The 144,179-nt window shown below is 39.0% G+C and overlaps 11 protein-coding genes across 11 annotated transcripts; 5 read left to right on the top strand and 6 right to left on the bottom strand.

Moving 5' to 3' along the window:
* Positions 1-37,786: 37,786 nt before the first annotated feature.
* Positions 37,787-39,543, bottom strand: rpl35 (ribosomal protein L35). Its single transcript, XM_033973253.2, has 4 exons — positions 39,464-39,543; positions 38,876-39,012; positions 38,485-38,566; positions 37,787-37,980 (listed from the first exon to the last, which is right to left on the bottom strand). Exons 1-4 carry the CDS (start codon positions 39,464-39,466, stop codon positions 37,831-37,833), a joined length of 372 nt encoding a protein of 123 aa, XP_033829144.1. The 5' UTR covers positions 39,467-39,543; the 3' UTR covers positions 37,787-37,830.
* Positions 39,544-40,305: 762 nt separating this feature from the next.
* golga1 (golgin A1) lies at positions 40,306-58,135 on the bottom strand. Its single transcript, XM_033972116.2, has 24 exons — positions 57,940-58,135; positions 56,905-57,208; positions 54,497-54,587; positions 53,364-53,438; positions 52,461-52,558; positions 52,347-52,379; positions 51,703-51,831; positions 51,287-51,456; positions 50,552-50,663; positions 49,787-49,870; positions 49,268-49,393; positions 47,448-47,543; positions 46,819-46,914; positions 46,353-46,448; positions 46,070-46,210; positions 45,690-45,764; positions 45,509-45,598; positions 45,058-45,160; positions 44,788-44,948; positions 43,964-44,125; positions 43,485-43,544; positions 42,668-42,892; positions 42,245-42,331; positions 40,306-41,880 (listed from the first exon to the last, which is right to left on the bottom strand). Exons 2-24 carry the CDS (start codon positions 57,031-57,033, stop codon positions 41,800-41,802), a joined length of 2,520 nt encoding a protein of 839 aa, XP_033828007.1. The 5' UTR covers positions 57,034-57,208; positions 57,940-58,135; the 3' UTR covers positions 40,306-41,799.
* A 3,677-nt stretch (positions 58,136-61,812) lies between these two features.
* Positions 61,813-62,464, top strand: LOC117375795 (histone H1-like). The gene has a single exon (XM_033972118.2). The coding sequence runs from the start codon at positions 61,815-61,817 to the stop codon at positions 62,406-62,408; it is 594 nt and encodes a 197-aa protein (XP_033828009.1). The 5' UTR covers positions 61,813-61,814; the 3' UTR covers positions 62,409-62,464.
* A 613-nt stretch (positions 62,465-63,077) lies between these two features.
* On the top strand, positions 63,078-63,511 carry LOC117375796 (histone H3). The gene has a single exon (XM_033972119.2). It carries the CDS (start codon positions 63,101-63,103, stop codon positions 63,509-63,511), a length of 411 nt encoding a protein of 136 aa, XP_033828010.1. The 5' UTR covers positions 63,078-63,100.
* A 1,065-nt stretch (positions 63,512-64,576) lies between these two features.
* Positions 64,577-65,015, top strand: LOC117375797 (histone H2A-like). Its single transcript, XM_033972120.2, has one exon. The coding sequence runs from the start codon at positions 64,592-64,594 to the stop codon at positions 64,967-64,969; it is 378 nt and encodes a 125-aa protein (XP_033828011.1). The 5' UTR covers positions 64,577-64,591; the 3' UTR covers positions 64,970-65,015.
* A 912-nt stretch (positions 65,016-65,927) lies between these two features.
* Positions 65,928-66,339, top strand: LOC117375798 (histone H2B 1/2-like). Its single transcript, XM_033972121.2, has one exon. It carries the CDS (start codon positions 65,941-65,943, stop codon positions 66,313-66,315), a length of 375 nt encoding a protein of 124 aa, XP_033828012.1. The 5' UTR covers positions 65,928-65,940; the 3' UTR covers positions 66,316-66,339.
* A 7,663-nt stretch (positions 66,340-74,002) lies between these two features.
* LOC117376635 (histone H2B 1/2-like) lies at positions 74,003-74,390 on the bottom strand. Its single transcript, XM_033973150.2, has one exon. It carries the CDS (start codon positions 74,375-74,377, stop codon positions 74,003-74,005), a length of 375 nt encoding a protein of 124 aa, XP_033829041.1. The 5' UTR covers positions 74,378-74,390.
* Positions 74,391-75,302: 912 nt separating this feature from the next.
* On the bottom strand, positions 75,303-75,741 carry LOC117376634 (histone H2A-like). Its single transcript, XM_033973148.2, has one exon. The coding sequence runs from the start codon at positions 75,724-75,726 to the stop codon at positions 75,349-75,351; it is 378 nt and encodes a 125-aa protein (XP_033829039.1). The 5' UTR covers positions 75,727-75,741; the 3' UTR covers positions 75,303-75,348.
* Positions 75,742-77,849: 2,108 nt separating this feature from the next.
* Positions 77,850-78,501, bottom strand: LOC117376632 (histone H1-like). The gene has a single exon (XM_033973146.2). It carries the CDS (start codon positions 78,497-78,499, stop codon positions 77,906-77,908), a length of 594 nt encoding a protein of 197 aa, XP_033829037.1. The 5' UTR covers positions 78,500-78,501; the 3' UTR covers positions 77,850-77,905.
* A 3,559-nt stretch (positions 78,502-82,060) lies between these two features.
* Positions 82,061-88,355, bottom strand: LOC117376630 (serine/threonine-protein phosphatase 6 catalytic subunit-like). The gene is made up of 7 exons (XM_033973145.2): positions 88,224-88,355; positions 87,042-87,137; positions 86,382-86,447; positions 86,149-86,290; positions 85,991-86,070; positions 85,040-85,249; positions 82,061-82,793 (listed from the first exon to the last, which is right to left on the bottom strand). Exons 1-7 carry the CDS (start codon positions 88,296-88,298, stop codon positions 82,545-82,547), a joined length of 918 nt encoding a protein of 305 aa, XP_033829036.1. The 5' UTR covers positions 88,299-88,355; the 3' UTR covers positions 82,061-82,544.
* A 1,905-nt stretch (positions 88,356-90,260) lies between these two features.
* LOC117376442 (multiple epidermal growth factor-like domains protein 9) lies at positions 90,261-139,789 on the top strand. The gene is made up of 6 exons (XM_033972925.2): positions 90,261-90,758; positions 104,940-105,144; positions 122,579-122,718; positions 130,732-130,881; positions 137,437-137,706; positions 138,089-139,789. The coding sequence occupies exons 1-6, from the start codon at positions 90,413-90,415 to the stop codon at positions 138,592-138,594; spliced, it is 1,617 nt and encodes a 538-aa protein (XP_033828816.1). The 5' UTR covers positions 90,261-90,412; the 3' UTR covers positions 138,595-139,789.
* Positions 139,790-144,179: the final 4,390 nt, after the last annotated feature.

Raw genomic sequence — 144,179 nt, 5'->3', positions numbered from 1 at the left:
CTGCAGCTAATTAAAAGCTTATACTTGTGCCAATTCACTAATAATACAAGCAAATATACAATGATTAAAAGTGTATGTTTTTGTTGCCAAATGTGTATCGTTAAATTTGAGTGTTTCATAATAAGTGATGCATTCAATAAAAACAAAAGAGTGAGAGTACGTAGAAAAAACAAACTGACCACATATACATGGCTTTTGTCAGTGGCGTCTTTGACACTTTTCACTTTTGACAGTTTTCTCTATAACAAACCCTATGTGCCAGTCAGCAGTGAGTTTACAATGTGGTTTGACGGTAACACTTCCACAAAAAGCTGTTATGGAACAAGCTGTAATCTTGAGTATAAATTATTGTGGAAATTAAAAGCAGATTTGTGGAAAATTCTGTATAAAACAGCGTGTAAGGGATTTTCTAGACTTGCATTTTGTTCAGAGGATGCAAGACAAGTTTGGTTTGTAGTTTGAATATGACTAAATGGACAAATGACTTAAACTGATAAAATTTCTAATATATATTTTTTTTGTTTTATGTGGAAAATGCACGTTAAACAGGGGGGTATTATGAAAAATCGACTTTTTTGAGCTTTTTTTGAGATGTTACAAGCTTGTTCCGACTTCAAAAACATGCCTGAAGTAGTTTTAGATCTCATCCATGCATGTTTGAGTAATTTAGTGATCTCTCCCAGACTCTATTTGAACCCTCCTTATGGTTAGCAGTATGATTCTGTCCAATGCCAATTTCCGAGCCTACATCACCCATGCTCCCGCGCAACAATTTTCCATAAATATACAAAAGCATGATATAAAACAATACACTACAACTTCACAAACCTGATGCGATGTGGAGTAGTTTCATTATGATTGTGTTAGTGCTCTGAAGGGGGAGTGACTCAGAGTGTTCAGAATGAAACTGAATTTTATTAAACATGTTAACATGCGAATATAACATTTTCAAAACAATATAAGGTAACATGACGATTTCAGTATATTATGTTAGCCATTAATGCACCCGTAAAAGTGTAATACCCCGTCTTTAATGAAAATATGACATGCTGTGAACGTTGCTGGGTTGTCATGAGCTAAATTCCATCCACTGTCCTGCATTCGCTCTCACATACACTCTCATTCATCCACAATAGTGCACACTGAAATCAAGGTGGAAAGTGTTGTGCCCAAAGACACAACTACAGTATGCAATGGTCCATGCAGGGTTTGGACAGCGCTCCAACTGATGTAAATACAATGCAGTAAAATCTAATTTGAACTGACTTAAGTGTGGTATGATTCTTCTCTTAAAACACATCTGTTGAACTCCGTAATAAGTTTGGAATTAGCCAGAGCTCTTTTCCATTTTAACTGTGTTAATTTTAGAATAATCCCAATAAGTGTCATAAATAAATATTCAATGACAGTTCTTCATATTCATGTCCATCAGTGCTCTTTTTGTGTGCGTGCGAGTCTGTGTAATCGAAGGAGCCACATTCACAAATACAGTGGAAAATACGTTTTTTTACACTCTCTTGCGCGGGTTTTGACACTGAAGCCTGGTAACAAGTTATTCCACTTTCTGCGGTACTTTCCAAAGACATATCATTTTCATACAGCTAAAATATTTGTATTGTATGTTTTAATGAAATTAATTACTCTGTATATTTGATTTGCGGTCAAATAAAATCTCTATACATATATTCTTCCAAAAGTGGGTGTAACAATGCAGTGTTCTTTGGCTAAATTCATTCAAACCTCTGGAGGAGAAATGAAACACATCATCACATCCAAGTGGGATGTTCCGGGATGGAGAACTGACCTTGGGGGACCTCTGCACCCCCATCTATGGAGAACCCCCCACCCACAAAGAACATGCAAGAAATTAAAAGAGAGAGTGAGAGGGAAAATTGTAATGATATCATGTTTTGGAGCGAGGAAACCCCCTTCAGATGATGTCCAGATCCAAAATCTCTTTTTGGACTTGGGCCATGGAGCAGTGAAGTGGTCCTACATTTACACAGAGCTGCTTTATACTGGGGGACCCCCTTTTTGAACACAGTCGTCTACAGACCCTGTGTCCAAAGTCACTGATATAATGGACATACACATGAACGGACGGATGACTAGGAAAAGATGACAAATTCTGAGTCAGCTCATCATCAATATAAAGTACGAGATAATGGAGTGACTAGAAATGCTTGAGGGAAGAATGATGGTGAATTTTGGGAGGTTCCTAGTTTGTAAAGTTGTAAATTTTAATTGCATTTTCGTAGAGGTGGAAAGTAGATGAGATCGACAGACAGTATTGGACTGTTGTAGTGAAGAAGGAGTGGAAAGGCAAAGCTCGATATACTGGCCAATCTATAGTCATGAGCTTGAGTAATGACCAAAAGGACAAGATTGCAGACACAAGCGGTCAAAATTAGTTTCCTCAGCTCAGTCACACAGAAGGAGCTTAGAGTAGAGCCACTGCTCCTCCATGTTGAGAGGAGCCAGCTGAGGTGGCTTAGGCATCTGTTCCTGATGCCTCCTGGATGCCTCCCTGAGATGTTCCTGGCATATGCCACTGGGAGTAGACCCAAGACATGCTGGAGGGACTATGTCTCTCGCTTGACCTGGGAACATATAGGGATACCCTGGAAAGAGCTGGAGAAAGAGTGTGTAGAGAGGGTCTGGCCCAGGTCATTACTGTAATTGAGTATGTTTTTGAGGTAGTTACACTTTTTTGAGTAGATTTTTAAACATGTAATAATAATTAGTTACATTTCAAATCATAGAAGTTACTGGATACTGTAAGTCCCAGTTGTCCCGAACCACCTCTGTCTTTTTTCCATTTGTCAAGTTTTGCATAAAAGTGTGATGGGATTGTTCATGCATACTTTTTACTTTTACTCAAATACAGTTTTGACAGCAGTACTTGTAATTAAGTACATTATTAGTCAAGTAACTGTACTTTTACTTGAGTACTTTTCAGTACTCAAACCCTGTTTTTGAACACAGTGGTCAATAGGTCCTAGGAAGGATGGCTAGCTCATAAAAATGACAAATTCCAAGTCACGTCATCATCAATATAAAGTACAATGATGGGGTTACTAGAAATACTTGGGGGAATAGTAGCAAAATTTCAGAGGTTTCTAGTTAACTAACATTTTTGTGGTAGTGGGAGCTTCAGTGACATTTAGAAAGTAGGAAAAATTGAGTCAGATGACATTTCACTGTCTGATAATGGGACAAATAGCTGATTTATGCAGAATCTGGGTCACACAACAGTAGACCAGTTGTGGTTTATTTGTGGAATACAATGTTGAATTATTCTAAATCAAAATGCCAAAATGAATGTTGCTTAATTTTTATGCACAATTTTGATGATACAATAAAACTGAAATTGAAGGGTGTACATTGCAACTGCTGGGATCTGCTCCAGCGAATCACTCCCTGGGTTTGACCTTGTGCAGAAATGAAGAAAATCTGCTGTTGAGGAATCCATGATCTTTGTAAAAGATGTTTTACTAAAATGATTGATTAATGTTTTCTTTTAAACACGACCAACCTGTCACAATGCAATGAGGTCAAGTTCGGCATATGCGTTGAAACACTACCAATGAGCCACTTATGAGCAATTATGTTTTTCATGCAGGTGACAGCAATACAAATCAGATCTATGTAAAGGTGATGGAATACATGTTTTTCAAAGTAATTTTGAGCAATAAAGACCTATAACAGAAAAATTGCAAAATCTATAGGTTCATGGCATACAGTACAGTGGTGGAACATTCAAAACAAAGAAATAATCTCTATGGAGACAAGTAGGTAGAAAGGTTACATAGTGCACCTTTAAATAAAATCTTTATAATATAAATACAAATGACACTAGTAGAAAATAGAGTACTCCCAGTTGAAGTATACAGTTTCAGTTATTGGAGTATTGCAGGGGGGCATCCTGGAGTTTTGCGTGTTTCCACAACAGTGAAGTGTGTTATGGGCCAGTCTGAGCTGTCTGTCTGACACAGGGAGGACAGCAATAACTCACTGGCAACAAGTCTCATTTCACAGTTTGAGCTGGAAATAAAGACAAGCAAAATTTTCCTTTTTTGGTTCAGCTGTTCAAGTCGAATTCATGTTTGTCAGTGATTCAATGGCACCTCACTGACAGGAAAAAATGAGTGGAGATCAGATATGACAAAATGGGTTATTTTTAAACACACTGCATGTTACTGAAGTCAAATACAACTGCACCAACAACACACATATATGCAACTGATGTTAATTAGAATGGGATTTTCTATTGCACAGCTTGCATTTTAAAAACATAGTTTATTTCCTAGAGTGCCCTGCCCTTACAACCAGAAAGTCCCAAGTTGGATTCCTGAATAGGTGGAGCATTTCTGTATGGCGTTTTTAATAATAATTATAATGCTTTATGTAATGTCTTTCAACGCCTCCACATTTGTCTGACTGTAAGAGTGAATATTGTGTACTGTGCTGCCTGAAAAAGTCACTGTAGCCTGGATCCACACACTTGCATATCCATTATGTGAAGTATTACAGACGACTGTACCACTTTAAAATGAGTGGTACAAAGCCAGTTTAAAAGATTAAAGATCAACAAATTTTCCATTTTACACATTTATGTTTATGTTTTGCCACTTTAATATTTACCTCTCTGTCAATTGTATTTCACTGTGGGGCTCCCAAGTTGGCTGCATTGTGGTTTTTTTTACATTTTATCAACTGCGGAAATGCATTTCATAGTCATTACACACCATATTGATTTTTCTTTCTGCACAAGAGCTTCACTAACTTCAAGACCGGCATTTCAAACCCCTCTCAAACTAGAGCATATTGTCGTTGTGTCCTTGGGCACGACACTTCACCCACCTTGAATGGTTGGTGGATTCTGTCAGTCTATCACTGTCCTGAGAGACTGGTCCAGCTTGTGAAGTACAACACAAATGGCCTCTGCAGGGTTGAGATCATGTTGGTAGAACAATACATCATATATATTTCTTATCTGTCTCATGTATATCCATTAGAAGTCACCTCCTGGTCAAAACTACAGAGGCCCCATCCCGTCTACAGCTGTTGTGGGCCAGATGTGAACTGAGCGTGCTCGGCTGATCATGGGAGAGGCCTGTAAAGTAACCCATACGTCCACTCTCCCTCTTTATCTCCCTTGTTCTTTCTATCTCTTTTGTCTCTTTTTTCTCATTTAGTTTTTCTCTTTTGAAATGAATGAAATGTAATGGCAAAATGTTTGTATGGGCACAGTAAAGGTCTGTTAACAATCAAAAAGCTCTCTCTTTCTCTCTATATTCTTTCTCTCACTCTCTAGTTCTTAGCCTTACAGAGTCTGCATCATTTTCAGACCTATGTTTTGTTTTAGTTTTTTTTTTTATTGCACATGAATATATGTAAATACTTTTACTTTTACAGTACAGCTTGTACAGCCTGACACAATTGTGAATGAAATGTAGGCTAATTGCAAAATGTTTTGGACAGACACAATAAAGGTCTGTTAAAAATCAAAATCACTCTATTTGTCTTTTTCAATTTCTTTCTTTCCAATTCTCTCACTCTCTCAATTTTTGTCTCTTTTCCCCCATCTCTTTATCTCTCTGTTTCTATTTATTTCTCTCCCTTCATTTCTTTATCTCATTCTCTATCTTTTGCTCTGATTTTTTCTTTTTTATCTCTTTCTCATTCTTTCTCTCTCTCTCTCTCTCTCTCTGTATCTCCCTCTCTGTTTCTACCATCTCTCTCTTCTCTACCTCATCTTACCAAACACGTACAAAAGCATGGTCTTACTTGGTATTCAGCCTGTAGTCATAACTCACAGTGCTGGAGCTGAGGTCATCCGTGAGAGTCCATTTGAACAGGCCTGTGAATATGGGAGCCCTACGGTTTAACAGGTGGCCCAGGAATGTACAGATCTATACATCTTCTCTTGTACCTTTGCTTGGGACCAGATCCAGGCGGCTACAGGATTATTGTCTGTTTTCACTTATGTCTGATGATGCGCAATGTCCAAACCCATGTATCTAAACTGTAATTTTTCCTCCAAAGTCTTTGAAATACATATACTGACATGACCGGCCGTACAGGAGCTGCCCTTTGTCAACCCATGGTTTATATTAGTTGTAAGAAATGGAAATTAAATTACCCGGTAAATTCAGAATTATGTCTCTCTGTATTTTTATTCAGATACAGATACATATTTCATTCCAGATTCAGACAGTACTGTGCAGTCAGATTTGTTTATTTCAGATATGAATGTGAAACAAAGGAGCATCTAAGGGTCATCTATCATTTAGGACAAAGTTATCTTTGCCTCATCTCAGCAGAGTTCAGTGCTTCACTCATTGATTCCACATAAATCTGCTGTTCATCAACTCTCTGTTCCTTTTGTCCTCATAAGCCATTATATTTGTTTTGATACAGATGGACTATACTTGTCCCTGATTGGTTAATCCATCTGTCAGTCACGCCCATTTGAACAAAATGGTCACCTGACTCATATCTTCACAAAGTGTTAGAGAAGTTTTCAGGCATTTGATGCATTTTATGGATTTTTAAACAAAGGGAAATAAGGGTAGGCTACAGACTGGAATTGGAAAAAATTTAATCAAAACTGAAAAATAGACATTTTACAATAGACTTTCTCCTCTTTTGGGATTCCACTTTGAGGACCTTGGCAAAAGACAGAACTGCAATGTTTTGCATCGATAATTGCTATGACAACAGTTGTAATATAGACCAATTCACACAGACATTGATATTGTGTATGCAAACACTAGACTAGAGAAAATGTAGCTGTCTTGCCAAAGAACACAATGGCAGTGTTCATTGTCAGTAGTGGGTATCAAACCACCTACAAAACACAAACCATTTTTAAAAGCCAAAAGTACAATCTGTCAACTAGACAAAAGTTGTAGGAGTGAAAACAATAGACCCACATACAGAAACTGTAAACAATAGCTGTTTTCAGTCTCAGTGTAGTTAACTCCTCCCTACAGATAAACATAAGGCCATGTCCACCAGCACTCTGACCAGAACTGCGGCTTGATGAACGACGAAATGTCTTCATTCATACAACTTTTTGTCCAGCTAACAGATTTTACTTTTGGCTTTTACTATGGATCTGATCTGGATGACTGAGGGATGACACAGACACCAAACATTTTTATGATTGATTTGTTTTGATGGTAGTCTTTGTTTTGATTGATTACTTAAAACCAATCAGATAAATTGGGCTCTGCAAAATGTCAATCCAAGAAAAACGCTGTGACTGCTACAAGACTTACTTTCGTAAGTATGACTTTACAGGTGAAGATCTGGTAAGGCCAAGATACAAAGCCAATTCAGTGCATTCAAGCCAGACACACATGGGCCAAAGTTGGGCTCAATCAACAGTGTTGAGTCTAACTTATCCAGACATTTCTTAAATCAGGCCGGCTTTTTTTCCTAGAATTTACTATTTTAACATGTTAGCCAAAAGTTGTTCAATCACTGAAGTCTAAATCCTACAACCTACAACTTTTTTTTTTTTTTTTTTATTAAAAGGACCAATGCGTAACATTTTGATTTAAAATTTAATAAACTCAACACCAATCAGTGTCCCCAGATAGCAGGAAATCCATTTTACTGATGTGAACTGTAATGCTGATTTATTCTTAATTACTAAAACAGTGGACATGATTATCAAGTTGTTTGTGTTATAATTTCTCAAGATGATTATCCAATGAGAAAGCAGAATGTGTTTCACATGATTGAGTTTCAGTACTGAAATGCAGTTGGTTTAAACATAAAAGAAATCCAAGTCTGTGGAGAGGACACCGCTCACTCAGTTTAAAAAACACCTGTAGTGTATTAAAACACCTGTAATGATGCAAATGCTGAATCAATAAGTATAAGTAATAAGGCATACTGTATACCACTTCAGGCAAAGCAATAACATCTCCATGGAAGTGGACTGTCCATCAAAAAAGTTACATAATGCCACTTTAAACTCTCTCATTTGTCTTTATCTGTTGACGTCTTGGATGAATTCCGTTTCCCTCTCTTTCGTTCTCATGTCCTTGGCCGATCTCCGCAGTGGGACCTCCAATCTCCAGGGGGCAGTAACATGGTTTCACACTTTACATTAGTTTAACCAAAAGCACAAGTTGGTGACATTTGGAGCAGATTTGGTTAAGGCTGTTTGTGTTTAGTGCATTAGAAACATAGAGTTTTAACACAAACCAGGTGTGCGTGATGTGCACAGGCCCATGGGGACTGGGACACTCTAGCTGCTTACTTCCTGCTCCGTGTCATTACCCGCTCTAACCATAGCAGTCAAACGCTCCAGAACAAATGCTTTGAACGTGAGTGAGTTCTGAAAGATTGGGTTTCCGTGTGGTTTTAAGGCCATGAATCTTCAGCTCATGTTTCGAAACAAAGTGAGTCCACAGTGAAACCGAACAGCACCCCAGAGAAATTATTTTTGCAATGGTGTTGCAAAAAAAAACTAACAAAACAAAAAACAAAACAAAAAAAACCTAATTTCAAAGAAATGTGTTTCTCACATTGTAGTATATTATATTGCTTTATAAACGCATTGGTAAGTACCATAACTTTGATCATTTACTTTATGCGTGACATTACTATGTGGAATAGTTTAGACAAAAAACAACATTACACTAATCATATATCATCGTGTCAAGAAATTTAAATTAATGTTTCAGATGTAGTTTAATAAACATGGAAAATAATAAAACAAATTGCATTATCAGTGGAAATAAGTTAAAGCTGGGGTACCTGACGTACATGTGAATTTCATTTTTCCCTCATTATATTCTATCATTATATTGTAAAGGCAGCAGTTTGTGCCAAAATCAGACTGGTGCATTCTCTCTGCATCTAATTATACAACATTCTATCGATTACAAATTGTAAGGAAAGAGTCTGACCCGTTATTAAAATAATCTTGCGCAAAGTATTTTGGGATGATAGTGTGTTGGTTGTACACTGCCTTTCACCCCAGCTTCAGCAAGAAAGCAAAATGTATGGCTGTGATTTGAGATAATTTGATGTGGGTCAAATGTGTGCCTCTACATTTATGGCAAACATGTACTGTACATTGGGTAAGACACTTCACTCATCTTGCATGTGACTGTAATTGCAGATAGGCAGCCATGTCTCAGTCAGTCTGCCTCAGGGCAGATGTAGAGTCATTTATCATGACTAAGTGTGACTGACATGTTTCTGTTCACCTTTGCCATAGTCTTTGACAAGCGTTTAATGAAGTTATACGGACTTAAAGTATCAAACATAGCTTAGACCTGTGTTTGCCAGACAAAGACAAATAGCAGAGTTCAGGTTAATTGTTTAGATTTTCTTCTCTAAACATATGTTCCTGCATGATTGATTTTGGCTTGTACATGAAAGTGTAAATCACCCATCCAATACAAATGCAAATGACTTCATATATTACACCAAACAGAAAAGGTCTACACGTTGAAAACAGTATCTGGTACAAGCCTCCCTCTGCCCATTAACTATCTGCCCTGTGTAATCCCACACATGGTTCACATTATGCACTCTTTACAGCCTGGACTACAGTTCCTTTGGCACAAGACGTACAGCCGTGTCTAAGTGTTTATTCAACAGTGCCATGTTCCAGTGGCGGCGGCCATTTTTCCCACCAAATGACCCGAGGAAAAAGAGGAAACGCATCACGGGTCAAGTGTAAACCTCTCACGCTCAGGGTGTGAACAGTCAGAGAAGTCAGTCCACTGTCAAAACTAGAAACATAAGGCTCTGAACTGTTTGGGTGGAGCAGGTAAGTCCCCTAATAAAGCTATAAAAGAATTTAATTAATCAAAACATTGTGTAAATTTGTGTTACTCCAGTACATATAGATTAAGCAACTCTTAGGGTCAAAATGAGACCACTGCGATGTGCATAATTATGACACGTTTTAGTGTTTGCGAACCAGGAAGTAAGTCTAGTTAGCTGTTAGCATGATAGTTGTTAAGGCAAATAACTCCAAACTATTTTAAACTAACTAATTCTGTTTTTCATGTTTATAAGAGTAAAAATCAGGTAAGCTATAGCGCTTTTAAAGTCTTGCATTTCTTGGTGCTTGTTGTACATTATGGCAGATGCCCTCCCTGATGCAAGCTTCATCTTTCAAGTTTGGCATCTGTTATAGTTAGTTACACTGGACTGTGATTGCTGGGTTAACACTGGGCCTCATTCATGAATGTTTTCTTCGAAATTTTCATAACTTTTACTTAAAGATGATGCTAAGAGAACTCTGCGCCAAATTCACAATGTGTTCTTAAGCAGCCAAATGTCTTCTTAAATGAGAGTTGTGCCCAATTCACCAACATCCACCTACAAATATCGCCATACTCATTTAATTTACATAAAAATGTAAATGTATTTAATAAGAAACACCCTCTAAACTTTCATATATGGCCAATATGGGCTTGGCATTGTTATATGTGAAAGCACAAGGGATAGAATGAAAGGAGCAACTCAGGTGGAGCATTCAATTCAAACTACCTGTGTTTGGCTGACACGGCATTCGCAGCTTTCACGAAGGACGGATTTTGTAGGGATTCTTCTGTATTTTCACAACATCAATTAATTTTTTTTTTTTTTTTTAAATCCTCAAAAGAAAAAGTAAGCTTTGTAAGATTTAGCCAAGCTCCGCTCTGAGCCCACGCTAGCTCCGCTGTACCAGCTATCATATTGATTATCATATTGATTGGTCAGAAATGATCACTGATCATGATTTTTTTGTTTTGTTTTTGCATTTCATGCCAATGAGCACCGACAATACGGGATCATCTTTGATCCATCTTCCAGATCTTATTATACTTCCATGGTCTACCGACTTGCGCTGTTTTACAGCTTCAGTGGTGATTAAAATGTCCAAACACACACAAGCACACTCAGTGTTGGTATATTTAAGTCACCAACTTATTGAAATAAGTGAGAGCTTTGTGAGTAGCAGACCTACGATAAATACTGATGGAGGGGAGCTGGGGTGGGGGCGCATACCAGTGAGCTCTGGGCATGGGGAGTGATTGAGATGTAAAGTCAGTCCAGCGTGGTGACCAGGTGCAGGGCTGTGACAGTGATCCATGTGGAGAGCACTGAGGCTGGTACAGGCTGAGGCTGTCACTGGAGCCTGTAAAGTCTGTTTGACCAAATAGACTATATAGATAGTAATGTTTTTATGGGAAATAATATAAGAAAATATGTAACTTACAATCTTGGAGGAATTCAAATTTTTTGTTGCATTATCAGAGTAATAATATTCTAAAACAGTTGAATTTTTGTTCTTACGAGTGCTCCTGACTCTCCATAAGATTTGTCCTTTTTCTGTTTGTTTTTCAACTCATAGATTTGACGGAACAGGGCATCACATGAAATGATGGGGGTGAAGAGTGGGGAGGACGTTCAGCAAATTGAAATTTTTGAACACATTTTTAAAATGCATAGCACAGTTATAGTTTTCTGGATCAGGGTCAATGGCGTGCACCGTGCATCTCTGACTGGTTACTCATAGTGTCAGTACAAGGAACAGTATCCAGAAATCCTAAAGAGATAAATTATGTTTGACTTTAGGTTTGGAAAGCCCATATTCTGTTGTCTTTTTAAGTTATAAATTTATGAATAACCTAAGTTTTGAAAGCCTGTCAGAGTGCCACTTTTGCAGTGCTAAAAATGACTATATTTAGTTTGCTTGATATAGCTGAAAATGTCAGAAATGTGTAAGAAAAAAAGACCTTGGAAAGAGATAAGGAGAAAGCTGCCAAAACTAGATAATGTCTTGAGATGTCCGTATTGTATTGCTCTTTAGTTAGCATAAGATTTTGTGTTTGAACAATGCATAACAGTGTGTCAGTTATCATAACAAAAATATAATACAACTTACATAATCCTTTTGGGAGTACAGTCCCTCCAGTCCTCATCTCAGGACTGACAGCAAAACAAACTGACCAAGACATGATATGTGACATGTTCTTGCTGTGCTATAAAAATGTGAAATTCATGCAAGGCTTCCGTAAAACTATTTGTCAAATATGAGATTAATTATGAAATAGCTGATCAAAACCAAGAACTGGTAAGGAGATTGGACATAGTTTCAGTGTACATTATACATAGTTCAGGTAACATCATACAAATATTGAACAAAATAAAATGTATAAAATAAAATGTATTAAATAAATAAATAGATAAATAAATAAATACATAAAATGGAAAAACTGAATAGTTTAAATATTAAAAATATGAAGAGAACCATTTAGTAAAGTGCAATAATTTGTAAAAAAAAAAATAAAAAAAAATACTATCTTTATTAATTTACAAACAATCAATTTGTTAACAAGATAATAACAGGTTTTACAATTTACACATTGCTACAAGACTGCATAACTCAATATAAGACAGTTTTTCATTTAACTACTTCAGTTTATAAGGCCATTTAATACTAATGCTGTATATGTATCTATGTAGATGTTGTGGCTTTGAGTGTTAAACAGCATGTGGCATTACCAGCACATGTTATGATCAGGATCTGTGGAAAGGCAATCCCAGTCAGAGTAAGAATGTTTTGGCAGTAAAACCACATGTACTGGAAAGAATACAAAATTAAAAGTTTAATCCTATATTATGGAAGATTCCAGGAAAAATAATAACAGACATAGTGCACCTAATTTAAACATTTAAAGAGTGTCTCAATAGTGCCCCGTTCTTCACATGATCACCAGATTCATCAGTAAACATTCTACTGCTACTCTCTGTCAATGGTAAAACATCCCCACATTCAACCTTTGGGACAGACACAAACTAAAGACTGTAACTATGACGATGGACAAGCCCGGGACGTGAGCGCAGGCCCTTACCAACCACAAACAAACCAAAAACCTCTGCTCATAGCAACAAGAGCAGTGTCACAGTGAGCTTTGGGTGTGGAGGCACATTCAGAGAAAACATTACAAAATGGGACATGGCTTAGCGTTGCACTATTGGCCTCCTGTGGGACTCCTGCTAGGCTGAAACATGAGGACCTGAATGAAAACAGGTAGGTAATAGCTAGGATTGCACAGTGTTATATGAAGTCATAATTTTGTGCAACTATAGAAACACATTATCAGTATTGAAATCATGTTACAGAGATGAACGATGTGCTCATATTTGTCTGAGTTTGACAGTCCTGGTTTGACTCCGGTTTCGTTCTAATGTAGGATCGGTTTGGTCCTGATATAATCCTAGATTAGACAATTGCAATTCTAGTCTGTTTATTTTTTATGTGAGTGTAAGTGCAGCTACATTTGCAGTGTGCCTGTAGCCACATCAGGTTTGTCTAAATAAAGAGATTTCAAAGATTGTTTTATTTTAATTTTAATTTTATTTTTTATTTCAGAGAACACACATTATTCAGGAATTTACTTTTTTAAGCTTTTAACCATGTCATATTTTTGTCCCCCCATCAAATACATACCTGGAGTTGTGTTCTGATTCCTTCATGATTCTTTCATGAATCCATTAATCCAAAATTGTCTTCTTTAAGCAGTTAAAAATATTCTGTTTCCATTTTGCCCATATTATTATGTCATAGGTAAAAATCTATACCTCTCATGCAAGCAAACCATCTCCAGACTCTTTTTGCAGTTAAAATTGTGTTCACAATGAATGCATGGCTTTATTAGCTCTAATAGCTAAATTTGTATATTAAGCAATTTTTCATTCTTGTAGCTGACAGCAGAGGGCGCTTCAATACCTAAATACCTCTTTGGAACTGGAGGTGTAGTTTATCATGTCTGTTGTCCAAAAGTTTAAAAGAGTATACAAGCCACAAGAATGCACAATATGTATTCTTTAAACCTTTAGTATAGCTTCTAGGCCTGGTTTAGCTCTGGTTAAGTCTGGGTTAGTCCATTTGTGTAGAACACAATTACTACTGAATACAAGCACATTTTGAAATTTATCGTTATCACTATATTAATCATAGTAATAGCAGGTTGCACATTTTTCTCCCACCATGCATTCTTAGTACAACCCCTCCACAGCACTCAACAGTTGTGGATCTTGTTGAAAGACCCTGTAACGAAGTGTAACCAAAATGGCACACATGTTTTGTGTTAGCAGCCTGATGATAACCTTTTGCTTGTCCAAAACTGAAGTGACGAATGGCTTCCAGAGGGGACTGCAGCGGCTGGTCCTCTGTTGTGCTTTAAGAAGTGTCGGACAGTTAAAACAGGGCAGTAAAATGGGAGCGGGCCGTGTGAACCAAAGTCTCGAGACAGTATATAAACTCAAAGCCATAGCTCCTGGTATTGTCCTATAGATAAATCTGTCTGGTGTAGAGTGAAGAAAGGCTGCATGTGTGAAGGAGGCCCATGGCTGATCCTCTGCATGATGATATTTGCTGATGGGTAAGAACACACACGTCTGTCCCTTGGCAAACGATTAAAATAACATTATTTATTTCTGATGACTGGTGCATTGTGTAACTTTTCTAGGTAAAGGGGCCATCACTTTCTTGTATTCCTGGAGATGTTATTGCTTTTCTTTTTGTTCCACATGGCCTTAAAGAAACTGTACGTAGCCTGCACCCTTATTGCTTTTAAAAAGGTACTACAATCACACCTGACCTGTGTTGCCAGTGCCTTAACCTGCATATTGAAGACACATATGTGTTTTTTTTTTTTCATTCTCAGTATATGGGCAGGCCATGTCTCATGTAAAAAATCAGAACCTCCAGAATTCACTCAATGAGCTGCAGAGCCTGCACTAGCACTGATTCATGATTGGCTGCAGTTGCTTGGGTTTCTTATTTTATTCATTTGTAATGAAAAATTAAAAAATGTAAATATGTAAAGATTATAGCCAACATGGCAAATTTTCATCCTCAGTCCTGTGGCAGGTTGATGTCAAACAGCTTACAGGATAGGAAAAAGAACAATAACAATCACACAAATTAAATGTAACACATCAGCATACTCACTATACATACACCACACTCACTATACAGACTAAACTCTCACTATACAGACAACACACTCATTATACAGACAAAACTCTCACTATACATACAACACACTCACTATACAGACAACACACTCATTATACAGACAAAACTCTCACTATACAGACAACACACTCACTATACAGACAAAACTCTCACTATACAGACAACACACTCAGTATACAGACAAAACTCTCACTATACAGACAACACACTCACTATACAGACAAAACTCTCACTATACAGACAACACACTCAGTATACAGACAAAACTCTCACTATACAGACAAAACTCTCACTATACATACACCACGCTCAGTATACAGACAAAACTCTCACTATACATACAACACACTCACTATACAGACAACACACTCGCTATACAGACAACACACTCACTATACAGACAAAACTCTCACTATACAGACAAAACTCTCACTATACAGACAACACACTCACTATACAGATAAAACGCTCACTATACATACAAATGTAAACCAACAGGATTTCTGCAATGAAACTGGCAACCCAAATGAGAGTTATGATGCTCATTCTGCTTTCTGATAAATGGGACATCATGTCTAATGTTTGTGCAGAAGCCTTTCAAGGGACAGAATAAAATCACTGTACATGTTTTAGTGACTATTAGTTATTTTTATTTACTGCAAACACTTTCCCTAAGATTTATTACAGTTTATTTATTGGACTGACCAAAGGAAAGTGAGGATGATAATAGCAGTTACCAATAATACAGAAACCATATTGTAAACTTTATCCTATTTTTAATGAGCTCCTTTCACTGTTAGTTTAGCACAAGCCAAATCTTTCCTCTGTCACTGTATTTTTCCCAGCCATTTTCAGAAAGTCACCCCAGTTCATTTGACTTATTTTTTCTTTGCAAAAAAATATATTTCTCATGAAGCTGTGGTCCTCCTAATCGTTGTGGTCGCAGTGCCAAAACAACAGCCAGTTTGAGGTTACCCTGTTTTTATATGACACTTATTGGCGTCAAAAACTGCAGGAATTTACAGACTCGTTAAATGTGGGAACAACATAATGGCTAAATTAACAATAGTGATGAGTCATTGGATGTTTGATTGACATGGTGAACTCTGGTGTAAATAATGGTTTGAATTCATAACACACAGTATTTCCAATTAAATAAGTGTATAATTTAGACAGCATTACCAAATCGTTGGGGTGATAGATTTTGTTTATTTTGCTTTGAGGGAATGAAAGTCTGACGTGGGTCTGGATTTACAGGGGTGAAAAAAAGGAGTTATTTTACATTTTCTTCATTGTAAACTGTAATATGTACCTACCATAGCTTAATCATAGCAAAAGGTATAAAGACCATCCATCCATCCATTTTCTTCCGCTTATCCGGAGCCGGGTCGCAGGGACAGCAGTCTAAGCAGGGACTCACAAACTTCCCTCACCCCAGACACGTCCTCCAGCTCCTCCGGTGGGATCCCAAGGCGTTCCCAGGCCAGCCGAGAGATATAGTCCCTCCAGCGTATCCTGGGTCTTCCCCGGGACGTCCTCCCGGTGGGACATGCCCAGAACACCTCCCTAGGGAGACGTCCAGGAGGCATCCTGAGCAGATGCCTGAGCCACCTCAGCTGGCTCCTCTCAACGTGTAGGAGCAGCGGCTCTACTCCGAGCTCCTCCCGTGTGACTGAGCTCCTCACCCTATCCCTAAGGGTGCACCCAACCACTCTGCGGAGGAAACCCATTTCGGCCTCTTGTATCCGCGATCTTGTCCTTTCGGTCATTACCCAGAGCTCATGACCATAGGTGAGGGTAGGAACGTAGATTGACCGGTAAATCGAGAGCTTCGGCTTCCGGCTCAGCTCCTTCTTCACCACAATGGACAGATGCAGCGACCGCATCACTGCAGAGGCTGCACCGATCCGCCTGTCAATCTCACGCTCCATCCTTCCCTCACCCGTGAACAAGACCCCGAGATACTTGAACTCCTCCACTTGAGGCAGAGACTCACCACCCACCCGGAGAGGGCAAACCACCTTTTTCCGGACCAGCACCATGGCCTCGGATTTGGAGGAGCTGATTCTCATTCCAGCCACTTCACACTCGGCTGCAAACCGCCTCAGTGCCTGCTGCAGGTTCTGGCTCGATGAAGCCATCAGGACAACATCATCTGCAAACAGCAGAGATGAAATCCTGTGGTTCCCAAGCCAGACCCTCTCTGGCCCCTGGCTGCGCCTAGAAATTCTGTCCATAAATATAATGAACAGAACCGGTGACAAAGGGCAGCCCTGGCGGAGTCCAACATGCACCGGGAACAGGTCTGACTTACTGCCGGCAATGTGAACACAGCTCCTGCTCCGGTCATACAGGGACCGGACAGCCCTTAGCAAAGAGCCCCGGACCTCATACTCCCGGAGCACCCCCCAAAGGACACCACGAGGGACATGGTCGAATGCCTTCTCCAGATCCACGAAACACATGTGGACTGGTTGGGCATACTCCCATGAGGAGCGACTATCGGTCGGATTCTCCTCTCCAGTACCCTGGAGTAGACCTTACCGGGAAGGCTGAGGAGTGTGATTCCTGTATAAATTGCAGGTATAAAGACTTCCTGTTCAAAACTGCAGAATTGTGGCAAGAAGCAGATTAATTTATATGTTTTTATTTTTGAAAAGTCTCTATAGAGCTGTTCGGGGTAGGTTAAAACCGAACTATTCTAAGCACTCAAGCCTCAAATACAGGACAATACAGGATTACTCAAACACGCAACACAAGTTAGAGTAAGCTAAGGATGAGAGAGAACCATTATTTATTGTTTACAGTGAAATCTGTTAAAGTTATTGCCATAATAGATCTGAAATACATTGCTTCCTGTTGCCTCAGAGAGTAAAATTGAGGTTACTTGTTTTAATCATTTGAAGACAAAGCATTAACTAGTAACTATACTGTGCTTTTTTTTCAGTGCGTTGTGACAAAAATGAATAACCGGAGCAAAGAGCAGACTGCTGTCATTTTCAGCCCTTCCAGTAGGGGCCACAAGTCCAGACCCTTCAGCAGGACACCTCCACAAAGACGTGAAGAAAAGAGCCCTGTAACTGGAAGCTATGGTCCCAACCTGCAAGGTGAATAGATTTAATAGCGTACACATTTTACCCAGTTCATTTTATTTATCTTTATTTGTACAGAGAGAGCCTAACGAGAGTACCACACTCTCTTTTTCATGAGTGCCCTGTTAAAATACCAACAAAAACAAATAACTACATAGGTCCATTTAAAACATTAAAAAAAGGTGCAGCTGTGATTATAAATGTTTATCACCACATTATTAAAGTGCATTAGTGGGATCAGTGTATCCAGTTTTGCATGTCCTTGAAATGTATTCCATTTTTGGGACGCAAAATAACCAAAAGCTGTTATTTTCCCATTTCAGTTCTAGTGTGGCCAGTTTTTAGACATAGACAATCATGTGATCTTGTATTAAAAGTTCCTTTATCAAAGTACAACGACCAAGTGATATATTCAGGCAGTCTATCAAGCAAGTCTTATACAGTGTTGCTCTCTTCTGACAGAAAGCGATGACCAAACTACTTTTTGAACAGTGATGAGTTTTAACTTCATCACTTGTTATGACTCTGAAGGTTGCGTGTCAGTACTTTAAAAGACAAGTTGCCCAAACTGTGGCCCGGGGGCTAAATGCGGCCCTCAGACCAGTTGTTTTTGGCCCTCAAACTTCCAGGTGAATTGGCCCATATTACTTTAAATAGTGCTTTTGACTGCACATTTCTGAAAATCTACTTTAACAAGTCCATATCAAATATTTTATTTGGTGTAAGCATGAATAAAGGTCTAGTGGTTCAATCTAAGTTGTAATAATAACAAAGATTTGAAGTATTCACTGTATCCACGACTGGTCTATGGCCCTCAATCGGCCCTCAGCTTCATCTGTGTTTTTATTTGTGGCCCTTAATGAGAAAAGCTTGGACACCCCTGAATTACATGGCCAGTGAAAATCAGATAATTAGAATAATAAGGTAACCCTATAATTAAATCTTATTTGTAGTGTCTGCTTACATGGACAAGACATATGTCAGTTAATTAATGGATTTTAGAGTAACTGCTGTACTTTGAAGACAATGTATAATGAATTTTAAAATAACCTTAAGTCTTTAACATTTTGTCTTTTATTAGTCCTTTTTGGCAAATTTTCCTTTACAAAACCTGTGAATAATCAGAAGCATTTGTTTGAGGATTTATTCAAGCAAAATGTCAGTACAAAGAACATGTATACATTACAAAGCAGAAAAGAAATATATTGGATTGAAAGAAATCAGATTACTCACATCAGATGTAAATGTTTACTCCAGAAATCAGATCATGATTAGAGTTTCGATGTGCGTATAATCATTTCTATCTCCATCCAGCATTTGATTATAATATACCTACAATCTACGACTACATTGACATGTGGAGCTGAGCAGTCCCACCCACCTCTTGATGGGGTCTAATTAGCTGTGGTAACTGCGGATAGAAGACACAGAACTTTCTTTACAAAACGTTTAAATTAAATTCATTCCCTTGTATTGGGTTAGCCTTTGTCATGCCTTCAAAAGTGCATTGTTTAACTTTTCTAGTGGAGGGTCCGCCATCTGCTCTTCCCCATGGAGATGCTATTGTTTTCTCCTGGAATGTTTGACAGTATGGCATTAAAGAGGGGGCATTGCACTTCTGTGGGGTATTAACTGCTAACACATTACATATTTCACCATGATATCTTTTATTGTTTTGAAAATGCTTTACTTGCTGAAAACAATGTATTAACATGCTAAATACATTTCACTCCCCCTTCAAAGTACTATCACATTGAGACATGCATTTTGCTAATGAAACTACTGCACATCACGTCAGGTTTGCTAGGTTGTAGTGTATTGTTTTGTATCATGATTTTATATATTTATGGGAAATTGCCGTGTGGGAGCATGGATGATGTAGTCTTGTTGGCTGATCATTACTCAAATTACTCAAACGTGCATGGGTGACATATAAAACCTCTTCAGACATGTTTTGAATGAGGTAACAACGGTATAACATGATGTCAGTGTAAGCCTTCAGTCGTCGAGTCTGATCCATAATGAAAGCCAAAGTTAAATCTGTCAACTGGACAAAAAGTTGTAGGAGTGAAGACATTTTGCTGCTCATCCAAGCCGCTTCCTCAGAACTGTCCAGCTGACAGATTTAACTTTGGCTTTTACTTTGTTATAACACGGTAGAAAGCTCCAAAACGTCTAGCACTATGGGAACGAGCAGGTGACGCCACTAGGTCAATTCAAGGTCACAGTAGGAATACATTTTGTTCAAGGTGTTTGAGCTAGAGGTTGCACAGTGAAAAAATAAATAAATAAATAAATAATAATAATGGATAGAAAACAGCAAATTAACACTCTTCAAATAGCATATGACTGATGTAAAAATTCTTCTCTTCAGTGCAGGGCTTTTGTTGTCCTCTCTTGCACCGACCAAGCACCAGACAGCCCTCACCTCAGGGACCTGTCACTCAGCCTCCACCCGAACCGAACCAACCAAGCACCACCAGTCTGCTTCTTTTGACAACCATCAGGGCCCGACTGGAATCCCGAGTTCTCCCTGCTTCGAGATCAAGAACTGGGACCAAATCTGGACTTTCTAAGATATCTACTACCCCATGTGTCTCCAATATCTCCCCAACAGGTGCAAAATTTTATGCTTAATGCTCCTATGTGAACTCTGGGTGGAGCATTTTGACTACCTTCCCTGATTTCTGCCTACTATAGACCGCATGCTCCCTCCCATGCGATTGCAGATGTAGCCATAACTGAAACCAGACACATTTCTCAAGACCACATGTGCTTATTTGCGCTGACTTGGACAAATAATCAAATTTTATTGTCAATTGACATGAAAGCCACTCCGCTGTGCATTCTTTCTGTATGATTTGGATTGAACGCAGCGTGTGTTATTGCTACAGTTTGGGTAATTGTGTCGTGGTCGGCCTTTTTAGTGATTGTGGTTCGCATGTGGTTACTCTACAAAGATTTATACGCTGTCCAAAAGCTACAGTCATGTTTGCATTACCAGTGTGCTGTGAATGACATCTATGTGCTTGTGCAGAAATGGCTCCCACGGATCCACGTAAAGGTCAAGTTCAAACTGGTTCAGAGCTGCACTTGTACCTGCCTTCGTCCAAATGTGAGGAAGATGAGGAGGAAGACTCACAACATTAGGTGAGAAGTGGGCATGACTTTAAAGGTGCAGCGCGTAACTAAGCACAGTGCCTAAATGCTATTGTCTTGTCTAGAATATTTAACAGGTTGGTATTAAACATGTACATATAGACAAGCAAGTGATGTCACCAAGCCAAATTACAGGTCAGATCTGTGGAGCAGTGACCCCACTCACAGTCAAAGTATTTTAGAGCAACACCTATAAGGAAATACATGTATGATGCATGATATATACACGTTTAATTCCCTAATGTCCTATGGAACGTTCCAGGCAAATCAATGACATCTCCATGGAGAAATAAGATAACCACACACCCCTTTCACATTAGAAAGTATGAGTGAAGTGTCTTACGTAAGGACATAACGGCAACCTTGTCAAGTGAGAATTGATCCCCAGACCATTGTGTTGGTGGACCAGTGCTCTAATGACGCCACTGTGCATAGAAAATTAACCACAGAGTAACAGGCTGTATTCCCTATTGTAATTATGGTCTAGAGACTAATCTTATCTTTGAGGTCACAAACTAAATCATTATCTCTCCAAGTACAACAGTACAACAAGTCCAAAAGATTACAAAAAGTACTAAATCCATCCCGTGTTCAGAGCCAGTTGAGACTCCTGTCCCTAAGCTGTTCTGGGTCAACCCTCATGTCACATTTGCAGATTTCACCCAAAAAAAGTCAAGTCCACAAGTCAACGTGCAGCTGATCCAAAACCATGTCCCAGCTGTGAAGTCCCATAAAGGGTGTGGAGGCACAAACTATTTTCTCAACCAATTACAGAGAACTAGGTTGCCCAGTGGTAAAACGGGATTGTTGTGTTCATGGAGTAAGATGAAGTTACAGGATTTTCTGTGGAGCTCTGTAAGATATCACTCCAGAGCAGAGAAACAGGAATAACAAGGTCTCCACTTGCCAAAGAAGTTAGAAGACAGATGACAATGTTCAGGACGTGCTGTGACGTAATGGGAATGATCAATGTACTTTTGCACACAACAGTTGCACTAACTATTCCGAAACAAAACATTTGACGTATTACATTCTTTGCATGTAGGGTTAAGATATTGAAAACACAACTTATGCTTCCGTACAGTATTTGTTATGTTGTATGTGTCATATTTTTATGGATCATCTTTACTGCCAATTGTTATGTTTATTATAGAGTTTGTTTCTTTGAATATCATATGAATGAGGTTTATTCTGGCTTTTATTCCAGTCTCAGAGTTGTGAGTTAAATTTTTGCCTTTGCCAATTTGCAGAAAGTTTCTAGCCGCTGTTCATCTCTTTTCATCCCAACTAGTCTACTCCTGTCATGTCCAATAAAGCCACCAAACCCACAAGGTTGGCGGTCTAATCCCAGCTTTTGCACTCTTCTGTTGTGTCACTTACACAAGCATCCTTACATGTGGACAACAGTAGCATGCGAGTGATTGGTGCTGGCAGTCACTGCAGGTGCAGATATCCAGGCATATGTTTCGCTGAATGTCTCTTCTCTCTCTTCACCTCATTTCATTATTATGCCTGTTCTATCCAATGAAATACAAGTCCTTATTTTGTTTTTTATGCACAGCTAGTTTTTGCCTCCCTTACCGGCTTTTCAATGCCTGTTCTTGTCAGATATTGAAAGCTACTTTTTATTTGCCATAATAATTGTATATAAAAAAGTTAAATTTATGAAGAGAGGACAAAAGACATTTGTATAATAGTGTGACCTGTCCCAATCTCTTTCACTGTGGTGGGGGAAAAAAAAATTTGAAAGTATACAGTGTTATGGTGGTCTTTATCGATAAGCATGCATTTCCTGAGTCTGTCCCACTAGAATACTCAGCTTGATCCACTTTCACTTTTCCATTTGTCTTTATTCATACAGGGAGAGTGAAATGAGTGCCCTGTTAAAATACATAACAATGCAAATCCCTCCCCATTTCAGTTTTAGTGCGGCCAGTTTTTAGAGGTAGACAATCATGCATCAAAGTTCAACAGCCAAGTGATATATTCAGGCAGTCTATCAAGCAAGTCTCTTATAAATACATTTTATACAGAGTTATACTCTCTTCTGACAGACAATGGCCAACCTACTTCTTCATAGAGTGAACAGTGCTGAGGTTTTATTCATCACCTGTCATGAAAAAAGGACTGAGTAAAAGTGTTTCTACAGATTTTTTCAGAGGCTGAAGTCTGTATGTATATTACATCTCCATAATCTAGTACAGGAAGAAAAGTTGTTTGAACTATTTATTTTCTGTGATTCAATGAGATACAAGATTGTAAGTAAATAATAACTTAAATTTTGAACTTCAAAACTTCCAAAATATGTATTTTAAAGGATATGTTTTCGTCAAGTTAGACCTCAAGACCCCATTTAGTGTATAAAGATTTGTAGCTTGCACATCACTTAAATGTTTTTGTTTGTTTTTTTTGTTTTTTTTAGAAAAAAATAAACAAAACAACAACAACAAAAAAATAAAATAAAAAAACCCAACCATTCTGGTGTAACTGCCATTTGAATTGACAAATTAAAAATAGTTAAAAGAGGTTGAATTAAATATGGGGCAGGTAGCAATAGATGTTTTGCATCAAGATCATCAGATCCCGTGGACTTCTTTGGGTCTATGGAACGGCGTGCATTTTAAGAGAAAATCTGACTGTTATCTGCCAGCGGTTCACATTCAACATAATCAAGATCAAAAGGCATTATTATCCAAAACATGCTGAGATAAAATGCCTATTAAAAGCACAACATATTTCCTTTTTAGTAGCTGAATGAAATATCACTTGGTCAAGTATGATTGCTAGGTTCTGAGAGGGATCTGACTGTCCTCCAGAACCTTGCTGGATTTCCGTGACTATCTAAACAAACGCCATAAATACCGTTTGCATATTGCATCTGTCACGGGAACATTACAGTATATCTGATGGCTTCACCCCTTTTTACAGGACGTGTGCAGAGCCGTCAGACTCGCAGGAATCTGAGGTTAAAGCCAACAGAACTGACCCTCAGCTGCTGCCAAACTCTTCATGCACCAGTGAAGAGCAGGCTTCATGCACCCGAGACCCTCCACCACCTCACCTCCACCCTCCATCCACCACCTCCCACCCTGATGACATCACTGGATATAGGCTCTCGTGACCTCAGACAACCTCAGCTGGACCAATGAAAAACGAAAAATAGCAGTCCAGGAAGAATGCTTGCATGTCCTGCTATGGCTGGGCTACATATATTTACCCATCATCTCTCTAAATTTGAAGACCATAAAGAGGCTGCTGTGGAGAATTAACTCTGAACTGGGCCAAACCATGTGCTAAACAGGCGTCTGCGTGTGGGAAGACTGACGCGGTGGAGCGAGTATCCAAATAACTGCGATGATTATAGAGAATGGACATGTTACATAAACTATGAGTAACCACTGGGAGAGTTGGCATTACAATGTAGACTGTAATGTTAAAAGGTCTGTGACAGAGTTGATGGACCTCGGCAGTTTTTGAAGTGGCTGGACATTGTTAGGTAGAATTAAGTTAGAGCGATGATTTCCTAATGTGGGTGTGGGTCAGAAATATGTAGATTTTTTTGTTTGTTTTTCAGTCTTTGGGATTTAAACTTCCTCCCAGTGTGCATATGCGATCTTCACTATTATGCCCATGTGGCTTATATATATTTCATATTTTAGGCCTGAATCATTTTCCTGTTCAATTGTTTTCTTCTTTCTTTCTACTTTTGCTAATCTTATGATACATTGTTGAAGAATTTGCTTTGTTCTATAGGTTTTCAGTGTAAAAAATGATATGCATGTTCAGAAAAAAATGGAAACTGTTGAACAAAACTGAATAAAAAACGACTTATTCATTTCAGTATATTTAACAAAAAAATACATGAAATGCCTTGTATCCAAATTTTCCCCATGTATTTGAGAAAGATTTGTCTTGCCTGAGAACAGATATATAGTATAAGCAGCTCTTGAGGTCAAAATGGTATGAATAAAAATAAAACCAAGTATATGATTTTTTTCTAAAAAAAACAACAACATTTCATTAACGTGCAAGCTACAAATCTTTATAATAATAATAATAATAATAATAATAATAATAATAATAATAATAATAATAATAATAATAATAATAATAATAATAATAATAATACATTTTATTTTATTTTATACGCTAAATGATATATTGATTGAAAAAGTCACATTCATTGAAAGAGTTGACACTTATAAATATCTTGGATTTTAGCTTGATGAAAATGTATCACATGTATGTAAAACATATCTACAAATTATGTAAGAGTTTAAAATCTAAATTATAATTTTATTACAGAAACAAATATTGTATCCCAATAAATTACAGAAAAGAAATAGTGCAAGCAACCTTCCTTTCCGTACTGGATTATGAGATGTGATGTACATGCAGCCTTCAGCCTCTGCTTTAAAACTGTTGGATCCACTATTTCACTCTGCCTTTTGTTTTATTACAGGGGATGGATTTGAAACTCATCACTGTTTTCCCTATGAAAAAGTGGGTTGGCCATCATTGTCTGTTAGAAGAGAACAGCACTGTATGAAGTTTGTCTATAAGGGGCCAGAATACCTCACGTCCATGTTAATCATTGAGACTGGAACATTTAATACCAGATCACATGACTTTATAAGTCTAAGGACGAGCTGCGCCAGAACTGAGACAGGAAAGAAGCTTTTAGCTGTTTTACTTCACAGAAATGAAATACAGTCCGAGGAAAGGCAAAACTAGAGACACTGGTGACACAATCGGAAATTTAATAATCTGACAGACTTTTATACACACACCTGCATCTGTTTTTAATGTTTTATATGGACTTGTTTGCTTTGTTTTTTTTGTACTGTATTGTACTGTATTTTAAACAGGGCACCCATGAAATAGAGAGCCCAAGTGCTCTCATTGGGTTCCCCTGTATAAATAAAGATACATAAATAAAAAAAAAATAAATAAAAAAAAGTGCAGTTCATCTAATTATAAAACGATTATGGGCTGATAATCAGGAAGTGCACTTTTAATATGCCATTTTGTTGTTACTGTGATGGCAAACTCTGTTCTGGTCTCTGAAAGCTGGGAAATGCGCTTACAAACTCATCATTAATTAGGATGCATAAGGCTTAGGAATAACTCTGAACCACTGCAAACCTTTTAAAATGTTCTAGTTCTGTTTATCATGTTTTTAAGGAAATGAGGTACAGCGCCTTTACTGATCAAATTATTTACTTGCTAAGGCTATGTGCACAAAATCCAATCTAATCACCAATTAAACTGTGTTATTGTTCATTTTCACGTTGTGTCCAGTTCAGTGACCTCCACAGAGCATCCCACCTCCGGGTCATTGTACTTGAGACAGTGAGCGTCCCGCAGGGCTGTTGTTTTGGGTTTCCCCTTTTCCTCTCTCATGTCAGTTTAGGTTAAGGCCGACACAACACAACAGCACTGGCCACAAAAACGTGTCAGTCATGTTGCCTCTGATTTACATTTACATATTACTTAAATGGAGTAAAGATAATGAGACAGGATGTGTGTAAAATTGTAGAATATGCATTGTTCTTACAGTCCACAAATGTTTTGTGTATTTTCAGATGGAATTTGTGACTATAGACCCCTAAGTGAACAAATGCTTTAAAAATTCTGGAGTGGACCCAACTGGAAGCCAAAGTAAAGTGGAACATAATGTGATTTCAATGGAGAGATGGGGATTAGCCCCAGATGATCCCAAAAATGAAACATCTTTGGCAACTCGGATACAGTACATGTGTCTTTAAACAAGGCTCTGATATCACTCACAATAATTTCATTTTCATCATCATAATCTCCAATCAAATAAACAAATTATGTAAAATGTATTTATTTGACAGATAAGCTAAATATACAAATGTACAAATACTTACTGAAATGTTGACCCCACAGTAGTTTTTCATTTTATCTACTCTTTACCATAAATAACACTTTTTGTGAAGCCCCATAACAGTTTTTGTAATAGATAAGTAAACTAGCTTACATTTGTAACATTTGTAAAATAGATTTATTCTTATTTTTTTGTTTGTAAGATATTCTGATGACATAGCATTTCAAAGGATCTTTAAGGGTTATTGGTGAAAGTGTTTTTTTTTGCTACAGCTCAGTTTTAAGATAAATAAAACTATGTGATTGATTGATTTGCAGCCCTGAAAGTTTGCTGCATGTCTCTTCCCACTCTTCTCCCTTTCACTGGGCTTAGTGCCTAGTATAATAAAACCTACAAGTGCCAAAAAACAGAAGCAAACAAATAAGAATACCAACTAAAAGCAGACAAGTAGCTGTTCAGGCACTGTGGTTCACCCTGTCATTGTCCCAGGTGGCTGCAGTTGTGATTCTTGGGGCGGTTCTCGCTGCAGTGGTAGCAGATCATGCACCACATGCTGGGTTCTGGGCTGATCTGGACTCCACTGCTGCTGCGAAAAGGTCTGAGTGCACACGAGCCTGCCACAGACAAAGAGAGAAGAGACCAAAGCTGTTATTTCTGTACATGCTTCGACTGCTTGCAAACAACTGGGATGTCCTCTCCTACCATTTTGACTATGGGTGTTTTTGTTGCTGTAAAATATAGTAGAAAATATGTTATTACTATAAGCAGGCTTGCCTCTCCATGGACTTAACTTGTAGATTGACCTGGAGGTGGGCCGCTCTGTGTTAACTACTTGAATCTAAGCATGCATCATCTTTTTTGTACTGAAAAACAGAAAAACATGCATCTTAATGTTGACATGGTTGCGTCGCCACAGACCTGACTCTCTTGGCCTGCACCTGCTTGTCTCCATGAAAAAGTTGTTTCTTTAACTATGATATTCCACAGCATAGTATAAAACATATCTATCTCAATGGAGAATTCTGAAGTGTGGTTTTAACTTTCCATTTTCATAGAATCATAGAGGTGATGTGCCACATTCAGAAAGTTGCACAATGTTGCTTTAATGACTCACAGTAAACAAAGACGGTACTTTACCCAGGATGAAGTATGCCACGGCGCTGACACAGAGCATGATGAGGAAGATAGTGCCCAGACCCAGGTCTCCGAAGGCGCAGGCGTTGGGACATGCACAGGGGCTCTCCGCCCAGATGTGCAGGGGCCCCTCCGTGGACAGCTGGGTTCTCTGGATGAAGGACGCTGACTGGTTTGGGTTACAGTGGTAATGGACAACTGTTAGCGGCTGCTCCTGCTCACCTGACAAACACAAATATGTTAGGATATAAAACAGTGATTACCAGGGGCCAACTTTAAAATTGGTCAACCTGCTAAATGTTTCTTGTTGGCTAACTCTTTCCACTTGTAATATATATTTATTTCACATATTTTTGAGGCCTAATTTTGGACCTAAATAGATCGACCACAGCCCATGCATTTATGTGAACTCACCAAAGTAGGAGACTGACAGCACTTTAAGGCTGTCGTTGTAGTGGAATTCATTCCCGTTGTGTCGGCCATAGTTAATAAATCTGGTCACTTCTGGAGACCTGAAAAACAAGCACAATTATCTGCCAGAACATAATAATAAAAGTAAAGTTATTGTTATTACTGTGAGTACTACTACTGAGTAACAATAACAACAAACTTACTTCACAATATGCTTAATATGACAAAAAAAATGTATTTACTCATTTATAAGGCAGGTAGCGTAAACTCCAGCCTCAATGCACTTCCCCTCAGTTACCCCCACTAGAAATTACAATTACAAACTACCATGTATGATATAGTAACACATTAAAGATTGGCCAATTGCAGGTTTGTATCTGGTTTACTGAGTTAAGGAATTATTTAGTGCATGTTTGTATACATTTTTACCCTGTTTTAGGCACGTTTTTAGTGTAGACCTGGTGGTTTTTAGGAAGACAAATGTTTAACAAGGAGGTACTAAGCATGAAATGAGACCCTGCACTTTATTGCTTCATTACTTTAGTAAGCACCATAGTACTTCAGCACTAGTTAGACATATTGCGTTTTGGCGCACTCTGGTGGGTATTTACGGGTTGGCTTAAGCATTATTTTGGGTATTTTCAAACAAAAAGACATTTTCAGACAAAATCAGTCAATATTCAACTGCTAAATTTTGCATAAGAGAAATTTCACATAGATTACCTTTGCCACATTGAGAAAGCATTTCTTTATATTATTGTACTACTAACAAGTTCAAGAAAGTACATTCTAAATTGTATATATTATGTCTAATTGTATAGCATACAGTAAATACACTACAACCTAATTCAAAATGCTGTGGCCTAAAGAATAATTAACGTTTCTTATTCATCATTTTGGGAAACAATGTGTTTTCTGATTAATTTGTGTCCAGTCCTGTCATGACCCTGTATATTGTAAAAAATACCCTTAGTGTAAAATGTTCATTATACCTTATATAGAGACACGCTGCTACATTGGTGCACTCACTCATCCCTGCCCTCTCCGGCAGGCTGAAGGGCTGACAGGGACTGAAGGACAAAAGAATCCCCTCCTGTGTGCTTTGGTCCTGGGACAGGGACATGAGTCGTCCCAGGAACCCCTCCGAGTCCCCCATGGCTCTCAAATTGATCACCCCGCTCCCGTCCTTCATGATACACTTGCAGTTGTTGACTTTAAAGCAGCCTACTTTCTTCTGAGGAGACGAAAGACAAGAAGAAGCTAAACAAATAAAAATAAAAGAGGAAAGGAGAATGGAAAAGCCCATAGCGACTGGATAAATGGTTGCGGAGGGCAAACGAGAGAGCGGCACATGACGAGGTGGTGGGGATAGTGAAGTAATTAGAAGAAAGGTGATTGGCATTCTCAGCATTCCTCTTCAGGCCACAGCAGATATTTGTTTTATACAGTTGAAATCAGACGTTTACACACACACATACACATGTATGTATGTATGTATGTATGTATGTATGTATGTATGTATGTATGTATGTATGTATGTATGTATGTATGTATATGTATATATATATATGTATATATATATATACACACACATATATATATATATATATATATATATATATATATATATATATATATATATATATATATATATATATATATATATATATATATATATATATATATATATATATATATATATATATGTGTGTATATATGTGTATATATGTGTGTATATATGTGTATATATATATATATATATATATATATACATACATATATATATACATATATATACATACATACATACATACATACATACATACATACATACATACATACATACATACATACATACATACATACATACATACATACATACATACATACATACATACATACATACATACATACATACATACATACATACATACATACATACATACATACATGTGTATGTGTGTGTGTAAACGTCTGATTTCAACTGTATAAAACAAATATCTGCTGTGGCCTGCTTTGTTTTCCTCACTGTGACATGAAATCACACTAAACTTTTCTGTTTTACATCAATTACGATTACCAAAATTGTTTCTATTTGCTTAATGCCACAATAATAAGACAAGGATTTTTTTTTTGACTTATTTTCTTCAAAGTCATTAGTATTTGGTACCATTGTTTTAAACTGTATGACTTGGGTCAAACGTTTTGGATATCCATCCATAAGATACTCACAATAGTTAGCAGGAATTTTGTCCCATTCCTCCTGACGGAACTGGTGTAACTGGGCTACTTTTGAAGGCCACCTTGCTCGCACATGCCATTTTAGGTCTACCCATATATTTACAATAGGGCTGAGATCAGAGATGAGAGACTTTGTGACGGCCACTCCAAAACACTGATTCCTTAAGGCACTTTGTAACCAGTTTGGCAGTATGCTTTGGGTCATTATCCATTGGGAAGACCCATTTGTGCCCAAGCTTTAACTTCCTAGCTGATGTCTTGAGACTTGGCTTCAGTATTTACATATAATGTTCTTTCCTCATGATGCCATCTGTTTTGTGAAGTGCACCAGTCCCTCCTGCAGTAAAACAACCACACAACATGATGTTGCCAACTCCGTATTTCACAGTTGGGATGATGTTCTCAGGCTTGCAAGCTTCCCCCTTTTCCCTTCAAACGTAACATTGCTCATCATGGCCAAACACTTCAGTTTTAGTTTCATCAGACACAGGACATGTTTCCAAAAATGAAGGTATTTGTCCCTGTGTGCATGTGCAAACTGTAATCTGGCTTTTTAGTGTTTCTTTTGGAGTAATAGCTTCTTCCTGGTGGTGTGGCTTTTCAGCCCATGTTGGTATAGTACTCACTGTGGATAATGACAAACTTTTATCAACTTCTGTTCTTGGGTTGATATGCGGATTTCGGATCAAAGCACTCTCATCTCTGGGACACAGAACCCGTCTCCTTCCTGAGCTTTATGAACGTGGCACCTTCAGGGATCTGGAAATTACACCCAAGAATGAACTAGACTTGTGCAAGTCCACAATTCTCTTCTTGATTTCTTGGCTGATTTCTTTTGACTTTCCCATGATGTTACACAAAGAAGCAGTATGTTTTAGGTGTGCCTTCAGATACATCCACAGATGGGTCTCTAATTAACTCATATGTTGTCAATAAACCTACCAGGAGCTTCCAAAGACTTGACATCATCATCTGGGTTTTCTCAAATTGTTTAAATGCATAGTAATCTTATTGTCTGTAGACTTCTGTTGTTGAAGAAAGTAATGAAAAATTGTCTAAAAAATCCTTTTCTCATTACTCTGAAATTTAGCAAATAGAAATGATTTTGGTAATTCTAATTCACCTAAAACAGGGAAAGTTTAGCCTGATTTCATGTCAAACAATGAGGAAAAAAGGCATGTATTTTTATATAATGTATGTAAACTTCTGGTTTCAACTGCACATTGGTCATCATATTTATGACTTTCTGCTTGCTGTTTATATGCCTCATTTTGAGCACTTTTCAAAGAAAAGTGTTTAAAAGATATATTTATTTGTCTGCAATTGTTAATAGCCTTGGCAACAGTATTTATTTTTCATCACGTTGGAATGTGGATATGCTCATTTGAATACAATTTTAACTAGACTGATTTTAGTAAAATATCCTCACCAACTTTTACACAACATTGTAGATTTTTTTTTTTTTAAATCATGGGTTACACTGCAAAGGTACCCTATGCAACTTTTTTACTTGTATTACTGCATTGTTTGGAATGTTCCACAGTATAGAATTAACATGTCTATCATCATGGCAACAACTTTGCCTGGTGCTGCCATCAGGCAAAGTTGCTGGTCTGTGGAGAGGTGACTCCACACACAGTAATATATTACAACATAGGTATCTGTGAGAAATAAGCAAAGCCATAACTAAATAAATGCTTGAATTTTTAAATGGAGCACCTTTAATCGTTTCTAGGAAATATATTCAAATGGGGAAAAATTTAAATACAACATAGCAGTAATAATTACATTAGTTATACGATTAAACATATTTAATTTGATGCATTTATTCATAAGTACCACAATGTTAAAATGTCCGGTGTTCGGCATAACTTTCCAAAATGGCGAGTAGCCGCTTCAGCTTCCAGAGTTCCATCTTTGGTTCCTAAAAACAGATAGTAATGACAATGCTAAAGATAGTACTCCACTGCTAAATAATGAAATTAGTTGAAGTTAATTTTAATATTCAATTTAATTTGGGTTAAGAGGTTAAGATTGGTCCATATCAAGTCAATGCAATGTCCCTACAATGCATGGAAACTGTGTGTTTGTAGGTGCAAAAAAAGAAACTAGAAATTTGAAGAATTGTAATACCTCAGTGATGTGTTTGAAAATAATGTCTGCCTCCTTCATGGCCATACTCAGCTCAGTGGCACTGCTGCGTTCAACCTCGATCGCTGCCTTTATAAGATCTATCTCTTTTTTCTGTTTCTGGCATGTTGCAGATATCTTAGCCATTTTCTGACTGAAATCAAAAAGGACACAGTTATCACATGTGGAATTATTATGTGAGAGGCTTGGTTTGTGGGTATAGGATCTTGAATACATGAGGCGGTCCTGGGCACACTTCATATTGCATTCGTGATCCTCGACAGAAGATTTGAGAACTTGCACTTCTTTCTCCAGATTGTCCCTGATATCTCGTAGCTTCTTAGCGTACTGAAACAAGACACAGAGGTGCGTGGCATATAGACAGATGTTAGATAGATGTTGTCCTGGACCTATAGTAAGAGCAAACTTAATACATGAAGTATAAATAAGTAAAAAAAAAGAAAAGTTGTCCTACAAAAATTATCTCAAATGATCACAAATTGTTGTTATAGGTGGGGAGATGATCAGAATATATAGATAATATTGTGATTGTTGTTGAAGATTTGCAAAATATAAATATCAAGTATTTTGTTTTGTTTACATAAAAAATGCTGCAAAAAGAGGTTATAAAAATTTAAATGGGAAGAAAGTATGTTGTAAATGTTAATGTTAATTTCACAGTATTTTGAGAATAGTAGCTCTCACTAAGAGTAACTGGCTTGATAACAATCTGATTTAGTGCGCACCACAACCACTGTCAGGATGTAAAATCTGATTAATTTGACAAAATTGGTCTAAAAACCCCCAAAAACAAACAAAAAAACCCCCACTAAATCATAACTGAAGGAGTAGTCTGTCACGACCCAGCTCTGCCAGGGTTAGGGAAGGAACAAAAACCAGATGGGACAAAATTGTGATTTAATGAACAAGACTGTAAAAGCCAAGGTAACATGGTCTAAAATATGTACAAAAATGTAACAAAATAACCTAATAATAATAACTAAGAAACCAAAAATAACATGTTTAACAGATAAAATGGTTTAGGGGCTCCAAAAAACTAGTCATGTAGGCCTATTAAAAACGAATGACATAAACATAAGGGACACATAGGTCTAACACAACACTGAGTGTCCCAAAATAAACTCAAGTCAAATAAACCTACAAATATAATTGATTTGGCATCATAATAATAGTTAATTTTTAAATTATAAATACTGTAGTACAACACTTTTTTTTTTAGATTTTCATAACTCCAAAGGGTAAAGACACTCCCACTTTCCATTTGAACCATTTTAAAACACATCTGACCCTCGGTCATGTCTCTGTGATTAGTTTGTAGATAAAATGAGTTCTCACACTGGCTTCAGTCATACAAATAAATAGTAAAATAGTCAGTCTTTTGAATGGCTGTTTGAAAGGAATGGATCCAATGAAAAAGCAGAAAGTCCCATCACTGCCTGTTTCAAGCTCTCGGACCGACTGTTTACTGCTGTCCAGAATGCTGTTGTGTTCACACTGGCCACACCACTCTCAGAACAAATGCTCTTTCACATTGAGCTAACTAGTGGCAGTGTGACAACAACCTTAGACACAGAGGTAAACGAGTGTCTTAAAAATAGATAAGACAGGCTGGGAACAATCTTCTCAAATAGGAGAGATGGCTGCAGGTGTGGCACAGGATTGATCAGGAACTCGATGCACCAGCCAACCACGGGCAGGTGGGAAGATTCAAGTTTACTAAGAGTACAGTTACACCACAAAATATTTTACTCAGGTAGGTGTGCAGATTCTTTAAAAAAGTTATTTGAGTAAATGTAACCCCCTCTAGTATAAGCTGAAACATGTGTCTGACCTGTCTGAGTACTTTGTTCTCAGCAGTGAGGTCCTGCAGGTCCTGGTCCACCTCCATCAGGCTCTCCTGGTCCTTTATCAGCTGCTTGCTCAGGTCATCCCTTTGTTCCCTTATTTGGGGTGCAATGTCCTTCAGAAAGGCCAGCTTGTCTCGCCACATTTGATGATACTCTCTCTCATTCTTTACAAGAGAAGTGAACTCATCCCTGATAGGGATCTCTGTAGACTCTTTAAGGGCACTGTGACGGCAAATTAAGGCAAAACATTTTCCAGTAGGACTGGGCAATATGGGAACTGTTGTAATCTGTTCCTACGGCATTTGGGTAGTATCTTCATATAATTTAACTTGTTCGGTGCTTTTCAGCCTCAGTCATGTGTGGGTGAAACAAATACTTTTGTAACTGTCTAGTTAGCGATGATTTTTTCAATTAGTCAAACAATTATTTCTATTGACATTGAGACTGTTTAAACACATTATCAACCAAATACAGGTTAAATATGGTCCCTGATGACTTGTAAATAGCACAGTGTCTTATTCATGAAAATCTGAAATAATAATAGCATTCTTTTTTGGCATTTTGTTTTAATATTGCTGCTGTCTTTGTTATAAAAAGGTATTTTTGTATGGGTTTTAGAGTCTGTATAGTCCAAGTACAGTTATCATTTTTATAGTCGACTAGTCACAATGAGTTTATTGATTGTCGCAGCCTTAGTGACCAACCAATGTTCATGATTTTATTTATTTTTTTCCAAAACTTATTCATGCCTATTTTCAAGCTCAATAATTATTCAAAAGTGCATTATCTCACATTTCTGGTGGAGAGTAAACCATCTGCTTGTCTCTTTAAATATGTTATTGTTTGGCTTGGTAGGTACCACAGTATAGCAAAAAACTTATCCATTCAATTACAGATGTTTCTACTGCTATAAAATACCTAGAAAACCAGACATTCTGACTTTGAGCTAAGTCCCCTCTTTACAGATTCAAACTTATAATAGGGTTAATGCTATACTGTGGAACATTCCAGGCGATGCACATCTCCATGGAGTCACCAGAAATGTTACATAGTGTACTTTTAAGACTTTACTTTTCATTATTCACACTGCAAAGTATTAGGTATTAGTAAGGGTTAGGAATAAATTGTGCATCAGTTTCAGAATACCTGGCCACCATCTCTGCATCCAGCTCCTCTTCCTGCATCTGCTTGATCTTGGCAATGTGGTTCTTTTGATTCTGGGCCAGTCGATCTTTGCGAGACTGGACTTGTTTCTGAAGGTCATGTAATACCTCTGCATGCTTTGCCTCTATTTTTTAGGAGAGAACAAAACAGAGTTTATTAAAGGGCCTGCACCCAATATTTATCCATTTGTTCCAGCAAAATTTGTCTTGCAAAAGATATATTGTATAAGCAGTTCTTGATAAGTCTGCTGTGCACTGTCTGCATCTAATTAGAGAGAGTTTTACTGTCTGAGAATCAGAAGGTGCGTGCTTACCATGCTAGATGTTTTTAGGTTTAACGTGATGGCAAACTCCACACTGGTCTTTGAAAGTTGTGAAAAACCTTTATAAACTCATCGCAATGAATGAATGAAATGCATAAGGTAAGTGAGGAATAACTTTGGACCACTGCAAACAGTAATTTACTAGTTTTGTTTTTCCCGTTTGAAGACAGTCAAAATCTGGTACAATGCCTTTGGACTTGGGCTTACCAATTATGAGCAGGTTTGAAGTCAGTTCCTCCAGCTCATTTTCAAGGTTTTGCAGATTTTTGTTATTTTTCTCATCAATCTCCTCAAGCTCCAACCGGGACTTCTCTGTTTGCTGCTTGTACAGCTCCTGCAATTCCGCCAGTCGCTGCTGTTTTCGGGTCACATCAAATTCCAGGTACTCTGTGATGTCTTTAGTGTCTTGCTCAATGGCAATGCATTTGGCCTTGTTGATTGTGATATTTTTCTCTTTCTGCTCAGTGGACTCTTCACACCTGTAAAAAGCAAAGAGGACATAGACCGAGAACCATAAAAAAATAAAAATAAAAATAGGATGCTGATGGGTGGCTCAGTGGTAGATCTATAAGGCACATGCAGTACAGGTGAGTTTAAATATCTATGCTTCTATTCCGCTTTCCAACTCTCCTCAAATATATAGTGATATTTTATTGTAAGCATGAAAAGATAATCCAAACAATATCAGGTAAACCATTTCTGAAATATTTTAAGATATTATGAAACAAATTATTGATCAATACGTCCTAGACAGTGCTATTAACTTGCTACTTAAAAACAATTCGAGGAGTAATGGTTAAAGCTCACCTTCTTATTTTGTCCTGCAGATGGCGTAGTTGCTTAATATACAGTTGCTCTTGTTTAGCAGCAGACATGTTTAGTAATACATTTACATTAGTAGAACATTTTCTGAGATCTCTGAAAAAAAAAAAGTTGTAATGGAATTCACTGTTCATAACAAAACAGTTTCTTTTGGTTATATGTTGCCTTGGGGATTACTCAAGGGCACTTTATGTTTTCAACTTTGTTTTATCCATTCTTTTTCCTTCCCAGCTTTAGCGAAAATAAGGTCTAACAAGTTATTCTTCAAAACTACAGCACCTTCTCCGCTCAGGATTCTGCTATAACTCAATGAATTTTCAGTTACTCTAATGTCAAAACAATTGAGATTTGGAGGTAAACAATCCAAGTGCACTGTATTCAGTGCTACAGTGCAAGCAAGTGACCCAGTAAGTTTATTGGGTCGTTTTATGTTTTAATATTGTTTTAACTGCTTCACCAGTGTGTCTACATGGGTTGCACTCTAGTACAAATGTCAAAATTCTATGCAAACATGTTTGTAAACCAGAGCTGTATAGAGACCAGATTATGTAACACATTGGAATGAAAGCAAAAATCAACTTTAACTTTTCCACAAATATTTTATTTGAACATAACAAAAAGCCTCAAGCTTTGACTGCAAATTTGCGGATGGAGTAGAGGAGGTCCTTCCTCTGCTGCTTCTTGGTGCGCAGACTCTCCTCGTGTTTGTTGAGGCGGCGACGGAGCGCTCTGGTCTTCTTCGGCCTCAGGTCCAGGGGCTTGTATTTCTTGCCCTGAAAACATTGTTCAAAAGGGTCAGTCATGAATTTGTATTATTTTGACAGGTAAAAGCCACAAAACTACTACTTTAATGCCAAACAGACCAAATTGTTAAATCCAAACCAATTTAGTTGAATTAGAAGCACACAGCACTATGATGCCAGCTATGTTTACTGTGACTGCAAGGGCATTTTTATGGCTTTATCTGAAATTTTGAAAAACATGCAAGTTGCTTCTTAAATTCTCACATGCAGTATTTCCATGCTTCAAACACTTCCCAAAGGGTAAATGAATTCACACGCGCAATCAAATGTGTTAAAGCCCAGTATTATACAGAGCAGTCAGTAAACATGGCAGCACTGAGGTCATCAAGTCTCAGTCTTTTGGTAAGCATTGTGAAAGCGTCAGCAAAACATCTGCCACACAGATATCATCCCCGACAAGAGAACCACAAGCAGTGTTGAGTGCACACAAGAACCAGTTAATTACTGGTATAAGTATTCATTCAGAGGGCTCACCTTGTAGAACTTCCTCAGATTCTCTTTCTGTGTCTGGTTGATTACAGTCAAGACTCTGGCGATGGATTTGCGGACGACACGACTGGAGAAAAAAAGTTGAAATTTAGGGGCACAAATTAATACACAAGTTAAAGAATAATCTTAGTAATAAACATGATTTTTTTTTTCTTTGAAGTGTAATTAAAATCAAGATGACTAGTCATTAGAACATCCCACTAAACAAGTAATTTTATAGACCTTCTGGCAATTAGCCACCTGCACAATTCAAAATGGACACCAAATCCCAGCTATGTCTTTACCACAAATAAAATCCGTGCATCTAAACAAACTATTTAGATGTGTTGAAGCACCCGAGCCTTGTGTACTTAGCCCTAACTTGTCTTGGACTCACATCTTTGAGAGCTTTGAAGCGGCTCCTCCGGTCACTTTAGCCACACGGAGCTGGGACAGTTCATTCTTCAGGTCGTCCAGCTGTTTGAGCAGCTCCTCCTTTTTCTTGCCCCGCAAATCTCTAGCCTTGATCTTGGCCTGAAACAAGACACAAATCGGTTATGGACATTTTGCCAGGTCATTTGCTACGGCGTACGTCTACAAACAGCGCGTATGCTAATAATGGCAGCCATGATAAACACAGCGTGGTACAGAATAATCACATTTAGACAATCGAATGACACGTTATATGTATTGAATTATTGAAAAGATATTTAATTTCAAATGCTATAAATCTGAGCTGCCCAATTTCTTCTGTGGGACAGCCATACACTTAAGAATACAGTTAGCCACTGCACTTAGCAGCTAGCACTTTGACGGGTCGCAACAATACTCATTTTTATAACTTCACGTCATATTTTACTAATCGAAACAAACAACGACTTGAGACTGAATATCTTATATGTGCATATTAAACAAGATCTGCGTCTTAAGCCGGTCATAAAGGCCATAAATGTCACATTTTCATGTGCAGCCGTGCGCTCCTCACCATCTTCGTGTCGCTGCTCTCGCGGAAAGGCCGGACGCACCGCGTGCTCTGAGCAAGAAGCTTCCGGAAGAGCACTTCTTCTACGGTCCAGTTACAGCAGGTTTAATGGCACAGAGCGCCACTGGCGGATAAAGGCGTGATAGAGAGCTAAAATGAAAGCAAAATAACACGACTTTAAATAAAACTGCATGCTTGAAGCAAAACCAGTTGAAACAAATAAAGTTTTGACTGCTAAACCTTTTGCTGGTGCTTTTTCTTTCCATAAGAGCGACAAATCCAGCACAACCTTTTAGACCCTGTTCGTCATTCCCTATTCTCCAGACATTAGACTGTATGATCCACTTTTTCATTGATGCAACATGAATTAAGTCAAATGTTAAATTCATATAGGAAACAATACCCGTTGTTTTTTTTTTTTTTTCTTGCAAAGAAATCAACACCTTTTGTATGTACTGGCATTCAGAGTCGGAAGGTTGGCACCTGTTGCTACTCTAATCTCTGCCTGTGCATTATGATTGATAAAAACAAAAAATAATGTGGTGTTATTGCAGTTATTATCTATGAGCCTGCCCTTCCTTCCATGTCCCACCACATTATTAAACATGTCCCTCTTTTATTTTTCCATTTGAGGTAGTCACCCTAGTGCTGTGACAATACGTTTGCATTTTGTAGCACTGGAGACAATAAATGTCAAAATGTTATTATAATATATGAAAAAGAATGGAGTTTCCTTTCTGTTGACTGGGGAAATTACGTTACTGTACAGAAGCATTTTGAAATCATTAATACGCCAGATTAGATAGTGATTGTACAATGTTTCATGAAATAAGACAACAGAAAAATTTCTGCTTAAAAAGTGCATTGTTTACTTAATTCTCACAGAGACAGTATAAACAATTGCTGTTATAAATCACAAAGTTAGTATATTATATAATAGTAGTGTTTTAAAATCTTCCCAATACATTTCTGTTTGATTGAAGGCAGGTTTTGCCTTTTTTTGGAAAGAGACTGTTATAGAGATCCTTATGATGCAAGGAAAATTCACAGAAAAAGAATATTCACAGAGAGAAAAAAAATGTATGTGCCCTACCAGAAATTTAAACTTAAGCTTTAGAACTGACCCAAAAAATAATTTGAGGAAAAAATGATTTTAAAAAGACTGGGAAAAAAGATTACAAATTATAATTAAAATTTTAAAGAATGGGAGCAAAAAATATAGAAATATGTCCACTGTTTTGATAACCTTTAAAATGATCAAAAACTGCGGACACACGCAAAGTGAAAAATAAAATAAAATGACTTCTGAACCCACTGCAATTTAATTATGTGGAAAAGTGAAGGGTTTTCATTATGATATGTCCAAAAATCTGTTACATCCTCCACATATTTATAAAGCTCTCAATGCATACAGTATGTACAATTTAAATATAAACATGGAATGTACATTTAAAGAATAAGGTAGTTCCCAAAGTCATTTACAAAGCATTCACTTTTTACTCACAATGTTGCCTTCATCCAGATTTGTGTTTAAAATGGCCTACAAGAAGAACAGTGTGCATATGTAGGTTAATGTTAAAACAACCATATTGCAGCAAACCATTTTTGCTTCTTGGTACATGCACCAATTGGCAATTTTCTTCAGCTTATTCTTGATAGGAGGTATCGTTTCATACTATGGGCAATTTCAATTAACCAATTTGCTTATACATGCACGTTTTAGGAAAGTGGCAAAAATAGTCCGTAACCACAAAAAGAGGACATGCAAACTTCACTGAGGTGGTAGCCTGCCGGCCTGAGAATTAAACATACAATCATTTTGCTTAGAGGGAAGGGCGCTAACCACTCTGCTACTTCACCCCCTTTTGCCCTATAACAGCTTTAAACAAGGCTAGTTTCTAGTTCATACTCTTAAAACTAGCATTCAATTTGTTTCCAATTGAGAAAGTCCATCACTAACCATAGTCCTTGCCATTTTCTTATTAAAATTAAATTGTTAATTGCTAGTTGCCTCCGCGACCCGGCCTGGATAAAGCAGAAGGAAAATGGAGTGTGGAGCAGCATATCATTGTCATTTCAAGACGATATTCTTACATTTGAAATTTGATTAAAACACAGAGGCCATGATGTCGAGGCATTTAAGATGAAGTCAATCATACATAGTTGCAGGTTTCACTAGAAAACCCTCACCAGACAATTAAAACATCATCTGAATTAGGATTAGGAAAAGCCTACAGAATCCATACAGCCCTTGAATCTCATCAGTAGATGTAGGAGCAGAGCATGGAGGCAGTAAATGCTTAAATAAAGCTACAGTCCACTCCAGTGTCTCTGCTCCATCAGCTCCAGTGCGTCGAGCTGCCTGAGATCGAAGGTCGAACGATACCTTTAGGAGAAGGCTTGGATCCGAACCAGGACATCTGATGGGAAAGAAAAACAAGCAAGTTAGGAAACAAATAAGATGAATTTAGTTTTCCACTAAGACCCCACCAGTGATTTTAACACTGCTAGAACTATAATAAAGGGATGACATTTTAAATTGTTAAAATAATATCTTTTGCAATTGAAATTTTCTCTTGTCTGGAGTAGAAACGTAAGGTTGAGATTGTCAACAAATCCAGTGGTAAAAGGACCGTGATGCAAGAAGCGTAAAGGGTTAGGAGTCTTATCTGTGAAAGACACTCAATCCTGTTATACAGCAATGGATATAAAAAATTATGTTTTTCCCTTTTTTTCAATTACAAAACCTATCAGTCTACACAGCACAAATACTGCTGCTAATACCTTGTATTCTAAAGTCTGCTTTAACAAATCTTCCTCTTCACGTGTGAAATTCAGCAGCACTGACACCGCTCGGATTAAGTGGAAGGCCTGCAACACACAGACGTAAGAACAGTACACAAGTTAAATTTTAAACTCAAAATTAATGTGTTTTGTCCATCACTTATGTTCACTGTATGTTCTTACAGCAAATACTAAAACACGACCTCATTATTAAAATTACCCCATTAATGATACTTAATAAAACATAAAACACAGGTCCAAATTCTGTAATCAAGAAATGTATAAAAAAACAACAAAAAAAACAAACATATCCCTCGGTTTAAGAATGATGAAAAATTAGGACGAAAGTGCATAACAGTTTGAAACAAAATATTAAATCTTTTAGACTAAAAATATCTCCTCCAGGTCTTCAGTGACACTTACCTCTGCTTCTTTACAGGACATGAACTTTAGGACCACGTGTTTGAGATATTCAAAGTTGATCTCTCGTGAGTCGTTTAGGTCGGATGTGTTGGTGACTGTGGTGTTGAAGGTGGGGGGGCTGAGGACGGATGTGGGAGGGGGGTCTGGACTGATCCTCTCTGGTTTGTCTGCCCGAGTCTCTGCTGTCTTCTCCTTCACTTCAGCATCTCCTTCAGGTTTTAGTTTCTATATGGTGGAAATAAGTTTGTATTTAAAGAAGACAGAAGTTTGAAATTGATCCCTTAAACTAGAGTCTCTCAAACTTTTCACACCAAGTACTACTGAAGAAAAGATTTGTATTTCTGAGTAATCTAGGGCTAAACAAGGTCTAAAAATGGATTACATCATTTCCCCTAAACACAAAATTATCCAAAGAAGGATAAAAAAAAAACAATTGTCTTTATTTGAAATGAACTTTTAAACATTATGAGGGAATGTGAAAGGAAAGGTGGAAACGCTTTATATAACTCATTTACAACTAGTGAATCATTTAAGATACTCTATTGTCAGTACTAAAATAGCCAAATTATGATGCGTTATAGTAAGTCTGTAAATAGCAGTTCTTTACTTGAGAAAGTTGGTAGCTAGTTGTAGACAGTTTTACATGTTTAGCAAGATGTAGGGGTAATTATACTTTCAATGTTTTTTGTTTTTTTGTTGTTGTTTTTTTCAACATTTTGCAATGACTATAACTCAAACTTTACTATTCACAAAATGTTATTGTGAAGTTTGAAATAAATCAAATATAAAAAAAAAAAAAAGTTGGGCAACATCTCACCAGTTCTTTCTGCAGAGTCCTCTTTAGCTCCGCTAGCCTTTGTTGTAACTGCTTTATTGTCTGTAGAAAAACACCCAAATTTACATTATAGTTTTGTTAATAAAAGGAAAATAATATATCTATGGGTTTCAGAATAATGAAATATTCTGATAGTTGCAATAACAATCTTTTGAATGGAAAAAAGTCATACATATACATACATATACATACATATACATACATATACATACATATACATATATATACATACATATATATACATACATATATATATATACATATATATACACACACATATATATATATATATATATATATATATATATATATATATATATATATATATATATATATATATATATGCTATTTACATGTCATTTTGATAGTCTTATAAGTAAAACAATCTGATAATAATCTGATTTTGAGTGCAAGCACTCTCAAAATGCCATTGATAATAACACCATCAAACTGGGGCTGACCCGGTTTTTCTCTCCGAGTTGCTGCTCCAGGTCTCTGTTGAGCTTCTGGATGTGATCGAGGTCATCGACTGTAACCGAGCCATTCTGTTCCTCCTCGCAAAGCTCCAGGTGCTGCTGCTGCTGCTCTGTCAGAGTCTCTACCTCCACCTCCAGGTAAGAGATCTGGGCACAAACACAAGACATTATGTTACCTCTATCAAGGCACATGGGGGGTTCATGTTGGTACATGTTGAGGTTGTTTAATCAAATGAAGAAAAAAAAAAAAAAGGATATGAAAGGTAACAATTGTGTTATGAATACAGAACCATATTGGTACTACTATACCCAACCATCAAAAAACAAAAACATTTATTTAAAGCTGCATTATCCACTTTTCAAACTGTAAAAGGAGGATGTATATAGGCTTTTAAATCTAACTAGTCTATAGCTCTCACAACCCCTTTAAATATTCCCATGCATGATTTATTCTGCAGAACACTGCCTTGCAGCAGCTTATTTCAGATGAAGAAGAGAAGAAAGGGTGCACCACCAAAACACAGTCAATCCTGGCACTATTTACCATCATGTTTACAATATATAAAACACTTTACCTCAGTTTTAACCTAGGGTACCTGACTTAATAAATTTGGTTAATATCATTAGAATAAAATACATATTTACAGTCGATCAATCAAAAGTAAACCAAAGTTATTGTTTTTTGATGTATTTATTTACATCTTCTGTACCTTGATTCATAGTAATTGGAAGCTACAGTATCATTCTAACAATGTCTTGGTTCCATCTTTCCATCTTTCAACACTGTATTATAAAATGTTTGTTCTTACCCGGGCCTGGCAACTGTCTAACTGTTGAGTCTGACTGAGCAGCTCCTCCCTCAGACCCTTCAGCTCATTTTCTTTTTCCTCTTGATTTTGTTGACACTCAGTTCTGTGTCGCTCTGACTCTTCTCTGAGCCGCTGTAGAGACTCCTGTCCATTCTGTACCTCTGCACCAAAACACAAGGACACACATTTTTTATTATGTGAAATTCTAATCTAAAATTGTAAACCTTTTTATTACATTTATGACAGTAAATTCAGGACTTAAATGTTTACCGTTCTGAAGCTTTTTAGTATGTTCTTCTTTCTGATGTAGTTTGTCAGTCAAAGTAGCTACTTCATGTTGATTGGTGACTAAAGAAGATGTCAACTCAGCAACCTACAACAGGAAAAACATGTAATGCACCTATAATGTTTCTTTCTAAGCCGAAAACACTATTTAGGCTGTATTTCATGAAAACCATATTGATGAGGTCAAGAGACACAGAATAAATGAAGTAAATTTAAAAAAAAAAATCTCCATGGACAGTCTGTGGAGAGACAAGCCCTTTCAGAGTGAAGGTGCATAGTTTTCAAGGTCTTTAGTGCATAAAAACACCACCACCAAGTTAATGCCTTTAGTTCAGACTATCTTTTGTTTGAAATGTTACGTGGTGGGCTTTAAAGAATAAAAAAAACCCAAAAATAAATAGTTTTTTTTTTGTTGATGATCATCTCTCCCACTGACCCGTGTCTGTAGTTCTTCTTTCTGTCGTCTCGTGTCCTCCAGAGCCTTTGTGATTTCTGTGCAAATTTTATGTTGGCTGGTCAGGTCGGCCTGAATGGGAAAACCAAACAAAAAAGAGATTATTTTTAAAAGTCTGTTTTGAAAATAAATAAATAAAAATATTGACTAATTTTGTTCAGACCTTGCACTTTTCAAGCTCCTCTGATGCTTGTCTCAAAGTGCATTCACTCTCATGCTTTCTCTTCTCCAGATCAGCCTATTAAACAGAAGGAACACAATATTATTATTATTATATATAATGTTCATTTACTGTCATCAATGATATCCAACATTGCATCACAAGATGGAACAGAGTATTTTAGTTTGAGAGAAGAACCCTTATAAATATGCAGGGTTTGTGTGTTAAACGTGTGAATGAAATAAAACATAACAAGTATCTTTTTGATGAGGGAACAACATTATAACAGAACAGAAAATAGTATAATATGGGCCCTTTAAATAGCATTATTACTATCTAGACTAAAAACAGTTCTTGTCTCTATCATTATGTTGAGAGCGTACCAGCGAGTCCTGCAGTCTCTGGTTGTCCATCTTTATAGTACTGACATTTTCCTCAAGTTGTCTGGATTTGTCCTGACTTTGCTGATCCAACAAGCTCAGCTGCTGCTCCAAAAAGGCTCTCTCTGCCCCCCACTCTCCTCTCTGCAACACAAAACGCAACGTCATCTTCATTTGGCAAGATGAAAAATTCACCCTCAACGTGAATTTGAAAATTCACTTTGAAATTCACATTATCAGAATTCACTGACTAAAAGGATTTTGTCAGTATTTATCACACACTCACCAGTTTCTCTGTGCACTGCTCTTTTTCATTGATTTGTTGCTGTGCACTCTTTAACCTCTCATTACTTTCTGACAACTGCTGCTCAAGACTTGAAATCTGAAACAAAATAACAATAAATGATTAGGTAAGAAAAACTTCACAATGCCAAGGTGAATATATAGTATGTAATAATCAGTATGTTAGGTATCATATATGAACTGCTAACCTGAATATTACGCATTTCAGAATATAACTGCAGAAGTCCAAACTACATGGCTAACAGGTTTTATATGGAAAAGGCCAATAAATGCAACCATCCTATTTGCGATAAATCTTGCAGCCTATGTGAGGTGTGGTGAGTGAACAGTAAATAAAACTCATTACATAATTAGTAAACCCAGAGTAGATAGCTTGTCAGGCCCAATCCCGCCTCTCTGACACATGCTCTTAATATATTCTGTCACTTATGTTGTGTGTGCAATTTTACCTGTGCGTCAGTCCTTTCTCTGTACGCCCTGGAGGAGTCCTCTTTGTGTCGGAGCAGAGTCTGCAGCTCACTGATGGTGCTGCTCATTCTCGACACCTGAAATGCACATAGAACTGTTTTTTTTTTTTTTTTTCTTTTAAATACTAGACTGTGATGCTGTCAGTCTCTTAAATGAGAGCAGGACTAATTTTCCCGCATCTAGTATGTTTGGCCTATGGTGGTGTGTTCATAACAAACAGCAGCCAAACAGAAAATCCACATTAGTAACAAGTCGGGCTGCACAGATCATTGTAAGCGAATTCTAGTTGCGATTTGAGTTGCAATTATAAAATCGCAGAGGCTGTATTTATTTAGATAATAGAATTCCTTGTAAAAAAACAAAATATCCTCACAGAAAAATCTTGTTGTAACTGTAGTTTACACCTTTACAAACACGTTAACTTGTATTCATTTTTCAGTTCACATTTCAGTCTTTTCAAATGTTGTTTACAATGTCACAATATATACCACAAACCTAATCACAATCGCAATACCAATATCAGAGCAGATTCATAATAAGAATGATTAGCCTGCCTCCATCAGGTCCACAAAACATTCCATAGCCCAATGTTTACTAAACAATGGTTTACCTGGGCCTCCAGAGAGCTCACTGTGTCTGTGTGGTTGGTTCTAGCAGTTAGTAACGCTGCTCTTGTCTCTTCCAGTGATTCCTCCAAACTTGATTTCTGGGGAAAAAAAACAAAACAAAACAACATTTAATATTTAGACAAGTCAATAAATTGTACAAGTATCTGAGCAGAAAGTCAAATTATATATTTTATTTGATGGCCATCTTACTACATACTACATCTTTCTTGTAGCTGTAGTATTTAGTATAGTATTTTTCCATTTTCATAACAAAATAGTTTTTCCTTCAGTTTCAATAAAACTTTAAGATTTGTAGCTGTGGAATGAGTTGTAAAAAGGGAACCTCTAATATCATCCATCCATTTCCTTCTGCTTATCCGGGTCTGGGTCCTCGGATCAGCAGTGTAAGATATTCCCAAGCCAGCCGAGAGACATAGTCCTTCCAGTGTGTTCTGGGTCTTCATCTGGGCCTCCTCCCGGTGGGTCATGCCCAGAACACCTCCCCAGGGAGGCGTCTAGAAGGCGTCCAGAAGGCATCCAGAACAGATGCCCAAGCCACCTCAGCTGGCTCCTCTCGACATGGAAGAGCAGTAGCTTCTCCATGTGAATGAGCTCCTCACCCTGTTTCTAAGGGAGCGCCCAGCCACCCAAGAGAAGAAACTCATTTCATCCGGTTTAATCCCCGATGTTGTCCTTTCGGTCATTATTCAAAGCTCATGACCATAGGTAAGGGCAGGAACATAGACTGGCCGGTAAATTGAGAGCTTTGACTTTTGGCTTAACTCCTTCTTTGCCACAACAGTCAGGTGGAGACGTGGAACTGATTCGCCTGTCAATCTCATGCTCCATCCTTCCCTCACTCGTCAACAAGACTCCTTCAGCCTGACGGTATCGCTTACTACCAGTGTCCACCACTGGGTTCCTGGGGTGTCACCGTGACAAGAACCACAGACCTAATGACTAAAACTGTGACCGGCTGCATTGACAATAGAGGCGGAGAATGTGGTCCACTCGAACTCCATGTCCCCAGCCTCCTACAGGATGTGGGAGAAGGAGGATGAGGTGTGAGTTGAAGACCCTGCTGACAGAGGGCTCTGCCAGATGTTCCCAACAGCCCTTCACGATTCGCATGGGTCTGCTAGGTCTGTCCATCTTCCTCCTCCACTAGCAAATCCAACGCACCACCAAGTTGCGATCACTTGACAGCTCTGCCCCTCTCTTCACCAAAGTGTCCAAGACACGCAGCCGAAGGTCAGATGACAACAAAGTCAATCATTGACCTCCAGCCTAGAGTGTCCTGGTGCCACGTGCACTGATGGACACCCTTGTACTTGAACACTGTGCTCATTATGGATAAACTGTGACTAGAACAGAAGTCCAATAACAGAACACCGCTCAGATTCAGATCATGGAGGCCATTTGTCCCAATCATCCCTCTCCAGGTGTCACTGTCGTTGCCCACGTGGGTGCTGAAGTCAACCGTAGAACAACGAAATCCATGGTCGGTGCACTATGTAGTACTCTCCCAGGGACTCCAAGCCTGGGTAACTCTGCACTGCTGTTTGGCCCATAGGCTGACATAACAGTGAGTGATGAGCACCCGGGCCTCTGAACCGCTCTTAGTCTGCCCCCTAGAATCTGTTTACTATGCCTGCCAGTGGCATGAAGTCCCCGACAACATAGCTGCTAGGACCATTCCCGCGCTCAAACCCCTCCACCATGTTAAGGTGGAGGTTCGATGAATCTCTACTTGTACAAAATGGAAGCATTTAACTAGAGCTATTAAAGTGTGTGAATAATGAAAATAAAGCTTTGTACTGACCTCCTGCAGTAGCTCCTGCAAGTGCTCATCCTGGCTCAGGTTTCCTTGAAGTCTTCTTTCTAAAGACGTCACTTTCTTTTGTAGCTCTGACAACGTACGTTCCTTATCCTCCTTTGTTACAGCTGCCTGTAGACAAACCATTTACATTTGATGGTTATTATCTTAATTTTTAAAAGTTATTATATGCCAATAGTGGTGGACAATGCTAACAAAAATAATATCTTCATACTTATATGCCTATAATGTTAATATGATAATATGTCCACTTATGGAAATGTATTAAAACTTTAAATGTAGTGGTTGAGGTAGTATCAGACACATGTGAAATTACTGTAAAATGACCTAAATTAGTTACTGAGTTACTATGGGTGTAAACAATAAAAGAGTTAGTATAAATAGTAGTAACAGCAGTAGTAAAAGTGCTACACAGTATTAATTGGGGGACAGAATATTTACTTTGAAAGCTATGAGTGTAATGTTTACTAAACATAGGAATCTTCAGTGTTCCAGGAGACTCACCTTTTGTTGTTGCAGCCTCACAGCATCATGTTCAGTCTGGAGTTCATGTAAAGACTTTTCTAATGATGTCACCATATTCTGGGACTGAAAAACCACACATTTTAGCAACAAAGCCATTTAGGTTGTTCTCACACTGTCACTAGTTAGGTCGATGTAAAAGAGCATTTGCTCCGAGAGTGGTGCCCTTGGGCTGCTGTGTACGTGACCACAGTAAACTGCCAGCCCGAGAGTGAGTTTCAAGGCAGACGTATGCAGTCCATGGTACTTGGAATTGGGTACAGTGCTGATCACGTATATTTGTATGAATGGGCGCTGCAGAGCTGTAGTTTGACACGTTCATCTGACGAGGTGATTTGGATCAACTTAATATCAGCGGCAAGTCTTCTCCCATCTCTGTCTGCGCAAGTGAACCTGGGACTATCTGTGTGTTATTTTCTCTGTTGTCACCATTGTGCATAGTCCTCATTGTATATTTAGTCACACGTGAAAGAAAAAACACCGCGTATAGAGGAGGCGAGCGTGTAAGTTTATCGATCAGCTGATGGCCTCACACGTGACTTAGGGTGTGTGTTTGGGATGAATGCGTGGTGCATGTAAACAAGACCAACCCAAAAAGTAAAGGAAATAGAACTAAATCTAGCTCCAGAGAACGCACTAACATGTGTGAAAATGACCTTACAAAGTGTACCACAATGAAAATATAAAAACAAACATTATATACATTTTTAAAAAAGAAATAAGACTATACAATAATTCTGGCCTAACCTGTTGAAAGTCCTCTGACACCTGCTTGATTACTGCCTGTAGCTCTTCACATCGAGTCTCTAAGTCCAGGATCTTTTTGTCAGATTCTTCTCTAAACAACAGCAGTTCTTCTCTGCAACAGATAGAAAGGTTAACACAAAATGGTAAAACTCAGGAAAAGTACCAGCTCATCAACAAGGACAGGTACCTAATTATTATTATTATGAGGAAAACACCTTCAATTTAATTTAAACAACTTATCAATAGAAATTTTTACATTTTCATACAAAACCAATTTAAATATCAAATTTTTTCCTAGTAGACTAATTAGAGTGTGGCCTTTCCTGCCTTAGAGGGACACCATGTAGCTTTTCTGGTGGAGGGTCCTAATGGTCTTCAAGAAAATGTTTTTGTATTACTTAGAATGATTCATAATATGGCTTTAAACTTATTAATCTTTATGAAGACAAGCAGGTGATGCCACCAGGTCAAATTGGAGGTCAGCTCTGTGGAGAGGCAATCCCACTGACACCAAGACTGCTTTGCTGTTTCTGAGCAGCAAAAACCTTCATACTGCTATACATCCAAAATAGATAAGTTTAATGCTATACAGTGGAACATTCCAGGCCAAACAATAACATCTCCATGAAAAGAAGCGGGTGCCAGACAACAGCACCACCAATCACAAAACTCCAAATAGTATAATTGAAAAGCAGTAATTATTAGCACAAAAGCGGGTTTTCTGTGTCCACTGACCTCTCTATCTCTAGCTCTGCGTTGAGTTGGCAGCTCTGGTTATGCTCCTCCTCCAGTTTGAGCAGTTTGCTCCGGGCCTCACTCAGACCTCGTTTCATGGACTGAACTTCAGACTCTTTTTGCTGCAGCTCTCGCTCCCGCTGGCCCAACTGCTCCTCTTTCCTCAACAGCTATGGGACAAAATATGTTGCATTTACAGATACAGATATTGTTAAATAGGTTTTCTGTCAGAACCTTTAAACATTTAGCAAGTTAGATTAGAAGTTAGATTTTTTTTTAAGTAGTCATCGGATCCAAGCTTTCAAATCCCAGTCATTATGTTGCAAAATGTGTATTGCTTATTGCATGATTTTCTACAATTACAATGCATAATACACCATAAACCTTCTTGACTTTTTAAAAATATCATCATGTACCATGTGTTTGACTTTGGCGAGCTCCTGCTGCTGGAATCCCTCCAGTTCGTCATGATCGTCTCGTTTCTGAAACAGAGCCAGACTTTGCTCCATCATGTCATCCAGCCGAGCCGAGAGAGCCGCCTTCTCCTGGGGAAAAAGACATAGATTTTTTCAAACAAAGTTTTGTTTTTTATTATTTATAATTTCGAATATGCATTTTTATTCTTAAATCTTGAGTAGATTGCATTCATGTAGACTGCAAAATTCTTGACTGCTCAGTTAGATTTCTGACCTGTCCTCCAGCTCAGTTTCAAAGCTAGAATTTATTTTTACATTGCAGATGTGTTGATTTGGTTTATGGTCAATATCTCTAATTACTGGGCCTATCAACATGAAGCATAAACTGACACAAAGCACAAATAAACAAAATTTATGTTTTTACAAAAGTTTTTGTAAGTGGTGACATTATTCAAACCCTTAATTGTGACTGTTGTTGAGTTGAAAGGATTCTATTAGATCTATATGGGATGATTGTGAAGCAAATTCCTAACAATATGCACAACATTTGTGGATCATAACCATGGAGTTATAAATTAAATGTGAATGCAACCTACTGGAAGATGTTCTACGACAACTAAGTAAGGTTTATGTACTGCTGATACCTTTTCTACCACCTCTAGCTTCTCCATCCATTCCTGCCAAAAAGAAAAGAATAAATATTTACGCATATCCAACAACTTTACTGAGTAACTTTTTTTGTATAAAAGTGTTTTTACCTGGTCCTTTTTCTCCAGAGCCAGAGCCATGCCTTCGGCCATTTTGGCTGTACTGGCGACATGGGACTCATTCTGGTCCTGCATTTTCTTGATTGAAACTGAAGTGACAGAGGAGGGAGAGACCAACATGAGAGGGAGATGTGACAAAACAGGGTAAAATGTGTTAAACATATAAGTATAATTATGCAGTTTCAGCCTGTTAGTTGCTGTAAAAATTAAGACAAGTCATAAGTTCAAAAATATAAGCAGCCTAAAAGCAAAGTAGCAAGACATGGACTCAAATTGTGCGTGCTCAAATACTATGCTAAAAAAATAAACTTGGGGCAACAAAATACAAGGAAAAAGGAGGCTAAAAAAACATATTGACAAAAGCATATAACGCGTCATTCATCACAAGGACACAGCCAATAGTCAACATTCTGCTACATAGCCACTGTCAAATTCAAGATTTTATTTTTTAGCTTGGTTTTCAGGTTTTTCATATGAAAAGTCTTGCTTTTTATGAAAAACATCCAACATGATTAGTTTTTCCTATACTGTATAGTCTAATAACAAGATGAAAAAAAAAAAAAAAAAATATATATATATATATATATATATATATATATATAGTAATGTAACACTTTTTGCTGCTTGTATCATCATAAAAGAGCTGTATTTGGTATGGCTAGCTTTTGGTAAACAAAGTTCACAAATCACAGTGCTGTAGTAGATAGCAGATCTTTGGCCAAAATAAGCTCTACAATGGACAGAAACACTTTGATCAAAGAAGTAGGAAATGAAGTGGAAATGCCTGCAATTCTTCTATATGGTGAAATCCCAAGTCTTTGACGCAAAAATTATTATTCTTAAAGGAGACAAGCAAAACTGAGCAGCAGAAAGGAAGCGAGGAGGGGTACGTACAATCCTGGTGCTTTTCTAATGCAATTTCAAGCTTGTCCTTGGTCTTCTGCAAAAGTCTCAGCTGCTCAGCGTAGTCTAGTGTCGGGGTGGGATGGAGGTATGGGCACAGACAGAAACGAGAGGAACCACCACGAGGAGGACGGAGGACAGGGAGAAAACAAAAGGGAAAATATGGGTGAGAAATAATGAAAAGGTTCAAACCAAACTAATAATGAATTTAACCTGTTCAATCTAAAGCATGAAAATCACAACATTTTTTTGAAAAGAAACCATATTGTTCAAAAAGGACCAAAGAATTGAAAAGAGACAAAGTGTTATTCTACAACCTGTTTGGAATAAAACATAAATGATAAATATCTACAAAAGACACTGAAGCCATGTACAAGAACACAAATGTTTCTTTTACATTGGTAAAATAATATATTTATTATAAAATTTTAGGCAACAAATGTATATATTTTAATGCAAAGTAATTGATAAGCTGCTTATAATTCCATTTAAAAACATAAGAACAAGCTAAAGCCCATAAGTCAAATCCAGATTGTAGGCATACATTAGTAACAAAAAATATAAATATATATTTTATATATTTATATATAATATAAATATATTTTTAACTGCCACATTTGGATTAGTCCTCACTTTCAATATGTTCATTAAAGAGCCTGTACTTCATTTCCCTCTATGTCTGGGACAAGACAATTGTTGATAAAATGCATATTGTATAAGCAGCTGTTGAGATCAAAATAAGTCCACTGTGCACTGATTGCATCAAATGATAAAGCACTATATTGTCCAGGAATCAGGTAGTGCGCAGTTAACATGCTACCTGTTAGCGTTATCCTGACAACTCATCAGGGTGATTAATTAGGATGTTCAGAATGTGTACAGTAAGGACAAGTTTTCTTTTTTTGGCCAACAGGCTTTACTCCCATCTCCTGGTTTGAAACGTCTACATTTCATGGAGTGGCCAATGTCATTTCAAGAACCTACTTCTGCTCAGTGGACAGTGAATTAATGTTGAAGGATTACACAGCCATTTCAGATGACTCACCAACTTTGGCTCAGGGTATTAGGCTTCTCATGTTAATTTAGCTCCAGAAGACTTTTGTATTCACTTGAAACACTGGTACCTGAGAGCTTGGCCTCTAGTCTCCGGATCTGGTTGTTTCTTCGAAGGAGCTGAGCAGGAAGATCGTCTCTGGAGCTGCTGCTGTCAGACGCCTGAAAAACATGACAAATAATAGCTCAAGAACTCATACTTTGAGGCATAGTTTTGGATTCTAACAAACAATGTATCATGGGGTGCAATATTTACTGTGTGTAAATTTTCATTGCAATAGTGGGAACATTTTCTTATTTTGTCTGAAATACAATTACATTTGAGCTGGCGAGGGTTGAATAAATAACTTCTATGGCTAATTATAATTCTGCTATTTGTTTGTTATAGTCGGATTATCCTGCATTATTCTTATTGTGTCAGTGGCATACAGTAGTTTCACAAATGTTTATTGCAATATATCTCTGTAGAAATACATCAGTCTTAAAAATGTTGATCAAGTTGATCACTGACGATTACAAATGACTGAATCTCAATTTTGACTCTAATTTGCTGAACACACTGCAGAAAAACAACACCTACTGCTCTTTTGGAAGTATGCAACTACTGAAGCTGTAAGGTAATGCTGTGATAAATCATTTACCACATGCAAATCCAATAAGTCTAACAATTAGATGCCTAATAGTCTCTTAGTACAAATGTTGCACTAAATATTTTCAATATGGCAGCAGCAATATAAGCATATTGTCTGACACCACCGATTCTCTGAGAGGCAACACTCGCTAAATTATTTAGACAAATGCAACTGAGACACAGGAGCCTCTGGAGTGTGGCTTTTCCTGAGAGCCATTCAAATGTGCTATAGCTCGCTCCTATATGCTAACATATGGATTTCCTTTGGGTCTTACAATGGATGAGATCAAGACAAGCCTAAAATGAACACAGTTTTAAATCAAGGTGGTCATATTGCATGGCTTAGTAATTATCCAATCAACAGGGACTGGATCTATTACTTTTACATTCCATTACTGTGATGGTACAGGTTTTTTCTTATATATTAGGGTGATTGCTGAGTTAGAATGCTGTGTGCTATGGAATTACTCAGTATAAACAAGCCATGTCACACCCACACTGCAGACCTGAAGGGCCTGAAAGGTAACTCCAGTTGGCCATTGTATTGGCCATTCATAAAATCATTATGCAACTATACAACAAGAGTGATGTGTGAAAATACAAGGCACTTTTATGGATGGGCAGAGCATTTGTAAATTAAGTCCATACCTGTCCTATACAGTTAATTTATTATAATCTACTTTATTAAAAAGATTTGTGTGCGCCTACATTTTTTCTCTTTCAACCTTTTAGAATAACTCCTTGGTTTAGAGTTTCACCTTTTGGGGAAGCAGATACTACAAGGAATGGTACAATTGATCAAAAAAGCTTGTTTTTTAAGACTTAAAGACCAATTCCAAGTTATTTCAGTCTTCTCCAGTTTTAATCAATTTATAGTTAATATTGTAAATACATCCAGGAGCATTGTTTTATTTTAAGACTGAAATCACCCATGCAACTGCAATAGTCAGCCCTTCTGCACAACCATGCGGTTATCAGGTGAGAGTTCACATTCATTTTCTTCTCCTAGAGTAATTTATTATGCTCTGAACCTGATCGATGAGTGGACACACGATACCCATCATGGATGTATCTAGGGCCATGCTGCAGATTGGGGATGGTCCCTGGGGAATGACTGCAATGGACAGGGGCACACTAAAAGGCTGTTGGCGGGACATGGGTGGGAGTACTAATGCAACTGGACTCAAGCCATCACTGAGAGTTGCCAGAGGGGAGCTAACAAGCTTCAATATTCACATAAAAAGGTCAAAAGTATCAGTATACACCGATAGTTAATAAAGGAAAAATGATGGTATTGTCAAATGTGGATAGCCTGAGAGCAAGATGGATAACATGGACTGCACTGAGAAATGTAACAAGATTGGGCTACTGTAGTAAAGAGTAATTAGTTGTATGCTCTCTCATAAAAGAGGGCAAGACATAAAAAAAAAATAAATTAAATTTAAAAAAAAATTACAAGCTAAATTGCATTTGCAGGATTTTCTGGATACAATACGGTGTAATCCCTCATTTGTCCAGGAGTGGTCCAATGTGGAAAAGAATCCAGGGGCAGTGTCTGGATGACATGTAATCTCCTATCCAGAAGAATGTTAACTTTCCGTAAAATATGTCCCATGTGTGTAAATTGGTTTTGCCTTTTGGACAGGGGATTTCTTTTTAGGACTACTGCTACTACTTACTACTGCTGTTTGACAGGTGGTAAATATATTATGAATTCTAACTACCAGGTACTATCCCACAAAGTAAACATAAAAACCTGTTGTATGCACTTGGCCATAACAAACTTACCCTCCTCTCCTCTTAAGAATATAGTCAGAGTGGATACGTTATAATAATACAGTTACTCACAAAGTCATCTCCAGAGTCGGCACCAACAGAAGTGATGGACTCTTTGCTGATGGTGCGCGGGATTCGAACTCCAGTCCGAGGGGCTGTAGCTGCCTCCTCTGCGATCTTCTTCTTAAGTTTAGCAAACATCGTTGCGTAGTTTCAGTGTCTCTAATGTAAATGCCGTGTGCAGCTTTTGATGAGTTTGTTTTTTCACAGGATTCATGGACCTCACTGCTCCTTCATCCAAGCACCGAGGCAGAAGTGAGGAATACCAGAATGTAGCTTCAATGGAACCAGTCGTGCAGCATCCATCTTGTTAAAACTACAACAAACATAGCAATTATAGAAAAATTAGAAATTCAAACATTATGTTGTATGATACACAGGAGAATGCCTTTGTCAAATTTGCTCATTTAGATCTCCTGTAAACTCTATTATTACAGACATAGTAACATCACTCAACAATGCAAAAGTGCTCTGATTCAGTTTTTACTGATTTTGCATATATCAGCCATAATCACATTACAAACACTCACAAAATGCTTTACTTTACTTGCTCAGCGTGTTTCACTTTACTAAATCAGAATCAGAATCAGAAGACTTTTATTGCCATAGTCTGTGAACACAGTTCACAAACTAGGAACTTGCTTCGGTGAAAAAGTGCAACATAAACACACTGAATACATCTGAACCTAACCACATCTGTCTGTGTCTCGCAGAGGGAGTTTTCCAAAAGTGGATACGTAACATAAAACGTAACATAACGTAACATAAAACATGAACATCTGAAAGTGAAGGCATTTGAATTATATGGCTGATTATTAGATCGACTTTGAGACTGGAGATTGTAATAGACAAACGTACATGGGTTAATGATCATTAATGATAATTACACTATAAGTAGAAATGTATTTACTGGTAATAAATGTTGAAAAGTCACTATAGGCTTGACGAGCCATTTAGCCCCTCTGGCCACAACAATGACCAATAACGTTGCAATCACCACTGGGCAACATTAGCTTTATGCTCCTCGCTCAATCGCTTTAGTCTTACCATTTAACCGCAGATAAATACTCGTCCGTCCCGTTTTTAGGTTTTAACAATCCAGTTTATCGCTGTGTAATTAAAGTGGAGTGGTCGTGGTGACAGTCGATAAACTACCCACTTGTGTCAAGCTGCTGTTAGCTGCTCCTGCTGCTGCTGAGCTACACGTAATCAGCCGAGCACGTGATCCACGTACGTCAGGGCCACGTCCGCACAGATTGGGCATGAGAAAAAAGGGGAGAGGCTTAGTGGAGCCACGAAAGCCTTTTGCTCATGGAAGTACGCCTCTGCTGGATACACAGGTTATATACCCCTAAAATATTGAAGTTAAAAATATCGTCCGCCCCGCGAGTCGAACTCGGGACCTCCTGGCCCCTAGCGCCTGTCACTGTGCCGCCAAAAACATGTCTGTAAAACAATGACAATGCAAGAGGGCAGTTCACGGGCAGGAACAAAGAGCGAGCGTCCTCTTGTACACCCTCAAGAGGTGTATTATATAAAAATGAAAAGGGTCTGGTAATACATGTCATCTGGGTTATATAAAGGGTTTTCGCACCAAGAGGATACTGTCTTATCTAAATGCTGTGATAACTGCTATCTCAAACTGCGATTGACATATGATCGCATTATTTTCTGCTGCCCTAATACATTTATATATTATGTTGTGGGTAGGAAAACTTCTCCTTTTGAGCACACATATGCACAAGCCATAAGCATATGAACGGGAAACGGAGTGAATGCAAAATTCCTCAAAGTTTTCTAATTACTTTCTATTTGCTATTTAGAATTGTTAGTCTATTTTCGAACTACTGTGTAAATTAGAGATTTAATGGATCAAATGCAGTGTACCTATGACTGCCCTAGAACTGAAGCCACATTTACAAATCTCTTATTATTAATAGCAAATATTGGTCTGGCCCAACATACAAATCTTTAGTTCTGGTTTGCCAAAGTCGTGAAGCCAAAGAACACAATGTGGCATGTTTCACCACTGGCAAATTCACTTGTGACTTGTAAATTGAATTTGTGAATAGTGGGGATCTGTCAGGACCTATAGCTGGATGATACGGGGCAGTGTGCAAGTGCAGTGTTCTGGTAATCCCAAAAGATTACCAGAAGGTCTCAGGGATTTAAAAACAAGGAGGTCCTAACCAGACTTCTTGCATTATAATGAAATGTTTAATTCTAAAATGTGCAGTCTGCAGGTAAAGTCTGCTGCGATTGGACATTTAAAGTGATGTCCTTTAGGAACAGAGTTATTTATTTATTTTAAGTTAGGAAACAGGTTATGGTTAAAGTTAGAGTTATGGTTCAGGTTAAGGTTAAGGAAAGGTTAGGTTTGCTTAAAAGGGTTATGGTTTAGATTTAGGTTAGAGTTTGGTTAAATTTAGGAACAGGATTATGTGAGGAAAATGGTTAAGGTTAGAGAAATGTTTACATGTTAGCAGAAGTAATTTGTCACCCACTAGCCTTATCTCAAGTTACACCATAAGATAAAAGATCAAACAAAACATTTAATTTCCATTTATAAACCAGAAAAAAATAGTTATTTTCTTAATAATATAGTGAAATAGGTTGGGTTAGATAACATTTTATGCTCCACTATTTCTCCATGCAGGTCCTCAGTGTCTGTTGGCTCCCTCTAGCGTTTGAATGAGTGAATCACACCTTAGGGATATTTTGTGACATGATGTAAAAACAGCCTTTAGTCTAGTTTAGTGGCACATGGTGACTTAATGTCTACGACCACATTCACCGCCTCCTTCTGTTGCTTTTGTAACACGCTCTGCCCTCCGCTCTCTTTTGTTTCTGCACCCCTTCTCTCGTTCTCCTCTGTTTTCGACTCTCCTTTTTCACACCAATTTTCTTTCTCTTCCCTCTGTTTCTCATCTCTGCATGATATTGTCTTTTACACATTTTTTGTTCTCCTCTGTGTCCCTCCTTTAATTTACTTTCTCTTCTCACTTTCTCACCCTCTCCTCCTTCCCTCTCTCCTTCTTTCTCCCCCTCATTCTTCTTGCTCTCTCTTCTCTCTCTGTCTCTTCTCAGATAGTTTCTTGTGTATTTCCGTAGTGAGTTTCTGGGTGTAGTTTCTGATGGGAGCTCACATCATTCTGACTGAAACCCAGAGTTTGCTGCTGCCTGAGCGCCGTGGATTTCCTCTGCCAGAGACTGTGGGCCAAACACAGTCTTTCCCCGGATAAGAGACACACCGTTCATCTTAGCAACCAACATGGGAATGTTAGGACATACTCTGATGGTAAATCTGAGAGTAAACCAGGTCTATAACAAGACAGGTCTAATTTAGGGCTAAACCAGGTCTATAACATTACTATTCAGGGTCTAATATACCTGCATGTCTCATTATTTCCTGTTTACTTTGCTTTGATTTTGCTGTTTTGTTTTGACATTTTGACCCTTTTAAGTCTGTGTGTCCCCTGCTTCATTTGCCAGATTGTGACGTTATGTGAATGCCCTGTACTTTTGTGTTTCGTTCCTTGGTCTCATTAAATCTATGTCAAACAAAGTGAACTCTGAATGAGACAAACCCACAAAATGAAGAGCTATCCATGTACCATCTGAAGGAGCTTGTGTACCACAGTTTGAGAAACTGTTTTAGAGTAATTACATAAATATGAGTATATTAATCCACAAGGTCCGCACGAGCGGCAGCACAGGGGGAGTGTAGAGATTGTTTCTGCAAACAGGAGGAGAGAGAGGGCTAAGAAATATGAGTGCGAGTTTGTGATATGTTGACATTTGATTCTCTTGACAAATGCACTTGATTTATTGATAATGTGTGAAGGTCATAATTCATGACATCTTGGTTGCTTTCCTGTCTGGTTTTCAGAAGGATGGCATGTTAGGACTGTTGTAAAGAAGCAATTTTTGGACAAGACAATCCTTCCTTCAGCAGGAATGAGGGTCTTGGCATCCTGGTTAGCCCTATTTTTTTAATTTTCTTGTTTTGTTATGTTTTAGGTCTGAGGATGGAGTTATATAGAAATATTGCTCAAGTGAGAGTAAAAGTTTTGGTTACTCTTCTCAGTGTGAATAATTCCATAGCTGCCAAATGCTATTGACAATATTAAAGAGTTTGGACATTTGTGTTTCTTGCAGCGCAACTTCTGATATGATTTATTTGAAAATACAAAATTTTGTGTATTATTTAATGTTTTGTCCTTAAAATTATAATCACATCAAAGTATAACTTTAAAAAATGAATTTGACCAAAAAATAACTTACTATTTTATCAGGCAGTGATTTTCTTTTGTTTTCAGACTGGAGGAATAAATATCTTTTTCAAACTTAACATTTTTAAATACCATCACACAGGACAACATGATGCTGCTGACTGACAAGAAATGAACTGTGTCCTGGTACCTCAGTCTCTCCTCCACAGTTGTGTTTACTTCCGCCACAAAGTCGGTTAATTACAACTAAACGCTGGAGTCACAGTTCGAGTTTAATGGATAAATGTAATGTTTGACATCTCTTTACCTGATCTAAGTACAAAGTGTTTCTCATTTATTCAAATTTTGCCCAATTTAGAGCAAAATGTAGGACAAAGTCGAAGCCGAGCGCGTCGCTTGTCCGGGCACGGTCAGGGTTTGAGGTGTTGTAATTGAAAACGCAGGACTGTGCGGTTATGAGGATGTTTTAAACGAAAGGATATGACCGTGCACTAAAGGCTGATATAAAGGAGCTTATCTAAAATGTGTCATATTTGTGTATTTTTAACTTTAAACCGCGAAGAGAAAGCACACGGCCGAGACACAGGCGCTCGGCAGAGAGCGTTGAGTCTCTACGGTTCTCATGGGTGTTATAAGTACCCTCCGCGTGCGTCCCGGCTCTAGACTCAGATCTAACCCGACTCTCGAACCATGGCAGAGACCGCTCCCGCGCCAGCCCCCGCTCCGGCGAAAGCCAAGGCCCCCAAGAAGAAGGCGGCCGCCAAAAAGAACGCGGGCCCCAGCCTCCAGAAGCTCATCACCGGCGAGATCGCCGCGTCCAAGGAGCGCAAAGGCGTCTCCGTGGCCGCGCTGAAGAAGGCGCTGGCCGCGAAGGGCGTCGATGTGACCAAGGCCAACAAGCGCATCAACACCGCCCTGAAGAAGCTGGTGACATCAGGCGCCGTGAGCCAGACCAAGGGCACGGGCGCCTCCGGCTCCTTCAAACTGGCCAAGACCGAGGCCAAGCCCAAGACCGTGAAGAAGAAGGCCGCCGCGAAACCCAAGAAGCCCGCGGCAAAGAAAGCAGCCAGCCCCAAGAAGAAGGCGGCTGTCAAGAAGCCCGCGGCCAAGAAGCCCAAGTCCCCGGCCAAGAAGGCGGCCAAGAAGGCAGCGCCCAAAAAAGCAGCGGCCAAGAAGCCCGCCAAGAGCCCTAAGAAAGCGGCGCCCAAGAAGCCTAAGGCCGTGAAGAAGACCCCGAAGAAGGCTCCCGCGAAGAAGGCCGCCCCCAAGAAGGCCAAGAAGTAAAGTCACACCCGACTCCAGCCACACAAAGGCTCTTTTAAGAGCCACCACCCCTCACTAAAGAGCTCATCTTTGTCTCAGTACAAGAATATGCACGAGCCCAGTCCTTATCTGGCGTTTTGTGTGTGTTGACATTAGTTTACATTAGTGACCCTGCGAGTACCATCCCGTGCAGACAGATATCACAAACCAGGAACGTGTAGCTAATTTGCAAAATATGAAAGTAATAAAATATGAATATAATACTTGCGAAAAATAATTATATATATATATATATATATATATATATATATATATATATATATATATATATATATATATATATAATATGTGTAGTATATTTTTTTTTATACATTTATAAAAATATTATAATAAATATTTGATTGACATGAGAGGAGACAGGACTAATTACTTAAAATATAACATCATGAAAATGACGTTTTAAATGTTCTGATTTGATGTGGACATATCAAAGGGAAGTGTGAGCATTTCAAATGCATAACAGACCTCAAACCGACGTAAAGGCTCGTTATTCATGAATGAGCGCGCGGGACAAAGGCGTGGTTATAGTTTGAATTCAGAGCGCGAGCCTCGTGGAGCCAATCAGCTTCACCCTGGCTCCTATAAAAAAAGCCGCTGCTTCGACAGAACCTCATATCGTCTCAGGTTTTCACTGAACACGAAGAGCGGAGAAAATGGCCAGAACCAAGCAAACCGCCCGTAAATCCACCGGAGGAAAGGCTCCCAGGAAGCAGCTTGCCACCAAGGCTGCCCGCAAAAGCGCCCCCGCCACCGGTGGCGTCAAGAAGCCTCATCGTTACAGGCCCGGCACCGTTGCCCTCAGAGAAATCCGTCGTTACCAGAAGTCCACTGAGCTGCTCATCCGCAAGCTGCCCTTCCAGCGCCTGGTGAGGGAGATCGCCCAGGACTTCAAGACCGACCTGCGCTTCCAGAGCTCCGCCGTCATGGCTCTGCAGGAGGCCAGCGAGGCCTACTTGGTGGGTCTGTTTGAGGATACCAACCTGTGCGCCATCCACGCCAAGAGGGTCACCATCATGCCTAAGGATATTCAGCTGGCCCGGCGTATCCGCGGAGAGAGGGCTTAAAGCGACCCCCGCCTGATCCTAAACACAACGGCTCTTTTAAGAGCCACCTACATACACAGAGAGCCGCACTTTCAATCTAAATACTGAAACTGCACTTCCATATTAAAGCTGTCACACTTAGTAAAGTGTAAAATCATCCTTTTCACACGATGCGGATGAGATCTCAACCCATGAAAGAGATAATGACAAATATGCACCACTGCAACAAAGAAAATGAATGCTTTCCTACTTGATTTTTGAAATTCAACAGGAGCACTGCCCACTACGTTCACATGCGTCACTGTCTGAGTCCGTGTGTTGGGCTAATGATCCTTGTGGGGTGCAAACAGTTCCACAGACTGAAGTAACACTTTTAGGCCCATAGTTCTGCCTCAGTGGCACTCAGTGTCAGAATGTTGAGGATTAATAAAATAAGTAAAACTATGTCAGTGCATAACCTGTTTATACACATACTCCCAGTTCCAGACTAAAATGCAAAGGTCAAAGCAAAGAACTACATCATGTAGTTCTCGGCCCCATTTCAAGTAGCTCCTCAAAGGGCTCTAAGAAATGAAAGTGAGTCAGATCCAACATAATGAATGTGGAGCTGCACTTCTACTAGATTTACTTTTCATATGGGCATTAATGATACTAATATTCGGTTAATCATGGTGTAGTGAAAAAACAAACTAACTGAACTTGTCCTTTCACATATATTACTTTATATTGAAGCCATACCAGTTTATTGTCTTATTCTTAGTGCTGCACAAGAAGGAAGTATTAAAGTACAGCAGATTTACTAAGCAACTTTTTATTTGTTTTGTGGGCAGGATTATTCTACCTTTACCTGTGCTTGTTTGATGCAAGTATAGACACACGCTAAGGGCAGGTTTTGTGAAAACGCTCTACTTTATTTTGATTCTCGTGAAAAGCGCGCGCTCTGCTCTGGGGCCGCGCGCTCGCAGAGTCAGTCAGCATGTTTTCTCATTGGAGGATTCTCACTCCGACGAACCAATCAGCGATTAGCTGGGCCTTTATATTGCCACTCCAGCGACGCAGTTGTACAGTCGTTTCTTTTGTAGACGCAAACTCAATCGAACCATGTCTGGACGCGGAAAAGGTGCCGGTAAAGCCAGAGCGAAGGCAAAGAGCCGCTCTTCCAGGGCAGGGCTGCAGTTCCCTGTAGGTCGTGTGCACAGGCTGCTGAGGAAGGGAAACTACGCAGAGCGCGTGGGAGCCGGAGCCCCCGTGTATCTGGCCGCCGTTCTCGAGTACCTGACCGCTGAGATCCTGGAGTTGGCCGGCAACGCCGCCAGGGACAACAAGAAGACTCGTATCATCCCCCGACACCTCCAGCTGGCCGTCCGCAACGACGAGGAGCTCAACAAACTGTTGGGAGGAGTGACCATCGCCCAGGGAGGTGTGCTGCCCAACATTCAGGCTGTGCTCCTGCCCAAGAAGACGGAGAAGGCCAAGTAAACCAGCCGCCCTCAACCAACGACACAACGGCTCTTTTAAGAGCCACCCACTCGTGAAAGAGGGCATGATATTCTAAGATTGTTCACATGTGTGAATGTGTTTTTTATTTGTGTAACAATGAAATGTGGCTGGTGCCGTTTCAACGGGTTGAAGTCATTCTTAAATTTCAGAATGCCTTGGAATTTAGAAGTGCTTTTTTTTTTCCCCCAGACCATTACAGTCCTCAAATAGTCTTTAAAGAAGCATCAATATGTAGCATTACATGTTTTTTCACAATGGGTTTAAGATATTTTAATATATGCAGTTTGTGTGTGATGGAAATGAAGCCTTGGGACAGTGTTGTCTTAAAGTTACTAATATTGAAAATGACGACAGGTTTTAGACCAAAAAAAGCCCATCTTCTAGCTTCCTCCCCCCCAAACTAGCACAAACAGGCTGATTTATTAAAGTCAACACCAAACGGGAAACGATGGCAAATTTTGGGAACATAGACAAGACACATTTGGATCACAAACGACACACTGAATGCAGGGCACGAGCCAACAGGAGCAATTCACAACTACACAGTTTGAGTTTTGTAGTTCACTCTTCCAGACCCAAATTCATATGTGTAAAGTGTGAGCCCCAGTGGCGCACTGCACTAAACCAGTGATTATGTTTTAACGATGCTCCTTTCTGCTGTGTCAAAGAGAACAATGATAAGTCTAAGTCCCCACCTCTGATTAATCATACATCTCATGTTATACACTAAGTTTTTACTTAAGGGGTTAAACCGTCCTGTAAGTAATGATAAATTACTTTGTATCCTCTGCCTTGGATTGTCGCTTTTGGCCAAGGGGAGCGTTACTGAGAGGAAAAAAAGAGCCAATCAGACGTAAGGAACAGTGCAGACGTTTTACATGAGGCGGGTATAAGTACAGCGGGCAGGGGCGAGGTGAGGCATTGTTCGCTTGCACTCCGAGAAAATAATCATGCCTGATCCCGCAAAGACTGCGCCCAAGAAGGGCTCGAAGAAAGCCGTGACAAAGACCGCCGGGAAAGGCGGCAAGAAGAAGAGAAAGACCAGGAAGGAGAGCTACGCCATCTACGTGTACAAGGTGCTGAAGCAGGTCCACCCCGACACCGGCATCTCGTCCAAGGCCATGAGCATCATGAACTCTTTCGTCAACGACATCTTTGAGCGCATCGGGGGAGAGGCCTCTCGCCTGGCGCACTACAACAAGCGCTCCACCATCACCTCCAGGGAGATCCAGACCGCCGTGCGCCTCCTGCTGCCCGGAGAGCTGGCCAAACACGCTGTGTCCGAGGGCACCAAGGCCGTCACCAAGTACACTAGCTCCAAGTAAACTGAGCGCTCCTAAACACACTCAACGGCCCTTCTCAGGGCCACCCACATCTGACAAAGAGCACTCCTTTGTATGTGTCATGGTACCAGTTGTTACAATTTGTTTCGTTTTTTTCTGAATTCAATTAACTCGTTTGTTGCCCATTTATTAACTTTTTCTTGTCTTTTCATGTCTAATATCTTGCCCTAATGTGCTTGTTTTTCCATCAGGCCCCCCTTTTTGGTGTTCCCTGTCTCATTTACTAGATCTGTGAATATCCTTTTTCTGTCTCATGCCTTATCTAATGACAAGTCCATGAATTTGGTGTTCCCTTTAGAGCAGGGGTGGGCAATTATTTTTCCCCAGGGGCCAAATGAGAAGCAGAAAATATTGTGGAGGGCCGGGCCAAAAGTTTGAAATCTACCTTGGTTATTAATTTTACTTCTACGTTGAAATAAGTAAATGGCATTGTTTACAGAAGCTGGTAAGAGTATATGTTATTATTAGATAATGAGAAAGTGAGGTTGTTTTCCCAAAAAATGAATTTATTCAGTAAAATTATGCAAAACAATGGTAAGTGCGCAACATTTGTAACTCTTTTTCAGTCACATTAACACCACAATGCTTTCTGTTTTTAACTTTCTTAACTTTCTATTAAGATACAATGTCTTTGTATGCCAATAATAATGTAACATAACTCACAACATTTTCATCCAACTGCCAAACAGTGCAGAAAAAAATCAAAGTAAACATGTTTCAGTGTTTTTTTCTTGTTCAGTGAGAGAAATCTAGCCTCTGTTGAGCTTTAAAAAGTGCATCAAAGTCAGGTTGAATGTTTGAGGTGGAGATGTGAAGCACATCTGACAGATGATCGTCAGTAAGAGAGGATCTGTACCTGGATTTGGTAAACTTCATTACTGAGAATGTTTGTTCACATGTATAGGTAGATCCAAAAAGAACCAACATCTTCTGAGCATGTTTTCTCATGTTTGGAAAATTCTCCTCCTTAAGAGATGAATAGAACTCCAGCAGTGATGCTGACTTAAAGTGCTCTTCCAGTGCTGTATCTGACTGCAAGTCTATGAGCTCCAGTTGAACATCAATGGGTGCATTATCCACATTGCATGCAAAGGGAGAGGAAATCAGGTGCATTTCATCCTCAATGTTTTTAAAATCTTCAAATCGTCTTGAAAACTCACTGTACAGGTCTTCTAACATAGATGAGTACCTGCACAGGTGACTAGCTGATGGTTTGACTTCTTTCAGGGTTTGCATGTGAGTGACAATTTTGTTCTCTAGTTGATTTGAAAGAAACTGCAACTTTCTCATGAAAGCCTTGACCAAGTTATGCATTTCATGAACAAAAAGGCCCTTGCCTTGCAGTTTAGTGTTCAGTTCATTCATCAGAGCTGTCACATCAACAGCAAATGCTAAATCTGCAATCCAGTTTACATCTAAGAGCTCAGGGATGTTTTTGCCTTTAATCTCACAAAACTCTTGAATCTCTGTTTTTAGGTCCCAAAATCTTTTTAACACTTTGCCCAGGCTGAGCCCTCTGACAGCTGTATGGTACCTGATGTCACCATGTTCGTTATCATGCTCTTCTAAAAGTGCAACAAACTGCCTGTGGTTCAATGCTCGTGCTCTGATAAAGTTAACTGTCTTAGTTACAACATCAACAACATCGTTAAGTTTTAACACTGACTTGCACAAGGCATGTTGATGAATAATACAATGAATAAATACCAATTTATGCTCTGCGTCAAGTTCAGTCACTTTATCTTGCATCCGTTTCAAAAGTCCAACATTTTTCCCTGTCAGATTCGGACAACCATCAGTAGTGACTCCTACCAGTCTGTCCCATTTCAGTTCAAGTTTGTCCATGCATGCGTTTACCTCGTTGAACAAATCACTCCCCGTGGTTGTTCCTTTCATTGATCTCACTCCTGCAAGCTCCTCCGTAATCTTGAAATCCTGCGTTATTCCCCGGAGAAACACGAGTAACTGTGCCGTGTCGTGGACATCACAACTCTCATCCAAAGCTAAGGAGAAAAAGTCAAAACTTCCTACTCCACTTTTTAGCTGAAGTTGGAGATGCTCCGCGATGTCCTCCACCCTTCTGGTCACCGTTCGCCTGGACAGCGGGACTTTCTCAAATGCTTCTTTTTTCTCCGGACATGATGACACGATTTTGTGGGATATCACAAAGCTGGTCTTGGTTGCTGCATCCCGGGCTGCGTGTAACTTGGTAAAATAGCCTTGTTGTTTTCCTAGCTTCGCTAGCAAATCTTCGGATATCTGCGCTCTTGCAGCCTCAGTCAAATGTCTGTATTTGTCCGCATGCTTCGTCTCGTAATTTCGACTCACGTTGTACTCCTTAAACACAGCGACCTGCTCTCCACAAACTAAACACACGGGTGTACCCCTGACTTCAGTAAATAAATATTTAGTAGTCCATATTTTCTTAAAACCACGGCCTTCAGCGTCCACCTTTCTTTTTTTTGGCATGTGCGAACATTTTGAAGAGTTACCATTACAATGACTTGTTGCTAATGACATGCACTTGTGCAGAGCACGTGTACGTAAACGACGCATGCACAGTGTAAACAGGTTTCAATGTAAAAGTGCAGCTGTTTTAGTGTACACGTTATGCAAAATTTTGAAAATAGGTTTTGTTTTCTTAAGTCCAAGCAACCTTTCGCGGGCCAGTCAAAGCCGGGCGGGAGGTAGTTACATATGTATATAGTAATCTGGTGATTACAACACCAGCAGAACTCACCAGGACAGAGTTCCATCTTTTTTGAGTTGAGGAAATGGCCTAACTGACCACAATAAATGCAGAGCTTCATATATGTATATATATATATATATATATATATATATATATATATATATATATATATATATTATGTTCTGCTCACATTCTTCCAATGCACAGGAAGGCCACTGCTGTGTTCTTTTTTCTTCAATGACAGGATGTTTAACCCCCCAAGTGCAGAAGGGCAGAAGGACCATGAATGACAAGACCAGATAAGACCAGAGGAGCAAAGTAATAGAACTGGTAGAGCCTGTCCATCACCTGCCTGTCCATTAAGCCTGAAGAGCACCTGTGGCACTAACAGTCACACACCTGCATCTGGAGCAAAACCACAGAGCCTGCTGTGTATACCGAAGTGTTCACAATCTGTTAGAAATAGATAGGCTGCCACTAGCACTCGCATGTGCATGTAGACCGGAACAAACTGTCCAGAAAAGCTGCTCATAAAATCTGTCTTTCCTCAGAGTCCAGAGAAATAACTACAAACAGTGCTGGACAGTGCTATTTCAGTATGCCATATATCAAGCTGGACTGAAACCTCTAATGTGCCAAACCACTACGAAGCCTCAGACATGGTGGAAAATTAATGCATTTGCAAAGTCTGAGGTGTTAAGGCAGCAACAGTTAAACAGGTTAAACAGAGAGTTTAAGTGTAATGAAGTGTAAATATTGATTACAGTGAAAGATTTTTAAGTGTTAAGGAGTGGGAAGTGTTCTGTTGTACGAGCCACTGTTGGGCCGAATCACTTTGTTTTGACCCCTCTGTCTTCCGTCTACTCGCCTGCTCACATCTGTAAAGGTCACATGCCTATGGGTCACACATGGGTCACATATGGGTGACGTGTATGGTTTGCATGTCTATAGGTCATCAGATCTTAAAGTGCATTGGACAGGTTTTTCTAATTTCCTTGGTTTGAAAGTGGGATAGTGAGAGCTGGGATAGTGTCTGCAGTGATGCTGTCCCTGCATCGGACAGTTGTGGTAAAGAAGGAGCTGAGTCGAAAGGCAAAGCTCTCGATTTACCGGTCAATCTACGTTCCTACGTACTGATGGATGGATGGCGATAGTACCTGTGGTAAATATTTATCATTTAAATCAGTTAAGAGGCAGTTTGAGGACAAAACTTGAAAAGAAAAGCACAAAATACAAGACTGTGAGTTATAAAATGGAATAACTCTAAGAATGGCATCATCAACACAGACAATTCTCTCAAATGCAGGAACAATTTAACTACTAACTTTATTCCGGAAGTGGCGGACTGATAAACACAATACAATATGACAAGAACCCTTTAATTCATCATGTCGCCAATGTTGCTTCTATTTAGGTTTATTTTTTTAGCAGAATGCACCTGTATGCACCGGAATGACATAAACTGACTTCGTCACAACTTGAGCTGACGATGGCTGTGTCTCAATTTGCCAAATGCACCCTTCAAGGGTCCTTACGAAGTACTCTTCAAAAGTGTAGTTTCAAGGTTCCGGTCGAGAATCTGCCCTCCTCAGTGTAGCCTCCATCTTGCTGAAGTGGGACAGGCCCACACCACGGACCGCACTTCCACCACTGTCTTTGAGTGTACGATACGTACATTACGTATGTTATTTTTAATGATTTATTATTTAATAGAAAAAAAGTCAAGATGTCGTCGTCACAGCCATTTCTTTCTGTTTAGATTGAATATCAATAGGCAAATATAACGTTCGAGGTGATTTTTTTTACTCAATTGTAGCTACTTCATAACTTATACCTTGTGAAAACGTAATAACAGAGACAGAGGTAACAGTATCATTTCTACATTCATAGTCTATAAACCAGAGAACACTGATTAGTTGTACATATAGGGGATATTGCAGTTTAATGGTTCGGTATTTTGGCCAGTGGCTACACCACTTTAATAACAGTAGAGGGCGCTGTTTCCCTTCTATGCCGTGCCAGTTCTTTTCATCTGATTATTATAAGGTATTTTCTAGCAGTGCAGCGCTACATCAAGCTTGTGTCTTGATTTACTAACACGAAAGTAAATGACATGTGCCCACGAGGGAATGCAGACGTATGGAATGTACAGAACTCATGAAGATTTTGTGCCCGTCTCAGGACTCTCTTCTGTCCTTTCCTGAGAGTCCGTTGCTTCATTGTTCACTTTACCTGTGTGGATCATTAAACCCTTCTGACTTTATGTTTCAGTCTCTTGGTCTTTGACGCTTACAATAGAAACGAACATTCTTACATTATTCTTATTGCAGTAATAATTTCTAATGATAATAATGTCTCTTATTGTCTAGCAATAACTGCACATTCCTTTATTCCATGTAACTCCTTTTTAATCATCAAACAAACTGTACAGATCTTTATTCAGATTTAACAGTTTCATGTCGCTCTGTTGTAGATGAACCAGTACGAACATTTGAACGTGTATTGCGCAACGGACTCCATTTTCTTCTCTTTTTTGCGTAGCCGCAGTGCATGATGGGATATAGAAGTGCGTGAAGTGTGCACGGATGCACGCTTCGGTTACGTCCGATCTCCATGGAAACAGTGGAAAGGGAAGGGTTTGTCGGCCGCATTCAGTAGGGTGTGTTGAAATGGGACAGCCCTTGTCGCGCCGGAAATTACGTAACTGCCCTTCGATGCACACTTCGAATGGTGATTCTAAGGCCAGTTTGGCAAATTGGGACACGGCCGATGCTGCGTGTTGAGCTAAAGGGTGCATTAACTCCCCTACACCACTAGAGGCCGCTCATACAGACCTCTACATTATTACCTCTACATGTGTCACATCCATGGATCTATTAAAATAACATCTGCTGCCTGTGTCCAACCTGGAAGTAAAATTTGTAAAAATGCTAAATATAATTACGTTAATCTGTTACATGCACTTTAATCATATCAGGTAAACACTGACCAATTCAAATTGCACTGAACTGTCGATGGCGAAAATCATGTTCTATGTTGAAGACATATTTCCAACATGAGCCTCACACATTTTGATGCTGATTCCCAAATAGTTGCAGAGGTTTGTGCTTCTGAGGGACTGTGATGTTCATTGGGGGAAATATTTCATTTTGTGAAAATAAACGAGCATTTTGGGCAGCTTATTTGATTTTGCAGCATTTACAATGGATGGACGTATAAATTGTATGCATTCGTTTTGAACTGTAAAGATTTTTTTTTAAAAAGGGAATTGATTTTAGTATTACTATGTTGAGTAGTCTAACCTGACATATATTCCATCTGTGTAACAAAAAAAGGTATTTCACCTGATCCAGAGCTGTAGCGCCATCTGCTGGAGATCAGGTTAAAGGTCAGTGGTGTTGAAAAATAAACTTAACTAATTTCAGCGATTTAAGACCACTTTCATGTGTTGTTTTATGTTGAAACATTTATCACAATGTGCTTCAGGTAGAGAAGGTCTCTCTTAAGGTTTAGTGGGTGGCTCTTAAAAGAGCCGTTGATGTAGTTCTTCAATGCGTTTAACCTCCAAAACCGTAGAGAGTTCGGCCCTGTCTCTTCAGTGCGTATACCACGTCCATGGCTGTCACAGTTTTTCTCTTGGCGTGCTCGGTGTAAGTGACGGCGTCGCGGATCACGTTCTCCAGGAACACCTTGAGCACCCCGCGAGTCTCCTCATAGATCAGGCCGGAGATACGCTTCACTCCGCCGCGACGCGCCAGGCGGCGGATGGCGGGCTTAGTGATGCCCTGGATGTTGTCACGGAGAACTTTACGGTGACGCTTGGCGCCTCCTTTTCCGAGTCCTTTGCCTCCCTTTCCACGTCCGCTCATGTTTACTGTTTCTTCACGAAGATTGATTCAGATGCATATGCTCTGCTGGTTTTATCTGGCTTTTGCGGACGTGACAGAACACGTGGTCTGGGCGGGCCGTTCTTTCACCAATCGGCACGTGCCGGGAGGGGGGGTTCATCCCGACAGGTTTACCCAGCAAAAAACAATAGAGGTGTTTTTTTGCTTTTTAAAAATAAATACTTAACTTCTTGCATTCTTACATTAAGGTTCACAACTGACGGAGATTCTGCTATACCACTATAAGCCTTAACACTTTCGCAGAGCTCCCCGCGTCAATGTTCTACATTCTCCACTAAATATGAGAACCTTTGTTTGACCCACGATGGAGAAATTCCACTGCTGCAACAAGAAGAGAAAGGAAATAGTCACAAGAATAGAGACGCTCACGTGCTCCTTTATGTCGTACCACGTGACGGATCTAACCAATCAGCGCTTGAGTTTAGACAAAAGGACACAGCCGAAGCGAACGATTGAGAGCGGTTTTAAGAAAACGGGTTGTGATTGTTTATCTGAAAAAAGGTAGAAATTTGTCTAAGTAGATAGCCTGTCACCCACACGAGCAGTTTGTGCGCATTGCGTTTTGAGAAAAATCATTTTTGGCCAGGTGTTTTTTTTTTTTCCATTGTAGTACTCTCTTCCAGAGGTAATCCATGGCATTTCCTTATAAAACTGTTATCGCATTCCCTGACAACTCCAATCCCACGAGAGCTCTGGGATCAGATTATAATAATTACAGTGTGTCTCGCATCAGAGCAGTGTTCAAATCATGTGTGACTAAACATTCAAACAAATAAGAATTCAGTATAAAAAAGCTAACTTCATTATGCAATATTTAAAAATGAAATGGTATAAAAAAAAAAAAAGTGTTGGTCAAGGTGTGTATTCAAATATATGAATTTAGTGTTATGATATGCATGTGCAACGCAACAAGAAAGCTATATTTAATATATCTCTCAGTCACAACACGGTATTTGTTACTAAGGGGGTGACATAACATCCCATTATTAAAAATCATACAAAGGAGTGCTCTTTGTCAGATGTGGGTGGCCCTGAGAAGGGCCGTTGAGTGTGTTTAGGAGCGCTCAGTTTACTTGGAGCTAGTGTACTTGGTGACGGCCTTGGTGCCCTCGGACACAGCGTGTTTGGCCAGCTCTCCGGGCAGCAGGAGGCGCACGGCGGTCTGGATCTCCCTGGAGGTGATGGTGGAGCGCTTGTTGTAGTGCGCCAGGCGAGAGGCCTCTCCCCCGATGCGCTCAAAGATGTCGTTGACGAAAGAGTTCATGATGCTCATGGCCTTGGACGAGATGCCGGTGTCGGGGTGGACCTGCTTCAGCACCTTGTACACGTAGATGGCGTAGCTCTCCTTCCTGGTCTTTCTCTTCTTCTTGCCGCCTTTCCCGGCGGTCTTTGTCACGGCTTTCTTCGAGCCCTTCTTGGGCGCAGTCTTTGCGGGATCAGGCATGATTATTTTCTCGGAGTGCAAGCGAACAATGCCTCACCTCGCCCCTGCCCGCTGTACTTATACCCGCCTCATGTAAAACGTCTGCACTGTTCCTTACGTCTGATTGGCTCTTTTTTTCCTCTCAGTAACGCTCCCCTTGGCCAAAAGCGACAATCCAAGGCAGAGGATACAAAGTAATTTATCATTACTTACAGGACGGTTTAACCCCTTAAGTAAAAACTTAGTGTATAACATGAGATGTATGATTAATCAGAGGTGGGGACTTAGACTTATCATTGTTCTCTTTGACACAGCAGAAAGGAGCATCGTTAAAACATAATCACTGGTTTAGTGCAGTGCGCCACTGGGGCTCACACTTTACACATATGAATTTGGGTCTGGAAGAGTGAACTACAAAACTCAAACTGTGTAGTTGTGAATTGCTCCTGTTGGCTCGTGCCCTGCATTCAGTGTGTCGTTTGTGATCCAAATGTGTCTTGTCTATGTTCCCAAAATTTGCCATCGTTTCCCGTTTGGTGTTGACTTTAATAAATCAGCCTGTTTGTGCTAGTTTGGGGGGGAGGAAGCTAGAAGATGGGCTTTTTTTGGTCTAAAACCTGTCGTCATTTTCAATATTAGTAACTTTAAGACAACACTGTCCCAAGGCTTCATTTCCATCACACACAAACTGCATATATTAAAATATCTTAAACCCATTGTGAAAAAACATGTAATGCTACATATTGATGCTTCTTTAAAGACTATTTGAGGACTGTAATGGTCTGGGGGAAAAAAAAAAGCACTTCTAAATTCCAAGGCATTCTGAAATTTAAGAATGACTTCAACCCGTTGAAACGGCACCAGCCACATTTCATTGTTACACAAATAAAAAACACATTCACACATGTGAACAATCTTAGAATATCATGCCCTCTTTCACGAGTGGGTGGCTCTTAAAAGAGCCGTTGTGTCGTTGGTTGAGGGCGGCTGGTTTACTTGGCCTTCTCCGTCTTCTTGGGCAGGAGCACAGCCTGAATGTTGGGCAGCACACCTCCCTGGGCGATGGTCACTCCTCCCAACAGTTTGTTGAGCTCCTCGTCGTTGCGGACGGCCAGCTGGAGGTGTCGGGGGATGATACGAGTCTTCTTGTTGTCCCTGGCGGCGTTGCCGGCCAACTCCAGGATCTCAGCGGTCAGGTACTCGAGAACGGCGGCCAGATACACGGGGGCTCCGGCTCCCACGCGCTCTGCGTAGTTTCCCTTCCTCAGCAGCCTGTGCACACGACCTACAGGGAACTGCAGCCCTGCCCTGGAAGAGCGGCTCTTTGCCTTCGCTCTGGCTTTACCGGCACCTTTTCCGCGTCCAGACATGGTTCGATTGAGTTTGCGTCTACAAAAGAAACGACTGTACAACTGCGTCGCTGGAGTGGCAATATAAAGGCCCAGCTAATCGCTGATTGGTTCGTCGGAGTGAGAATCCTCCAATGAGAAAACATGCTGACTGACTCTGCGAGCGCGCGGCCCCAGAGCAGAGCGCGCGCTTTTCACGAGAATCAAAATAAAGTAGAGCGTTTTCACAAAACCTGCCCTTAGCGTGTGTCTATACTTGCATCAAACAAGCACAGGTAAAGGTAGAATAATCCTGCCCACAAAACAAATAAAAAGTTGCTTAGTAAATCTGCTGTACTTTAATACTTCCTTCTTGTGCAGCACTAAGAATAAGACAATAAACTGGTATGGCTTCAATATAAAGTAATATATGTGAAAGGACAAGTTCAGTTAGTTTGTTTTTTCACTACACCATGATTAACCGAATATTAGTATCATTAATGCCCATATGAAAAGTAAATCTAGTAGAAGTGCAGCTCCACATTCATTATGTTGGATCTGACTCACTTTCATTTCTTAGAGCCCTTTGAGGAGCTACTTGAAATGGGGCCGAGAACTACATGATGTAGTTCTTTGCTTTGACCTTTGCATTTTAGTCTGGAACTGGGAGTATGTGTATAAACAGGTTATGCACTGACATAGTTTTACTTATTTTATTAATCCTCAACATTCTGACACTGAGTGCCACTGAGGCAGAACTATGGGCCTAAAAGTGTTACTTCAGTCTGTGGAACTGTTTGCACCCCACAAGGATCATTAGCCCAACACACGGACTCAGACAGTGACGCATGTGAACGTAGTGGGCAGTGCTCCTGTTGAATTTCAAAAATCAAGTAGGAAAGCATTCATTTTCTTTGTTGCAGTGGTGCATATTTGTCATTATCTCTTTCATGGGTTGAGATCTCATCCGCATCGTGTGAAAAGGATGATTTTACACTTTACTAAGTGTGACAGCTTTAATATGGAAGTGCAGTTTCAGTATTTAGATTGAAAGTGCGGCTCTCTGTGTATGTAGGTGGCTCTTAAAAGAGCCGTTGTGTTTAGGATCAGGCGGGGGTCGCTTTAAGCCCTCTCTCCGCGGATACGCCGGGCCAGCTGAATATCCTTAGGCATGATGGTGACCCTCTTGGCGTGGATGGCGCACAGGTTGGTATCCTCAAACAGACCCACCAAGTAGGCCTCGCTGGCCTCCTGCAGAGCCATGACGGCGGAGCTCTGGAAGCGCAGGTCGGTCTTGAAGTCCTGGGCGATCTCCCTCACCAGGCGCTGGAAGGGCAGCTTGCGGATGAGCAGCTCAGTGGACTTCTGGTAACGACGGATTTCTCTGAGGGCAACGGTGCCGGGCCTGTAACGATGAGGCTTCTTGACGCCACCGGTGGCGGGGGCGCTTTTGCGGGCAGCCTTGGTGGCAAGCTGCTTCCTGGGAGCCTTTCCTCCGGTGGATTTACGGGCGGTTTGCTTGGTTCTGGCCATTTTCTCCGCTCTTCGTGTTCAGTGAAAACCTGAGACGATATGAGGTTCTGTCGAAGCAGCGGCTTTTTTTATAGGAGCCAGGGTGAAGCTGATTGGCTCCACGAGGCTCGCGCTCTGAATTCAAACTATAACCACGCCTTTGTCCCGCGCGCTCATTCATGAATAACGAGCCTTTACGTCGGTTTGAGGTCTGTTATGCATTTGAAATGCTCACACTTCCCTTTGATATGTCCACATCAAATCAGAACATTTAAAACGTCATTTTCATGATGTTATATTTTAAGTAATTAGTCCTGTCTCCTCTCATGTCAATCAAATATTTATTATAATATTTTTATAAATGTATAAAAAAAAATATACTACACATATTATATATATATATATATATATATATATATATATATATATATATATATATATATATATATATAATTATTTTTCGCAAGTATTATATTCATATTTTATTACTTTCATATTTTGCAAATTAGCTACACGTTCCTGGTTTGTGATATCTGTCTGCACGGGATGGTACTCGCAGGGTCACTAATGTAAACTAATGTCAACACACACAAAACGCCAGATAAGGACTGGGCTCGTGCATATTCTTGTACTGAGACAAAGATGAGCTCTTTAGTGAGGGGTGGTGGCTCTTAAAAGAGCCTTTGTGTGGCTGGAGTCGGGTGTGACTTTACTTCTTGGCCTTCTTGGGGGCGGCCTTCTTCGCGGGAGCCTTCTTCGGGGTCTTCTTCACGGCCTTAGGCTTCTTGGGCGCCGCTTTCTTAGGGCTCTTGGCGGGCTTCTTGGCCGCTGCTTTTTTGGGCGCTGCCTTCTTGGCCGCCTTCTTGGCCGGGGACTTGGGCTTCTTGGCCGCGGGCTTCTTGACAGCCGCCTTCTTCTTGGGGCTGGCTGCTTTCTTTGCCGCGGGCTTCTTGGGTTTCGCGGCGGCCTTCTTCTTCACGGTCTTGGGCTTGGCCTCGGTCTTGGCCAGTTTGAAGGAGCCGGAGGCGCCCGTGCCCTTGGTCTGGCTCACGGCGCCTGATGTCACCAGCTTCTTCAGGGCGGTGTTGATGCGCTTGTTGGCCTTGGTCACATCGACGCCCTTCGCGGCCAGCGCCTTCTTCAGCGCGGCCACGGAGACGCCTTTGCGCTCCTTGGACGCGGCGATCTCGCCGGTGATGAGCTTCTGGAGGCTGGGGCCCGCGTTCTTTTTGGCGGCCGCCTTCTTCTTGGGGGCCTTGGCTTTCGCCGGAGCGGGGGCTGGCGCGGGAGCGGTCTCTGCCATGGTTCGAGAGTCGGGTTAGATCTGAGTCTAGAGCCGGGACGCACGCGGAGGGTACTTATAACACCCATGAGAACCGTAGAGACTCAACGCTCTCTGCCGAGCGCCTGTGTCTCGGCCGTGTGCTTTCTCTTCGCGGTTTAAAGTTAAAAATACACAAATATGACACATTTTAGATAAGCTCCTTTATATCAGCCTTTAGTGCACGGTCATATCCTTTCGTTTAAAACATCCTCATAACCGCACAGTCCTGCGTTTTCAATTACAACACCTCAAACCCTGACCGTGCCCGGACAAGCGACGCGCTCGGCTTCGACTTTGTCCTACATTTTGCTCTAAATTGGGCAAAATTTGAATAAATGAGAAACACTTTGTACTTAGATCAGGTAAAGAGATGTCAAACATTACATTTATCCATTAAACTCGAACTGTGACTCCAGCGTTTAGTTGTAATTAACCGACTTTGTGGCGGAAGTAAACACAAATGTGGAGGAGGCTTTCTGTGGCTACGCTGCAGCACTGATGTACATAAGTAGCATGTGTAGTGTGAACAATATACAAATTGCTTACAAAATGTTTTGATCACATACACATGTGATCACTAGTAGTATTTTAATACTGTGTCTGAATTGACACTGTAAATATTATTGTGGCCACCGCAATACAGTCATTACACACTTGTATTTTGATCATGTCAAGCCACTTGCAGTTTCTGCATAGTTTTCACATCAGAAGTGAATTATTCAAAATATATTTGCATTTCTCCAAACAATAAATATTACCAGTAAAAACAGTATAGTTTAGTTATAGTTGATCTGTCAACATTAAGTATTTCTGTGGGCCCACATCTTGTGTCTGCCCATGTCACAGACCTTAGTATCAGAAATATGATGTTTATGAAGGAAACCTTAATATGCTGCTCATTATGTTGCAAAGTGTTCAGCCCATATCTGCACATGTCGCTCCGCTATACCTCAAAAAGTTCCTTAAAACATACAAGATCTTTGGCAGAGAATGAGAGACATAAGTTGCAAGTTTAAGCTTGTTGCAGTGTCCAATACAACAACAGTCATATTGCTAAATTGTACTGTTTTAATGAATATCTGTGTTATTTTTGATCATTCCTAATCCATTTTCTAACAGGAAGAGAACCAAGCTTGTTGGTTAGAGAAATTTTCCTTCATAAACCAAAGGCACAGTGGCATGATTTGGTTACTACTTACACAGTATCCAATGAAACATACAAAAGAACAATACAGGCCTACGTTTTCTTCACCATAAAAGGTCTGCAGTTATTCAGTCCATATACTTTCACTAGACCCAATTTAATAATGACAACCAAGGTCTAAATGTCTAAATGTATTCCAAATAATGCCACTGACTTCAGATGGACATTTGTGCTGTTCCTACAGAGTCAAACTGAAATAAAACATATTGGAGGTGGTAGATTCAGGTAAAAGCAAATAAAAGGGAAGTTGAAGGGTTAAGACACTGCTGGTTGGTTTAAAAATAAGTATGTTTCCATGGAGATAGAGGTCAGAGGTCAGTGTTTATTGTTGGGATCATCCTGATTTGTTGTTGGGAGGCCATTTTGTGTCTAACTGCTGCCCAATCTCAAACCATTCAACCTGCTGCAATAACATTGTAAATGTTGTCCTCGAAGAAAGAAAATGTTTAAGATAATAGCTGGTGGAATAGTCAGTCAAACTTACTTTTGTTCTGAGCAACTGTCACCTGATTAGATTTTAAATTGAATCGTTTATGATTTCTGGGCCAAACCCGTTATTCAGTTTTCTTAGCATTATGTAAATGCTATGTTGATTGAAAGAGTCACCATCTTTAAGTTGAAGAGAGAAAAAAAAAATGTTCCACCTCCTTGTATTCATTACCTTTTCCTGATGATGGCGACTGTAATATTTCAATAAACCAATAGGGAAAATATTAATAGTGTTGTTGGAATAGAGACTGTGTTGAGGAAATAAAAAATTGGATGTCTTTAAACTTGTTGTTTTTAAATGACAAAAAAACTGAAATTGTAATGTTTGGGCCTAGTGAAGCAAACACCTTAAATACTGATCTTGGGGCTCTTGCTCAATATGTGAAACCTGTGGTGACAAATCTTAGTGTGAGGCTGGATAATGATTTAAAACTTGATGTCCAGATAAGCGCTGTTGTCAAAACTAGCTTTTTTCAAAGTCGTCAACTTGCGAAAGTCAAACCTGCCCTGTCACAGCATCATTTTGAGATTTTAATTCATGCTTTTATCACCAATCGTTTGGATTACTGTAATGCCCTTTATACTGGTCTGAACCAAACTTCTCTCGCACATCTCCAACTTGTTCAAAATGCAGCTTTTAACTGGTACAAAAAAACGGGAACACATTACTCCTGTTTTCCTGTCATGTCCCTACATTGGCTCCCTGTTTCTTATCAAATTGATTTAAAAATTATTTTATTTGTCTTTAAATACCTCCACGGCCTCGCTCCGCAATATCTGTCTGACCTGCTTCATCCCTATACTCCTGCTCGCTCACTCAGGTCTGCAGAACATTCACTCTTAGTGGTCCCAAAAATGAGGAGGAAACTAAGAAGGGACCGGGCCTTCTCTGTGGCTGGTCCCAAACTGTGGAACGCGTTGCCTCTGCACATTAGACAGGCTGAGTCACTCTCTACTTTTAAATCAGCTCTTAAAACGCACTTTTTCTCTTTAGCTTTTTATTGATATGTTGACTTTTATAGTGTACAGTTTGTAGTTATTTATTTGTATGTCTGTCATTTATCTGTGTTTTTAAAATGTCTGTTGTATGTCTGTCATTTATCTGTGTTTTTAAAATGTCTGTTGTGTACTGCACTCTGGTCAACTCTGTTGTTTTTAAAGTGCATTAGAAATAAAGTTGGATTGGATTGGATACTAAAATTAAATTTTGATCCTATGGAATATACTTCATACTCGATTCCGATACCACAATGATAATAAAAACTATTTATTTAGACAATGGAATGGAATTTCCAACATTCAAATTTAGTACTTTGTTTTCATATTATATCTGTGTAATGCCTCAGTGGTCCAGGTAGGTTCCATAGTGCTCCATCATCTTTTCTTTTGTAGGATTAATGAATTTGTACATGGTAATAAAAAAATAAATAAATAAAAAAACTAAAATAACTTGTGGTTCTCCATGTGGCTCTACTGAACAAACATTCTGTGTTTGGTTGCATTGTTTCAGTTTTGGTGTTACCTCTTTCATCCTGAAGAAAACCATCCCAGTGAGCAGAGTCTGAGCTGGCCTGATGCTGCCTGTCGATTCTCCGTCACCTACTTCTTGTAGACTCCACACAAAAATACATTATGGATGCACAATGTTTAACCTTTAACTGCACATAATTTATCTCTATTCAACTGTAAAAGTGTTTTTTTCCCCAAGTGGTGCATCCCTACTAAAAAGACACAAAGATCATGGTCAGTTCAATGGTTGTCAAAATATTAAATTAGCTCTAGACCTTAGTGTAGTATTTGTTTAGAGAAGACTTTTAAATCAAGACATAATGCAACACAGCTAAATGCATTTACATAGATGTTTATTAATTGATGGGACTGCACTGTAACACTGTGAACTCCACAGTTAGATTGAGAATGCATATTTGGTGCAGTCCTATACACAAGCATCAATACATTAGAGTGGCAAAATAAAATATTATATTTTACACAACACTTTCATCAGCTGAGTTTTTTTTTTCTGAGTAAAAAATAAAAATAATATCTATAAACATTTTAACAGTCAATGAGCATCAGCATTCATTTTTATACTTGTTTTTATAAAACATTGTAACATCAGGGGGTGCTGTGGAGCCAACTATTTTAATGTCAGTAAATACAAAGCAGTGACAGAAATGAACAGACAGTTGGCACAAAGAGAAGCATTGAATATACATACTATACAAAATTCATACATTTTCACAAGTGCTAATGAAATTCAATGACTACTTTCATTGAGTTCAAATGTTCCGTTATCCATTTTCGACCACATGGCGGTACAGTCTCTTCTGTCTAAAGGAAGTATGGGATAGTTGTTCTGGGGGGGATAACTCTTTCTGAATCTGGTACAGCTCTGAACAGCTTGGGCTCCCTGGTGTCTGCGTTTTTAAACACCATGATAGAGGCGATGTTGCCGCAGCGGTAGCAGTAGTTCGGGGCAGACCAGACAGTGACCAGCTTCTCGTCGAACATAAACTTGTAGCCTTCATGCACAAGCTGGTGAGCACGGCAGATCAGCTTCAGGTTGTTAATGTGGACGAACTGGAGACAGACAAAACACTTTGCATTAGTTGGTCATGATTGGTTCAGTGCATTTTACACATATCAGCCATCCAGCAAAATTTCATACCTAACTTGTTATCAAAGAAAAAACAGATTGAAGACCTTTAAAGCATCAATGTGGCTTTGTCAGTTCTTAGATTAGGTCAATAGTCTAAATCGAGGTATTACACTTCTATGGGTTATTAATTGTTAACATATAACATATTTAGATCATCATGTTACATTTTATCATTTTGAAAATGCTATAGTTGAGTTTGAGTTTTGTTTTTAATGCTCTGCATCAATGCAATGAAGTTGTTGTGTGGTGTTTTGTATCCTGCCATGCAGGAGGATAGTTTACATAGACTGGGGCTGTAGCCTGAGTTTTGGGCAGGATCATACTGCTAACTATAAAGAGGGTCTAAAATGTGCCCAGGAGAGATTGTAAGATTACTCAGACACGCATGGATGACATTAAACCACTTCAGGCATGTTTTTGATGGAGGAACATTGTTATAACATGGTAGAAAGTTCCAAAAACTACATTTTTCTAATACCTCTTTAATTTACACCAGTTAGCTAGCCAGTGTTTACAAAGAGGCTTTTTGTAGTTTTAGATCTTATTAGATAGTTGTAAATCTTACCTTACCTTTATCAATTTTGGATATGTTGTTGGCAATTTATTCTTAGAAGTCAAACTCTAACTTCTCTTAAGACCTGGCATTTTTTTTTTACAACACTCTGAACACACTCAATTGTAGTGAAATATAGAAAACAATTAACTAGTGGGTTTGCTTAAAAAAAACAGTACCGTAAATTTCGGACTACAGAGCGCACCTGATTAAAAGCCGCACCAGCTAAATTTGAAGAGAAAATCAATTTTGTACATATATAAGCCGCACCTGAATAAAAGCCGCAGGTTTTCATATTGTAACATGAGATATTTACACAGAAAGACGGTGCACTGACACGCTTTTTTTTAACTTTGCCTGAAAATTGGAACCAACACGACATCAACACGGGATGAACACATCTGCAGGTTTAGAAAATAAAACTGCACCAAAACGGAAAATCTGCTTTTATTTCCTCTGAAAACTTTTGTCGTCTTTTGTCGTCTTCATTGACCAAGTTGGATTCATTGATGTCGAGCTTACGTGCAGTGGCTCTATTTCAGGAGTCGGCAACCCGCGGCTCCGGAGCCGTATGCGCCTCTTTCAGCCTCATACTGCGGCTCTGCGTGGCTGAAGTGTATTTTATTTGTGTTAGCTCTTTTTTGTTGTAGTTTAAATTGGAAGATTATTATGATCTTAAAATAAAATTATATTTTCTTATTTTTCGTTGCTCAAAATAAGCGTCACACTCGCGGAACAATGTTCAAAACAAACACCGCTCACGTCTCACAGACACAGCTCACAGTCCTGCGTAAAGAGCCCTGATTTTCAGACGCTGTGCGCACAGGGGTCAGGAGCAACTTTCGCCCGTCCCTAATGACACACTAATAAGCTCGTCCGTAGATGTATCATGAAAATCCTGCTGGAAATCGCCACAGAAATCTATTTGATGTAGTAGCAAGTATATTATCTGCTCTTGTCTCCGCGGTGACGTATCACGTATAACACATCAGACACGACGCACAAAAGTAGAGCCACAAGCGAGTGAAAATGAGCCAAAACAAAAGTCTTTGGAGAGCTTTTAACAAAGGGGAAAAGGACAACTGAGGAGCCAGAAGAGGAGACTACACCTCCAAGAAAAAGAAAGATAAATTTAACAGACAATGCCTACTTAAAATCTGGGTTTGTCGCTGCAGGTGACTCACGCGCACAGTCCGCTCTACGTAACATACGGGAAAAGCAAATAAGGCAATGAAACCTTCAAAACTGCTTTGGCACATGGAGAATAAGCACCTGGGATTAAACAATACGCCTTTAGAGTTTTTGAAAGAAACTGCGGAGCAGAGTAGACATAATCACATAATCAGCGCAGGGCTCCCTCTGATGCAGCGGTTTGGTGAGTTGTATTTTTTTAATGCACTTAAGTTGTTTTTGCCATATTTATCTGCCATGTGTAGAAGGCTTGTCCGTGAAAATAAAACCCAGGGGCCGTTATCCAGTAAAAAATCCATAAATAAGCCGCACTGCTGTACAAGCCGCAGGGTTCAAAGCGTGGAAAAAAAGTAGCGGCTTATAATCCGAAATTTACGGTAGTCTCTTTGAAGACATAGAAGGCTCCAACCACCACTGCCCTACCTCATTTGTGACTTTAGCTCCAAACAACCAGCCCGCTCCTCTAGGACTGATGGCCCACGTATCCACATCTTCAGGGTCAGACCACACTAGGTCACAGAACGCTCCTTTGTGAGGGATCTCCTGGTTCCTCTCGATTGTCCGAATCTGGTCCAACGTTTTGATGTCTGGAGAAAGGCCCCCGTGTACACACAGTATCTGCTCATCCATCAGCTGACAGAAAATATGAAATACATTAGAAAAAAACAAAAATATATTCAAGGTGCCTGACAGATGGGACAGAACAAATAAATGATTTAAAATCAGGGTAAATTGCCATAGGAAATTACTGTATTATGTATTATGCAGGTGGTTTGACAGATCTTTAAAGACATGTGTTTTTGTCTGGTATATACTTACAATCTATGACACCCATGGATAATTCTATAATTCTATAAATTGGACATTTCAAATTGCAATATTCATCTAAAACGACTTAATCAGTGAAATAAGTCTGATGACCAATAGGAGCTGACATCACCATAAACGTCATCACAACAAAGAATCGTGAAGTTGTTGACACCTCCCATGGATAGCTGCAAATCATGCTAGCAAACCGCATTTCTTTTTTTTTTGCTTAAATTACTACGCAACACTGCCGAATCCTACGCCTATTAAAGATGAAGAAAATGTATTTAGAAAACAAAGTAAGTACAGAACAGTGGGAGTATGCTGGTGGCGGTGAAAACAGGAGTTGATCAGCAAAAATAAGTGATTCAAGGTTGCCCAAACATGGACAAATCACTCCAAATACAACCTCAGGTGAGTAAATGGTGAGGAGAAACAACTATAACATGGTTAAAAATTCTGAAAAGTAATTTTGCATAATAGGTCTCCTTTAACTACATCAACTAGAAAAAGATTGTTACAGATTGTTACAGTAAATGTAGTGTTTTGTAGAGCTCTTATACTTACTGCTGCTACTGTTAACATATCAAATACTTTTGTACAATAGCGCCAGGCATTTGCATTTCCATATTTGGTCTGACATTCATCTGAAAAACAAAAAGCATGTACATGATTTAAATACTACATCTTTATAGTGTTGACATATCTAAGTTGATGAGATTTACCATAAAAGCCATAAACTTGTGTGATTTGCCTGCTCTCATGGTTCCCTCTCAGGAGTGTGATGCGATCGGGCCACTTGGCTTTGAGCACCAGCAAATAGGTGAATGTTTCCAAACTGTAGTAGCCACGGTCAACAAAGTCACCCTAAACACAGCTTATGATTACAACCAATCATTTAATGTTTAAAATATAAAACAAATTCAAACTGTAATTATTTTGTAGAATATTAATTCACCATGAAGATGTAGTTTGTGTCAGGAACTTGGCCACCAGTTCGAAAAAGTTCACAAAGATCATAAAACTGGGAGGAGGAAAGGCACATTGTTAACATGAGACTAAAATTGAATAATGTGGATGAATTTGAGCATGAATGGATGACATAATTCCATCTACTTTACTTATTGATGTTTATCAAAAAAGTGAAAAGTTTTAGATATTGACAAAGGTAAAGCAATAACAGTAAATCAATAATAACCATACAGCATACCTATATTTAGAAGTCACTTGTTAATACATAGTTAAAAGTTCCACTTCCATATTAGCTATACTGTAGTTATGATTTTCTGGCACCAACCCACCCAAGTTTTAGTTTAAAGGGCTAAATTTATAACTGAAATAATCAGTTCAGAAGTGTCATTTAATTGGATTTAAAGAGTAATAGTGGTATCTGGAAGGTTAAAATATTAAAATATATTTTACATTTTGTCTTTATTTACATCTTTGCTATATTGGTTTAAAATGTTTGCTGTATCTTTCTCATTCATCTGATCACTCACATCAGATCAGATTTTGTCAAGTACATGCCATTTTAATAATCTAACAACTCCAACAAATTGATAATGATCATATTTTTGGTATAGATGTAAATGTAGCCACTGCTGAGGTCCAGTGTTACCTGTCCATGTATGTCTCCACAGACTGTCACAGGAGTGGAAACGGGCTGGACGTTGGATTCCTCCAGCAGGAGGTCACACACGTAGTCACATAACCTCTGTGTACAGAGATGGAAGGTAACGGCATTATTATTTAGTCAATGAAAAAAACACACAGACATCTTAAAAAAATACAACTGCAAGGATCAAGTGAAGTTGCCAAATTGAGTGTAATATTTTTACCTAAAAATACTCAACATCCCACCAGAAGTAAACATCAAAATTGTAATAGTGGTCCACAAGAAATTAACATCCAGTGCTATGGTGGACATACATAGTCTAAAGCATACTGATCAATACTTTGACACAGCTAAATATAAATTTTCTTGTTTAATATATGTTGTACTGTAACATGCCCCCATAGTATTGTAAGAAATCTGTAGAAAACACTAAAAGGTAAAATGGACTAAAATGGAATCTAAATTTTGTTACAAATCAACAGGAAGAGGCATTTCAGAAGCCAATTAAGAAACTATGAAAGATAATGCTTGTATAATTAATCATATAGCAATACGTAACGCCAGATAATAGCAGTGTTTGTGTCGTGTTCAGTATTGTTTGATGTCATCACATTGTTGAGTCTGAAAACCATACTCACAGACGGAGGACAAGGGCCTGTTGATTATATTGTACTTTGCTATGAAATATGCAAATAGTAAATGCACAAATGTTGAACCAGGTCATTTCTATTAGCTCGCTGTATTAAAGCAGACCTCTGTATTTTTAAACCATTCATTTTAGCCCCATCTGTATTAAATATTATTGAACGGTGTGACGTCATCTGAAACCCAGTATTTCCTACAGCTCGTTTTGAACCGTGTCCAGGCGACACTGTTATCATCCAGCAGCAGGTCAAAACATGCCAGCATCAACACAACATGACTCGTGTCTAGGATCGTTTGGAAATACCCCCTGAATAACCGCAAAAATAGACGGTGCATGTCATCATTCACAGGTGTTACCCAATCTAAAGTCCCGGCTAAATTTAGCATTTACTTCCTTTCCAATGATGTGAAGTCAGCATGCTATAATGCTAACTTCAGCTAGCTAATGTCGCTATAACAACGCACATAAAACTGACCATCAACTGCCGCTAAGCTGTTAGTATTTATGCAAAAATCTTTTATTCAGAGAAGCCACTTTACCTTTAGATCATTCTCTGGGAGATATTTACACTGTTTAGCGATCTCCGCGTAGTTATCCAAATCTAAAGGCGCCATGGTCTCTGCCTCCTGCGCCGCTTCCTCAAACTCAGTCCATTCAGTGTGAACGTTAGCGCCGCCTAGTGTTACATGAGCTGCAGCTCACGACTAAATACAGGAAAATGTCTCTATGGTCATTATTCAATTTTTATTTTTTTTTACATCAGTTGTCAGTCTGCTGATTTATAGCAAAGTTGTGCCTCTGTGTAGGTCATTTATTCACTGATGTACTGATGTTAAATCCGTTTATTTATTTATTTGTAGTTAGTTAGTTTTTTTTGTTATATATATATATATATATATATATATATATATATATATATATATATATATATATATATATATATATATATATATATATATATATATATATATATATATATATATATATATATATATATATATATATATATATATATATATTTTTTTTTTTTTTTTTTTTTTTTTTTTTTTTTTTTTTTTTTATCCGCTCTGCTGCGTTGGGTAAAATACAAAAATGTATTTTGGCACTGTAATGGTAAGGAGATTACTTAATATCAAAGTAATCTCTAAACATACAATGACTAATACTAATAATAATAGTGAGCGGTTTAAAAGAAAGACGGACAGAACAAAAACACATTCTTTTTTATTGTTTAAGTACTGTTTTAAAGCTTTCTGAGTAATAAACTGCACGGTAACTTGTGCAGTGTATTTTTTGTTAATTGAAGAACAGTTAGGTCTCTTCAAAAGTGCAGTAAAGACATATTACCACCAGATGTCAGTGGTCACTTGAGTCAGAGGCCTGTTCGCTTTTCCCTTCGAGTTTTTATTACAGAAAACATTTATACACGTTTGTGATTTCATTTTAAAAACAAACAAAAAACAGTTTAATATTGTATTGGAGGGCACTTTGTACATGTAAATTATGTCATGGATTTCTCAAAACTCATATGCTTTCCACCTGTCAAAAATAGCTGTGTTGTTGCTTTGTTGGTTTTGTGTGTTATTTTTTGCAATTATCTGTGCACGTATATTATTGTAACTTTGTGTTGTTCCCTTTCGAGGACATGTCCAAAACCACATCCCCAAACAATCACACACACAAAAAAAAAAAAGCAGAACAATTTCTCAGAGCATTTTAAAATGTATAAGTCATTATCTGCTTTGAATATATAGATTATAGGATAAAGCGACAGACTTTTCATGCAAACAATAGCCTATCTATCATAATCATACTTTATAAAGGATAAAAAAAATAAGTAATACACCAAGTAAATTATTCATTGCCTCAATTGAACTGATGAATACAATGTTTAAATCCCTTAAAATAAATAGGCCAAGAGTTCTCATTGTTTAGACCATCAACATGAGGTAGGCACTTGTATATTCTGTATGTATAAGCTTTAGTAGGTCTATTTTAAGGAACCTACATTAATATTGAAAATTTCACAGCAGAAATCAGTTCCTCTTTTTGTTTACATTCTAGTTCAGATTTGTAGCATATTATTGTATCATGTAATAGATGCCTATAAAATGCATTTCTTGTTTGTTATATCATTATCAATATAATTACATTGTATAAGGCAGATTTGTATAAGACATTTTTATTTGGGCTTACACAGAAATATACATCCATAGCCATCTCAGAGGCACCCAACACTGCTTATTCATAATTTATCAATCGTTTACAGCCTAATTAAATCACATTTAAGGCTCCTACTGAGAATGGATTGCGCAGAACAGAATGACGTTTAGCCTTCAAATCACGGCTCCAGATAACATTTCGTGTCCAAAATTATGAATGAAATACATTCTGTGTCCCCATTTTCTTCTCTGCCTGATCATTTGGCCTACAATGTCATATATAGGCTAGTGGAGCTGTAGCATGATTAACGACGAAGCGCACAGCCAATCCATGCGCGTCTTGGGAATTCCCTGCGCGGCTATGATTGGCTCTTCTCCGCCCCAGACCCTGCCCCTCCTCTGCACAGGTTTGGTTGTGCAGCAGGCAGCAGGTGAAGTGTTGCTTGCGGTTCATAGGGCAACAAACAGCAGCCAGCCGCCGGGGGAACATCAATGGTGGCGTTAATTCAGGGAAAGGTCTGAGAAGGACCGATACTACGGCGTACATGGAGAGCTGAAGGCCGAACATGAGGCGAACCCCCTTAATAATGTACATATCTGCTGCTTTGCTAGTTATTTTATATGTATATAGCGGATTTTCCGAAGCAGCACCTCCTCGCATCAATCAATACGATGCGTCTACTACAATCGCCACTTCTTCTTCTTCTTCACCTCCACGGATTGGGATTCTTTCTGGCGTCGCTGACCAAACATCTAGCGTGCAAAGGCGATCCACGGATGCTCAAACCACTCTTTTCGCTCCAGAGAAAGCGCTGCAGACCATGGTGTCGTCTATGGTCTCCCAGCGCTCCGCCAATGATGCCTGGTCCGCGGATAGCACTGGCCCCATAGCCGCTGTAGACAGTAGCCAAGGTGAGTGCGCGAATTGGTGGAGGCACTTTCGTTTTTCCTGCCATATATGCATCCATAACAGTATCATTTGCGTGGTTGTTTTGGTTAAAGATGTCTGACAAGCTGATTTAATAGGCATGGTTGTGCATTTTGGCGCAGAATTAACCACCATGCAACAATAGGTATCACGTTGCTTTTTAGGGACAAAAAAATCTTAATACAATTGCAGGCAAATCACGCGGTAATTTGTCCCCTGCGGTTTCGTGAAGTGTGGCCTATATATTGCACTCCACACTAGCCCTTTATTATAGGATGCCACATATATTAGATCGGCTGGCTAAAGGGGAGGGGGGTTGTGCATGAGTGGGTGTAAGGCTGATCCTGTTTTTGTTTGATGGGCACTTGTATCCATCCTCCTTCGCACGGATACTGGTCGCTGAGTGTCAGTATATTTTCAGGGACATGTTTTGAAGGAAAATAAAAGAGCAACGTTTCCATCTTCGCTGCGTGCCTCCCTTATTGTTGTTTGCAAGGCATCAATAAAGACACAAGGCCATCCAATCCAAAATGGCCAAGGAAGAGAGAGCAGGGCATGAATGAGAAATGACACGATAAAACCCCTCCTCTCACACCTCTTGCATCCTCACAGCCTCCTTGTGCAAGTGATGTTCTCCTGAGAGATTCCTAGACAAAAAAGAATGTATATTTTTGCCTTACAACATCCATTTAAATAAAAAGAAAAATCCCTTACTATTTTCTTCCCGAAACTCAAATGCATTTCCACTCAGTGACACATGAAATCACTATTCAATTGTATTTTTTCCGAAATATAAGCGCTTTTTCCCTAAACATACATTCTGTATTGATTCCTCCGTTTTATTGATCTGGCCCATGAAACATTTAAACATGACCTTTTAGCATCAAAATCCAATTGGTATAGCACCCTTATTTGCTCATACCTGCGTTTCTATCCTCACAACAGGAGGTCCAAGCCACTATCCATTTTCTTTATAGATGCTTTGTTCGCCTACCTTCCAGTCAGCACTAATAGCAGCCAAATGTAAACCAAAATGGCTGATTTTTTTTGTTTTTTTTGTTTCACTGTCGCCATAAACGAATGGTTACACCTCACTAATTTGGTGGAAATATGTTGGCTATTTTGGCTAAAATTTAAAGTGCTGAACTAAGACTGTAGTTTGGGGTCGGTGGATGCATGAAATTGGCTTACGGTGACTATTTACAGGCACTACAATACAATGAATTATATTTGTAACCACACAGATTTTTTACTATTGGATGCAATATATTGGAGTAAACTTTCATATTATTTCACTGTATGAACTGATGGAATTAAATTACAACTGAAAGAAAAGAAACCCTTCATATGATTTTGTTTAGATGTCTGCACACGGTGTGCTTAGGTTCGGCTTCATTCGCAATTATACCTATCAATGCCAATATCAATTATGTTAAAGGTTTTATAAGGAAGTTTCTGTCAGTTTGAAACGTGTTTTACTTTGGGACATCTGACCACTTGACTTTCTATTGTTCTATATAGCACCTAAAATTTACATACACGGAGTGGGTTTGTTGAATGGTCCGTCTTTGATTATCTTCTATCACCATAGGATGCAAAATGGCGCCTTCAGTTTCAGATTTGGTCTGTCATCATCTTGAAAGACATCTTGTTTTGTCAAACTGCAAATCGCATAAAATTTGCGTTGTTTATTTTGGAGAGTGAAAATAAAAATAAATAAACACATGATTTAGTGGTTCTATCCCTTTTTGTTTATTTTTATTTTTTCCAATTTGCATTCCTTTTGTAATTTGTTCTGGTTGTAATCAGAAATGACTCACTTATTATTTATGCAGTATGAATAGCTAAACATGTTTCCCCAAATACACTTTATCAAAATTTTGCATATTCTAAGTGCGTGTTCATACTTGTCCTGGTTTGGTCCATGTTTGATCCCAGTTTAGTCCTGATGTAGACTTACTGTTTTGTTTTTTTTTCTCTAGTCTAGTTCAGGTGTAGTTACTGAATTGATTCCAGTTTTGTTTAGAATATGTTGTGTGAGCATCATAGACTCTATACGTAAATGGATATAACTAACCTGCTAGCCACAGCTTTCCAAATAGGAAGTGATCATAGGCGCGCTTCTGGCTCCATCGACTCCAATTCACTTTACATTAGAAAGCTGTCACTTCTCTTTCCATAACTGGTGCTGTCAGACTCGACATTTTGGTCTTAGGATGTTCGTCTCGACCCACTATACATGATCCTGGTATTTTTATTTCGCTATTGTGTCCGTAACTCAAGAGCATTAATAAAAATCAGCTGCCTTCTTTTCCAGAGGTCACTCCTGCTAGTATTAGCAACAGGTTTGATTGGCAACATTGCTAAGTGCCCACCTCCTGCCAAACCAGCGGCGTGGGCGGGAAGGGGCGTTATCTTCAACAGCTAGCAGCAGCTATCTTCAGCAGCTCTAGATTGACATTTGTTAAAATGATACTCAGTCGGAATTCCTAATATGGATCTTGGCTTCAAATTCGCCCTATAACTGCGAGGATGAGCTTCATTTGACTGAACGCTATGGGTGACGTCACACTCCCTTAGTCTACTTCTTTATGCTATCTGTGGTGAGCACTCTTAGTCCTCCGTTCTGGTTCAGTCCTGAATTAATCCCTTAAAACAGATTTGTCACTTGGAAACCTAAATATTTTTGTACTCAACAATTTTAAACACACCAACTGCTCCATCTTTGTATAAAATAATTAACCTTTGCTTGACAATGTGCCACACCAGATTTATTTACACTGCTGTACTTTTCCTGCTAAATCTACTTTATCAAAAGGCAGGTCAGAGGTGGCCCCGGGTTCTATAGGGATTTACTATTTGCAAACCAGAGCAGCACCTCTCTTTGTTGCTTCACAATGGCCACTCACCTGATAATATCACATCAACAAAGGCGTCACCCAGCCGCACCCTGATCCAAATATACTCTGTCTGAGAGATACTAGACATTATTACACATGGCTCAGGGATTTTCTGTTGTCAATAATCAGATCTGTGATGTCTTGTGGCTCTTTCTATTCTTAGAAGCAGATTTATACTATCAAGGATTCTTAAGATTGTATATGAGGAATTACTGTAAAAGAATAGTAAAAGTTAATGAGACTCACTTTGTTTGAAATGTTTGTTCTTTTTAGGAATTATAATCTCTTGGTAGACCTGCTGTGGATTTTTGAATAAAGTTTTAAATCGGCTTAAAATCAAAGTCTGATCCTACAGTTCTCTACTGTAATGACCAAGTTGTACTGTAAAATATTGGGTAAATTCACATTCTGCATTCTTTTTATGGTTTCCTATGAACTTTCTGATGATTTATATTTAAAAATGTATCTTCCTACAGTTTAAATTTGCATAAAAATTGACATATTTTCATACATTGCTGAAATTTGACCTGTAACATCAAAGTTACAGGTCAAATCTTTGGAGAAATGACCCCACACTCACAGTGTCAATGGATTTTTTTCAAGTTATTTTTGAGAAATAAAAACACCTGTAATTGGCAATAACAGTGCTAAACTCATTCATCTTGCATTTATTCAATCAAGCAATTGGAATACCCTCCTCCAGAAAAGTTACATTGAGAAATTCTTATTTAAATTATTAAACTATGTGATATGTAAATGTCGACACAATTCCTGCAGTGGTGGCCATATCCTTCCCTCTCTCTCTCCTCCCTGATTACTGGTCCACTCCAATCTGCATCAAACCTGACCCTCACAAAACACTTTAGTGCCCCTGTCTCCTACCTTGCTGTCACTGTGAACTACACACTCACAACTTTTTGTCATCCCAATAGAAGAGGACAGTTTTCTAGTGGTTGTGATGGGAGCAGAAAGCCTGACTGGGCAGCAGAGAACACAGCCTTGCATAACCGCACAACCCCTTTCTTTAGTTGCATAAAGGGAAAACGACAAGCCTATTCGGGTTCAAATGCACAGGCCATTTTAGCCACTCCACACCTCAGTTACATTAATAATACATGGACTCTCTGCTGCAGGTCTCTGGCATTAAAGCCTCCGGTTTCACTTAACTGTGAGTCCCAATGACAAATCCTGCTTTGTCCAGTGCAGGATGGCTGAAGCCTTTTTTTTCTCTGTGTATAAATTCTTGAGCAAAATTAAGTACAGCTACTTCTCTCAACTATCTGGATTCATACATACACACACACATACACACGCACAGATGGTGAAGGTTTGGTGAAGGTTTGCCACTGCAATGTAATCTAAATGGTGTTATTTAGTTAAATATGGGGGGTAAGCGCACACAAGTATTTTACTTCGGCTTACTCCTTTTGAGCACAAACTTGGGATCTGGGTGTACACTGTTTTGTTTTTGTTTGTTTTTTTATAATGCTCAAATAAACAATATTCATTCATTCATTCATTCATTATGGGTAAAATCAGTTATGTCTTATTACAGCTATTATAAAACTTTGAAAATGCTGTAAAAACACACTTATAAACTCATCGTGGTATACTAGGGATGTATTGGAAAGTGACGAAAACATTTGGATTGCTGCACACAATTTAAAACAAGCTGTTCCGTTTTTCACGTTTTAAGACGGTAAAAATAAACCTAACCTAAAAAGTGGAAAAAAAATTAATTCCCGCTTGTTGCTTTGGCTCAGAAAAATCCTTTGGGGGCAGCTGAGTACAAACTCTAAATGGACAGGATGCTCTAACTGAATGATTGAGAGTTGCAGGAATTGAGGAATTGCTTTACTTACTGGCAAATAATAGCACCAATATATGAAAACAAATCGAAGAGATTAATGTTTTTGGAAATTAGTTACAAAATATAATATTTTTGCCCTTTCTAAAACAGTACATAGCTGACATGTTGTCATGATGTCAGTTTTCCCTGTCCTCCCGTGCTCTCTCCCCCTCCCCTACCTGTGTGTCTGGAGCTGGGTGGAGTGCCTGACTCCTCCCGTGCACACCTGGGGTGCATCAGCCTAATCACCACCACCTGCTGCTGAGTACAAGAAGGCTTGGCAGTCTACACTCGGTGCCAGACCGTCCGCGTGTAAAACGTGAATGTTTCTTGCTAAGCTTTGTTATATGGTACTTTCCTGCAAATGCTCATTTGGATTTATGCACCCTCCAGATTCCTGCCTCTACTCGCCCAGCTCCTGCCGCCACGTTCCAGTCCCGGTATCGCTTCCAGCTCGTCTTGTCTCCTGCTCGTCTCGTCTCCTGCTCGTCTCGTCTCCAGCTCGTCTCGTCTCCTGCTCGTCTCGTCTCCTGCTCGTCTCGTCTCCTGCTCGTCTCGTCTCCTGCTCGTCTCGTCTCCTGTCCGGTCCTGGTCTCTGGTTTGTCACCCGCTCCCCGCTCTGGTCTTCGTCTGATCCGCCTGCCCTGGTACCGCACCTGCTTCTATCCCCGTCCTGGTCCTGTCCTGCCCGCCTCTACCTGCACCGCACCCGCCTGACCCGTCTCCCGCTCCCCGGTTCCTGTACCTGCTCTTGTGACCTGTTTAAAGACTGCATTTTCACCGCTGTAAATAAACACTGTTAAAACTGCTCTGGTCTGCATCTTTTGGTCCTATCCGCACCGTTACGACAGAACGGTCTGGCCACTATGGACCAAGCAGGCTCAGATCCGGACCAGACGCGCCGCCTCACGCACTCTCACCCCGAGGCGGTGCTGGGTCAGCACGAACAATCCATTCGAACTCTATTGGAGCTAAATCAGACATTGTCCCAGCAGGTGGCACAGCTTAACCACCAGGTGGCCGCGCTCCTCGTCACCCCGCCTGCTGCAGCTGGAGCGCCACCATGCCTCCCGGAGCCGAGAGGCACGGATCCGGAGCCGTATGCTGGACAACCTCACCTCTGTCGCGGATTCCTGTTCCAGTGCGAGTTCATGTTCCAGCAATGCCCTTCTCGTTTCAGCTCGGGGGCCACCAAGATCCGATATATATGTGGATTACTCCGGGGCAGAGCTCTCCAGTGGGCAGAGGCGCGCCTAATGAAGACGTCTGTGGATAGCCTGGATTTTAATGAATTTGTGTCCACGTTTAAGCTGGTGTTTGACCACCCGCACTACCAGGACAATGCTGCCTCCCGGTTATTGACTCTCAGCCAGGGCTCCAGGACGGTAGCGGATTATTCCATTGAATTCTGGACACATGCGGCGGAGCTGGACTGGACGGACAGCGCGCTGCGGGCTGTGTTTGTGCGGGGCCTGAACGAGACTTTGAAAGATGAATTGGTTTCCCGGGACGAACCCCCCGACCTGCGGACCCTCATCTCCCTCACTCACCGTATAGACAACCGCCTACGGGCTCGTCGCCGAGAGAGACGCCGGTCACCGGCCCCGCCGGAGCCACGCGCTGCCCCGCCCCCGCCGGATGAGCCCATGCAACTCAACAGGACCCTTGTGTCGGCCGAGGAGCGTCAACGGAGGCGTCGTCTGGCCGGGGCTTGCCTCTACTGCGGTGAGCGCGGACATTATGTGGTCACTTGCCCAGTTCGGCCAAAAGGGGGGGCCCACCAGTAGCGCTGGGAGTACTGGTGGGCGAGCAACACATCCTGGACTCTTCTAATAGACTGCGGCTCAGCGCCACCCTGTGCGTTCGCACAGAGACCTTATGCGTTTCCGCCCTTATCGACTCCGGGGCTGAGAGGGACTTTATTGATGCCCAAGTCGCGGAGCAGCTCGGGGTCTACCTGGAGCCCCTCGAACGCCCCTTAAATGCCCAGGGGCTCAATGGACGTTTTCTGGGGCACATCACTCACATCACAGAACCTGTCACCGTGATTCTGTCCGGCAACCACCAAGAGAACCGTCAGTTTCATGTCCTGTCCTCCTCCGCTTCTCCTCTGGTCCTTGGTTACCCCTGGCTACGCGCCCACAACCCTGTTTTCGATTGGGCCAGGGGCGGAGTTTCGGGCTGGAGTCCCGATTGCCACGCCAAGTGCCTTCGGTCCGCCCTCCCTCCGGCCGGGAGGTCCGTTCCTGTCGCTGATCCGTCCCCAGACACCCCCAATCTGTCCTCGGTGCCTGCTGAATATCACGACCTGGGGGAGGTTTTTAGCAAGAGCAAGGCCCTCTCTTTACCGCCCCACCGCCCATATGACTGCGCCATTGACCTCCTGCCGGGTGCCCCACTACCATCTAGCAGGCTATATAACCTGTCTAAACCTGAACGCGAGTCAATGGAGGACTATATCCGTGGGTCCCTGGCTGCCGGAATCATCCGCCCGTCCACTTCACCCGTGGGAGCGGGGTTCTTCTTTGTGGCTAAGAAGGACAAATCCCTGCGGCCTTGCATTGATTACCGGGGTCTGAACAATATAACTGTAAAGAATAAATACCCGCTTCCCTTACTGGACTCGGCATTTACGCCCCTCCACGGTGCGACCATCTTCTCCAAGTTGGATTTGCGGAATGCGTACCACCTGGTGCGCATCAGGGAGGGAGACGAATGGAAGACGGCCTTCAAGACACCCCTGGGACATTTCGAATACTTGGTTATGCCCTTCGGTCTCACCAACGCCCCTGCCGTATTCCAAGCCCTCATCAACGATGTGCTCCGTGATTTCCTTAACCGATTCGTCTTTGTTTACTTGGATGACATCTTGATTTTCTCGCGGTCCCCCCAGGAGCATCACCAGCACGTTCGCCAGGTTCTCCAGCGCCTCCTCGAGAATAAACTGTTCGTGAAAGCTGAGAAATGCGAGTTTCACGCAGAGGAGGTCAGCTTTTTGGGCTTCATTGTGGGGCGGGGCCAAGTAAGAGCTGATCCTGAAAAGATCCAGGCTGTCACTGAGTGGCCCGTTCCTACCAGCCGGAGACAGCTCCAGAGATTTATCGGCTTTGCCAATTTTTATAGACGTTTCATCCGGGATTTTAGTAGGGTTATCTCGCCCTTAACTAAACTCACCTCTCCTGCCTTGCAGTTTGCCTGGTCTCCTGAGGCGCAGACAGCCTTCGAGAAGCTTAAGAGACTATTTACCTCCGCTCCCATCCTGCACCAGCCCGACCCTTCACGGCAATTCATCGTGGAGGTCGACGCCTCCGACTCGGGAGTGGGGGCCGTGCTTTCGCAGAGGTTCGACCCCCACAACCGCCTCTGTCCCTGCGCCTTCTTTTCCCGGCGATTGTCCTCGGCCGAGGTCAATTATGACGTGGGGGATCGGGAGCTCCTTGCCGTAAAGCTGGCCTTGGAGGAGTGGCGCCACTGGCTCGAAGGGGCGGAGCAACCATTCATCGTCTGGACCGACCATAAAAACTTGGAGTACATCCAGTCCGCCAGGCGCCTCAATCCCCGTCAAGCTCGTTGGTCCCTCTTCTTCAGCCGCTTCAACTTTCTCCTCACCTACCGCCCCGGATCTCGGAACGTCAAACCAGATGCCCTCTCCCGCCAGTTCGCCCTGGAGGATAGCCCGGTCACCGCAGAAACAATTATCCCCTCCTCGTGTGTGGTGGCCGCGGTCCATTGGGATATCGAGGACACCGTCCGAGAGGCCCAGACCAACGACCCCGACCCAGGTAACGGCCCTCCAGATAAACTGTTTGTTCCCGATTCTGTCCGGTCTCAGGTGCTCCAGTGGGTCCATGCCTCCCGTTTCGCCTGCCATCCTGGTGCCGGTCGCTCTCTCTCCCTCCTCAGGAGACGCTTCTGGTGGCCCACGATGGACACAGACACCCGGGCTTATGTCGCCGCCTGCCAGGTATGTGCTCGGGCCAAGGCCTCCCACTCACCCCCTTCTGGTCTCTTGCATCCTCTCCCAGTTCCTCGTCGCCCTTGGTCCCACATCGCCTTGGACTTCGTGACGGGCCTTCCCCCTTCCCAGGGGAACACGGTGGTTCTCACCATTGTGGACCGCTTCTCCAAGGCCGCCCATTTCGTTGCCCTGCCTAAGCTCCCCACAGCCAAAGAAACTGCCGACCAACTGACCAGTCATGTCTTCCGACTCCACGGCATCCCGGTGGACATCGTGTCCGACAGAGGGACCCAATTCACCTCTCAGGTATGGCGGTCTTTCTGCAACAGTTTGGGGGCCACGGTTAGCCTCACGTCCGGGTTCCATCCACAATCTAATGGGCAGACGGAGCGGGCCAACCAAGACCTGGAGTCGGCCCTACGGTGCACAGCCTCCGCCAACCCCGCGACCTGGAGTACTCACCTGCCCTGGATAGAGTACGCTCACAACTCCCTCGTGAGTTCCGCCACTGGTATGTCTCCCTTCGAGGCATCGCTGGGATATCAACCCCCTCTCTTTCCCACGGAGGAGAGGGACCTCGCCGTCCCGTCTGTTCAGCGCCATCTCCAGCGCTGTCGCCGGATCTGGAAGAAGGCCAGGGCGGCCCTTCTTCGGGCTGGAGCGCGCACTAAGGCGACGGCCGATCGCCACCGTGTCCCGGCGCCCGTATACCAACCTGGCCAGATGGTTTGGCTCTCCGCCAAGACGGTCCCGCTGAAGACGGACTCCCGTAAGCTGTCCCCCCGATTCCTGGGACCGTTTAAGATCATGAGGATCATAAATCCATCGGCGGTGCGCCTCCAGTTACCCCCGTCTCTCCGGATTCATCCGACCTTTCACGTCTCCCAGGTTAAACCAGTCCGGACCAGCGACCTGTGCCCTCCGGCCGATCCCCCACCGCCCGCCCGAGTCATTGACGGCCACCCGGCGTTCACCGTCCGCCGCCTGATTGACGTTCGTCGCCGTGGTAGGGGCCTCCAGTACCTCGTCGATTGGGAGGGTTACGGTCCGGAGGAGCGATCCTGGGTGCCCAGGGCACGCATTCTGGACCCCGACATGGTGAGAGACTTCCACCGCGCTCATCCTGACAAGCCTGGGGGTCCACCAGGAGGTGGACCTTAGGGGGGGGGTACTGTCATGATGTCAGTTTTCCCTGTCCTCCCGTGCTCTCTCCCCCTCCCCTACCTGTGTGTCTGGAGCTGGGTGGAGTGCCTGACTCCTCCCGTGCACACCTGGGGTGCATCAGCCTAATCACCACCACCTGCTGCTGAGTACAAGAAGGCTTGGCAGTCTACACTCGGTGCCAGACCGTCCGCGTGTAAAACGTGAATGTTTCTTGCTAAGCTTTGTTATATGGTACTTTCCTGCAAATGCTCATTTGGATTTATGCACCCTCCAGATTCCTGCCTCTACTCGCCCAGCTCCTGCCGCCACGTTCCAGTCCCGGTATCGCTTCCAGCTCGTCTTGTCTCCTGCTCGTCTCGTCTCCTGCTCGTCTCGTCTCCAGCTCGTCTCGTCTCCTGCTCGTCTCGTCTCCTGCTCGTCTCGTCTCCTGCTCGTCTCGTCTCCTGCTCGTCTCGTCTCCTGTCCGGTCCTGGTCTCTGGTTTGTCACCCGCTCCCCGCTCTGGTCTTCGTCTGATCCGCCTGCCCTGGTACCGCACCTGCTTCTATCCCCGTCCTGGTCCTGTCCTGCCCGCCTCTACCTGCACCGCACCCGCCTGACCCGTCTCCCGCTCCCCGGTTCCTGTACCTGCTCTTGTGACCTGTTTAAAGACTGCATTTTCACCGCTGTAAATAAACACTGTTAAAACTGCTCTGGTCTGCATCTTTTGGTCCTATCCGCACCGTTACGACACATGTTGACTGTTGAGTTAGGCATTATAATTTACTCTTCATCAAGGCACCATTAAGGCCGGGGCATGTTAAGAAGCGAGTGAGCATGTTGTTCTAGATCTCGATGTGTTCAAAACAGTAATTTGTCCAGTGTAAAAAAGACTCCTCCACATGTTTGCTCGGAGCACAGCCTGTGTCCTGCCCAATGAGCCCCAGGAAGCGCCTCACTTTGCAGGCTTTTTCCAAGGAGGAGTCCAGTCACTCCAGAGAGAAAACTTAGCCTACTTTATTCAATACTTTTTGATTGATTGCCAAGTGAAGAGGTGGCAGCTAAACTGCGGTACAGATCTGTCTATTAACTTACAAACTTATGGGACGTGTAAAGTGTCAGTATTTCAAAGTTTGATATCCTTAATGGGCATTTATGTAAGCTTTTCACTCATCCAAGCGCCAGTCTTTTGCAGTCTGCAGAGTAGAGCCCTAAATTAAATGTCAACTTTATTTTTGGTAAAATTATGTGTTTTTTTGGCTACAACTTTATTCTTGTAAAATTATGACTTTATCTGGCTTTGACTTTATTCTCATTAAAATACAACTTTAATGTCAATGTTATGACTAGATTTTCATAGCACAGCATATTTTTTTAAGTGACCATTATACTCTCATTGTAATTTATTTGATTTTCAATTTTTGTCTTTGATTTGATTTTCAATTTCTTTTCTTTTTTTTTTAATTCTTTTACTCAACCTCCTATTAAAAATATTCTGCAAACTACAGAAAATTGTCCAAAGAAAAGGATGTATAATGTTTAAATTCAAGCTGTAGGGCAGGTAAACAGTTGGCTCCTTTTAACTAAAAGCAGCTACAGAATGTGACGTTACTTCAACATTGTATTGAGAAGTGATGATATTTAACTCATTCATAAGGTGAATGGAGATGGATTTCCATGGCCAATAAGATAAAACTCCCCATAACAGTGTTGTGGTTACATTAAACTTGTACCTGATGTGGGGGAAAGAAGACGTGATTTACACTTTCACAACATTTAATTTGATGTCATTGATTAGCAATAGCACGTTGATTGATTTGCGATAGCACTACAGCATGACATATAAACAAACAGCGCTGTGTGATGACGTCTCTGGGCTGTGGTCCAGTGGTACAGGTGTAAGTGGAGGCCATAGAACCCTGCACCATCATGCTTGAGCACAGTGCGGTGCAAAAGGCCTGGTGTGAGTGCAACCTTAGAACTCTGCTCCCTTCTTGTATTTCCAATGCAAGAAAGTAGGGGAGATAAAATCTATTCTTTTCCAAACAGATCAATTTAAACTTAAAATTTGATTAATCAGTTTTATAGATTTTTTTGCTCTGCCGTACCTGAGCCCATTGAAAACAACCCTGGATCCTTAGGACTAAATGTAAGGGTTATTATTGGGCTAAATAATAAGATTCAAGCCATAAAAGGTTGAATTAGTAACTTCTTTAACTCATTACAGATGCAAATTTAGTACTGAAGTGTTTTATTCTGCTATTTATTATTTTTTTGCAGCTCATGATTTTTATCAATATTGTAGATTTGGATTGTTTTTTGTGGTTTAAATCTGCTGTTTGGTTTTTGTGTGACTGGCATATCTCTATATTTACTTCGGTAATATGTCGTCCTTCAAAATTTGTTATCGTGACAGGCCTAGAGAGAAGGAGATCCCTGACCTGGACACCTTACTTGAAAAGTAGTGACGGGCCTCTGAGTCAAATGGCGCCATATGCTTTGTATTGCCTTATGCTCTCACTGTTGTTAGAGTATAGGTCCTTGGATTACCCTGTCCATAGTGTGCTATATTGATGATCAAATCAATTACAATTTCAGGTATGTGACAGAGTGACATTAATCAGTGGTGATCTCACTCTGTGAATAACACCATGAGTCACTTGGTTGAATGTTTAGATGCCTTTACTACTGCAAACACATATCTCAAAGCATCGTGTGACACAGACCAATATAGAGTCTTGCCCAAGAGCTTTTCCATAATGTGAACAATAAGGAAATGAACCATCAACCTGGCAGTTGGTCAACAAATGACTGTAATCCCCAAGGCCATTCAGTAAGGACACACAGAAACTGGACATTTTTGACGTTATTGTAAAAATACATGTCTGTTTTTTTTCTTAAAACTAACATAATGTAAATAAAATAGAGTAAATGAAAATGCGAATGTGATTGATTGTGAAAAGGGCACATTTTTACCATGTTCCAAAGATATGCATTTTTGTGCATATTCTATCGTTCACTTAATAAATGCCAACATTTTATTCATTCTTACCTTGCTACTCCTACAGATTGTAATTAGTTGCTCAGGTAATATATCAGAAAATAATGTAGCTCTAGTTTGAATCCTAAACTGGTACATTAAACACTCAGGTCAGCATCAGCATATTAGCACTCGTGAGTAATGACCTTAACAACGAGGTCAGCGCTAAAATGATCACAAAATTCATAAAGATAACCTGGTAAATGGTGTTTTTGTGTTATATTATGATTCAAATATGTCCTCATGTGGTAAACCTACAGCTCAATGTGTCGTTTAGCCTATTAATATTTACAATCCAGTAAGTTCTGATACATTAAATTTAATATAGAATATTCATCAACAGTGACAGTCAAATGGCTTGTTGCCTTTTGACTTGCGTTTCTTTTTCACTTTCAAAATGACAGTAATGTGTTCTCTTAGCGTCTCATCACTGGAGTGTTGACTCAGAGGGGCAGATATTTCAGAGGTTGGACTTATGTAACACAGAGCGTCAAACAAAGCACATAATCAGGTCAGGTCCAGGCAGTGATTTCCTGCTATTTATTCTGGAAATCAGTTGTGAAAATACATCCATCTTTGGGAGAAAAGTAAGCAGTTTTTGCTTTAACTTATGGGACTAGCTGGAGGTAACTCATTTGTAACATTCAAGGCTACCACTATCATATCACTATCAAATATTATTATATTTGTCTGTACTTTAGATTGGTCTCTAAAATCAGATCACATGAAATCTAAATGTTTGCTTCTATTAATTAGATTTTATTTGTCTTGATAGCTGGGAACATAAATATGGCCGTGTAGGGAAACCAAGAATAGTGGCTATCTAATATAAATTATTGTTCCCCTGATTTATTATCTATGATGTTTATTATAAGCCTACATACAAATCAATTGGCACTTATTGCTTTGTGCATTAATGCCAGTGCATTAACCTTGTTTTCCAAGTTAAGAAACTGCAATATATAAACTACACTGACCGATATTAAAATAATTTCTATCTATCCATATATATCTATCAGTGTAATCATTTTGTGCTGTTGTCTCGCACTAAAATATTAATATAGATCTCTTTATCTAAACAGTTGGTCTGCTCAAACTATAATGTGACCTATGCATTTAAGCCCAATAGCTGATTTGCAAAATAGCTGATAGGCCAATATGACTAATATGGACTATATATTAAATACCTTTGATAATACTTCTTGAAAACACACAAAATATACACTTAATAAAATCAACTTGCTCATATGATATTTACTTCTGCTTCTTTTTTCAGAGTTGGTGTGTAACTGCAGCACGGGGGCGGAGGGCATTCTTGACCCTGACGATTGTGACCCTAAAACAGGCCAGTGCTCATGTGAGATGGGCTACACGGGGCTGCAGTGTGAGGACTGTGAGGAGGGCTACTTCACCAACGGGACCAGCGGCTGCCTGCCTTGCGCCTGCGACTCCTACGGGGCTGTCAACCACCTCTGCGACAGGTCAGGACAGAGTTCACTCTAAGCTGTCCCATAATTCTCATTGCACTTAACATCACAAATGTCTTAACGAACCACAAAGCATTTAGGGCCTTTTGCAGCAAATAATTATTTAGCTCAGGTCCATTATACATACAGATGATCTTTTATGTGGAAATAGTGTCATGAATTGGATATTTATTGGGTTAATCATAAGTTTAAATATAGCCATCATTGATTTTTGAATAAGTGTACTTTTGATGCCCTCTTATGCAATTTTCCTATTTATTCTGGCTTGGGACTGTGATGAGTACATTGACAAAATAGTAGCACAAAATGATATTTGCGTCTGTGTAGTTTGGAAGCATCAATTAAACATCTATCTAGTTAATTCAGGATTGTGTGAACTTCAACAAACCTCAGCCTAATAGTTTTATAATGTTAGACCTGTATTGGTCTTAGGTACAGCTGCAAACTATACCATATATTCTATGAGCGTGACAAAGAATGTGTGGGACTTTGGGTTTGTACCTTTTTACAGTAGCTTCTATCTTTAGCTGCAGCACAGTGTCGGTCTGGTGAGCTGATGGGAGCCGCGTGCTGTGAATTACTGACTCTTATCTAATATAATCTAATGGAGGTGGACACAAAACAGGATCAGCCAAGTCCTGCAAGAAAACACTGACTATTGTGAGATCACTCGTTCAAGATGCAAAGTAGTTAATTGACTGAATTAAACTTTTGATTACTATTTCTGATGTGGCCTGTGTAATCCCTTGTCATTCAGGTCTGATCCATAGTAAAAGACAAATTTAAATCTGTCAACTGGACAAAACGTTGTAAACATGGTGTCCACCAGCAACCTGACGAGAACTGAAGAAGTGGCTTGGATGAGCAGCGAAATGTCTTCACTTCTACAACGTTTTGTCCAGTTGACAGGTTTAACTTTGGCTTTTACTGTATTCCTGATGTATTAATTTTGATATTTTGTGATCATACAACATTTGTGTTTCTACTTGGTATTGTATTTTAGGCCATATAGGCTATTGTAGACCTTCAACCCCAAGCAGATCTTCTGTTTATGGTAAAGTGTCCAGTGTTGTGTAGTTTGTTTACTGTTCCCATGACGGTGTTGCAGCTTATGATATTTTCTTGCTTATTAAAAGAGGAATATTACAGGGAAATATATCACATTTCTTTTTGTCATCGTGGTTTATTGGAATTGATTACTTTTTCTTGTTTAAAGCAATGTTTATAGTTTTATAAAATATATATTTTCCTCCAAAGTCTGACCTCTGCTACAAACCACACATTTTGCCAAGCTGATTGACGATTAGGAATCAATCTTGAAATTCAAATAATTGTCTGTGTCTCCAGATACAGAAACTTCCATTTCAAGAATAATAACAATTTTTAATTTAGTGTAACCAGCCTATCATAATTAATCAAGCATCAAATTGCTTAGGCTATAATATGGCTCTTACAGCCCAAGGCAGTTATTTTAATTATGAAGCAAGTAATCATAAATGTGGAACTATTTCAAAATATGCAATTACCAAGGTAGAAAAAAATAATAGTATTTGAAATTCATAGCCTGCCAGTGTAGTTGATAGTTATAATTTACGTGAAATGGCTCTAACCTGTCGTACGCGGGGCCTTTAGCTGCAGTCCTTGCTTTTGTCTGCGTGGGCTTCTATCCTCAGTAAAAATAGTGTCTGCACTTTCTGTCCCTACACGAGGAGCAGAGATGGAGCTCACTGCAGAGGATTGTGTCAAATTCTGGCTTTTACGTAACCAGCTGCAGTCAGTGGCTTCAGTGTTACTCTCTCTTCAAAAGTAATAGCGGCAACATACACCACAACTTGTGATTGTAAACTATATAGACATTTTAAACAAGTGGAGCAGAGATGCCATTAGCTGTCGTATGGTGGCTGTTTGGATAATTAACTTAGGAATTAAAACTCAGAAAGTTAACACCAACAACTATTTTTACAAAATGGTGAATAAATCATTTAAATATGCCGTTAGTAAAATTGGTATTTGATTTAAACATGTTTACTTCATGAGGACACAAATATGCAGTGTTTATTGTTTGTATTTGTATATCAGATTTTCTTTCTTTTTTTTTTTTTCACACAACCTACTCCTTTCAATGTAAAAATAAAATAAAAACTGGAATAGAACAGTCAAATTGAGGTGCAAAATTCTATACTTGACCAATTGTAAGCCCTTGTGTGCAGGTTGTGTGTGTGGGTTCAATTTACCCATGAAACTAAAACATGCAACAGCCCTCCTGACCAAGACCTTGGCTCAAGGTCTGGGAAGCCTATTTTTGGAAACTGTTACTTTACTTGTATAGGCCTATAGACCAGGAGTCGGTGAGCTAACTTTACGAAAACGCTAGGTAGCTATAAATTTTAACAATTGCAAGAAATATAAGTTCATATAAGAGTCACAGGTAGCTTTAGATTGGGTCCAGTTGTATGCCTATAAAACATAAACCATTGTTCAGCATCAGAATTATATAAGAGATTTCTGAATTATACTTAATTGTGCTGAATAAGTAACATTTAGAAGGGTAATTAATCAAATAGAGTTACTTGGAAGGGGGTGGAGAGCTACTGGTAGCTTCTGAGCTGCAGGTTGGAGACGTCTGCTATAGACAGACCAGCTCACAATAAAATGCTGCTTTGTACAGTGCAATCCCTTAAAGATTATCTAACATGAAAATGTTATTGCTTAGCCTGGAATGTTCCACAGTATAGCATGAAATGTATCCATCTTCATGAAAATAAGCAAGTGGCACCACCAGTTAAAGTTCAAATTTTTGTAGGGGCAAGCCCATTCACAGTAAGATTGCATGTTTATAAAAGGTAGTTTTAGAAATTACCACCTCTGTAAATTAGAAAATGTAAGATAAGTTTAATGCCACATTGTTGGACATTCCACACGCACACCAAAAAGTTGCACTGTTCACCTTTAAAGATCATCATAAAAACTCTCAATAGTCTCCTTATACATTCATGTTTACAGACAAAAGGGTTTGTTCAGGGCTAAAGCGTTTTCACACGTAATTCTCAGACCGTCTGGACCCTGATAACCTCGCTAACCCGCTAACGTTGCTAACCCGGCTATAGCCTCAGCCTGCAGCCCCCCATGGAGCTGATTACCCTGAGTTACACAGATTAACAGTGTCTCTGCCCCTTTAACTTAAATTCATTATGGAAAAAGCTCCTGGACGGACTTGCAGTGAATTAGTGCTGCTTTAGACCCATTATAGGCTCCACCAACCTGCGTGGTCACTGCCCACAGACGACATTGAGACCACCTTGAGAATGGACATAAAAGTGATTGATCTGCTTTTTTCATTGAGAATTTATATACAGGGACATGGGGTGGTTGGAAAGAGGATAAGAAAATACTTAGTTGAAAGTACAATATATTTGGTTGACTGTAGCTACTTTTTTATTAATGTGTATCTACTTTATGCTAATGATTACTAATAATAATGAAAAAAAAAAAAAACTAGAAGCATTTTTTTTTTTTTTAAATTAGGGTTGCAAAATAATTCTTATGCTGTTTCTTTGATTCTTGATGGCACAAGCTTGAAATGGCAAATCACAATGTTATTATACAGTCCTGCATCTGGTATGGTTTTGAACTTCTAATCAGTAAATATTCAGACATTCTGCTTTTCATGTAATAGACCTTTCTGCATCAAAAATATATTCCTAAAACTCCTCCATATTGTTGAGGCTTTAGTGTCAGGGACTCAAGGATGAATAATAACTAATCATAAAAAAAAATCACACTACTGTATATGAGTAGATATTTAAAGTTGCACTTGTAATCTAATGTAATTCTAACCATGTAATTATATTTTTCTCATTTACTATTTACTCTATGTATATAATTTTATATGCATCTTATTACAAGTTTCATCCTAATCCACTGTTGTTTTACTGCTGTCTCAGCTCCTCTCTAAACCTTCAAATACACAAAAAGGCACTGCAGCGCTGATGTAAAACGTTGCTGAAATTGCATAAAGTACCTTGAGTAGTATTTTCTTTTTTAATATATACTGTAGTACAAATTTGGCAGCAGCAGATCTACTTGCAATGTAGTCTGATTCTAGCCATTTAACTGTACTTTACTTGAGTACACATGCTTTTGTACTTTATTGTGAAAGTTGTTGTCAGAAAACTACCACCATCTGTTGCACTAAACCTTCACTGATTGTCCACACTGTTTAAGTATTAAAAGTTCCCCTAATTTCACTTGAACGCTTCACCCCTCGCACTTATCCCTGAGGTCGCGGTACAAGGCGGGGGTCAAGACTCGTGTCTATTATCCAGATTTAGGGGGGGCCACCTAAGCCAATCTTGGTTTAAAATCCTCAGACCATAACAGCGTCTGCATAGCTTGGTCTTACAGGGATCATCTGAGGCGTTCAGCTAGTTATTAGTGGTTTGCGTATGTCATATTGAAGCATTAATATGGTGAGCTGAGTCTGCAGTGCTGTGTTTTTACTTCAGTGGTTAAAAGGTCTGGAGAGGGGAACACCTGCATATAATCGTCTTGTGTGGCTTTGGGTTTGAAGAAGAAAAAAAAAAAAAAAAACTGCACCGGTAATGGTTTCAGATTACCTATAGACTACTATTAATTTGTTTAAATTAAATGTTGAGAAATTACATGACTTACTGACGTACTGCTACGCCACAACTACTGTTATCTTTTCTTAGGAGTTAAAATACATACTCCAATACTTTATGTGAGTCTGTCTGGTCATCAGACATCGGTGAATCATGCCCAAATTCAGATGGGTATGATTGATGGGTGAATTAGCAAATCAGGGGCATGCTTGGTCCACCAATATCGGACCAGACTGATATCTCTCTACAAAGAGATATCTTTGGACAGACAAGGAATAAACTATTAATCACAATCAAATCCAAATCATATTTCAAATAGTTACAGGTACCAAATTTCAAAGGCTGTATGTAGAGTGACCTCTGCAAATATCCTTGATGCCTTTTTATAGGTAAAAACCTAACAGTGTAGACTAAACCTCAATTTCTGAAATGTATGGGGTTATAAAATTTGTTTAAGTCTTTTGTTTAAAATGTACCCTGTGAACTGCATTTCGCCTAGAAAACATAACTCACAATAGCTAATCTCTAGCTTTCATAAATATAGATTACTAACCATATATTACTGTACAACTAGGGCATTTGACAGATAGTGATAGCTTGTTGTGTTCAATGTAAGTCTCTCCAATGGACTTTGGCTGTACACGTTTTTGGTCGCTGTGTGTTCATTAACTTTTACTGTATTTCGTGGGAACATCTGATATTTACTTGAGTTGTGTTTGGTGCTGCCATGCCGACGACAGTGGAAGTGCGCTTTAGGGCTTATTTGTTTAAGGAACCAAGTTACATGTCAGGACATCTCTGTTTGAATAAGCTGCTCTTAAAAAAAACATTTGAAAATGTCAATCTGGTTTTGTGAATCATTTTTAATGTGATTAAAATGTATTATTCAGTAACATTCAAGCTGCCGCAGTATTTCCGTGAATGACATCAGCCGCATGTACACAAATCTGGAGGTGCAGGCGTCAATGGTGTTAAGTGTAGATATTTTGGGATTGCTCCTGTATCATGATTGATGAAGCGTTGATGGATGTTTTCAAGATGTTACTAAAGATATCTGCTTTTCTGGAACGACCATGCTGAACTGTGATTGGTTTAATCTACTGGTCACTCATTTTGTCATTTTCTAAATCAGATGCTAATTTAAATCTAAAACTTAGATACTAATTTGAGCAGGTATTGACACTAAAGTCACATCCACAGGACAGAAATGAATCTTTCCTGAATAGTAAAAGCCAAAGTTAAATCCATCAACTAGACAAAACATTGTAGGAATGAGGACGTTTCGCTGCTTATCCAAGCCGCTTCTTCAGTTCTAAACTGAACCGAAGATGAGCAGTGACACGGACTATGGATCAGACCTGGACGACTGAGGGATTACACAGACTTCTTTCCTGAATAGCTTTAGAATAATCTAGAGCTGTATCAGAACAAGGATAAGACCACATTGACTATTATACACCCCTGGACCTCGATGGGACCAACCATGATGACTGAGGGATTGCACAGATATAAGGCCACATGGTAATATAAACTAAAGTACTATGATTTAATGTTGAAAATTACATTCTATTATTCTATTAAATAAAGAGCGTTTATTGGTATCGGACTCAGGAGTACTGAGTTTATTCTTTAGTAGCTTTTAACAGTATAGAATCCAAACACAATTTTGATACAAATAGTAAAAGAATCACTCTCAAATGTCTTAAAATCCACCTAGACAGGACCTGTGAATGTTTTGTAACCTGGCTACACTGTAATTTCTAGTTCAGATAATTACTATAAAGCTATCATTTACTGTTAATCCTTATATTTATCATATCATGGAAATCATTGACAATAACACACCTCAAATCCAATTCCTCTAGGCCAAAACAACTCCTTTAACCCAGATGACATCTTTAACATCTTTATTCAATGTTCCTAAGAGCCATAATTCAATTTACTCATCTCCTCCCTTACCTCCTGTAAACCATGTCATAGGACCTGAACACACTACTTAAGTTACTCAATTTGTCAGATCAAAACGTGACAAAAAGCTGTAAGGGCCGCTTGTATCTGTCATAACTACCAGTAGGTGGATTTAGGTCATATCCTCTGGGCACTGTGAGTCTGTGAAGCCTGTCTTTGGTACTGTGCTGTACTGTAGGGGTCTATGGGAAGGCGCCACTGTGTGTAATGAAATATTGATTGTGGCTGCAGATGTTTCCGCCTCTGTGTCATCTGTCAGCGGCTCTGTGCACATTACATGTTCATATTATGAGGAGTAAGCAGAGGTAATATGGTGCACTGATGTAAGGTTGGGTCAGCATGATGGAGAAATGTTGCAGTATTGAGTAGTGGTTATTAATCTGTTGTATTCCTTTGTGACATTCCATGGTGAAGCCAGAGGTTAAAGAACATAATCTTATTGTCAAAATACATGAAAATAAATCAAAACTACAGCTGAACGATTTGGGGAAAATGTCTAATTGCGATTTTTCTTATAGGCATTGCAATTGTGGTTATATATAATTGTGGGTTTATTATATAAATTTACAATTTATATAATAGTTTTAATAATAGGATTCTGTTCAAAGTTCACAATTTTAAACTCATCCAGAAGAATTAACAAAAATACTGAAATATGAATTGGCAAACTAATACAAGAACATACTGTGCACAAATAAATTATATTTAACAAAGCAGATGCCAAGCTTTGGTATTGCTTTTGTCTCATTTACAAAAACAACATTCTGCTTATTTCTAAATTCACAATGTTGCACCCAGTCTTAGAAAACACTGCTGCTGACCTCGTATTGTTGCCTAATGAAGCAGGAAATGGCTTGGTTATAATTGTTGCTAATTTGGGACTTGAGATTTCCATCCCTACGAAAATTCTTCATACAATATCAGAAAAACATAATGACTTACTAAAAACCTTGGTATGTCATGCATATCTGCGACTATGCTATCTTTAATTTTTCTCTCCATCATTTAGCTTTTTTTTTTTGTTGGCGTCTACCCTATCCTCTGCATCTGTCAGGCCTGAGTCAGCGTGCTCATGTTTCACCTATTTTTGCACAATTGGTATTCTGTTTCAAATCAGGCCAAATCAGGACATCAATGTAAGAAATGTAAACTAAAAATAACTGTTGTATACTTAGATTTGAACCCATTAACTTCAATGTAACTTTGCCTTCTATTGTCTAGTATAGCCATAGTAATACCTATATGATAAAAAATAGTAGCTTAGCAGCCTTTAAAGAGGGGGTATTATGCAGAATCTACTTTTTGGAGCTTTTTACCATGTTACAACACATGTTTTTAACCTCATCAAAAACCTGCCTGAAGAGGTTTTATATGTTATGCATGTCTGAGTACTCTTGCGATCTCTCCCGAGAACCATTCAAAGCGTTCTGCTGTTAGCTGTATGAGCTGGGACAATGCTCAGCCCACAAGCCTACGTCACCCATGCCCCTGCACAAAAATTTTTCATAAATATACAAAAGCATCATACAATGTGATGTGCAATATTTTCATTAGCGGAATGCACACACACTGAAGGGGGAGTGTCATAGCACAGGGAGCACGTAGTGTCAAAAACGAAAGTGAAACTGAATACGTGTTGTTTTCTGTGAATATAGCACTTGCAAAGCAATAAAATGTAACATCTAAATATGATCTAAAGTTCTTATAGAAGGCCTCCTCTTTAAAAACTTGAGCTAAAATAGCTGTCTGTATTTTAGAGACCTCATATCATTGTTCATTCATGTTCACACAGTGCAGTCAGACAGATGGTGCCCCTGGGGTCTTCCTCTTTCGACCCCACAGATGTTGGTATATATTTCCACTGTAAATTTGGTACCTCTCCCAAAACACCTCTGGAGAACGTCTCTGGAGAATAACAGTCACACCTGCACGTCTGTACAAGGCCAATGAGGGCATACAGTGTGGTTCTAGTCTGAAATGGGTTGACATTTTTATATGTCAAGCCAAAATTCACCGCCTCAGTCACACTTAGGTTTGGTGAGCTTCTTCTAAAGGCATAGCCGGCGTGGGACAGACTTTTTTTTTTTTTGCTTTTTAGCTTTTAACCTGATTTTTTTGTTACCTTTGTAATTAGTGCTCTACCTCATGAAAACTGGCAAAAGTTCAATATTTTCTCTGTTATCATGAATAAACAAAAGTGAATTTGTTTTTACAATGGCTTCAGAAAGTAGTGCCATTATTCAACCTCAAAAGTGTGATTGTTGTCATATTAATCTTATGACCCACAAATGTTTACCCTTATGGCTTACAGTCCTTTTAAACTGACAAAATAATAAGTTTGGATATTTCTTTCAAAAACTGCACATTTCTTATAGAGTTATGCACCTCTTATAGACTCTTTTCCTTCTTCAGAAATTATGACATCATCAAATTGTAGTATATGAATGAAACAACCTGTAGGCCTTATGTTATATTTATACTTTGATGCTTTGGTATGTGCTAAATCATTACAAAGGAATCTATGAGCATATTCATATCCAAATCAGAATTTAGACACTTTTGTGTTGAACTTTGGCAGACCTTGCTTTGAGACTGTTGAGCAATGTTTTATTTAGAAGATGTCTGGACTTGCCCTGTGCTTTTTAACTGTTTCAGGCCTCAAGGACACTACATATCTCCCATTTTGTTTTCACTGGTATTTCCCGCTCTGATAAAGGACTGCAGGTTAGCATCAGAAAAGGGTACAATGTTTTGGGCTTAAGAGTTTAAGATGGCAACTTTCATGCACTTTTAGCTCTGTGGTATGTTTTTCTTGTATATCTTTTTTTTCACATTTGCATATATTCTATAATATAAGTTACTTTTTCTTAACCCTCATTTGTAGTTAGTTGGCAGCTTCAAAAAGTTACCCTGGTTTTATTTGTAATCATACAAATTAATTCACGTATTTAAATGAGGGTTCTCAGCTTGGTAGATTTCAGCGGGCCTCATCTTTGTTTCAGCATTTTCTAAAATGCTTTGTGCTGGCTTTATTTTGCTTTGCCTCACAACATTGTCAATATGTTTTACAATTTGGCGCATTTTTTTTTTTTTATCACTCCTCACATTTGGTGTTGACAGTTTTACTGCTGTAGACTTGTACCACTATTAATCAGTCATACACCTTTCATATGAGGTGTCTTGCCTAAGGATTAGGACTGAAACGATTAATCAAGTAAATCGAGTAGTTTGATTACTAAAAAGCTTTGATTCTTATTTTATTGCCTCGATGATTCATTGAATTATTATAATTAGTTAAAATCATGTCAAACTAAAATGCACAGAACCATTGCAGGTGCTTTTTTTCCGCATGGAGCCTGCATGGCATTACTGCATATCAATGAAGAGAGCGAAGGAGTATTTTAGATCCACGAGTGAGTTTAGGAAGCAGAATTTAGTTGTACCAGAGCACGGAAGGCTGCGACAATGAAAACAGTTCAATATAAGAACAAGGGGAGGCGAAGACACAGAGGCTAAAGCGAACAGCACATGGAGCTAGTGCTGCAAAATGACTCTACCTCAGTACAGACAGAGCTCAAAGCACAGCACTGCAGGATAAACTCATGTACATGTGGCCTGTTTACAATACAACCTGTTTACATTTACATTGGTAATAAATATTTAAGGGACATTTGAATGTGGTCTATCTATAATACAAGTGAAATGTGTTTGGGTTTGGTTTTTTTGTTTGTTTGTTTGTTTGTTTTGTTTGTTTGTTTGTTTGTTTTGGTATGGGGACATACTGATGTGTAATTAAGAATAAATGTGAAATTTCAAGCAAAAAAAAAAAAAAACTACTTTAACTATGAACCATAGCATAAAAAACACAAATAATATGCTTTTACAGATATTATATGGAAGATTAAAAAAATTAATAGGTTACTCAATTAATCAATATAAATAATCAATAGACTACTTAATTACTAAAATAATCGATAGCTCCAGCCCTACTAAGGACACAATGTCAGCCTTGCCATTATCAAGAGATAGAGCTGGCAGGCTTTTTGTGCTTTTTTAGCTGTTAGGTCCTAATGTTTTCACAGTGTATTGAATGACTTGTCTCTCCTCAGTAGCTTTAGCTTTGTGCAGGCCCAGGCCTGTCTGAGCGTTATGTCAGAGGTGGTCATGTGACACAGTTGAAAAGGTCACTTGTCTCATGCAGGAAATCGGTTACTTAATCTTTTTAGGATTTGTTTTTATTTTTCTGCTATATCTGGATCCACTGAACGTAATTAGCCTCTCTGTGGTTTATTCAATAGCAGTTATCGCTGAACCGTATTGCAGGAAGTAGGATGTTTCTGGTTGAATCTTGGCATTCTCAACCTCGTCTGCTAGTGCTTTATAATCTTTGTTAAATAACTTGGAATTAATTTTTCCACCTTTTTGGCCTGCTTTGTGTTGGCCATCATTTTAGATAGCTACTTCATAGTTTTAGTGCTAGTTCTAGTTGTTCCCAATTTTTACATGGAGTTACCCCTAAATTTGTCTCACAATCTTAGTAGATTAGATCCACCTTTTTTAGTCATACGATACCAAAATTATCCTAGAAAACATTCTTGAGGATGCTCTACAATTTCAGCTTTTTAACTAATTTCAAGTACTGGTAAGTGCTCCTCAGAGGTCCCTGTACTTCTTGTTGGGAAACACTGCTATATAGACTTTGGTTTAGATCTGGTGTTAATTAATTGTGGCTTTAACAGCCACATCAACTCAATAACATCTACAGCTTTTTACTTGACTAAGTAAAGTATACTATACTTAACTACATAAAAAACATAGTTTTTTGGTATAGATTTCTGCTGACTTGGAGAGACTTTTCCGTGCATTAGTCTCCAGTAGGTTAGACTACTTTAACCGCCTGCTCACTAGCCTCTCCAAACGAGGGTCCTGACTAGAACCAGGAAGTACAAGCACATGCGTCCTGTGCTCAGGTCTCTGCAGAGGCTTACTGTAGCTGAGAGAATAGACGTTAAAGCAGCTCTGCTTGTGAACAAGTTTCTCCATGGCCTAGCACCAAAGTACATCTCCGACTTGTTAGTGCCATATGAACGATCTCGCACTCTGAGGACTTCAGGGACTGGCCTCCTTCTGGTGCCAAGAGTCAGGACTAAACATGGGGAATCACCATTTTAGTTTATGCAGCTAAAACCTTCCTGAAGATGTGAGACAGGCCTCTACTTTGACAATGTTAAAATCCAGGCTCAAATCAGTTCTGTTCAGCTGCACATTATTTCTCTTCACTTTTAATGTTAATTTTACAATAATTATTTATGTTTTGATTGGTTTGTATCGTGATTTTAATACTTTAATGTCTGTAAAGCACTTTAGCAGAACCACTTTGTGTACAAATTGTACTATACAAATATGCCTATGTGTTAATAATAAGATTCTGTTCAAAGTTCATATTTTAAACCTCTTTAGATGAATAGCTTCTATTCAAATTGCTATTTTATTTGATTGTGATTAACTGTGCACCTATAATGTTATTGCCCTTATGAACTCCTCCTTATGTGTAGTGCAAGTGTTTTTTTGCTGTCTGTCTTGTTGAATAGCCAGCTCAGAATGGGGTTAAGCTTTGCAGCGCGTGTTATACTGACCTACTTAACATGTACTACCCGAGCAGTGACACCACTCAAAAAAAAACAATAACACAAGACCCCCACCCTCATCCAACACTATACGGATTTTGCGGGGCTTTATGGCTGAGTGATTTTGGAAAATATGCAATTCTAATTTGTCTGACAGTGACTGTGGATGTGAATACATTTTGAGTTATATTTAATTAAATTTAAAAAAAAAATCCCAATGCACATTTTAAATTGAGATCAGAATTACATGTGGTTAAGAATGTACAGGGTTAGAGATTTTATAGTTTGTTTTTTGTATGTTTTTTTGTTCTTTGCAGGAGGCATTATGTTACATAATTAGATCGTATTTTGCGACCCTTCATAATTGTAAGGTTTAATTATTCTTCCAGTTCCTATACCAATTGGGTGTTAAACGGAAGCCAGGGAAGGACAAAAAGAAAAGATGCAAAAAAATCATGCATGCAGATTGCAGTGGGTTGCATTGGAAACGTGTCCAGTGGCATATGACAGATTGAGGTTCTCTGGTGCAGGTCAATGCTTGATCTCAGGCGACCAATCGGATTGCAGCATGGTCCGTGTTGGTGCATTAAAGGATGTATGATTTATTTAAGCGTTATGGCTATTATTAGCATATTGTCGAACCGTGTTTTATGTGACCAGGGACTCTTTATTAATGCAAAAGACTTGGCCACAGTTGCTCAATACATTTTTAAATAGGGATAGAGGCATAAATTGAATTGAGATAAGCGTGGTTGTATTGCAGTCATGGCGGAATGACTGCTATTCATTCATTTTCTGATTTACTATAGCTCTTGAATACTTTTAAACATGTCCATTAGGAAATTAAAACATGCCATAAAGACAATGCCAATACTAGTCTTTAATGCCGGATTGTATGCAAATTACGCGGTCAGTGTTTGTCCATTCGGTGTAGTTATTGCTGTCAACTTCATTACACTGCAAGACACAATAGATTTAGACAAAAGAATGTAATTTTAAGAGCAGAATAACTGGCTCTTGGTCTGGATCTGATATGGATCCAGACCAGTTAAAACTATTCAGGCCCAAATTGTGTCCTTTTTGTGTTTTGTTCAGTTTATAGTTTCAATACTAATTTCAGTATCTGGGTATCTTTCTTTGTTTTGATCACCTTAAATGATAATGTTAAATGTTATGTTAAATATATATATAAAACTTGCTATATTTGTCAGAAAATTCCCTCTTGATGTGTGTGTTACTATAGACAAAATCCTACTGTGTACTAACTGGACTGTCCCAACCATCCACAAACTGGTTTCAGCAGGCGTGTGCCAAATCTGTACTGCTGCCTGTGTGCCACATGCCCATGCACACTGCTCTTTTGTGATGACGCTCGTGTACTGTATTTGTTTACCACACACACTCTCACACACACACATGCACACACACGCTTTCAGACAGGATAGGTCCACACAGGCTGCACGAGGGGGGGATTAAGAGCCCAGGGACAGACAACAGCCAGAGCCAAAATGTGGTAGAAATGAATGGAAAGACTGTTTGGAAAATTATGAAAATAATATCCTGAAAAAATATTCAAAGTTATGGGTTATGTCATATCTTGCCCGAGGACACAAAGCCAGTATGTATCAGCCAACAACCCCTGGATTTGGGTTTAATGAAAGTGACTTTTAAAATGTGATAGAAGTTAACAGACAACACTATGGTTTGTGAAGTTGTAAACAAAAAAGTTGAGAAAATAATTAAAGTAGAAACTTATGGATTATGCTTGGTCTTGCCCACAGACACAACGGCAGTGTGGATTCCTGTCTAAAATGTGTAAAACCAACATTTAATTGTATATGACTAAAAAATACTTGATCATCAGCTTGTCTCCATAGAGATATTGCCTTGTCTGCATGTTCCACAGTATGGCATTGAATTCAGACTAAAAGATGATGTCACCACCAAGACACAGGTTAAGTCTGTGAAGAAACAAGCCTTTTCACAGACAAAGAAATGTTATTGAATTTTTGAGCCAAAAAAGCACTGGTAATGGAATAAATTAAGATTTTTTTTAGCATTATTGTAATTTGATTATACATGCACCTTATCATTTCTCTGTACTTTTTACTAATTCAAGCTGCCATAACAAATGATTTTGTTAATACAATTAAAGGCTAAGTACATTTTTTCTTACTTTCCCTCTGGGTTGTTATGGACTCCTAAATCGTAGTTTTCTGTAAATGAACACTTAATTCCCCTGTGCCTCTGTAAGCTCTGGCGCGGGCCTCTTCATTTGCATTAAGTGCAGTTGTCTTAACAAAGCCGTGTTTGTGATCGGACCCCCGCACACGCTTCCCCAAAGTCCCCTGTCACTCCAAGTTTTCTTCAGCCAGTTTGAAGTCTTTGTTACTTTTTGGGTCCAAGTTCATTGTATGAGGCCTAAGACTGATCAGGAACTTGGCATTGTTCTCCATAAGAATGACACTCTTTATTGTCCTGTGGGAAACAATCAAATCTCACTGTACATTCATTATTGTACTAATTCTACTTTGTGTACAGTTAAAAGACTGGCAGTAACACCATAAACAGGTCATTATTGTTCGACTCCACATAAATATAAATGATGAGCAGATTGGTCTACACGAATACACTGCAAATCACTGAAGGACTCCTTTTGGTCGATGCTCAAATGTTTGTTTCTCAGCTGACCAAAAATGAAAATGTTTTAGTGTGCTGAGGGCCAAATAGATTAATTTGCCTTTATTTAGTATTCTTTGTTTAGGAGAATAGATTGGTTTACTTTCTTCCAACAACAGTTTATTCATTGCTAATTTAAACCAAATTTAATATATCTTACAAATCTTACCAAAGCCTGGTGGGCCAAATTTTACTCTCTGGAGGGCCAAGTTTGGCCCGTGGGCCCCTCTTTAGGCACCCCTGCCCTAAAATACGACCTCTGCTCAAAACCATGATATTTTGAAAGAGGACTGATCGTAGACCTGCCCATTAAAAATACCCAGGCTGATCATTACTAATGACGTGAAACTGATTAATTGCACAGCGCTATTATTTAAGTTGGTGCATTAAAATTATTACCCATAGAAAAAAAGAGAAAAGTGGAACTTGTGCTTTTTGTGAAGAGAATGGTATAAGAAAGACAAATCTGATTTGAATGTTTTTTTAAATTAATAATGTATTAAATTATATTTATGTAATAAATGTATTAACCTTTGAAATGAAATGAACTGTGTGTTATTGCCAATGGGATCAAACATAATAGGATTTGTGTTCCTACTCTGATTTTCTTATGTAAAACAGCAGGCCACTGAAGCAGAGCGTCTCTAGGCATTTTCAAATGGGGCACTGACTGCACTTGATACAGGCCTTATGCAACCAGACCAACATCCTACCATTGTGTATTGGAGCACATAGTACTGGATTTACTCATTATTTACTGTTACAGCTTTTTTTGTTTGTTTTTGTTTTTTTTCACTGATATGGATTTTATGCAAAATATTTTATTTTGAGCAACAGAGTAAGGTTAAATGATTTTATTCATGGGTTTCAATTTCCTATTATATGCAAACCTTTGAAGATTCAAAAGGTGTTTGATGTTTTGTTGTAAATTGTTAATCGCTATGGCAATGGTCCTAATTTTTCATCATTCTGGACCCAAAAATAGTTTCCTGATAAATATGGTCCATGCATTTACCCTTCAATTCTGCTGAGGCTGCCTGTCAGGAGCAGTGGGGGATCTGAAGCAAGATCCTGGTCTAGGTATAGGATTGGTGTATTTTGTATCATAGTGTATGTAATGTGTCACCTTTTTAAAAGCATCGTGTCAAGAAGGACCTCAGTAAACATTCCCAATGATTTTGACTTTTATTTTTTAAATAATTGATGCTTATCTAGATCACTAGTCGAGGTTAAATGCATCTGATTCTATGTCGATGATATGTAGACGTTCTGAGTACAGTTATTTGGAGCAGATGGAGAGATGGAGACACAGCAGGGAGTCTGTACATCAGCTGTCACTTCTGAGGTCCAAAACACTGTTTTGCACACTCTCTAATGCAAAATCATTTCCCCAGATGACCCTGAAATACTCACCTTATAAAGGGGACTACTTGTTAATAGTTCGGGTAGAACACAGAACATATTGGATACTAAATCTGTTGTGTAATTGATAAAACTGTTCTGTTTATCTTGCATAAAGACTACTGGTAGATAAAGTGATTTTGTTTTCTTTTTTCTGCTGCTCTGTGGGATGTTGGCCTGCAGTGGACAGTAGAAGCACGGGCCAACATATAGTGCTTCAGTGAAGATTTGCATGTGTGATTTTTATTTTCTTTTTTTTCTTTTTTTTCTTTATTCTGTAAAGCACTTTGAATTACCTTGTGTACAGATTGTGCTATACAGATAAACCTGCCTTGCCTTTTCTGGGCGAAGTTGATTTTATTTAAATTAATGTCTCCATAACTTTGGCCATTATGTTGGGAATTTTAATCAGATTATATATAAGCAAACCATCAGAACTGTACTAAAATGTGCTTGTAAATGTCTTGGTTGAGTTCCAAGTATTGCAAAAATGGGACTGGAATTTAAAGTTGTTGATGCTGTAGTTGATTTTGTGGTTTTAAAAAAATAAATAAATAATTGTTTCAATTTAAACAGTTTGCAGAGGTTTAAAAATGTTCACTACTACAACTACTACTGTACCCACTTGCCTATCCTAAGTATTCACCGCCATGATTTTGAGATCTTTTTACAACTTTCAGTGGCCAGAGCAGCGTTTACTGCTACAGTAATGCCAACGAACATTAGCATGCTAGCTGTGCACTTCCTGATTTGCGGTGAATCCTCTATAATTGGATACAGACTTCACAGAGTGGTCTCATTTTGATTCTACAGTATATCTGTACTTAGGCAAAACTCATTTTACATTATTACATGGAAAAAAATGGTACAGTCTCTTTTAAAGGCATAAGGGCAGAAATATCAGGTTGTATCCTATTTGAAATGATTGAACAGTTTATTTTGCACCTTTTTTAAATTACTGATAATATACTAAACAATCAAATTTTGCTAAAACGAGATTCATTCACCCTTTTACTTTTAATTAGTGTATTTGTTAATCTATTAGCTACAACTGTCTCCTGCCTCTACTGTAATGGCCTGGCCTAACTTAAAATTTGTTTTCACTAACATGTTTTTCTCGTGCCTCCACAGCTCAGGGACTTGTGTGTGTAAAGCTGGAGTGTATGGCCCCAAATGTGACGACTGCCACCCAGGATTTTTCCACTTCAGCAGCACGGGCTGTAGACCCTGTCAGTGCAACAACCACACCAGCAACTGTCACCCCCAGTCCGGTGAGTCCACTGTGACTTCAATGCACCACCTGCATTCTTAAACCACAGAAATACAATAGAACTCTTGCCTCACAGCTAGAAAGTTCCAAGTTTGATTCTTGAGCAAAGTGGGGTATTTTTTCTAGTCTAGTTTTGTTCTGACACCTGGAGTTCCTCATCTACCCAACATTTTACCAGTATAGGTCAGTCCTCCAGCTATCCAATCCAAGTTTATTTGTATAGTGCTGCGCATAATGGCAATGTACAACTAAAATTGGCTCTAAAATTAATTTTAAAAAATTCTACAATTCAACTTCAATGTAAAAAATTATGGCTTTAACAACCGGGGATGCACTATATTCATGGACTACAAATATATGTACACATGAACTATAAAATCAAAACTAAAGATTGTAATAACATTACCACCACGTCAAAGATCTATGTAGTGCTTAAGACCCTGCTTTTTACTGACTTAAACATAAAAATCTAGTTCATTTTAAACAGTTTAGAGATATCTAAACTTATTCCTCACTTTCTTAATGCATTCCTAGCATCCTAATTATTCACCACGATGAGTTTATAAGCACTTTTCAGAACTTTCAGAGGCTAGAGTGACGTTTTGCCATCATGCTATTGCTAACAACAACTAGTGGGAGAAAAAAGTCTTTATAATTAGATACGACATACAGCAGTCTTATTTTATCCATTTAACTACTTTTACTATACATCTGTAATGGGGCAAAACAAATGTCACTTCACTGCGTGAATAAATCAAATACAGCCCCTTTAAATAAGCAAATATAGCAAATATTTTATAAGTAACTGATAAGGTCATGACTTCAGTGTGTCGCTCAATGAGTGAGTGTAAGTGAAACAGCTGTATAGATGAGAGAACAAAGGAGATGAAAAAGCCGTTGCTATCTCAAATAACAAAAAGACTGGGCGTGGTCAGTTTTCTAACACCTGGGGATTCTGGGCAGATGCTATGAGGCTCCGCCCACTGGTTCTGAAACACACATCTTAATTAGACATATGTCACCGTAACAGGAAAATGTACCACCCCTACTATACTAGGTCCTACGGGATACAACCAGGTTTGAATCTGGCTCAGGTTAATTTGATGCTCAAATCTTTCACCTTTAAAGCTAAAACATGACAAAAACAAGAAAAAAAGCATTGAAAATATTAAAAGCAAAATTGCTATTGGAATGACAGGAATTAGACAGCCCTTCATTTCCATTGAGGTTTTATGTAGGTTTATAAAATCTGTAGTCATACCTGCTGTTTAGACCTCTAACACAAAATGCATGTGATTCTTGTTGTTTATTAGCAGTTTTTGTTTAAAGCCACTATACCTGATTTTTACTGACTTAAAAATGTGAAAAACAGATCTAGTTCATTTTAAACTGATTGCAGTGGTAAAAAGTTCATCCTCACTTACCTTATTATTGTAGTAAATAATTAGGATGGAGAATGAGTTTATAAACACTTTCCCCAACTCTCAGAGACCGGAGCAAAGTTTTGCCGATGGTAAAGCTAACACTGACTTTATCGGACAATTATGTGACAGTAAAATAAATGCTTTCTAATAATTTGCAGACGGCAAGAGCTACTTACACAATTTAGGCACAACCATTTTTACTCAAATACATGAGGAAAAAAATGTCTACAGTACCTGTGGAGAATAAATCAACCATGGCTCAAACAAACTACAAGTTCTTCAGTAATCAGTAGTTTTGCATATAAAGAAACAAATTATGGATCACACTTCAAAACACCAAAATGCAAGTTGGTCTTGTGCTTGCTTTTGTGTTTACTCAGTCATAAAATGGCAACATCCTTTTCATTAGACATCACACTGTAGCATCTGCTCCCATATCTCCAATTCAAAGTACATCCTCAATAACAAAAGCCAAATTGTGTCTTTTAATTAAATTCTGTGTCTGTCTCCAATAACTCTAAGCTTTTATAGCCCTTTCCCTCTAAAACAGGCATTATATTAGGACCCCTGGTGAAAGGAGCAGCTGTCTATCTGAATGGACTTCTCATAGTTTGGACAGAGCCAGCCAAAGTCTCATTAAAATGTCCATAAACCATGCTCTCGGTCTACACAGCTCTTATCACCTCCATGTTGTTTACCCACACTAACATGCTGTGTTTAATTTGAATATTCGGCTGCACACAGACTGTCTCGCTCCAAGACAATATTAACTTTAGAAAGAACTGTCACTTTCTCTGCACGTTATTTTGGGTTCTGTTGTTGGGCATTCTTTCCCTAACTATAGCCTGATCCTGTATCAACAAAAGTACATTACAAAGCGTGCCATGTTGGGACGCACATATGTACATTTTTAATCATCATATCAAATTGTAAACTGCTGTCTTAATTGTATTGATTTATAAGTAGACACGCTGTATATTCTATTCTTTGGTACATTTCCTGGATTATGGCTTAGGACAGAAACAATTCCTTGAGATACAAAACGACTACAGGCACGATATTAATTTTATATAAAAAGAAATTAAACAAACTAACCAATTTAAGCCATTATTGCAAGTGATTGAATTTATATATGATTGATATGTTACATGTCAGTCATGCAACTAAACTGAGAAAGCTGCACTGCTTAAAACATGTTTGGGAGCAAAGGCCAGCTAGTAATTATTAAACTAAAGAGGAAGTAAGCCAAAGTGATTCAAAATACTTTTAAAAGCAAAAACCAGAACATAAACTTAGAGGAGATTAGTTATATTCACCTCAGACCATTTTTGTAGGTTACATTAGACCCCAAAGACCCTTTAACTTTACCTTTCACTTTAGTTTCTTGAGTATAGATTCAATTTAAATTTCAATTTTGCTTCATAAATTTCCACAATTATAATTTTTACATACGTATGGATGTATTTAATTAATCAATTGATCTATAAATCATTTCTCATTACCTGGTGCTATGTAGTCGGGCTACAGGATTTTTAGAAGCAAGTGTAATAATATATATTTTGTGTATTGTATTATGCATTTCAGATCATGTTTGTAGAGATCTAAACTGCAGGGAACATTTATATATTAAAAGGCAGGAGATTTTCTTCTTGGTGCAATTATTAAATCGTAAAATCTGCAATTATTTAGATGCCAACGCAAAATGGGATTTCGAAAGGACAAAGACAATATCACATTACACCTTGAACTATTGTATAAAGCAGCACCTGTTCAAAGCAAAGCCCATGTCTCCCATAGTGTCCCTTTCAGATTAAAGCAGGAGAGAGGGGTGCATTCATAGTGACCATATGCCCTGCCATTATATTGCAGGACAGATGGAGCGCTGCTGCAGCCTTGAGCCAGTAAATTACCCCAGTAGAAGACTGACACAATAGGAATAATCAAATATCACATTTCCCCCAAACACATAAACTTGACAGATAGGTGTAATTTTCAGCAGAAAAGAGGTAAAATGCCCGTGTTTGTAACTTTCTCTAGACTAAACAATGAAAGTACAGACTAAATACGGAGAAGGGAGGGGGTCTACACTTAGAATGCAGGTGCAAGATTGGGTCATTGTGGCGGGAAGCTTAAGAATGCAATGCAAGCTAATGAGGTAATTGTTATTGAGCAAATGAAATGAGGAAAAACATGCACTGCAGACTGGGTTAGTATACTGATTACTGTTAATGTAGTGATTTCTGATTTCACGATGATAATAAAACAAACTCATTATTTATACAATAGAATGTCATTTTAACATTAAATAATAGTACGTTTATATTACAATGACAAACTTATGTCTGTGTTATCCCTTAGTTGTCCAGGTGTGTGCCATAGTGGTCCATGGGTGTACAGTCGATGTGTCTTATACTTGTTCTGATACAGCTCAAAGTCATTCTAAAGCTATTCAGGAAAGGTTCATTTCTGTCCTGTGAAATGTGACTTTTTAGTATAGATACAGACCTGCTCAAGTGCATATCTACTTTAGATGCTAGTTTTAGTATACTTTTAGTTTTATTATCTGATTTTCAATACTTTTGACAACTCTACTTTAGACCTTCAAATGATGAGCTGAAATGACCTGTATTAATTTCAAAAACAATTTCACAGTTTTCACACAAATCTTGTACCCGTAGGAGCTTAAACATGCAGTTTGAATTCACTGTTGTTTAAGGAAGAACAAGAAGAATTTAAATTTAATAATAATGACTAACTGAATTGGGGGGGAAAAAAAAAAAATATATATATATATATATATATATATATATATATATATATATATATATATATATATATATATATATATATATATATATATATATATATATATATATATATAATAGAGAGAGAGAGATAGATAGATATAGATATTTTTTGCAAATTGTATGCACCTTCTTTCATCTCTTTGAAGGCTTGTAGCGTTTATTCACAAATTCATGTCTTTGCATGTTCTACAGCTGACAACATACAAATGTCTGTATTATTTACAATTCTCCCAGTCTGACAGGAAGAACTACTCAAGAGAAATCTGCAACAAACAACGGCAATTTCTTGTCAATAATGAATTAAACAGTTGAGTCAAATATATCTGTTAACACCAGATATAACCTAATAAAGATTAAATTAGATTTTCCATTGCTTTCAGCTAAGTTCTTTCCTTATCGAGGGACTTGTTATTACGTAAACATTGGCAGACAGGCCTCCGTCATTGATGTTCATGTTAAACTTGTTATGCGTCTGTTCTCACTGTCAACAGGCTGGAACGTGACATGCTTTGTCCACATGCTACAGCCAAACCAAAAGAACACGCTACTCCACAACACAAAATATTACACAATACTCCTTTAGTACTTTGAATTGAATCGACATTTAGCTGATTCAATTGTTGACCTATTGTTTAACTACGCAATGCAGCTAGTTGATGATTAATAATTATTTACTTTAATGAGTTTATATGTGCTTTTTTACAATTCTGAGACCGGAGCAGTGTTTTGATTTGACGGTGAAGTTGCAACAACTTGGATGTTGACATGCACCATCTGATTATGGGACAATAAAACACTTTCTAATTAGATGCAGATAGTGTACCCAGCTGAGTTATTTTGACTTAAAGAGATGCTTATACCATATATCTGCACTGGGGTAAGACACATTTGCTAAAATACATGGGAGAAAAAACTCATACAGGGCTTTTAACTCAGCATCTTTGTTGTTGCTGTTTCAGTGTAGTCCCTTACATAATCGTGCTATTCCTCTTAAACTAATAAACATTAAACATCAGACCAGGGCTAATGCTAGGAGTGTATTATGACAGTGAATCACTCCAGGTTACATGACTTTTACAGCTTAATGGTAGGTTTGTGAGGGCTCAGGGTTGGAGATGAGTAATGCAATGAAGAGCAAAGTAACATTTGTGGACTTAATAGAGCTTTAATTAAAAAATGACTAGATGTTTTGGTGGTTAGATTAAGACTTGAAAATAGCTGACATAGTGACAATGTTTATCCAAGTGTTTGCCCTTGAATTTATAGTAGCAGTGGTCAAAACGTTGTGATGTTTTGGTACAAATATTCTATCTGTGTCAGAACGTGTTCTATAATATTTGATCATACCGTGAAAACATTGTAATAATTAATATACAGTTATTTATAATGTAGTGGCATGTGCAACAGGATGTCTTAAAACATTGCTTTAAATTCCACATGTAGGTTCCCATTTATTTATTTTTCTCTGTCAGTGGTGCGCCTTGTCTGTTTGTAGTCTAATCAAGTAGCTTTTTTGATCACTCGACAAGGAGTCAAACCATTTTTTTATTTTTATTTTATTTTTTTGTGCCTTAAAGAAATGTGCCAAATAGATGCTTCTTATAGGTAATATTTACAAATTACATTATGTCTTGGCACCTTTATATTTCAATCAAAAATCCAATCTAATAATTTTTGCGTTTTTGTGTCTCTTTTTTAGATATTGTTTAAAGAACCTATTAATTTGTGGGAATACATGTTCAAATTTCTAGTGTCAATATACATAATCAAAATGAAACGTTGACATTACTACTTTACATTTATCATAATTTATTTCACGTCACAAACTCTCGAAAAATGGCAAGAAGTACATAACTATTGTCAAAATGTAAAATATGTGGTCAGCCAGCTTCAGCCAAATGTCATAGCAGCGTCACTGACATGTGGTTACACGTAGACTTTAGACCAGGGGTCACCAACTCTATGCCCGCGGGCGCCATGTCACCCCCAAGCCCCACATGAGTCGCCTGCAGACCGGTTCTAAAAATAGCACAACTCACTAATGAGCTGCATCTAAAATTTAATTTTATTCTGTTGCTATATGTTTTTTTTTTATCACCCTTGCGTTTATATAGATTTAAAAATGACAATAGCTTAAACATATGTTCATTATACGTGAAGTTTAGATAAGTTAAGGTGAACTTTGACCTACTCACTTCAAAGGTCAGTATTGTGCGCGTGACAAAACCAGTGCTCCGCTCGCGAGCGCTGTGAGGATGCGCTGAAAGCAGTTTCTTACTCCAAAACATGGTAGAAAATTAAGAGATCACTTTCACAACAATTTAAGACTGTAAAAGAAACCTGCGCGTATCTCATCTGCGGAGCGACTGTGGTGATGGCAAAGCGGCACAATGTGGAGGGACATTTCACTACATCTCACAAAGCTCCACACTAACTACCCACGGGGACGAGCGCTCCCCACGGGGACGCACACTATGGGCAGAACAAGCCCAGAGCTAAACGCAGATTTGGGTAAACAACAGGCCTTTTTCACGACACCGGTGAAAAAGTCACACAACGCAACCGAGATTTATTTAAAAATATGTAAGCTTATTTTTCTTTAACATTACATAATTGATAACTTTATGAAACATGGTGCAATGTATATTATTTATGTTTTGTTAAAAAGGTTTGTCAATGGATAGTGAAAATGGGACACTTTTCCTATGAGATGTAGTGATGTAAGTGTCATCTGGAAATTTAACAATTACTAAGATTAGTAAAGTTAAAGTGCTGAATACTGATATCTGTTTCCCTCCTTGCTCATTGTTGATAATTATTTTGAGAAATCATTAATGTGATCAGTGTCTTGCAACATGATCAGTGTGTTCACATAGATGATTATCATTTATCATTATTAATAATGTATAACTAAAGGCAAACTGAGAAAATGTGTTATTTCAGAAGAGCGTCTCAAACTGGTAGCCCTTCGTATGACTCAGTGCCCATAAAGTAGCTCTCAGGTTAAAAAAGGTTGGTGACCCCTGCTTAAGACTAATACGATTAATACACATCCTCTCACATACCAGGACACCACACATACTCAACCTATTACAAAATAACATTACCTTATGAAACAGTGGCTGGAGCTACTTTTGATGTAATCTGTAAGCAAATATTTACAATAGTGACTTGTGTTTTTCCTGTAGTTTTTTTGATAATATCCTGAAAATGTTATGTTATGATGATTTTTCAAACATGTTTGGTTTCTGAGTGCTAAAAAAAATGACCCTTGCCATAGCGATTAACAATTTAAAACTAAATATTATATCTTTTGGACAGATTTTTAAAAGTGCAAATCTAATCAGACCTTTAAAAAGCGGACCAGTTATCCAGAGCTTTTAACCATGTTTGGGTTCTTTGCCCTTTGTGCTTTTTCCACAAATGAAAAAAAAAAAAATTCTGCTCCTCGCCAGTATGATGTGCAGCTTTCTACTGGAGGTGCTCACAACTTTGCGTCTTTGTTGTGATGACATTAATGCCGACATTGGGCACTACAGTTTTCTAACGTAGAAGTCAGTGAACTTGTTTTGTTTATTAAGTCTAGAGTTTAGATGAATATTGTGATTTAAAATGTCTAAATTATAACATAATGGTTCATATGGTGTCATAAATTATAATAAAGCAGACACAAGCACAATGTCTTCTTTAATGCAATTTCATCACCATTTTGGCTGTGTATTTTGGGTCATTGTTAATTCTGTGATTCATGTACTTTTTCCTAATACTAAATGCTTTGTCCAGGTGTGTGTCTGAACTGTGACGGGAATACCCAAGGGTCCAACTGTGAGGAGTGCAGACCTGGGTTCTACCGCAGTCCCAGCAGTGTCCTGACTGAAGAGTGTCTGCACTGCCCCTGCTCCAACACCTCCTCCAACGGGACCTGCCACACCGGTCAGTACTGGTAATACTCAGACATACCATAGACTGCTGTTTATACCAGCAATATACAGTATATACTTGTTGACACAATTTCATTAAAAAAAAAAGGTTTGATGTTGAATATTTAATAGACTACAAGTATTTACAACAAGTGGAGCGAGTTGTATGTTCAAAAAGTTACTCTGCATGCAAATCGTATAAATTGATAGACGTTTTCGTGATGAAAATGTGTAAACAACAATACCTTTAAATGTTACTTTTCCTTTTTTGTTTTCTTTTTACTGGGCTGGGAACATTAACTCGTTTTGACAAAAAAAATAAAATAATTAATCGTAATTAATTATTTTCTTGTACGTTAACACAGGTCACGTGTCAGTCAGTCATGATACCCGGTCAAAGGGCCCTGTTCCAGCCTGTGAGCCATTGTGATCTATGAGTGGCAATATGCAGTTTACCGCTCGTGTCAATTATGTTTACTTTGAAAACTACAGAGATATTAATGTTTACCAAGCAGAGAACTGATTTGGACCAGGAATGCACCAGAACTGAACTAGGACTAAACAAGGACTAAGTAGTAGTAGTGAGTATTGATTACCACAGTTTCAGCTTTAATGGGCCTACTGGCTAGCTCTATGTTCTCTTTATTTCCTTTGTTTGCTTTTAATATAAAACATTTTTTGGCTTCAAAAAGTTAGATAACGTTCCAATTCTATATTTGAATGTGGCATTAGAAAAATAATACAATGGGCGAATACTGAGCTTTTTGATATTATTAGGCCCGAGCCCCTACAGGGCTCATTGTCAACTGTCTTGACGAAGTTGCACACGACGGTCCTAGATACACTGAGAAATCACATCCATCAACAACATATTGTCAACATATCAATCAACAATATATTTAGCCCTAAATGATAAAATAAAGAACTATTTAGGAGACAAACAAAACCTTATTATATTGTTTGCAACATGCTGTTAGAGCTGGGTAGCAATTAAAATATAGACGAATAATATATAATACATTTGTGTATAATATATATATACACGAATATTCGCTTAAAAACATTTATTGCAGCCCAGCTTTACTTTTTACACTATGTGGCCAAACAAAAACAACTTAGTCAAGTCTGATGTAATAATTCTAGTAGACAATGTATAGGAGATGCTGCATTTCAAGCGGCTCTCCATGTTTGTAATTAAAATTTGTTAAATGAATTATGAACAAATTTCTGATTTTTTTTTTTTTTTTTTTTTTTTTTTTTTTTTTTTTTTCCCCATCATTGTAATACTATGACATTGTCACATGCATTACATCACCCTTAAACTAGTGCAGTTTGATTTGATTTGATTTTACTTCAATACATTGATTTCTATAGTATATGATCCTGCTGGAAAACCGGATGTTTACATGCGTTTTCCAGACAGTCTGGGATTAACTGGACCTATGCGACCCCTCAGATCTCATCTGTTTCTGCAAATGACCTACTTTCTCCTCCCAATCAAACATGTCTGCTCCAGGGTGAACTTCGAGTTTATAACACTAAATCATGACAAATCTGGGAACGAAATGTGATTTGGAAACGCACCTGGTGAAACTCAAGGGTTTTGTAGTATTTAACGTCACAAGGGAGGAATCTGAGCTGCTAAAACATGTCCCAAACTGAAGGGCTACAAGAGTCACAATCCTATCAAAACCGTAAATTGAAAGATATTATTGAAACCAAATATTAATTTCAGTATTGACACTGAAAAATACATGTATCACATAGATTCTATTATATTCTATTAGTGACTAGATCTTGCTTTATTACAACAAAAACAAATTGAAATGGTTTTGACCACTACTAGCCTACTGATGTACCACGCACTCTTGTGCCCATAGTTTTAGTTTAACCTTTACACTTGCATGCTGGGCTACAAATGAAGTAAGTCAGTGTTAGCTGCACTACATGTTTTCTGCTGAATAATTCATTTTGTAACCTAGTTGTGGAATAACCCTCTGTCTCTCTACTATATTATGAGCCTGTGGTATGTCAAATGTTGGTCAAAACATTATGAACATTTTTTTATATTCATCAAAATTCTATACCACAGGAAGCTTACAATCGTCTGCTACATTCAGACCGCTCTAATACTAGTACTAATACTTGTATTTGTACTAAGATTATTATTATTATCATTATCATTATCATCATTATCCTTATTATCATTATCATTATTATTATTATTATTATTATTATTAAGCAAATGTACCTGAGTAGTATTGTCAAGAAACTAAAAGTTCATGCTGGATTTTGATATTGAGGAATTGATTCAGTGCTCAACACCAATTCCAATACCACAATGATAGTAAAAAAAAAAACACTCTTGCATTCTATTGTTTAAATAAACATTAAATCATAGTACTTTCTTTTATATTACCATATCTATGTAAATCCCTTTGTCCAGGTATATTTCATAGTGGTCCATGTCCGTATACTAGTCTGTGTGTACTTGTTCTGATACAGCTCAAGATCATTGTACTATTCGGGAAAGGTTCATTTCTGTTCTGGTGAATGTGACTTTTTTAGTATCAATACCTGCTCAAATGAGTATCTAGTTTCAGTACTTGTTTTAGTTTTGTTTAGGTTTTTTTGATACTTTTGATAATCCTACTGAGTACTACCCACATCTGATGAATTGGTGGTACATCTGAAACTGAAAAATAGTATCCCAGACCAGATGACTTTAAAATAGTAGTTGTTCTTTCACTGCATCTCCTCTTGTTGCATGTGTTTTCATTGATGGTTCACAATGTTTAGCTGGTTAACTCTAGTGTGACCTTAATTGCAGTGTGGCTCAGACCCAACATGTAGCCTCGTGTTTTCTCAAAGCGTTCACAGAGCTCTCAATCTGATTAGGATCTGATTAGGAAAAACTATTTATCATTGAGTTGTATTACTTCCTCATTGTGGACCACTTAGAACGTGTGTATTGCATATTATTTTTCTTTTGTCTGTTGCTGAAGTGCAAAAAGAAGGAAATAAAAAAGATTGTAAGCAATATAAGGACCGGTGATCCTGCTCACAGTAAGAATACATGTTTATTTTTAGCACTAGAAACACATGTAATTGAATACATGCAAGATGCGTTTAATGCCATACTGTGAAACATTCCAGGCAAAACAATAGCATCTTCATGGTGACAAGCAGGCGGTGGACCTCTCACCAGAAAAGTTATATAGTACGCTTTTAACTGGAGCAAAACATTCTTAAGAAGTGTAAAGTCTAACCTGTTTTCTTGTTAGTAAAGAGGAAAGTTACCTTTTGTGTGTTTTCCCCAAATTCAACATCATCACAAATTGGAGAAAAGGCTCTATGGTAAACTTTCACAAAATGTAGACAGAAATAAGGTTTGAGTTGGATTTAAAAATAAAAGAATGTAAGAAATGCTAAACCTGCATCCATGTGCCAATCTGCATAGTAGCAGCGTTGTGTACATGTATAATTGTATGCACTTTGACTGTCAGGTCACATTTCATCTGTAACTGAAGTGGCCAAGGTGCTCCATGTGCTACGGGAAGAAAGGAACTACATCGATGAGACTGCAACCATGACTAACGCCTAGAGCAGCTTAAACACTCACTATGAATCTCTGCTGATGATAAAAATACTAATTATGATGAATACATTGGCGGAGTAGAGGAAGAACTTTTAAGTAATAAGACATAAAACTAATTGGTACTAAGAGTATTTTGTGTTAATCTTATTATTTGCTGTTACATTCTATCATTACTAGAAATTGACCGATGTGGGTTTTCTCATGGGCGAGCTGACCTGCAATAAATAAATAGAAATAAAACACTGTAGTAGTTAGTTTGCATCTATAATGAGTCATAGACGTTGTTTACTGAACTCTCACATTTCATCATAACACACAAAAATACAAAAAAAAAAAAAAAAAAAGCTTCCCTGTAGTTTAAAGAAAAAATACCAATGATTAATATTTACCACCAAAAATCATTGAACATTTATTGAGGCTGATATAATAATTTGTTGTAACAGGCCTAAATGGCGCCATCTGTGACATAGCGTTGAACCGCAGCTCGACGGGTCTGAATATGGGTCACACACGTCAAATGGACCGTGCATTCACTCGCTCACAACGGGCACGGGCCTCATCTGGGCATCATGAAATATTTGTTTGAATCCCCACTCTGCAGGTCACCATACTGGGAGATTTGACTGTAAAGTATGTATGTGATTATGTATGTGCAAGGTTTGTTTTAGATTTTGTCAAAGAATTTTCCAAAATACTATTATTACTACTGCTAGTCCTTTTTACTACTACTACTAAAGGATGTGCAAGTATATGTCACAGAGGTGGGCAGTAAGGAGTTGGCTTTATATTGTAAAGAGCATGTTAATCTTTCATCGAAATTTATGAATACTTTCAAGAATTTCCAAAGCACTACTACCACCAATGCTGCTACCTCTACTGCACTACTACTGTAACTATTACTACCACCCTGATATATTACTATAGCCCAGCAGAAGTTGTTTGAATTTGTAAATTGCATAAATGACTGATATTTACATTTTCCCCAAATTCAATTTTGGTAAATTTGATCAAATAATTTCCCCAAATCTTACTCCTCCTATACTATTCCTACCTGCTGCTACTGCATTTGGCTCCTCCCCTCCTTGCTCAGTGTGAGTAGGACAATGGTTAAATGCACCGGTCAACTCCTCTAAATGACATCAGTAGTTCCTATTTTATTTTCGTTATATAACCCTGGACCCCCACAGAGAGTAAATCAAATTTATCAGGAGCAGGTCACGTGACTTAAGTGGAAAGCCACCAACAACTAGGCCACTATCTGAGTGGCAATGGCTCAGTGGAATTAGTTATTTAAGGGGTATACCCGCTGCTGCTACTGCTGCTGCTACCTCTACTTCTACTACTGCTACTGCTACTAGTACTTTTGATGGGGCACCATAGAGTTCTGTCACTCATATGATGGTTACTCTTGTTAATCGAATACTGTCGGGGAGCTTGCAGCATAGTTATAATGACTACTTTCAAATGAATACCATATATTTGTTGCACTGAACAAAAGCAAAGTGGGGTCAATGTATGTTGTACCTCTGCCTTTACTATTTTGTTATAGCAAATGGATGTATTTTGGATTAGGCAGTTCATCAAATTGTTCCTACTTCAATACATCTTTTCTCTACAATTTCTGATATCAATTTAAATGCAATTTAAACATACTCTTTGTCCCGCAACTATTTATTGGTCTTTTGTGCCCTCTAGTTGTGCATCTGTATATTGCAACACAAACTAACATTTATCCACAGGCTGTGATTTTTAATTGTAAATTTTGTTATAAGTATACTATTATGTTTTAGAGCAATTCATGTGTTAAAATAATCATTTCTGGCATCATCCCTTGCAGTCTAGTACTTGCAGTCTACCATGCAACTACTAATCAGGCCCAACTTTGCCTAGCTTCTGAAACCAGACAATTTCAGGCATTAACTAGGAGCTTTTACATTATTCTAAAAACACATCTCAGACATTACTTTCAAAGTGTTTCTTAGTATTTATTTATTAATATTTTCCCCCAGAGGACCCTCGCGTCCCCCCTTTTCCGACCTTTAACCATCACAGATTTGTGTGTAACCACACACAGGGCCTATGGCAACACATTCATGGACAAATTACAGAGACTATGCCTATGCTATTTACTCCCTTGTATATGTAGGCCTATGTTGACACTTAAATATCTGTTTTTATTTGTGACAATGACAACATCTTAAACTGATAATTAACCTACACAAGCAGAGAAGAGCCGAGACGACACAAAGCTATGTAATTTCTAATTAGAAATTAAATTTATTGGTGATTAAATTCCTTTTGAAGTGTTTCGCTTTAAATAATTTGAAATGAGTGTTATCACCCTTAATGACCTTTAATAGATGACAAACGATAAACTACTTATTGACTTTTTCTATCAGTTGTTGCTTTAAAGTAAAGTAATGAAAAATGGACATGTTGGTGGAGGTGCATTCTGGTGGAGGTCTGCGGGGTAGGGTTCTCTGGGTGGCAGTGCAGTCAAACAATTCAACAAAATACTATACGAATAATATATATATATATATATATTATATATATATATATATATATATATATATATATATATATATATATATATATATATATATATATATATATATATATATATATTTATATTTATATATTTATATTTATATATATTTATTATATATATTTATTATACTTGAGATACATAACAGTTTGGTGCTTCACTTGTTGATTTTGCTGCCCTTTTTTTTTTTTTTTTTTACTCGTAAGTCACCATGTTTGTTTTCACCAGACCATGTTTTCTCTAATTAGTTAATCCTTCTGTTAATCACAATAATGGAATTGGGACAGGATACAGGTCCAGACCCACATGTCTTTGTATTGTCAAAGTGTGCGGTTTTGGCTGGCCAAGCAAATAAAGTATAAAGAAACTTGTATATTTCTCAAGGAGACACAATTGAACTGAACTCATCTTGCTCTCCTCAGATGCTCGTGGGTCTGCAGTGTGTGACCGCTGCCTGGCTCCGTACTCAGGCCCTCAGTGTGACCAGTGCAGTGCAGGCTTCTTCAGACAGGATGCCCTCTGTGTACCATGTGACTGCAGCGGCAACTACGACCCCCTGGGGCCTGCACAGATCTGCCATCCCCAAACAGGACAGTGTCTGGGCTGCATAAACAACACCATGGGACCACACTGCCAGCTCTGTGCTCCAGGATATGTGGGAGATGCCAAGGCTCACAACTGCACACGACCAAGTAAGGGTCTAACTGCAAAATGGAAGAAATTTGATATGATGATAGATGTGTGTGTGTAAGAGATGGACTTTTTATTCTGCATTTAGATCAGCATTAGATTAATATCCATCAGCTGTGTAGCTTTTTTGTATTAAAACTATAGTTTATATTTTTATGATCTCAGTGTGTGAAATTATATCTTCTATATTCTGAATTATTATAGGGGTGAAATGAAGACTGAGTACTGTCTGAAACCAATAAAACAGGAAAGTAGTTTGTGGGTCACATGTGATATTAAAGTGTTTCATATATAAAATGACTAAAATGACTATATTGTACTGGTATAGTACCAACATGGTCAATTGTCATAACCAAATTTTAATGCATTTTTCTCTCTCTCCAGATTCCAGGCTTCTCCCGACACCAGTCCAGACCACCAGCACCAGGGAAGCACCCACCACCCCCACAAACCGTTCCACTGCTGTCTTCGCCTACACCCCTGCCCCAAAAGTGCTGCCCCCATCCACCTCAAACTCCTCGTCCCTGAGCCCTACCACAACTCAGGCCCTGCTCACCAGCCTGGGGAGCCCCACAGACAACACCACGGCTGCACTCACTGAAGTTTCCTGGACCCAATTCAACATCATCATCCTGGCCGTCATTATTCTCGTGGTGCTACTCCTGCTAGGGTTCGTGGGGGGAGTCTACACCTATCGCGAGTACCAAAATCGCAAACTCAACGCACCATTTTGGACCATTGAGTTGAAGGAGGACAACATTAGCTTTAGCAGTTATCACGATAGCATCCCCAACGCGGACGTATCAGGTTTGCTTGAAGATGAAGCTAACGAAGTAGCGCCAAATGGTCAACTAGCTCTTACAACGCCGGGCAACTGCTATAAAGCTTAATGAAGCAAAGCAAGTTGAAACATAAACTGTACATTATTATATCACTCAAAGCTGCTGGAAAAAACTTACCAAATCCAAGATGGCTCCCTAATAAAAATCAGTCAGTGTGCAGGCTTGTTCACAACACAAACTTGAAAAGAACATCGCATTGTTATTGAAAATTCAACTGGGAATGCTCCAAAGAGAAAGGAAGTTGCTTTGTAAGGTCACAAGATGGAGCTATTGTGGAGCTGTTTGCAGTTTGAGCACCTGGAAAGCTAAACGGAACCACTATAAGGACAAGAGGAGGAGCTAAGCATTTCACTGTTTTTTAAAATGACTATTTTAAGTTATAATTTTTATCACTTGAAGATGAGTGATCTTAAGACAACAATTGTTATTTAATATTTTTTTATTCTTATTTATTGGTTTTGAGTGAAATGCTGCTCATGTTTGTTTATTCATGGTGTGTTCTCTTGTCCGAATGGGCCAATATGTTTCCTTGTATAGTTTGTGTCTCTTTTTGAGAATATGGGGGCAAGATGGACATTCCTGGACTGTTTTTTGTTCGTATAGCTTCCAAGTTATTATGTGATGCCAGCTCATTATCAAAGAGGAGTGTTTTATACTGTGTAAAATACATATACAATTCGGCAGTGTGATTCATGCAATGCTTACATCAACCACAATGATCTAATCTGCTGCCTACCTCAGCAAACAGCAAATGGCCACCATGAAAGGCATACGGACTTTGACTTGACTAATCTGTGGATTGATAAGGTCCAAACATAAACACTGCACACTGTTGTTATGGAGCTACACACCGCTAGTTTGTGGATTTCTATGTTTATTGCATCCTTCAGGCTACAAGGTGTGGTAAAGCGAAAGTCGATAACCTCCTCAGGTCTGGCTTTGTTCCCAATGTGACCACTGTAAATACTTTGGCTACTGTACATATGGATGTGAATAGCACTACTATTATTATAATTGTACAGGTATAGATTAATTGTGTGTTCACTGTCATTCAATCCCTTCATGTTGCTCACAGCTTTTCTATTTTTTATTACTATATTGTTTTTTTTCCTCCTCTTCTGACTTTTCCATAAACTGTACACAAGATTTGAATGCACCATGACCCAAAACGATGAGTAAATTGATGTAAATAATAAAACTCTGAGCATCAGAGTGCAACTCCAATAAAGTGGGTTACAACTAGTTCTTGTGTCATATTTATTCATCTCTAACAGAAGGTAACATCTGCAACATTTCTGAAACACTGACATTAATATAAACCTAATTTATTCTATTCACTGCGTGATATATGAAATTTAAGTGTTGCTATGGCTGTTCGTGTGTGGTTGATCTTTCGTCCTTGCGATTTAAAGGGAGAGTAATTAAAGGCGAAAGTTTATTTTTTTCCTTCAATATTTTCTTCTTTGGTCAATTTGCTCTCATATGAGCTTTCGCTTGTGTCATTACTTCATGCAATCAACTTGCATCCATAGTTTTCTGTGGACCATTGTAACTTCAAAGCTCTTCTCAAAATGAATTTTCCTCACATAGGGAAAGGGGAAGTAACAAAACAAGATGGAAAATTGTAAACTTAAGTTATAATTTATTTAAAAAGAATGTTAAGGTAAAAACTAACAAAAGAGGCTCTAAACAGTAGCTAACAAAACAATAAAAAAAAAGTTACCATAACACAAAACAAACTGTCTCTGAGCTAAGCAAAAGTGTAGAAACGTTTCAATTTGTCCGAAAAACAAGTATCACAAAGACACAGAACAAAGTGGCACGCTTTTCTTAACAAAACCCAGCAGCCAGGAGTGGAAGGGGGTGGGTCCTTTTAAGGCGTGGCTGCCCCAGGTGAAGGCCCAGGATGGGTCAGGCCTTTGACTGCTGCTCCAATTAGACACTGGGCCCTCCAGACAATCAGCAGCCAGCTGGAGGAGCACCACCTGAAGAGGTCCATGGGGAGATAGAGATAACACATTGGCCTCTAGGAGGAGCTGGAGGACTGGAGCCATAACAGAGACATAAAGATCGCTTAAAGGGGACTGATTGTACAAAATCAACTTTTTAGAGCTTTTATCCATGTTATTGACCTAATTGTTTAATTTTCCTCATTCATCTTCTCAAAGTTGTACCACCGTCAGTAGTTTTAGAGTGAAACTAACCTGTCCTTACTCACTTCCTAACATCATTTTGGTTGTTATGCTCTTATTGAGCTTTGGCTGTCCCACCTCCCGCATTGTTATGCACTTGAGTATCATTTGATTTGTTGTCTGACCAATCCTCCACCTTAAACCTCTTGCTTTGGGACTGGACTTAGTAAACACAGGTTAGGATAAATCCTAGAGCTTCAAGCCAGTTCCATCAAATTGACAATGGCTTCTGAATGGGAGCCAAAACATCTTCCTAAAAAAAAAAAAACAATTTTCAGATGACCACCATTATTTGAGGACTCTGTACCTCAGGCGATGATACACTAGGATTATAGCTGCTACGATTCATCTTATGTTCATAGTAAATTATCGCAACATTCTGTGTAAACAATCTGTGACAAAAATCTGACAGAACTTGCCTTTTCTCTTCTTTATCTGAGTTTACTTTCACATGTCTGCCCTGGACACTTTCAGTGTTATGCAATTACAAGGTTCACTTCCTACCTCTACTGCTGCCACCGTTACATCTCAGTCACAGCACCCTTCACTCACAATGTTCCCCAAGGCCTGTGCTTGTTAACATATAGTAGTTAACATTAAATATGATGTTAACGGTCTGTGTTTAGTGAAATAGTCTAAACTGTCACTTAAGCAGATTTTCATACTGAAACTGCATGACATATTACATATAGTGAGGAGGGTCCTAATTTGTGACTAATCACTCTTGAGTCACAATCAAGATGGTTACTGCTTTATCAGTAAAACATGATTCAGAGCCTGAGTGGGGGGTTGTTTTCCAATGGTTTACAGCAGTATCTTAAACTAGGGAGTGAGAACATCTGCCATGGCTTGTTCCCAGAGTTCATCTGCCTCTCAGATGTACCCAAGTGACTCATAACTGTAACTTTTGGCAGGTCTTGTGCTGTTTGAAACAAGTTGCGCTGTCTGCAGAGGAGGAAAGAGGAAATCCATTTAGTGATCCAGTGTAATGGTTAAAAATCATGCTACTGTACACTGAGAACAGAAAGCAACCAGATAAAGTGGCAGACAAGGACAAATAAGTGTTTAAATTTTTTCCGAGTAAACCAACATTCTAACATTCAATAACAGGTAAATATTAGGTATCTGTACTTAACTTAAGTAAATTTTAACTCTTTATCTTTTTATCTATTACTTCTCTACATTTGAGAGCAGGTATCTGTACTTTCTACTCCATTACATTTTTTAACTGGACTGCATTTATTTACAGTTTGAGATCTGTTGAAAAGCCTGAGGGGTTTATTTTTAACACGTTCATAGTTTAAGCAAGTAAAAATATACAAATAAAAATAAACAGAGAAAATGAATCAATTTAATTGCTTCTGTTGAACAAAATTCTGCACAAATCTATCAAAATCACTACATTTTAAGCATTAAAAGACTTCAAAATTTGAGCAAAATATTTTTACTTTTTACTCTTACAGTACTTTTTAAAGGAGTACCTTAATACTGTAGCATTCTGGTGTGGGGAAACATGCAAGATTTTCTCTGGTTGCTTATTTTCTGAATAGAAGATGTACTGTAGGCTGTAACCCATGCCGAAACAAAAGCAAAAAAACGCCTAGAGCCAGTCTCCAAAAACAGACCAGTATGTGATGAATAGAACCTTTACATTAACTTGTCAAAATAGCAACCAAGTGTCACATAAGTTTAAGAACCCAACATGCACTGCACAGTTACATTAACAACAACACATAAAGTTACAAGAACAATAAAAAGTGTCAACTCTGAACTAAACACAAAATATCTATTCATTACAATATTTGTACTTAAATAGATTTTTTTTTTTTTTATGTGATAACATTTTGAGTATTTCTTTGCTCCTGTACTTTTATTTAAGCAACACATTAAGTGCTTCTTCCACCTCTGGGGCCTAAAAGGTTGGAAAGGGCACCCAAAAGAGATGCAGGTGGTCACCCTACCTACGAGCCCAGCCTCAGCTTCCCATGCCAAACCTCACAGACGGTGTACAGCCCAATGGCCCCTCTAGCTGCCTGGATGTTAAGAGGTTTAATACTAATTTTAGAAATGTTGCCCACGTAACATTTTGCATAATCTACGTCATCATCGTCATTCATGTGACTATGAGTCACTTGAATGAGGTACAGATCTTAGCCAGAGAAAAGAAATGGTCTGAGAGGGGAGTTAAAGAAATAATTTTTGTTAGGAAAGACAATCCTTCCTTAAACAGGAATAGGAGATTCAGATATCATCAATCCCACATCTGAATTCATTTGAATTTTTTGCGCCTTGGATTTTCATTCAAGAAACTTGCAAATTGGTGAAAATGAACTAGACCCATTTGGGATTATAGGCTACTCTGCTGAATTTTTTTACGTTATAAAATGTGGGTGTGGCCAGCCTGCATAGAAAAAAGATGTTTTTTGAAGTATTAAATGGCCCATAGCTCAAAAATGCAGTTTCCTATTTTCCGGAATTAATATACATTTTGTTCAAAATCTTGATCTGAGTGCACAGATATGCAATTTACACATATCAAAGTCTACATTGCTCCACATCGCCCCCTTGAAATTTTTAAATGGCACTTAAAAAAATTACTTTGTCACAGACATTTGAAATTTGGCATGGACATCCCTATTACGATACTGAACAAAAAAGTCAATGACACCATACCTCTATTTTTAAAGGTGTTGCCATGGCAACGTCTGACATTTCTCTTTGAAATACATGGGTTTTGGTTAACTGGGATGAAAAATAATTACTTTGTCATAGACCATTGAAATTTGGGACACATATTCCTCTCAACATACTGAACAAAAAAGCCAATGAAGACATACCTTTATTTCCAACCGTGCAGGTGTGACAATGTGATAAATGGTTTCATTGGAATGAATGGAGTAGTATTACTGAGACGCTGATTTTGGGGGGAGGGGCGATGTAAGCGGGAACAAAAGGCACGATCTTCTCTGTGGCCTGTACCCCCCGGCCGCAAGGGGTGGCGAGGGCCTTTATCACTGCTTGCAGTTTTAATTATTATTATTATTTTTACTACGTATAGTCCAGAAAATACGGTATGTCTTTTTTTATAGTGTATGTTTCTACTGTATGTGTTGTTGTTGTTAGTAACAAGAACTGTAAATAAAGTGTGACCAAAATCACAGAAAATGAAAACAGTTCAGAGTACGGTAATAGGCCTATACAGTTTCAAATTTAATATGTTGTATCTTGCAACACTTGATGACAATCTCACCACATACAGCTGACAGGAAATTAGACGCAGACACTTCAACGGGATGCTCCATGTGTTATTCATCTATTAGATTTTATATGTTTTTTGTTTTTTTATTGACATCCCATGACACATTACATATCATCATCCATCAGGAGACTAAAGAAATTCACTCTTTTGCGTCATAACCAAGGTTTGGCTCCTGTAAAACA

This window comes from Periophthalmus magnuspinnatus, chromosome 9, assembly GCF_009829125.3.
Source record: "Periophthalmus magnuspinnatus isolate fPerMag1 chromosome 9, fPerMag1.2.pri, whole genome shotgun sequence".
In the NCBI taxonomy this organism is placed as follows: Eukaryota; Metazoa; Chordata; class Actinopteri; order Gobiiformes; family Gobiidae; genus Periophthalmus; species Periophthalmus magnuspinnatus.
Note: the sequence above shows the minus strand (reverse complement) of the source record. Positions and strands in the feature narration are given on the sequence as shown.

What these genes read in the sequence shown, in the direction of transcription:
- LOC117376442 (XM_033972925.2), top strand. Translation starts at nt 90,413, where the DNA reads ATGAGGCGAACCCCCTTAATAATGTACATATCTGCTGCTTTGCTAGTT. An exon ending in GTCAACCACCTCTGCGACAG is followed by an intron (nt 105,145 to 122,578) that starts GTCAGGACAGAG and finishes GTGCCTCCACAG; the next exon opens with CTCAGGGACTTGTGTGTGTA. An exon ending in CAACGGGACCTGCCACACCG is followed by an intron (nt 130,882 to 137,436) that starts GTCAGTACTGGT and finishes TGCTCTCCTCAG; the next exon opens with ATGCTCGTGGGTCTGCAGTG.
- rpl35 (XM_033973253.2), bottom strand. An exon ending in GCTTCAAAGCTCTCAAAGAT is followed by an intron (nt 38,567 to 38,875) that starts GTGAGTCCAAGA and finishes TTTTTTCTCCAG; the next exon opens with TCGTGTCGTCCGCAAATCCA. An exon ending in ATCTGAGGAAGTTCTACAAG is followed by an intron (nt 37,981 to 38,484) that starts GTGAGCCCTCTG and finishes CAATGTTTTCAG; the next exon opens with GGCAAGAAATACAAGCCCCT.
- LOC117375795 (XM_033972118.2), top strand. Translation starts at nt 61,815, where the DNA reads ATGGCAGAGACCGCTCCCGCGCCAGCCCCCGCTCCGGCGAAAGCCAAG.
- LOC117375798 (XM_033972121.2), top strand. Translation starts at nt 65,941, where the DNA reads ATGCCTGATCCCGCAAAGACTGCGCCCAAGAAGGGCTCGAAGAAAGCC.
- golga1 (XM_033972116.2), bottom strand. Translation starts at nt 57,033, where the DNA reads ATGTTTGCTAAACTTAAGAAGAAGATCGCAGAGGAGGCAGCTACAGCC. An exon ending in ATTAGAAAAGCACCAGGATT is followed by an intron (nt 52,559 to 53,363) that starts GTACGTACCCCT and finishes CTGTCACTTCAG; the next exon opens with TTTCAATCAAGAAAATGCAG. An exon ending in TCGCCAAAGTCAAACACATG is followed by an intron (nt 51,457 to 51,702) that starts GTACATGATGAT and finishes TTTGTCCCATAG; the next exon opens with CTGTTGAGGAAAGAGGAGCA.
- LOC117376634 (XM_033973148.2), bottom strand. Translation starts at nt 75,726, where the DNA reads ATGTCTGGACGCGGAAAAGGTGCCGGTAAAGCCAGAGCGAAGGCAAAG.
- LOC117375797 (XM_033972120.2), top strand. Translation starts at nt 64,592, where the DNA reads ATGTCTGGACGCGGAAAAGGTGCCGGTAAAGCCAGAGCGAAGGCAAAG.
- LOC117375796 (XM_033972119.2), top strand. Translation starts at nt 63,101, where the DNA reads ATGGCCAGAACCAAGCAAACCGCCCGTAAATCCACCGGAGGAAAGGCT.
- LOC117376630 (XM_033973145.2), bottom strand. Translation starts at nt 88,298, where the DNA reads ATGGCGCCTTTAGATTTGGATAACTACGCGGAGATCGCTAAACAGTGT. An exon ending in TCCCAGAGAATGATCTAAAG is followed by an intron (nt 87,138 to 88,223) that starts GTAAAGTGGCTT and finishes CTCTGTACACAG; the next exon opens with AGGTTATGTGACTACGTGTG. An exon ending in ACAAGTTTATGGCTTTTATG is followed by an intron (nt 86,071 to 86,148) that starts GTAAATCTCATC and finishes TTTGTTTTTCAG; the next exon opens with ATGAATGTCAGACCAAATAT.
- LOC117376635 (XM_033973150.2), bottom strand. Translation starts at nt 74,377, where the DNA reads ATGCCTGATCCCGCAAAGACTGCGCCCAAGAAGGGCTCGAAGAAAGCC.
- LOC117376632 (XM_033973146.2), bottom strand. Translation starts at nt 78,499, where the DNA reads ATGGCAGAGACCGCTCCCGCGCCAGCCCCCGCTCCGGCGAAAGCCAAG.